The following is a 144,179-nucleotide window of genomic DNA, read 5'->3' as shown; positions in this document are numbered from 1 at the left end:
GGCGGTATAGAAATGCAATAAATAAATAATAAAAAAATAAAAATAAAGCAATAATGTAGATCCTGCCAAGGTTATGCCACCTTGAGCCATCAATAAAGACTTGGGCATTCAGAACCTTGGTGTATTTTATTATTATTTTCAAACCACTCTACAAAGGGAACGAAATGAGGAACCGTTTGTCATGGAGTTTGCATTATCTCTCTGGAATGGACTTGTTTGCCATGTGTGCGTCCATCCAGAGATGGCAAGGTGTGACAGCCACGACTGGAGCAGTCTGTCTGGTCATCAGGCAAGGGCTGCCCACGTAGCTATAAAAATAATTCCATGTAGGCATCGTTGAGAGGAAAGATGCACTTGGAAATGCTTAGAGCTGTCCTACATTTCAGCCACATCCCTCTCAGCCTCGAGGGTGGGAGATAAAAACCACAGGCCTGCTGCGATTACAAATATAATTTGAACAGTAAGGGAAGAAATGAGCACCAAAGGGCATGTTAAAAAGAAAATAGGAGGCAAAAGCCATAGCTAGACAGGGAGAAAACCCGGGGCGATCCCCAGGATCATCCCTGTGTGTCCACATGACGCACAGGGGATCAGGGAGGGATGATCCCTCCCTTGCCCCGGGATCTCGTCCTACCCTTTAGGCCCAGTTTTTCCATGGAGCCCGAGACCGTGGAACATGTGACTGGGTGCCATGGTTTGTCCCAGCTCCTCGCGATTCCTCACAAAGAGCCAGGACCCACGCACAGGGCTCAGAGCTCCTCAGCAAAAGAGTATACTAGAGTGACCAGATTTAAAAGAGGAAAGGGCTCCTGCAGCTTTAACTGTTGTGATGAAGAGGGAATTTCACCAGGTTCTCCATATATAGAAAGAACACCTGCAGAAATTCCCTTTTCAATACATCTGTTACAGATACAGGAGTCCTGTCCTCCTTTTCAGCCTAGCTTTAGTTCCTTACAGTATTCAGATTTCTTCCACCACCACCATCCTGTTGAAGAAATCAGTAAAAAATCAGTCCCCATTTCAGAGTGGGAGGCTGTTGAAAGGAAACTCCAGGATGAATTTCGGCCCAACCTCAGCTACGGCATCATGACAAGAGATGCCTTTGGAACTGGGCTGTTATGCTTATACTAACGGGGAAGTGAAATGTGAGACAGGTTAAGCTCTTAGATCAGCAGTAGGATGGCCACGTTTCCTCTGTTGGAAGAGCTGCCCAGTCCAATTCCAGTTTAAAGGTCAACAGCTATGAGAACTGTTGCCCATCAACAGTGAGCACATGGACTGCAGACAGGGGGACTCAGCTAGACCTACTGTCAGGTTCTGCCCTGCAGCACCACCTGGTGGCCGCAGTGCACCTTGCCGGCCACAGAGTAGTTGCAGGATCCAGGCTCATATCCTCAAGCACTCACAGGTGGACTGATGCAGACCAGCAGGATAGGGCTATATAAGAAACTGCATTTCCACTCCAGCTTTGCCACAGCAATATGGTCTCCTGTGCCTGTTGCAGCCTGTACCTGACTACCTGCGAATCCCAGACCTTGCCTGACCTTCTGTTTTTCCTGACTACCTCTCTGGCCCTGCCTGAACTCTGTTTGCCTCTGGACTCCGAACCCTATTTGCCTCTGGATCTTGCCTTTTGCTTCCGGCCCTGCCTGGACTCTGTTTGCTGGTTCCACTGCCGTCCGCCCCAGCGTTCCTGCGCTGAAGCCTTGCCGCCCATGCCCCAGACCCAGACACCTACTGGGTCTAGTGCCACGGAGTGGTGAGGATCTCACAATATTTTTATCGCTAGATCTCCCCCTCTGTTTACACGTGGTGTGCGATGACCTCGGAGGGAGAGGACATCGTGGCTGCCATTTTGTTTTGTTTTTTTATGTTAAAGGAGAAGAGTGCATGAACGCTTGTGCACAAAAGTTCAGTTTTTTCATTTTAAATAATTTTTGCATCTTCCCCCACCCCACCCTCAATGGGTGCAGAGCTCCTGAGGAGCTCTGTGCCCCATACGCTGGTCCCGGCTCCTCTCGAGTAACCGCATGGATGCCCACACACACGTTCCGTGGTCTCAGGATCATCCTGAGACCATGGAAAAAGCGGGCTCAAAGGGTAGGGCAAGATCCCATAGAAAGGGAGGGATCATCCCTCCCTGCTCCCAGGATCCCCTGTGTGTCATGTGGATGCACAGGGACGATCACAGGGATCGCCTCAGAGTATCACCCCATCTAGCTATGGCTTGAGAAGCAGGCACACAGGTCTAGGTATGGGCAAAGCACCAGATGTCCAGTACAGAGGGAGGTCCACTGTGATTAAATCTGGGCCACTTGGGGCCCGTGGATTTCCCCGGAGCCATGCCATGTCTGCCAGAGTTTTTGGAGTGGCTTTCCGGTTTTCTAAAAGCCATGATAGTCTAACGGCGGAACATTGCAGCCATAAATGGTGTGTTTTACACCATTTGCAGCCGTAAAAGCACTTATTTTTATGTAAATTGCAGGCATTTGTGGCTGCATTTATGTGAAAGTAAGTGCTTTATGGCCACGAATGGCATAAAACATGCCGTTTACAACGTTAATTTTCTTTTTGATAATCTAATGGCAGCTGGAGATTCCGCAGGGAATCTTGTGGATGCAGAGGTGAGTGCAGCCAGTCCACTGCGGACGCCACAGGTCAGATTCTTTGGAATCTGGCCTCATTTGATTCCAGGGTAGATTTTTTCAGCATCCCTACAAAGGTTAACCTGGTCACAGTCTTCTAGATGATGAGAAACTTGCATCTATACATATCAATTGGCATATTTAAATTTTATGCAAATAGGTGTCCTCTTTGGTCCACTTTTGGCGGGGCAATTCATATGTGGCCACCAGCTGCCTCTCTCTGACCCCAGAAGACCACCTCTACCGCAGAAGACCCATTTCCCGCCAGTGAGTTGCGGACCCATCAATAAAGCTCCTAAAACACCCAGAATATCAAAATCGCATTCTCTGCTGAGCTAACTTGACCCCGTTTCAGTTCTTTTTTTTTTTAATTGCTTCACACTATGGATAAAATACAAGATAGACACAGGATCTCTTGATACATGATCTCTCTTGTAGTAATGCTACAGCTGGTTCTGGTGCTGCTGCTTTAGGCTGCAGCGGAGTTCGGCATCACTAATTAATTAACACGGAAAGTGTCCCGAATTTGCCGTTCCACTGGATGCTTAAATAACGTAACCATTTATAATGGAAACACAGGTCCAGGAAGAGTGTGGCTTTCGGAGCTGTAAGTTTGATTCCTTTTACCGCATGTTAAAGAAAAAGTACATTAATCTTGTGATTTTGGGTCTGGAATGAGTACTTAGAGAACAGATGATGATGATTGATGATGATGATGAGGAGGAGGAGGAGGAGGAGGAGGAGGCGAAAAAGCAGCACCTCTAAGAAACTTTTGTATGGTGCTTTCAAGGGTTCAAAAGGCTTCCCATGCATTACCTAACTGTAATTCTTACACCAACCCTGTAAGAGAAGTCCTTGGCCTAGTCTACACCAAGCAGGATATTTCACTATGAAAGCGATATAAAAGCAGTATATAAAACGCAGGAGCCACACCAAGCAGACTATAGTGGTATAAAAGCAGTATATGGTATGTGTCAATGAGCTCCAACGGTTGTCAGTGCACTTCAATACCACTATAAATCAGTAGTGTGGCTCCTGCCTTTTATATACCGCTTTCATCATGCAATATCCTGCTTGGTGCATATAAGGCCAGAGTTATTATCCCCCATACTGTAAATGGAGGGACTGAGGCTTAGCTAAAACTGCCTGGAGCAGAGGCAAACCAGGGACTTCTTCACTCATAGCTCAATCTCTTATTCTTACTAAACTACGCACATCCAAAGCTTGCAAACAGTCTCCGGGTCTGAGAGCTCCGCAGAAGCAAATCCTGGTTACACATTTTGAAAGGTGGACAGGGCTCCTGTATCTTTAACAGTTGTATAGAAAAGGGAATTTCAGCATTTGTATGCATGCAGCACCTGGTGAAATTCCCTCTTCATCACAATAGTTAAAGCTGCACGAGCCCTGCCCAGTTGACCAGATAGAGAAGAGGGCAGGGCTCCTTCAGCTTCAACTGTTGTGATGAAGAGGGAATTTCACCAGGTGCTGCATGCATACAAATGAAACCTGCTGAAATTCCCTTTTGAATATAATGGTAAAAGATACAGGAGCCCTGCCCTCCTTTCCATATGGCCACCCTACTCCAAGGAGATCATCTCCAGTGGATCCTAAAGCTGTAACTATTCTACAAGAGGCAGCAACAGTCAGCAAGGTCAGTGGCTTAAAGTACACACACACACACACACACACACACACACACACACACACACACACACACAGACAGAGAGAGAGAGAGAGAGAGAGAGCTTAAGAACACTGTTTTGCAGCCAGTGATAAGATCAGAGGCTGGGAGACATTCTTTATATGAACATCTTCATCCATGTTTTTTGACATCGCAATGCCAGAGGTCAGTGGAGGCTGCAGAGATCCTCTGCATTCATTCAGCAGTTATCCCTTCTCCCCTGGTACGCAAGAGATCGTCTTGCGTTCCCTTTTTGTCCACGGCCACCAGGCAACTCAGTAACTGATGACACGAGGGCACGGAACATGTGCTAAGTATTTATTCTGCCGAAGAAAATCAGGCAAGGTCTGTTACATAAAATATGTCACTGCCGGAGCAGTTTCACGGAGCTCATCCCGGGATGTTCCTTAAGAAGCCGGTTTGTCTCGCTGTGATAGAAACGTGCAGCTTTCAGCAGCAAAAGCAGAGCTTAGAGCCATTCTACACAGCCTGATTGGTTCAGGCCTCAGGCCACACGTGAAATCATTACTTCTTCCACTCTTGCCTATCGCGTTTTAATGCCCCAAGTACATGCGCCAGGCCTGGTAGATGTATCCCATCAATGGTGCTCCGACTGACGGTTGGGAGTGCCGACGTTACATATGTTGCTCATGTGTTGGGTGCATTTAAACTTGCCAGGGTCTGGGTAGAATGCTTTCGCCAGGGGCGAGCAAGGGGGTGCCCATAGGGGACACCGGCAAAGGAGATGTGAAAGCCCCATGGAAAAACTGTGGAAATTTAGGTGGGGCTAGACGAGTGTTTTTTCCTGTTTCTTTCCAAGGATCGTTATTGCTTTTGTTTCGGAAAAACTGACCACCTTTGGATTGTGAAATATTTTCTTTTACAATGTGAGCATAGGCGTGCGCAACACGTTTCATTAGGTGGTTCAGCCAGGGATTATTTATTTTAAGGTAAACATTGAATATACAGTAATAAAGGACTTTTTTTTTCATTCATCAAACAAACAAAATAAACGAAAACTGAAGTAAACTGTATTTTTTTAATTAATAAATAATCTGTACTGCGCTGTTGTAATTATTTGATTGGGACTGAAGTAGAGGAGCACTAATTTTACTGTACTTATTGTCTTTAAATATGGTTAAATAGCCTATAGTTACCTTGCTATTCTATTTCTACAATTCTTTTTCTCCTGACTTTTTTTCATCCGCTCTTCGTTTTCAGGCTGCATCCTGTGCACATTTACCTCAGAGTAAGTTCGATTGATCTCAGTGGGGCTTACTTCTGAGTAGATGCACATAGGATTGTGCTGCAGCTCTGTTTTAAAGTGACACAAGATACACACATACCATGTTTGCAAAAGAACGGCTTGAAAAAAGGGGGATGGACACCCTAAAATAAGCAAGGGCAGATAGGAATTGTTTTAGCAAGCATTCTGAAAAAGGTGCTGCTGAATGAACCCTCCTTAGCCAGGAGGTCCTGGGGGGCTTTGCAGTTCTTCCCCCCCCCCTTCTCCCTTTCTTTTCTCTTGCTGGAATCCAGACCGGGGTGGGTGGTGGGGCAGCAATGAGGAGAGAAGGCACGTAAACATACAGCTTCTCTCTCTCCCAAACATTACAGTACCTGCAGGGCTGATGAGAGGAGGGCAGCAGCTCTGAAGGGGGGAGGGCCCCAATCCGCAGCTCTGGGCCCTGCTCCTCACCCTGTGGGCCAGCCTGCCTGCCTGGGCACTTTGTCGCCTGCCTCCCACCTCCCCTCCTCGGCTCCACCACATGCTGCTTCCTGGCCCCAGCATGGCTGCTGCCCCCACCTTGTTCAGTAACTGTCGCGAGAGGTCAGGCAGAGCAGAGCAGCTGGGAGCAGGGAGCGGCTGAGTGAGTGAGCTGGGGGGGGCAGCCTTCCGGAGGAGGAGCGGGGTGGGAAGCAGCTAAATTTGTCACTCTTTCCTACAGCTAGCACCGGCCCTGCTACTGCAACATGGCGGCGGATTAGGGTGTTCAACTGAACCCTTTGAACCTGTTGTCCACACGCCAATGAATGTGAGTAAAACATTTAAGATGCAGTCCTATGACGTCCAAACACAGAGGCCTATGACCATCCAAATGCTCATTGGGTGGTGAGGAGCAGGCATTTTAGCTAGATGGGCCTTTTTTTTTTTTTTGCCCATCTAGCTGGGGCTTCAGAGAGGGAGGGAAGGATGCTAGAGAGGCCTTGGGGTACCTCGTATCCCAGCCTCTAGAGGCCCCTCCCTACCCACTGGAATGCCCCCTTTACTCCCTCTCTGAGGCTGCTCTTCTGACCTCAAGGACGTGGCCAGGGTGGTTTTCTCCATTGGTTGCATGGGGGAAGGGGAAGGGAGCGTGGATTCCCAGCTCAATCTCTTCTCTCTCCAACCTCGGATCCAGGAACCCAAAATATCCTCCCCTCCCCGCCCCCCAGGTGCTGATTAGGGGGCCATAGGATTGCTCCCTAAGGCAAGGTGTCTATATATTGCTACCCAGCCTCCACACACCCCAAACAATTTCTAAAAAAACTATGTAGTAAGACTTTTACGGAAAGACTAGAGATGTAAAATATCTGGAAATAATGAAGCCATGGGGGGATTTGTTTTTAATCCTCTCTCTGAGATTCCCAGCATAGTTATTTCTTCCATTCCTTATTAAAAAAATATTGATCTAATGTAGCTTTTGTTGCTAAATTGGGATGCTGAAAGTCATGCTCACTTTCCCGACAGTTGAGTACAGTCACCATATTACAATATAGAAGAAAATGTGCATTCTTGACCATTTGGGTTTTGATCAATAGAGTCCTGTGTTCCTGGGCTTGTTCTGATCAGATGCTTAGCAGCCAATTAACGTAATTCTAATCTAAAAACCATACAGGAAAGCAACATTGCAGGTTAGCCCTCCATTGCCACCAGATGAGACAAAACAGCATGTGGGTTAGCCTACCTATGTTTCTTTACTTTAAAACACACACACACACACACACACACACACACACACCCTAAGGTTTATCCCAGGATTGTCCTGGGGTCAAACCTGTTCATCTTGGGGCCTTGCTAGACCTCAGTGGGAATCCGGAGGAGAGGAGGGGAGACCTCGCGTTATGAACAACACGAGATCTCGCCCTTATTCAGACGTGAGACGTGATGAGCTGTGGAGGAGAGCCGTCACGCCCGCCATTTTTTAAATTTTAAATTTTTTAAATTTTAAAGGACACAGGAAAGTAAGTAGGGTTTTTTTGTTTTTGTTGCAATTCTCCTTCCCCCACCCACCCCCCATCCTCAATCTCCAATCCCCCGCCCGATGTCCCCCCCGCCCGCAATTCTCCCCCATGTCCCCTGGGCCGCGATTCCTCCCAATCTCCCTGGCCTCCGTTCCCCCCCCCCCCCCATAGCCCTGATGGCCGCAGCGCTCCTGTGGAGCACTGCAGCCCGTCCGCTGCTTTTCCTGGCTATTCGGAAGTAAATCCAGTAGCCAGGAAAAGCGGCGGACCTGGCTACACGCCCGCATTCCCGGCCTCAGCCCAACCTGAGGCCAGGACTGCAGGAAGAACCCCGCTATAAGCAGATCCCGTTAGCGCGGTGCCAGGGTGACTCAAGGCCTGGCTGAGGCCAGGATCCCCTGTGCGTCAACTGGATGCACAGGGACGAGCACGGGCCCTGCACCATGCTAACCACTGGTCTAGCAAGGCCCTTGGTGCCACACAGGGCATCCAGCGCTCAGGCAGGGAAGAACCTGGCATGATCCTGGGATAAACCTTAGGTCTAGCTACGGATGAAGAGGGCCTTTCCTGCTGTGGCACCCCTGATGTGGAATGAGCATCCCAGAGAGGTTCGCCAGTTGCCTAACTTGTGCTTTTTCTTCTTCTGGGCATTTTAGTTTTTCAGTTTGTTTTTTTATCTGGTACTGTATTTTATATTTTCGCTGCTAGCTGCTGTTCAGCTCTTTTATTTTCATACTTTACTTTTAAACTTTTTTAATTTTCTTTTGTCATCCATACTTAATTGTTTCATATTTTATGGCTTTCATTGTTGTAAACCAGCCAGAGCGTTTTGGCTATTGGGCGGTATTAAAATGTAATTCATGAATTTATTTATTTCTAATTCATTTGTTCATTTAAAACATGTCTTGGCCACCTTTCAGGGCAGAAGTCCTCACAAGGCAGCTTACAACAATCAAATTAGTTAATTAATTAATTAAATGATCAAAATGTCCTGGTGCTTTGATTCTATATGCCTTGGCTTCACTACACCAACATTTGAGAGTGGCTCCAGCCAACATCCCTTTGATGCTGTGGAATGTACTTGTATAAGAGGGGGCAGAGAAATGTCTTGGTCGCTTAACATTTCTCTCTTGCATTCCTCAAAGCATCCTCAGATGTGTGTTGGAGAAACCGCTACAGCCAACGAGTGCCAGAAAGCAGGGTGGGCAGTGATAAGGGACAAACAGAAAGAAGGATCTGAATTACTTGTTGTAAAGTGTTTTGTAAATTGCTCGAGGGCTATTCTGATATTAATCCTCAGATGCAGTCCACGGTGACCCCGCAGGCCACGAAGATAAGAACGGTGGAGCTTTTACAATAATGCCATGTCAGATCTCGAAAGGAGGCCTGCAAATCTGCCTGAGAGATCGGCAGCCGGGGAGAGGAAAAGAAATCCAATTTAACGAAAGCTTTTACACACACACACAAAACACATGCATCGCACAAATCCATGTATAACTGCTACGCAGAGCCAGATGGAAAAGGAAAGAGACAGGACCAATTGCAAAGCTACTTCATATTTGATTTGAGACGCACGCCGTTGATGAGGATATATTGAGAACCCTCCTGGTACTCAAGGAGAGATCCTCGCGTTATTTCTCTCCCACCCACTGCGAGATTCTCTCCCAAGGTCCAAGACCCCTTGATGGCTGCAGCCCAAGCCTTTTGTCCCCAAAGTTGTCCCTAATTCTTCCCGCTTGCCCACCTGTGATTGCAGCCCTATGAATGAGGACGAGGGGAGAAAGGCCCTTTACCCATGCACAGAGGGCTCTCTGTCACCTTAGGGGTGTTGGAGTAATCTGTAAAAGAATCAAATGAGTTCATATTTCTATGAATCTGATCCATGGATTGTGCAGCAGACCAGATTTTCCTACTTGGCACAGGTTCTGCGACTTTGCGGGCATTTTTGTTTTTTACTTTCAGGAATTGTATGCAAATTTAATTGTAGAAAAATACCTTAAATAATTAAAAAAAGAAAAAAGAAATAACACTGGCTGAAAATTTGCATGAGAATTGGGGGGGGGGGGAGATTTGCACAATTGCACAAGTGAGAATTTGCACCAATTGGGGGGAATGGGGGGAATCCGATTCTGTCAATGCAGACAATGAAATGAAAGGCATCTCACAATCAGCGAAACACAAATCTGTACACAAGTGAAATATCTGTCATAATTGTGTTTGCCTGATGAACCTTGACCACTTAATCCAGGATCTCCATTTGTATCAGCAATGCAACAGGTTCATTAACTAGATTATATACAGTTCCCTGGGACGGCTCAGGGTTGTTGTTTTGTTGTCTTCTACTCCAAGGGAAGAGCAGATGCAGAAAGAGGAGAAGGACAGTGTACAATGTACAGTGAATTCACTATGCCTGGATACAACGCCAACCTTTCTTGTAATTTGGTTGCTTTAATACTCTAGTAAACTGTCGTGTTAAACCTAAAGGGTCTGGAGCGTCACTCACCCCAAGTCTACAGCTTAAACCTTGCATTATTGGGAAGGAGAAGGTGAAGAAAGGTGGACTTTTAAGTAGGCAAAAGATCCTTAAAGAGCTGCTCAAGGTGTCCAGATCATAAGTGGAACCCTGACACACAAACACACACAACTGGATAGATTGAATGTTCCTTCACAATATGCAAGGATCTTAGCATGCTCACCTGTGCAACAGATTATTAGTGCTGAGGAACATATGAAGAAACATAAGATGCTGCATTATACTGAGTCAAACCGTGGGTCCATCTAGTCCACTATTGTCAACACTGGCTGGCAGCAGCTCTCCGGGGTTTCAAGTAGAATTCTTTCCTAGACCTACCTGGAGACAAAGGCTATCCATGGCTACTAGCCCTGATGGTTGGGTGCTATCTCCAGTATTCGAGGCGATAAGCCTGTGTGCACCAGTTGCTGGGGAACATGGGTGGGAGGGTGCTGTTGCACCATGTCCTGCTTGTTCATCCCTGGCCGATGGCTGGTTGGCCACTGTGTGAACAGAGTGCTGGACTAGATGGACCCTTGGTCTGATCCAGCATGGCTCTTCTTATGTTCTTACCTGGAAATGCCTAGGATCAAACCTTCTGCATGCAAAGGAGGTGCTCATTCACTGAGCTACAGCTCTTCTCCTTAGCCTGCATCACCCTGTATTCCTAGCTGGTCTCCCATCCAAGTAGTAGCCACACCTGACCCTTCTTAGCTTCCAAGATCAGACGAGATTGGGCAGGCTGAGGCCAGTTTGGCCATAGAAAGGGCAGCATCAGCTTAAAAGGGGAGGCTGAGATCAAAACGTGTTTGAGAAACACTGCACAAATTGCCGCCTTCTATTTATAGGGGAATGTAGAAGAGGGAGCTTTTTGGCCTCAGCGAGCTAATTAGGAGAAAGCTCTGCTGGAACCGGCCCTTGTATCACCAGGCTGTGGCTTTAACTGCTGCCTTCAGTACGAGAAGCAAGCTTGCTCCGCATCGAGTTGCCAGACGGAAGATTGACAGTTAAGCGGTGCGCATTACATTCTACCCAATGGCCATGTTCTGAACATGAGAGCGCTGCTGGAACAGAGCAGTGGGGGTCAGCTATGCATCACAGGAAAGGGGACGGCGATTTGCATAACATTTCCACGTGCTACTTTATCCATACGGATGTACATTTTGAAATCATTATTATAATTTAAATAGATACACAGTCCTTCTCACCATACGGCAGAAGACTGTGACCAGGTGTGTTGTGTACCTGCCTGTCCAGGTGCTTAGTGTGGATGGGCAACAGTTCTTAGGCTCCTCTTCTGCTGCTCCCAGACTGTGGAATGGCCTGCCGGAGGAGACTCATCAACTTAACTGATCTTGGAAGCTAAGCAGAGACTAAAAGAACTGGGCATGTTTAGCCTGGAGAAGAGAAGATTGAGGGGAGACATGATAGCACTCTTCAAATACTTAAAAGGTTGTCACACAGAGGAGGGCCAGGATCTCTTCTCGATCCTCCCAGAGTGCAGGAAACGGAATAACAGGCTCAAGTTAAAGGAAGCCAGATTCCAACTGGACATCAGGAAAAACTTCCTGACTGTTAGAGCAGTACGACAATGGAACCAGTTACCTAGGGAGGTTGTGGGCTCTCCCACACTAGAGGACTTCAAGAGGCAGCTGGACAACCATCTGTCAGGGATACTTTAGGGTGGATTCCTGCATTGAGCAGGGGGTTGGACTTGATGGCCTTGCAGGCCCCTTCGAACTCTGCTATTCTATGATTCTATGATTAAAAGTCTATCAGCATTTAAGAAAGCTATAAAGACTGGTCTCTTCTGGCAGGCCTATCCAGTGTAATTTTAGGATGTTTTTTTAATTATTTTAGGATGTTTTAACAGTGTATATTATGGTTTAATTCAGTTTTATGTATTTTATATTTACTGTTGTTCCCCGCCTCGATAAAAATGGAGAGGCATGTAAGAAATAAATTATTATTATTATTATTATTATTATTATTATTATTATTATTATTATTATCTTTGAACTGGAATTGGACAAGACAGCCCTTCAAATAGAGGATGCCTTCAGGTAGAGGACAGTCCTCTGGCAGCAGGGCCGGCCCTACCATGAAGCAGGAGGACATGGGAGCAGCAGGCGGCGGAATACAGGAAGAGAGGTGCTCTCCCCCTCCAAAGAGTCTGCCATTTCTTGGTCCTACCAGCCAGCTGCATGGCTGGCTGGCAGGACCAAGAAGCAGCTGCTCACTCACCTGCACTCTTCCCGTCCCACTCATGTGCCTCCAGCCCCACCTGGCCAGCCAACCAAGCTGGTGTCATCTGTCCATCAACCCAGCTGACCCTGCCTGCCCACCAGCCAACACATCCACCAGCCCTGCTGGCTTTGCCTGTGTGGAGGAACCCGAAAGGGCAGGTTCCCTTGGTTCGCTGAGTGGCGGTCAAAGACTCTCAAGACACAATTTCTCTCATCTTGGAAAAGTTTTATTACGAGCAGCCTGCAGTGCTGCAAGGTGGCAAACCCTAGAGCAGCCTTCCTCAACCTGGGGCGCTCCAGATATGTTGGACTGCATTTCCCAGAATGCCCCAGCCAGCTGGCTGGGGCATTCTGGGAGTTGCAGTCCAACACATCTGGAGCGCCCCAGGTTGAGGAAGGCTGCCCTAGAAGATCTGAAGGACTGCCCACTAGTTGCAGGCAAAGCTAAGATACTTCTAGGATAACATCCTCAGAAGCAACAACAGAACTTCCTCATATAATAAACCAATCATAATACAGTTTTGCAATACAGTAACCAATGATAGACAAGGCATTTATGCATGTGCAGAGTGCAGATAATTCTAAGACTAGAAAAACAATATGTAGATGGGTATTGCAATCCTGGAACATCTGTTCCTTTGTGGTTACTACTCTTCCTGTCCTCGCTGGGAGGCTCACACTCTGACTAATGTGTCAACACTTCTTGTTGGTTGAGCAAGTGTTTGTCAATATATTTTCAGCTACAGTTTGGATCAAATTGCTATAGAACTTAATTTCTAATAGAAAGGGCTTACATCAAAACAGGGTGGGCACAGACAAAACAGCCCATTCACACATTTCCTTGACAACCTGTTCACCTGGCCAGCCGTCTGGCTGGCCAGCTTATTTTTTTTGGTGCATGTACACATGCCCACCTCAACAGAGAGCTGTCTGGAATTTGGGACCTCTCACGATATTTTGCCTGACCTCGTACAGATGTCACACAGCTCCTAAAGGTGGAGCCACTTCATGGACACTTCATGGCCGATATGTACACCAAGAACAATGAGCCAGCAGGTGGGCAGATAGGGTGGGAGGGGAGGAGAGGGGGCAGCAGAGAGCCCCTACTCCAGGCCGTCTGCCTTGGGCCACGCCTGAATAGCAATCCTTTAAACAGAGGACTGTCTTCTGTAAAAGAGGACACCTGGCACACTGTACAGAAGGCAGATATGGCTACCCAACATAGGAGCTAAAGAAGCTATGTGGGGTGCTGAACCTTATTTCCCCCACACACACCCAATAACTTGGGACTGAGGTTCAGCACCTTGGATAGCTCCTTTAGAATAATGGCTGGTTCTGAATGAAACCCAGAGCGGCTTCGCAGCCCCACTGAAATCGGAGCCACCCACCTCCACCGATTGGCGTCCAAGGAATCATGTTGTGCGTGGCTTTTCATCCCAGCTTGGCTTCGTTTACAGTTAAAATCCCCAGTTAACGAGGATGTATGACTGCCCCCTACTGAACAAGGAGCTCATCACACCTCAGGGAATGTTTCCCAGTGCAAAGCAGATCAGGGTCTTCCCCTCGGAGCACTCTAATACATGCTATTTCTTCTTCTGGGCAGCACGGCTGGAAAGGAAACATCATTTCGCTCCTTAGGAGCATAGACAGCACACAGCAGCCATTCAGAACCCCCAGATCTGGGGTCCAAATCCACACAGCTCCCATGTTCCTCAGATGGCACCCCTCTTTCCTTAGCCCCCACTCCTGAAAGTGTCATATATGCCCATGTCTAGTAGTCACGGATGGCCTTGATACCTAACAGTGATGAATTTGTCGAATTCTCATTGGAAGCTAAGCTAGCATCTTGTGGCAGTGAGGTGGTGCCGTGTGAAGACGTAAAACTGGTTAATTGCAGGCACGCTGCCTTCTGAAACTCAGAGGCTGCATATAGCCATTATAACTCATATGCTCCACTTAAACTCTCCCCCTCAACGATAAAACGCCTCCCCTTTAAAATAAGGGACAACTCCATGAGACATCTTCCTGGCATGCAAGATTTCCCTCACTGGCTCTCTGAGCCAATTTCCTTCTCTATGCCATCTCTTTTTGAGCCACAATGGTCCCTGATCCACACAACCCTTCTTAAAGTGCTCAGTTCCCTCTGGGATGCACAAGTCAAGACATCTGTCACTCACACTTGAAATGAGTCACAGAATCAGCTGTTCCGGGGTCACCAATGGCTCCTTCTTCCCTCTCATAAGAAGGGCCGTGGTGTTCAAACATGTCCAGGTGTCTGCTAAGGATTTCATGCTTTTGAACCAATATGTCAACCGAATCCCCCCTTATCCTTAGGAATTTGCACATCTCCAAATCTTGCAATGGACTTCTCTAATCAAAATGCATATATTAGGAGAAAATGCATACAAAAATAACATATTTGTGAAAATAACATTCGAAATGCATTACAGTAGGATAATTGCTTTCAAAAACTGTGTATGTTAGGGGAGAATGATTACCAAAATGATTACCAGGCCCGGCCGCCGCTACTCCCTGCTCAAGCCAAGCACCACCGCTTGATACGCCTGAGGCGAGGGATAAAAACCACCTTCCTCCAAACTATGTGGAGAAAGGGGTTAAATGGAGAAGGATTTCAATAATAAAATAATACACTATGAGTTATATGTGCTGAGGTGAATTATTGTCAGAGTGGGTGCTAAATGTATAAACTTCAGATAATATATGCCAAACAGACATATGGGATTTTTGTGGTAGTTAAAAAAATAATAATTAAAATTTATTTTAAAAAGTTCACAAGCTTTGTTTCCAATTAAAACGTTTTAAAACCTTTTTGAAACCTTTCATCCAATCCTTTCACTCATTCACATATGTGCTTTCCTTTCTCTCACACAATCACTCTTGAGCTTTCTTTATTATCAGTATTGTTTAATATACATCAACTATGTGCACACCACACTCCAAAGACACCACTCTCTACCCTGAACCTCAAATTCTCCAGACCCAAGTACTCTAAACACCGAGAGCTAACACAGAGAGCGCTAAAGACTCTAAGAGTACCTAAAACATCTCCCTCAATCCCCTCAGTCCTTCCCTTATATATCACTCCTCCCCCTCCCAAGACATTCTAACTCCGCCCACTCAGGCCAACATTCTAAAAACCACATTTGGGAACTGACTTGTGGGGTGTAACACCACAGTGATCCCATGAAGCTGATTGGTGGCCACTGTCTGAACAGAATGCTGGACTCGATGGACCCTTGGTCTGATCCAGCAGGGCTCTTCTTTTGTTCTTATGCTGGAACCTAGGTTCTGCCCCTCTGTAACACTCTCAAGTGCCCAAGAAATATGGTTGCCAACCACTTGACTCCCCGTTAATAGAGTACGTGATCATTCTGTTTGTATGCATCGATTAGGTTTGTGTGCCTGAGAAATTTTGCTAATCTTCTAATATGTTGCTGTTGTTGTCATTTATTTGTTTGTTTCCCTTGAAATTCCGCAATTTGCACAAACTTTCTCAAGTTGGCAAAATACTGTGGCAAAGTAGGAGTAGACAGACCCCTTGAAAACATCTATCTAACTGTATCAAAAGTATTTCAGCTTCCCTGAAAATGCCTCCAACCTTGTGCCTGAGAAGAAATATTTTTTGCTTCTAAGCATTGTAATTCATGGCATTCACACCAGCCTTCTCCAACCTGGCGATGAATTGGACTAGAAACTCCCATAATCCCTAGCCAATGTTGGATCACAAACTCCCATCATCCCCAGCTAGCATGGCCATATTGACTGGAGATGATGGGAGTTCGTAGTCCATGTTTAGCCTGGAGAAGAGAAGATGGAGGGGAGATATGATAGCACTCTTCAAATACTTGAAAGGTTGTCACACAGAGGAGGGCCAGGATCTCTTCTCGATCATCCCAGAGTGCAGGACATGGAATAATGGGCTCAAGTTACAGGAAGGCAGATTCCAGCTGGACATCAGGAAAAACTTCCTGACTGTTAGAGCAATATGAGAATGGAACCAGTTACCTAGGGAGGTGGTGGGCTCTCCCACACTAGAGGCCTTCAAGAGGCAGCTGGACAACCATCTGTCAGGGATACTTTAGGGATTACTGCATTGAGCAGGGGGTTGGACTCGATGGCCTTGCAGGCCCCTTCCAACTCTGCTATTCTATGATTAACAGTCTATCAGCATTTAAGAAAGCTATAAAGACTGGTCTCTTCTGGCAGGCCTATCCAGTGTAATTTTAGGATGTTTTTAAAATGATTTTAGGATGTTTTAACAGTGTATATTATGGTTTAATTCAGTTTTATGTATTTTATATTTACTGTTGTAAATAATTTACTGTTATTTACTGGGTTGGACTCGATGGCCTTATAGGCTTCTTCCAACTCTACTATTCTATGTTTCTATGTTTCTATGTTTCTATGTTTCTATGATTCTATGACACCAGGTTGGTGAAGGCTGGTAAAAGGCCACAAAGTACAGTTGAAGTGACTGTATGCTTTAAAGCAAATTCGGGATGTATTTCTCCATTTGCGACAGTCCATTTCACTAGATCTGAAATCTGTCATTGGCTGAGAAACGCAGGTAGGTGAGGAGAACCAGAGAAAGCCCCCCACAGGGGAAGTGATTTTCTCGCTCGACACATCCTCTCGCTTCTCACACCCTATTTCAACAGTATTTCTGGGCTGGCGAGGCAGCCGGGGTCCCCCACCCCCTCCCACTCACATCCCCGGGCTTTTGTGTCACTTTAATTGACTGCCTGTTGGTGTTCTGCCGTTGTTTCACAGCTGACTATTCGCTCCTTAAAGACGTATGAAGCGTGGGATGGAATCGTACAGACAGCCGCCTCCCCAAGTGGCCCTCTGGATGCTTTATAAACATCCACTTGAATCAGAGTTGAAGTGGGCTGGCTTTCAGGTAGCTCTACGTTTCGTGTTCAGGGTGTGAGGACCTGCTATTCAAAAGGCCATTGAGGCATAGGCGTGCACAGCACATTTCATTAGGATGTGCACCCAGGGAATTTTTCTTTTACAGGTGAATATATTGAATACTCAATCATGAAGGACATTTTTTCATTCATTTATTTATTAATCACTGTAGACACTGATGCTCTATTATGCGTTCGGCTTGCCTGACTATGGGAGGGCCATTGCAGGAGAGAGAAGAATTGAGAAGATGCTTATTGCTTGAGACATTAGGGTGTGCCTGGACACAGCTGGCACACCCCTTGCGCACACTTATGCATTGAAGATGCTTCATTATTGATGTTTTGAGAGGTTGGGATTGGCTGCCCCTCTTCCCATAAACATCAATTGCACTGAAGGGAGCGTTTCTCTCTTGTTAGCTCTCCTGTTACCAGGGGCTGATGGACGGTTTCGCTGCTTCATTTCATTTATTGCATTTTTATACCGCCCAATAGCCCAAGCTCTCTGGGCGGTTGACAGAAATTAAAACTACAACAATATTTCCGATATACAATCCACAATATCACAATAATATTCAAAAGTATACTAAATACAAGTAAAAACAGAGCAGATAAGGGGGGGAATAACTTGGTTGGAAGATTTCTCCCCCTGAAGCAGCACCTCCCAAACTCCAGCCTTGCTTTTAAAGTCTCGGGGGGGGGGGAGCAGGTGGAATAGCTCACTGTTGGTGGAACAGCGTTTCTCTCCCTGAAGCAGCTTCGGGGTTGACTGGGCAGACTAAGCCCTCCCCACGTGGGAGGCCAGGGGCAAAGTCTGCTGGTTTAATGCCCTTCTGCCCCAGCGTGCTCCTCTCCAGATGTGTTGGACTGCAATTCCCATCGCTCCCAGTGTAGCCATTACTAGACTGGAGCTTTGGAATCATCAAAGACACCGCTTTTGTCTTGGCCGAATCCTGTCCACCGGATGAGAGTGACTACGTAACACTTGTTTCAAGTGTCTGTCTCTTTTATTTCAGGGCTACGGAATTCAGAATAACAGGTGCTTTGTGGTTTTGGAATGTTTCGAAATAAGGTTTGAAACAGGAGTACTTTTCTTTCGTGCTCCTCTTCGGTTGACCGGCTGTTTCACCTGCTGGCCACCAGGGGGAGAAAGAGAAAAGCTGGATTCCATTAAAGCATCTAACTAGCCTGCACAGAAAGTACCACAGTTCAGCAAAGCATTACCATATGATTTCAGCAAATAAATTTGTTCAAATTCTACAAGGCAAGGCGGAACCACCACCACCACCCCGCTGCCGTCAACCAATCAGACTGGGAGGGGGAAAATTATTTGCATCTTGTGTTCAAAGTGCACTGAGATGTGTTGCAATAATAATCTTTATGCTGGGAATCAAGCGAAGATCAGTTCTCACAACTCTTGCTGCAGCGTAATCTGGAATCAACCCAGTAAACTAAGGCCATGGCTAGACGAGGGCTTATCTTTTCATCAAACCCAGGTGAGGCAGTGACTGTTCTGAACCAGTGCCTGGGCACGGTAATGGACTGGATGAGGGCTAACAAACTGAGACTCAATCCAGACAAGACGGAGGTACTGTTAGCGGGTAGTTCATTTGTCCGGCGAGGTGATGTTTGCCCTGTCCTGGACGGGGTTGCACTCTCCCTAAAGGATCGGGTCCGTAGTTTGGGGGTGCTCTTGGATCCAGAACTGTCACTTGAGGCACAGGTGAACTCAGTGGCAAAGAGCACCTTTTATCAGCTTAGGCTGATATACCAACTGCGCCCTTATCTGGACAGAGATAGCCTAGCTACAGTTATCCATGCTCTGATAACCTCTCGTTTGGATTACTGCAATGCGTTATACGTGGGGCTGCCTTTGAAAACGGTCCGGAAGCTTCAGCTGGTACAAAACAGGGCAGCCCGTTTACTAACAGGGACTGGCTGGCGAGATCACATTACGCCAGTCCTTTTACAACTTCATTGGCTGCCAGTCCAGGTCCGGGCCCGATTCAAAGTCCTGGTATTGACATTTAAAGCCCTAAACGGTTTGGGGCCAGGTTATTTGAAGGAACGCCTCCTCCCATATGTACCTACCCGGACCTTAAGATCATCTACAGGGGCCCTTCTCCGTGAGCCCCTGCCAAAGGAAGTGAGGCAGGTGGCTACTAGGAGGAGGGCTTTCTCCGCTGTGGCACCCCGGTTGTGGAACGAGCTCCCCAGAGAGGTCCGCCTGGTGCCTACACTGTACTGCTTTCGTCGCCAGCTGAAGACCTTTTTATTCACTCAGTATTTTAACACTTAATTTTAACTTAAATTTAAATTATACTGTTTTAACTCTGTATTTTAACCTTATATCAATTTTGCTGCGTGGTTTTATCCTGGTTGTGCTTTTTATATTGTATTTTGTATTTGTATTTTTAACTTGTTGGTTGTTTTATGATGGTTTTTAATTTTTGTGAACCGCCCAGAGAGCTTCGGCTATTGGGCGGTATAAAAATGTAATAAATAAATAAATAAATAAATAAATATCCCGAGGATCGCACCAGGATCATCCCTGTGAGTCCAGATGATGCACAGGGGACTCCGGGGGCAGGGTGGGATGGCCCTTCCATTTCCACGGGATTTTGCCCTACCCTTCTAGCTTGGTTTTTCCATGGTCCCAGGCTGATCCCAAGACCGTGGAATGTGTGGCCAGGTGTCGCAGTTTGTTCTGGCTCCTCGTGAGTAACTGCGAGGAGCCGGGCACAGGGCACAGAGCTCCTCAGGAGCTCTGTGTCCATTGGGGTTGGGGTGAGGGGAGCAGGGAAATTATTATTATTATTTTAAAAAACCGTTTTGCAGACAAGCGCTCATGCGCTCCTTCTCCTTTAAAAACGAAAACAAAATTACGCCCACGATGTCACACGCCACATGTAAACGAGGGCGACAATCTCGTCATCATAAAATCATGAGATCGTCACCCTTTCACCACCTCGTCTAGCTGAGGCCTAATAGTTTAAAAATGCCCCGACTGCAATTAACCAAGGCTGATCACAGCAGCTCCAAACATGTCCACTGGGCCAGTAACCTGCATCTTAAAAGCTCCCTTAAATGTGGTGATCATCATGCTACTAATGTTTAACTGAAATGTTTTCCTTGGGTTCCACTATCAGCTCATTTCTCTTCATATTCTCTGTAACGGCCAAGTGATGTGCATTGCCTTTACTGAGTGAATTGTTTCGCACTTCAGTATTAATTGTCCTAGTCAATATACCATTTGGCCCAGTTTCCTCTGAAAATGGCCTTTTCAGTGTAAGCTTTTAAAGGGGCGACATTGATTGAAAAATCTGTTTTAATTTATTTTATATGCAAGAGGAAGCCCTGGATATCCATGATAAAAGTACACTAAAGGTGCAATCCAATGCATGTTTAGATAGGCCTTCTCTGTATCCTTCCTGGGCATGGTGCTTGAGCGGGTGGTTGCAGGACAACTCCAGGCACTCTTGAATGAAACGGATTATCTAGATCCATTTCAATCAGGTTTCAGGCCTAGTTTTGGAACGGAAACTGCCTTGGTCGCCCTGTGGGATGACCTCTGTCGGGAGAGAGACAGAGGGAGTGCGACCCTGTTGGTTCTCCTGGACCTCTCAGCGGCTTTTGATACCATCGACCATGGTATCCTTCTGGATAGGTTGTCTGAGCTGGGAGTTGGAGGTGCTGCGTTGCAGTGGTTCTGCTCCTACTTGGATGGCCGATTCCAGAAGGTGGTGCTGGGGGTTATTGCTCTGTGCCATGGCTCCTAAGCCATGGGGTTCTACAGGGCTCTATCTTATCCCCTATGCTGTTTAACATATACATGAAGCCGCTGGGGGAGGTTATCCGGAGATGTGGACTGAGGTGTCATCAATATGCGGATGATACCCAGCTCTACCTTTCCTTTTCATCAAACCCAGGTGAGGCAGTGACTGTTCTGAACCAGTGCCTGGGCACGGTAATGGATTGGATGAGGGCTAATGAACTGAAACTCAGTCCAGACAAGATGGAGGTACTGTTAGCGGGTGGTTCATCTGTCCAGCGAGGTGATGTTTGCCCTGTCCTGGACGGGGTTGCACTCCCCCTAAAGGATTGGGTCCGTAGTTTGGGGGTGCTCTTGGATCCAGAACTGTCACTTGAGGCACAGGTGAACTCAGTGGCAAAGAGCACCTTTTATCAGCTTAGGCTGATATACCAACTGCGCCCATATCTGGACAGAGATAGCCTAGCTACAGTTATCCATTCTCTGATAACCTCTCGTTTGGATTACTGCAATGCTTTATACGTGGGGCTGCCTTTGAAAATGGTCCAGAAACTTCAACTGGTACAAAACAGGGCAGCATGTTTACTAACAGGGACTGGCCGACGAGACCACATCACGCCAGTCCTTTTCCAGCTTCATTGGCTGCCAGTCCAGGTCCGGGCCCAATTCAAACTGCTGGTATTAACATTTAAAGCCCTAAACAGCTTGGGGCCAGGCTATCTGAAGGAACGCCTCCTCCCATATGTACCTGCCCGGACCCTAAGGTCATCCTCAGGGGTCCTTCTCCACGAGCCCCTGACAAAGGAAGTGAGCAGGTGGCTACCAGGAGGAGGGCCTTCTCGGCTGTGGCACCCCGGCTGTGGAATGAGCTCCCTAAGGAGGTTCGCTTGGCACCTACATTATATGCTTTTAGATGCCAGGTGAAGACCTTTTTATTCTCCCAGCATTTTTTAACAGCTGATACAGGTTGCTAAGCAACAGTATCAACGTGTAACATCAGCTAATACAGGTTGCTAAGCCCCTTGCCCGACTCCTCCGGGCTTTCCAAGGTAATCCTACCCCCCTTCTGCCTCTTCACTCCCCCCCGAAGGGGGCAGCACCACAGTCCGGAGCATGAGCGAGGCACGGCCAGGGCCCTTAGAGGCCGGGTGTGAGGCCGTTCACCTGCTGCAAGCCCAGGGCCCGGCCTAATATCATGCAAGCTGGGCGGGCGGCCCAAGGCTGACAGGAACCCCAGGGAGAGGGGGACACCTGCTCCCCCTCCCCCCAACCTCCCTGCCCCCCAGGTCTGCCAGACGGAGCTGTATCGGCGGCCTCCAAGCAGCCTGCACCCCCGCAATGATAAAGTTAATAAACTTTAAGATATGCTACAACGGCGTATGTTATGCCGGGTACAGCTAGTTAGATACAAATACCATAAAATGCATAAAACTGATTAAAACGTATAAACCTAATACAATATTAAAATAACAATTAAATATCTTAAAATTTGACTGGGTAGGCCTGCCTGAAGAGATCAGCCTTTAGAGCCTTCTTGAATTCGAGGAAGGAGGCAACATTTGCAAACAAGGAGATTTCTGGGGAAAATGTTACGGATTGAAAAGATGATCGTGATTAACAGAAAGAAGAAGCAACAGCACATCTGAGAAGGCGAGGAAGCAAAAGGAGAAGGCAGGCTAAGGCTGAGGAAAGTCCTTAAGGGGAAACCAAGAACTCTGATGGGAATCCAAGAATATGGACATTCCCACAACTGGGGCATGAACTCAGAAATCCCAATGTATCATCACATCTGCCATGGAAAACTAAAATTAAAACTGTGAAGCTACGGACAAAGCAGCTGGACGCAGAGATTCTACTCTGCTCCAGGGGCTGCAGCTGTAACTGGTGAGTGAGTAACCCGACACAGTTCACGGTCAGTATAATTCAGAAATAAATGCACATTCATAAGCCAGGCTCCTTTTTCCTCCCCACTGGCTCAGCTTCTCCCAGCCCACACTGCCCCCATTTCAAATTAGGAAGCACTCATCTCGTAATTCAAATCGACGCAATGCTGGCCTTTGGGAGTTGGGGGGAAATAGCATAGATAAAAATCAAGGGTCAGATGAGCCATCCTTCCATCTATGGTCTGTTGGTTTGTCACACTTAGGCCTTAGCTAGACCTACCTGAAAGTCTGGGGCAGAGGAGGGGAGATCTCGCGGTGTGACTAACGCGAGATCGCTGCCCTGTTTACATGTAAGGCGCAACGACCTCAGGAAGACAGGGGTCACACCCACCATTTTTTTTATTTTTTAAAGAGGACACAGCGCACGAACGCTCATGCACTAAAGATGAGTGTTTTTTAAAATTTTATTTGGTTTCCCCGCTCCCCCACACTCTAATCCCGATGGGTGGTTCCTGGCTCTGCAGGGGCACTTCTACACGTCATACTGAGGCTGCTTCCATGCGGCCCCAGTGCAACCCCAAAGCGATCATGTAACTTGCCTGTAAAAGAGACGAGGAAGAGGCGTCCTCGCCGGCGCCGGCGGTGCCGCCGCCACCCACCTCCCTCCTCGACGGCCGGGACGGAGAGCTCAGCAGAAGAAGGCGGGGTAGATGTAATTATTTATTTTATTACGTCTACATACCACCCCATAGCCGAAGCTCTCTGGGCACTTTACAACAGTTAAAAACAGTGAACATTAAAAACAAATATGCCAAATTTAAAACCATCAAAAGCATAAAAACAACATTTAAAGCAAACTATTCTGTGTGAAGAGGTCATTTTCATATGATTTATGAACAGAAATTAAATGCTCGTGCATTCCTGTACGTAACAGAACATCCAGCAGTCACGGCAGTCTATAACAACGGGAAGTTTGGGTACGTAGTGTTCCCCTGTCTGAACACGTTGACCTGATGGGGACAATTAGATGTGTAAGGAAGTCTTCTGATGTGGGGCAGGTAGCTGTTTTTTTCCAGGTCTCTTCCTTGCTTTTCTGCTGACCCCGTGCAGTAGAAGACTCACATTTCTTCTGCCCAATATCCAAGGCAGCCTTTTAAATAAAAGCATACAGAAGGGCATGCTGTGGGAGGGCTGTCCAATCAGCAGGCAGCAGCAGGCCTACATCATGATTTAGTCATGAGAGCCGTGTGTGGTGTAGTGGCGAAAGAGTTGGACTAAGGCTCTGGAGATGCAGGTTCTAGTCCCCACTCAGGGGGATTCCACACATCGTATTGAGGGTGCTTCCATGCGCCCCCAGTGCGCCCCCAAAGCGATCGTGTAGCTTGCCTGGAGAAGAGACGAGGAAGAGGTGTCCTTGCCGCCGCTGACGCCACCCACCTACCTCCTCGCCGGCCGGATCGGAGAGCTCAGCGGAAGAAGGCGGGGGCCCACCTTCTTCCGCCGAGCTCTCCGACCCGGCCGGCGAGGAGGTAGGTGGGTGGTGGCGGCGGCAAGGACTCCTCTTCCTCCTCTCTTCTCCAGGCAAGCTACACGATCGCTTTGGGGGCGCTCTGGGGGTGCATGGAAGCGCCCTCAGTACAACGTGTAGAATCCCCCTCAGACTTGAAGCTCACTTGAGTGACTTTGGGATGGTTACTGACACTCAGCCTAACCTACCTCACAGGGTTGTTGTTGTTGTTGTTGTTGTTGTGAGGATAAAATGGAAAGGAAGAGGAGGCTGTTCATTGCCTTGGGCTCCTTGGTTGGTGACCATATGGAAAGGAGGACAGGGCTCCTGTAATTTTAACAGTTGCACAGAAAAGGGAATTTCAGCAGGTGTCATTTGTATGCATGCAGCCCCTGGTGAAATGCCCTCTTCATGAGAAAAGTTAAAGCTGCAGGAGCTATGCTGCAGCTATACTGTGACCAAATTTAAAAGAGGGCAGGGCTCCTGCAGCTTTAACTGTGGTAATGAAGAGGGAATTTCACCAGGTGCTGCACGCATACAAATGACACCTGCTGAAATTCCCTTTTCTATGCAACTGTTAAAGATACAGGAGCCCTGTCCTCCTTTCCATATGGTCACCCTACTTGGAGGGAAATGTGGCATATAAATGTAACAAATTAATAAACTGTCTGGCACTCATCACTTTGTCCGTGGTGCACCATGACAAAGGCACAAGAGAGGACAACTTGAGAGTAGATGTTACATAGCATTGTCCTCTATGCTAAGTGAGCACAAGAACCAACAGGTCACAAGCTGGGGGGGGGGTTAATCTCTCCCCCCCCCCGCTATGGCCCTAATCTGAATCAGGGTGCCAGAATCTGTCATTTTTATTGCTAAAAAGTGATCCCTTAAAACAAGTGAAAATTACAGGTATGAACGAGCCTATCTGGACTGGGACCACTGAAGGGGGCAATGTGTTAAGGACCCCACCCCACCCTCCATGCTTTGGTCTAGATCAGATTGGGGGGGCTGCACTTACTTTAGAGCAGCTTTCCAGATGTTTTGGACTACAACTCCCAGCATTCCTGACCATTGGCCAGGCTGGTTGGGCTGATGGGAGCTGGATTCCAAAACATCTGGAGGATACCAGTTTGGGGAAAGACTGCTTGAAAGAAAAAGAAAGAAAGAAAGAAAGAAAGAAAGAAAGAAAGAAAGAAAGAAAGAAAGAAAGAAAGAAATCTTCACAGTCATATGTAGCTTACATATGGTCTGCATGGAATGCACCCCTCAGGCTTGTGAAGTTGACCATTACTTTGGTCATCTGAATCCAGATCCAATCGAAATACAGATGGAGGAGGCATCGTGGCAAGGAAAAACATGTACCAGCTCACATCTGTGTAATGTCTTGCATACACATTCCGGAGTTTCAATGCTGGACATCAAGGGATGTTACCCAGTTCGGTTCAGCAGCTTCTTGCAATCCTAAGAGCAGGAGGAAAGACCGAGGTGAGCGAAGGCAACGTTTCGCCTTCCCGCGGAGCCTTTGCAACAAATTAATAAGTAACGGGCCTGCAGTCCCGTTACTGAGAAGGAGCTCAATTTTGTCCATTCAATTCCTTGGTGAATGCCTCTTTTGACGTTCCAGATCATACAGTGGCCCTTATTAGCTGGCCAGGGCTAGGATCACTGGGTACCTGCCAAGACCCACATTCCAGCTGAGGCTGTAAGGATGTACAGATTTTGTAAAAAAAATAAAAAATCCATTCTGCCTGTGTTTCATGGACTGTCACGTCTTTTTCGTCCCGTCATCTGTCCATTGACAGAATTGGATTTTTTCCAATCTCATGAATTTGTACAAATTGCGAAAATACACACACACACACACACACACACACACAAAAAAAAAACCCATGCACAAATCCCCCCTCCCAAATGTGTGTTTTCATGCTTTGGTCCATGGGGGGGAATGTGCATTTTCAGCCATCGTTTTTTTAAAAATATTTTAGATGTTTTTCTACAAATACATTTACTCAAAAGTAAAATAAACAAACAAAAACCAATCTGCAAGTCCACAGAATCTGTGCAGCTTGGAAGAAGCTTGCTCACTGCAGAATCCATGGGCCAGAATCATAGAAATCCAAACATCCCTATCAGGGCGGGGGCTCCACTGACCCCCAGAACTCTTCATCCAGCTGGTCTTCCCTGCTGTTGCGGGTTGTTCACCTGGCCTTTCCAACAATTGACAAAAACAAGGAGCAGAAGAAGCTGGCCCTGCCTGCTTTGCCTTCTCCATATGGGGAGCCTCGGACCCTGAAATAGGGTGACCCTATGAAACAGAGGACAGGGCTCCTGTATCTTTAACAGTTGTACAGAAAAGGGAATTTCAGCAGGTGTTCTTTGTATGCACGCAGCACCTGGTGAAATTCCCTCTTCATCACAACAGTGAAAGCTGCAGGAGCCCTGCCCCCTTGACAAGATAAAAAAGAGAACAGGGTTTTGAGTTTTTTTGGGACTACAGCATTTAAGGCTGTTCTGAAGAGTTTAGAAAGCTTAATAGGAAGAAAGAACTACATGGGGAAATACCTGAATATGCTAACTACTCTTTTCTAAACAATTTGCCAACAGGTTCGACTGAAACTATTTTTTTCTTTATACGACTATCAAATGTTAATATTTAATAAAGAATAGACATAAAAATAAAAATGGCTGCATTCTTCAAACCTAGCATCATGCTATCAGCTAACAAACTTTTTTTAATGTTTACTGTTTTAAACTTTTATAAAACACCCAGAGAGCTTCGGATATGGGGCAGTAAAAAAATGTAATAAATAAATAAAATAAAATAAAAATTTCTCTAGGAGCTGCATGCATACAATTGACCCCGACTGAAATTCCCTTTTCTATGGCCATAGCTAGACCTAAGGTTTATCCCTGGATCGTCCAGGGGTCAAACCTGTTCATCTAGGTGACACACAGGGGATCCAGTGCTCAGGCAGGGGCGAACCCTGGATGATCCCAGGATAAACCTTAGGTCTAGCTGTGGCCTATGCAACTGCTAAAGATACTGGAGCCCTGTCTTCCTTTCCATAGGGTCACCCTACCTGAAAGAATGAATGGGGAGTGGTGACAGTGGCAAGGAGGGAGGAGGACCACCTAAGGCATCTGGCCCAAGCCCTCCCCCCACACACACACACATCTGGAACTAGCGCTGTCTCTGGCCAGAGGAGCTCTGTCTTGGATGTTGAGGATCACAGTGCTAATCCTGCTCAAGATTAATCTTAGGGTGACCATATGAAAAGGAGGACAGGGCTCCTGTATCTTTAACAGTTGCATAGAAAAGGGAATTTTAGCAGGTGTTATTTGTATATATGGACAACCTGGTGAAATTCCTCCTTCATCACAACAGTTAAATGTGCAGGAGCTATACTAGAGTGACCAGATTTAAAAGAGGGCAGGACACCTGCAGCTTTAACTGTGGTGATGAAGAGGAAATTTCACCAGGTTTCCCATATATACAAATGACACCTGCTGAACTTCCCTTTTCAATACAACTGTTAAAGATATAGGAGCCCTGTCCTCCTTTTCATATGGTCACCCTATTAATCTCCCTTTCAAAGGCCCCGATGGGCTGGGAAGAAAGGCATTCTCTGGTACACAGAGAGACGAGTCCAGCTTGCTTGAGGAATGTTCCCCAGATCACGAGTGGGCGAATTACCCAAGAACAGGCACGCTGATCCCGTTGACACAGAGATTCCTGATGACTAAAGGAGCATTGTTTCTGATGAATGGGGTTGACGTTATTTAGGGGTCGGGTTTTTCTTTTCTTTTTTTTTTCTTCCTTCCATTCATTCTCTTGGGAAAAAACAATGGAAGCCGCAATGAAACAAGGAATTGGAATATTTGCCACAAGTGCAACGTTGTTCCCCCGAATTTGGAAGACTGAAAGCAACCCGAGTCAGGACCCAGGGTGGAGTGGCAAATTGCAGGCATAGTTTGGGAGGGGGTGGTTGGAAGCAGAGAAGCTTCACAAGGGATGGAATTGGAATGGAATCATATTGGGGGGAAGCAGCAGAAGGAACCATCTGGATCATAAGAATGTAAGAAGTTCCATGCTGGATCTGACCGAGAGTCCATCAAGTCCAGCACTCTTTTCACACAGTGGCCAACCAGCTGTTGACCAGGTACCAACAAAGCAAGATACGGTGCAACACCACCGTCCCACCCATGTTCCCCAGCAACTGGTGCACACAGGCTTACTGCCTCGGACACTGGTGTACACAACAGTGCTAGGAGCCATGGATAGCCTTCTCCTCCAGGTATTTATCCCACCCCCTTTTAAAGCCATCCAAATTGGTGGCCATCGCGACATCTTGTGGTAGTGAGTTCCATAATTTAACTACGCACTGTGTGAAGAAGGACTTCCTTTTATCTGTCCTGAATCTCCCACCAATCAGCTTCATGAGATTGATCCCTTTGGGTTCTAGTATTTTGAGAGAGGGAGAAAAATGTCTCCCTAGACACCATCTCTATGCGTAATTTTTAGGGGTGTGCACGGACCCCCCGCTCCGCTTCACTTGCAGATCCGCCATTTTTCGGATCGGGCCACTCCGCCCCGCCCCCGCTCCGCCCACTTCCGCTCCGCTCCGCCCGGAGCTCCGGATCCGGATCCGGAGCTCCATTTCCCCCCCCCCATAGGCTTGCATTGAAAGCTAAAAAATTATACAACTTTTTTTCTGTTCAAGTTAGAAACCTCATGTTTGGCACCATGACACCTCATGGGGATATACACACGCACGCCAAGTTTCAAAGCAATCCCATCATCCCCTGATTTTTGGCGAATTTTTGAAAATCGGGCACCCCACACACAACATCCCTGCGAGGTGTGTTAAAAAACACGGGGAAAAGCCCGTTCAGATGAAGAAAGAGAAGTTTCCCAGAATCCCAAGTTACCTGTTTTGCCTATGCCCTCCTCCAACTTTGGGATCATCATGACCGGGAGCTGACTCTGCCCCTCAGCCCTTTGAAAAAGGTATTTTTCCCGCCGATTTTTTAAAAACTTCTAGCCCGCGACCCGTATGATGCAGAAAGTTGAGAGTGGTCTCAAAATGACCCCCATCCACGACTCTCTGTGCACAAGAATTTTCAGAATTATAGCTTAACCCCCCCCCCCAGTTATCCCCGATTCTTTCCCTCAATGCAATCCTATGGGCGAAAAGCCGAAAACGCAGTTTGAGCCGTGCGGTTGACCCGATTTTCACAAAAATATAGCCCGCGACCCGTACGATGCAGAAAGTTGAGAGTGGTCTCAAAATGACCCCCATCCACGACTCTCTGTGCACAAGAATTTTCAGAATGATAGCTTAAACCCCCCCCCCAGTTATCCCCGATTCTTTCCCTCAATGCAATCCTATGGGCGAAAAGCCGAAAACGCAGTTTGAGCCGCGCGGTTGACCCGATTTTCACAAAAATATAGCCCGCGACCCGTACGATGCAGAAAGTTGAGAGTGGTCTCAAAATGACCCCCATCCACGACTCTCTGTGCACAAGAATTTTCAGAATGATAGCTTAAACCCCCCCCCCAGTTATCCCCGATTCTTTCCCTCAATGCAATCCTATGGGCGAAAAGCCGAAAACGCAGTTTGAGCCGCGCGGTTGACCCGATTTTCACAAAAATATAGCCCGCGACCCGTACGATGCAGAAAGTTGAGAGTGGTCTCAAAATGACCCCCATCCACGACTCTCTGTGCACAAGAATTTTCAGAATGATAGCTTAAGCCCCCCCCCAGTTATCCCCGATTCTTTCCCTCAATGCAATCCTATGGGCGAAAAGCCGAAAACGCAGTTTGAGCCGCGCGGTTGACCCGATTTTCACAAAAATATAGCCCGCGACCCGTACGATGCAGAGAGGTGAGAGTGGTCTCAAAATGACCCCCATCCACGACTCTCTGTGCACAAGAATTTTCAGAATGATAGCTTCAAAAACAACGTAGTTATGCGCGATTATTTGCCGCAATGCAATCCTATGGCGAAATGTTTTCAAGATGGCGACCGGAGCGCTCCGCCTGAACTCGGAGCTCCGAAAAATGGCCGCTTCTCTTCGCCTTGCTTCTAGGGGGTCCGCGGTCCGCTCCTACTCCGCCTCTGGGTAAGGCGGAGCAGGCCAATCCGCTACTGCTTCTACGCTCCTAATCGGAGCGGAGCACATCCCTAGTAATTTTGTACACCTCTATCATGCCTTCCCATATCCTCCTTTTTTCAAAGCTAAATAATCCCAGCTGTTATAACCTTCCTTCATAGGGGAGAAATAACAGAGGGGAAGGGTTAAGCATACCCTTGCTCTGTCATGGCTTCTTGGCTTCACACTGAAGAGCCTGCATTGAGCAAGGGGTTGGGCTAGATATACTCTGAGGTCCTTATGGGAGGGGACATGTTTTGCATGCAGAAGGTCCTTGTTTAATTCCAAGAGTAGGGCTGGAAAAATACCACCTGAACCTTTGGAGAGCCGCTGCTGCTAGTCAGTGTTGACAACATTGGGTTAGATGGACCACTGGTCTGATTCAGTATAAGGCAGCTTCCTATGCTCATTCATTCCAAGTCTATGATGCCATGTTTCTAAGTTTCTCTTCGTGTGTGGGTGTGGGTGTGTATGTGGGTGTGCACATGTAGCCAGATGCTCATTTGTCTGGATTCCACATGGCCACAGGGTGTCGGTTTCAAATGTAAGAAGACACCTTGGGCCACGGTCCCTGTGTCACCATGTGCAGAACTTTCAATGTGAACGGAGGCATAGACTCACATAGACTTCCTATGCACGGGATCTGGTTCACTCTAAAGCAGGCATGGGGAACCTATGGTACATGGGCCACATATGGCCCCTGAGGATTCACCATCCGGCCTGCCAGCTTCTTCCCCAGGCCACAATCCCCTTTCCTGGCAGGGAAAAGTTCTTTTAAAAAGGCCGTAAAGTAGGGTGACCGTATGAAAAGGAGGACAGGGCTCCTGTATCTTTAACAGTTCCATAGAAAAGGGAGTTTCAGCAGGTGCTATTTGTAAGCATACAACACCTGGTGAAATTCCCTCTTCAGCACAACAGTTAAAGCTGCAGGAGCTATACTAGACTGACCAGACACAAAAAGGGCAGGGCTTCTGTTGTGATGAAGAGGGATTTTCACCAGGTTCTCCATATATACAAATGACACCTGCCTGAAATCCCCTGACTATTTCGCTGACTATTTGTATATATGGAGAACCTGGTGAAATTCGTTCTTCAGTACAACACTTAAAGCTGTAGGTACCCTGGCCTCTTTTAAATCTAGTCACTCTAATATAGCTCCTTCAGCTTTAACTGTGGTGATGAAAAGGTGATTTCACCAGGTTCCCCATATATACAAATGACACCTGCTGAAATCCCCTTTTCTATGCAACTGTTAAAGATCCAGGAGTCCTGTCCTCCTTTTCATATGGTCACCCTACGTAAAGACTAGTCTCTTCCAGCAGGCCTACCCAGATGAATTTTAAACCTAAGAATTTTAAGATGCTGTTATTTGTTATTTTAACATTGTATTGGTTTTATATGCTCTTTTAACTAATTTTATGTATTATATTGTGTTTGGTGTTGTTCCCCACCTTGATCCAGAGGGAGTGGCAGGTAATAAATAAATATATTATTATTATTATTAACATTCCTTTTAAATTCTTTAAATTAGCCAATGCGCCTGGTGAGGTGAGGTGGCCACTAAGGACAGCCCCCCATGTCTTAATACCAATGGCTATCAAGAGATGTCACAGGAAGAAAATAAATAAGGATGATAAATAAGAAAGAGGAGGCCAACGCTATGTCTACACCAGCCGTTTATTACAGAATAATATCGAGGTCGTCCCTACTGGGCCACATGATGCACATCTGATCCCGCTGTGATCTCGGCTCCACCACTTGGTTATTCTGGGATTTCGCTTGGTTATTCTGGGATTTTGTCACGTTCTCCCCTCTTTCACTCCAATCCCAAAGTCAATGGATGGACAGATCTGTTTCAAACTTGGCATAGCTAAATTCCTTGTTAAGAGCAATCATGGTGCCAAGTTTCTTCTCCTTATCTTTTAAAAAAATTAATTTTTAAAAAAAATCCTCAAATTTTAAAAAAATTCTGAAAAATCAATGGATGAACATATCTGTTTCAAATTTGGTACGGCTAAAGCTCTACCTAAAAGCTATCATGGTGCCAACTTTCAGCTCTTTATCTTTAAAAACGATGGTTTAAAAATAATAATTTAAAAAACTCAATTTTAAAAAAATTCCTAAAAAAAAACAATGGATGCAGATCTGTTTCAAATTTGGTGTGGCTAAAGCACTACCTAAATCCTATCATGGTGTGAAGTTTCATCTCTTTATCTTTAAAAATTATGATTTTAAAAATAATTTAAAAACCTCAATTTTAAAAAAATTCTAAATAATCAACAGATAAACGGATCTGTTTCAAATTTGGAATGACTAAAGCCCTTCCTAAGGGCTACCATTGTGCCATGTTTCATGTCTTTATCTTAAAAAATGACAGAGTTATAAGCATTTTAGTTAATTCCCATTAGAGCTGCTCTTTGGAATAATCCGGATTTCCCCTCCCCCTCCCAGATTTGTCATCAAAAACCCAGACAAATCCGGGCAAATCCAGTCATATGGTCACCCTAGTTGTTGTTGTTGTTGCTAGCTAAATCACACCCTGGGCGGCAGCGCTCCTAAGTTCCTTTGCATACCAGGAGAGGGGTTAAGGGGGAGAAATGCTAAAAATCATTTTAAAAAATCAACAGATGACCCAATCTGATTCAAATTTGGTATGCTTAAAGCTCTCCTTAATATCTATTACTGTGCCAATTTTGATGTCTTTATCTTTAAAATTGCCACAGATGTAAGCATTTGCTTAATTGGTAGTTTAAACCTATCAAATCCTCTTCCTGCGCCCACAGTAGCCGCTCAGAAAACAACAAATGATTCGCTCTTAAAGGGGTATCAAAATGGGACGGGTATTTTGGCTTTATAGCACAATTAAAGCAGGATGCATGGGAATACTTCACAGTCAAAGCAGAGTATAAGCTGGAAAACTTCGGAGTCCTTTGTATTTATTTATTTATTTATTTATTTATTACATTTTTATACCGCCCAATAGCCGAAGCTCTCTGGGCGGTTCACAAAAATTAAAATCATCATAAAACAACCAACAAGTTAAAAATACAAATACAAAATACAATATAAAAAGCACAACCAGGATAAAACCACGCAGCAAAATTGATATAAGGTTAAAATACAGAGTTAAAACAGTATAATTTAAATTTAAGTTAAAATTAAGTGTTAAAATACTGAGTGAATAAAAAGGTCTTCAGCTGGCGATGAAAGGAGTACAGTGTAGGCGCCAGGCGGACCTCTCTGGGGAGCTCATTCCACAACCGGGGTGCCACAGCGGAGAAAGCCCTCCTCCTAGTAGCCACCTGCCTCACTTCCTTTGGCAGGGGCTCACGGAGAAGGGCCCCTGTAGATGATCTTAAGGTCCGGGTAGGTACATATGGGAGGAGGCGTTCCTTCAAATAACCTGGCCCCAAACCGTTTAGGGCTTTAAATGTCAATACCAGCACTTTGAATCGGGCCCGGACCTGGACTGGCAGCCAATGAAGTTGTAAAAGGACTGGCGTAATGTGATCTCGCCAGCCAGTCCCTGTTAGTAAACGGGCTGCCCTGTTTTGTACCAGCTGAAGCTTCCGGACCGTTTTCAAAGGCAGCCCCACGTATAACGCATTGCAGTAATCCAAACGAGAGGTTATCAGAGCATGGATAACTGTAGCTAGGCTATCACTGTCCAGATAAGGGCGCAGTTGGTATATCAGCCTAAGCTGATAAAAGGTGCTCTTTGCCACTGAGTTCACCTGTGCCTCAAGTGACAGTTCTGGATCGAAGAGCACCCCCAAACTACGGACCCGATCCTTTAGGGAGAGTGCAACCCCGTCCAGGACAGGGCAAACATCACCTCGCCGGACAAATGAACCTTTGCACGCATTTTGCAGTGATTTCACAGTATAACGCTGGTGTGATGAAGCTCCCTATCTCTTCTCAATCCTCCCAGAGTGCAGGACACGGAATAACGGGCTCAAGTTAAAGGAAGCCAGATTCCAGCTGGATATCAGGAAAAACTTCCTGACTGTTAGAGCAGTACGACAATGGAATCAGTTACCTAGGGAGGTTGTGGGCTCTCCCACACTAGAATCATTCAAGAGGCAGCTGGACAACCATCTGTCAGGGATGCTTTAGGGTGGATTCCTGCATTGAGCAGGGGGTTGGACTCAATGGCCTTGTAGGCCCCTTCCAACTCTACTATTCTATGATTCTATGATCCACCCATGTGTAGCTGTGCATTTGCGTTCATGCGCAACTCTGACGAATCATAAAAAAGATATCAGAATAACCGCTTAATCTGCCTATCCCCGCCCACTTCTCCTGTGGAAGTGCCGTCAGGGGGCACGCATCCTCCCGCAACAGCACTCCTGAAAATGCTGAAAACTTCACTCACATGTGCCCCGTGAGTGCTGATCCCAAAAGCGGGGAAACTTGTAACCACCCACCCTCCCTTGCGAAAGGGCTGTAGGTGTAGATTAGACCTAAAATGCAGGGGCACGTCTGTTTATGGCTTGGAAGGTGACTAATTTCCCCCTTCCTATTTTAATCTGTGGAAATGCTCACAACATGGATCGGGGCCATGGTGGTGTGAATCCCCATCTTCCTGCCTTTCATTCATTGTGGTTTAGGGAATTCTGGTTCCAAATTCTTATAGCCCAATCCAGACCTGAATTAAACCAACATGCTTGTACTGCAGCAGATTTTTAACAGAGTTATGGGCTGTTAAAGGGAAGAATTTATCTTTCGTTCTGCTCTATGTTTTCATAGGGAGACTCCCTTTGAAAACAACTGGCCACGTTTGTTGAATTTAGCCTGCAATACTACCCTAGTGTGGTCCCATGAAATACTCAGCTCATATATTAAGAATAAACACCACACTCTGCACACTATATTAAATATATGATCCTTCCTACTTGTGCTCACCTGGAGAACTTTTTGCTGTGAGCTGCTGGCCTTAAGGGCTGATTGACCTGCAATGACCTTAATCTCACAAATAGCAGTAGAGGAGGTGAACCTGTCTCTTGAGTGCACTATTTCGTCTTATATCAACTTTGCTGTGTGGTTTTATCCTGGTTGTGCTTTTTATACTGTATTTCGTAATTGTGTTTTTAACCTGTTGGGTGTTTTATTGTGGTTTTAATTTTTGTGAACCGCCCAGAGAGCTTCGGCTATTGGGCGGTATAAAAATGTAATAAATAAATAAAATAAATAAATAAATAAATAGTTTGCCTCTCCAAGGAGTTTGCCTCTCCAAGGAGCGCACGCAGGGGAGATCCCCAGCCACCAAGTCGCTGCGTGGAAGGGGGTGGCGGAGGAAGCAGGCTGGAGACACGCGCGCACACACACACACACACACATGGACACACGAGGAAAACTGTTGCTGGCAGAGGAGGGCGAAGGGGAGGAAGAGGCGGCGGCGGGGCACGCTGCGTCCCGGCCTTTCCCGCAGGGAGGGATTTCTCTCTCTCTCTCTCTCTCTCTCTCTCTCTCTCTCTCTCTCCTGTCTTCCTTTGAATTCCGCGATCCATTGTCCTCCTCGCTCCTCCTCCACACGCCTCCTCCTCCGCCTCTTCTGGGGACGATTAAGGAACATACTACACGAGCGTTTTCGGGGCGCCCTCAAGTGGCTTCAGGGGGCCTTCGGAACGGTGTGTAGACTCAAAACTGGACTGCGTGAGAAAAACAAGCAAAGGTCATGTAATGTACATGACAGCTATTGAAATAATGTGATACTGTTCGAGGTTTCTCTCTGTGGAACAATTCAGCACGATTTGCAGATGGCCAATGAAAAGCCAGTCTTCCGCATGCTCAGAGGCTGTTGAGGGCAGCTGGCCAGGCAGGATGGGCCCCATGGCAGCTTCTGCTCTGCCCTGCGCCTGCAGCCTAACACAGCAAAGCACATTCAACCATGGAACAGGCCCAGAGCAGGGGAAAGAGGAAAATAGGGATGGGTGATTCAGGTCAGCTGATGGTGACTGGGCAGCAGATATTTGTGCCACAGCACCTGAACAGGTCCAGTCTACCAGGGCAGAAAGAGATTTGGAATTCCACAGCCGTGCCCTTAAAGGACCACCACCATTCTTAACTCGTCCCAGATGTTAGCAATCACTCTCGCAGGGGTCAGTCCAAGGGTAACTCCTCTGACATATATATATATATATATATATATATATATATATATATATATATATCTTCCCGATGATCCTTTTATATTTGCATACCAGCTCCCGGAAATAGGCTGCCCCGGCACATAGCAACAGCTTGTTTCGGCACCGATCCACCCCAGCTCCGGAGCAGCCATATTCAGCCCGGTCTTCTGAAGCAGGACGCCTCTGAACTTCAGCCTGCAGTGAGATCTCTAGTGTTTTTCTTCCTCCACGTCCTGGCAGAGTTCCTGTAAAGTACAAACCCACACAGAGCTTCTATTGTTTGCAGCTCTTCACGAGCTCCAGTGATCCTAATATGGAATTCAGCAGGAAACCCATGATTTCCTGACATACAGCAAGCCGGAGAAAATAAAGGGTCTGCATGAGGAGGAGAAAAAAAAGACCCAGGAGGAAAGAAACCCCTTCCATTAAATCCCTCCGGCTTCTATTTGGAAAGGAATGGAACATGGGCTGGATTTAGCACGAATCCCTGGTTTTTCAGGCCGAACGGGAGAAAAAGAACAGGGACTTCATTCCTCGGAGTGCTGCTATTTTTAAGCCGTGTGAAATACCGAAGTCTCTGCCTCCAAGATGAAGATTTCCTGACTCGAGCTAACAACACGCGTGTCGCTTGCCTATTTATTCTCCTGCACGTTTCTCTTGGGCTCGGAAGGATCAGGTCGGAAGCGGCCATAAATCGGAAGCTATGATTTCGTGAACGTCCACCGCAGCACGGCGACGAAACCTAATTCAGGGAACAGCCGTCAACGGAGCAGCGCAACCCTCCTTTTTTCCGCTTTCGGCTGTTTACACGTGCGCTTGAAGAAGTGCGGAGAAATAAGGCGAAGAAGTGACAAGGATGAGCAGCAAAGACGGCGAGCCCCTCAACTCTGAAAGCGGGGTGAAGAAGATGTTGAAGTGCGTAGTGGTTGGTGATGGGGCCGTGGGGAAAACCTGCCTGCTGATGAGTTATGCCAACGACGCTTTCCCGGAAGAATATGTGCCTACGGTGTTTGACCACTATGCAGGTAAGAACACAACGTGCTTTCAAAATATATTTATTGATGGTGCGCACCGTGCTAAACTGTTTCCTCCCTTACCCGCCCACCCCCAACACATACGCTGAGGTAAATTCCATCAGAACCACCGTGTGCGTTACACACAATGAGACGGTAGGCTGAAGAGTTAGAATTCAGGAATGTACCAAATGGCGGGGGGAGTCATGCTTTGGACATCTCCCTTCTGCCAAGATGCCCAGCATGAGGTAAGCAAGTGGACCGGGGCTACATTTTTCTCCATGTTGAGCTCATTTTAGGTGGAGAGGTGGGGGTTTTTTTACATGGAGGGAGAATTCTAAAACAGGACTCCCCAACTGAAGTGCTACAGTCCAGAATTCGAACACCTCTATTTATTGTCTCATTCTACGCCATGTGTAGATCGATAGTACGTACTTTGCTTTTCTTCTTTTACTTGATGAGAATACTCCGTCTGGTGGTCCAGAAAGCATGAGGCAGAAGCCGTAGGATGGAGGATAGTTTCCGGGGGGTGGGCAGGAAGCTCCTCCCCTAGCATAGTCCAATAAGTGTTCTGATTGGACTAAGGGCCCATGCGTCCCATAGTGTGATCACAACATGAGTGCAACAGCACCCTCCTGCCCACATTCCCCAGAAACTAATGAACATAGCCATAATGCCTCTGATTCTGCAGGTAGCATATAGCCTATTAGTAGGGTGACCATATGGAAAGGAGGACAGGGCTCCTGTATCTTTAACAATTGCATAGAAAAGGGAATTTCAACAGGTGTCATTTTGTATGCATGCCGCACCTGGTGAAATTCCCTCTTCATCACAACAGTAAAAGCTGCAGGAGCTATACAGATACAAAATACAGTAGTGCTCCTACAGCTTTAACTGTTGTGATGAAGAGGAAATTTCACCAAGTGCTGCCTGCATATAAATAACACCTACTGAAATTCCCTTTTCTATGCAATTGTTATGGTCATATGGTCACCCTAATAGCTATCAGGACTAGCAGCCATTGATAGCCTTCTCCTTCAGGAATTTGTCTAACCCCCTTTTAAAGCCATCCAAATTGGTGGCCAGCACTACATCTTGTGGTAGTGAATTCCATAGTTTGACTATGTACTGTGTGAAGAAGTTTTTCCTTTTATCTGTCCTGAATCTCCCACCAATCACCTTCATAGGATGACCCTCACTGGGTTCTATTATTATGAGAGAGGGAGAAAAATGTCTCCCAATCCACTTTCTCCCCACCATGCATAATTTTGTACACCTCTGTGCTCTTAACTGCTCTTAAAATGGGCAGTGATTTCTCACTCTTCAAGAGTTCGTATACCTGAGAGTAGACCTTTGACTCCTGCCTCCTGTCCCTTTTACTGGAATCCCTTTGCCCACAGTCCTCGAAATGACAAACTTAGGAAGACTTTACAAGGAAAACTTTATTCTAGGGGTGAGGAACCCGTGGCCTTCCGGCTTTTGTTCAACTCTAACTCCTATCAGCCCCGACCAGGCTAGCCAATGGTCAGGAATGGTAGAAGTTGGGGTCCATCCACACCTGGAGAGCCATGGGCTCCCTGTCCCTGCTTGGTTCCACTATTTCTGATCATGACTTCCCACCTGTGATTCCATTCTCTGATGAGAGACCAGAAATGCAAGCCAGAAACACATGAGCTTAGAATTCAAGGCCCTCCAATGTATCTCACATGCAGGGCCGGCCCTCCCATGAAGTGGTAGGAAGTGGGCGCAGAAGATGGCAGAGTATGGGAAGAGCGGTGGTCTCCCCCTCCAAAGGAACTGGCACTTCTTGGTCCTGCTGACCACTTGCATGGCTGGCCATGCATGCAGCCAGCAGGACCGAGAAGAATCCGCTCGCTCACCTGCACGCCTCGCCCTGCCTCCTGCCCCCGCGCAGGACTGCCCCGCTCATGCGCCTCCCAACCCTGCCAGCCAGCTGGCTTACTTGTCCTGGCCATGCTGCCTGTAAGGTCTTTCTGCCTTCAGGAGCCGCATGGGATCTCTCACAACATTTTGCCATATGCACAGGTGTTGTGCGGCTCCTCAAGACAGAAATACCTTACAGCCAGCACACTGGTGATGCGGAAACATGTGTCCATGCCAGGAAAAGTAAACTACCTGGTGGCAGGCAGGCGCAAAGTTTGGAGGGAGGAGAAGAGGAGAGGGGGGAGGCATGGTAGGTTCCCACTACAGGCGGTAAACTGCATTAGGCCTGGCCTGCCCACATGTCAGATTCATAGAATCATAGAATAGCAGAGTTGGAAGGGGCCTACAAGGCCATCGAGTCCAACCCCCTGCTCAATGCAGGAATCCACCCTAAAGCATCCCCGACAGATGCTTATCCAGCTGCCTCTTGAAGGCCTCTAGTGTGGGAGAGCCCACATTCACCTCGATGCTAGGGTGGGAGGTGTTAACTCCCTGAAACGATTTCAGTTCATACATCTCAGGCAACTTTAATCTAAACACACACACACACACACATCCACTCCTTGTTAAACTCAATGTTTCTCTCTCCCTTGTGGTAAATGATTCATGCATTGCAATATGCAATAGTCCATTTTTTCCTCTGAAAACTGAGTTTTCAGGGGGAACTGGAGATCACTCAATCAGCCCTATTTTAATGGACTTTCCTAATGTTTTTTTTTTTTTAATTTATTACTGGATTGGAATCAGAGACGGGGGCTTTCCAATGTTTTAGATTTGTAAGGAGTAGATTGACCATTCTGGCTGGGGCTTATGGGAGTTATAGTTCAAAACATTTGGAAGGCACTCGCACAGCTTGAGTGTCATAGCAGGATGAGGGAGACCACGCAGTCACTCAGCCATGAAATTCACTGGGTGCCTGGAACAATCATTGGGCATGTCTACACCTAGTGGGAATCTACACTGGTGTTATTCTAACGTTTTGAATGGGTTACTGTGACGCACAGCGTCACGTGACCCTGGGTCTCCAACGTTGTAAATGAGTCGTACTTACAAGTTCTATTTCTTAGTTCCAGCGTGGCTACAGATTCATGTGCCTCGTCCTACTGGTAATTTTCCTCTCCCTTTCTCAGAGCTGCTGGGTTTGCTCCGCCCACTTCCTGTTCTCCTTCCTTCGCCCCGTTTGCCATCTTATCTGCTACAGCAGATAAAGCACACCAGCGTTATACTGTGCAATCACTGACAATTGCATGCAAAGGACTCAGAAGTTTTCCACCTTAGAATCTGCTTTTATTGTGAAGTACTCCCATGCATCCTGCCTTAAAATTTGAATCAAATTGGGACATCGGTTGATTTTTTATGATTTTTTTTTTAACATTTCCCCCCTCTTTGCAAAGGAGCTGAGGAGCGCTTAAAGGATCGCTGTAGCTCCGTGCAGGAAAATTAACAAGGGCCTCTTGGTCCCAGTCCAAAACTCATGACCAGCAGGGCTTAAATGCGGCGGCTGCTAAAACTTTTCAATTTGGTCTCCCATCCCAACCCTGACCAGACCCAACGCTGCTTAGCTTCAGCAAAGTGGCTGGCTCCTATGCACTCAGGCTACTCCCTGGGACTTGTGTTAAGATGTTTTGGGAGGGGGGTTGTGTGTGTGCTGATGACTATTGCCCTGCACTGCTGGCTAGGAATGAGGCAGGCAGTGGGCGGAGCAAACCCAGCAGCTCTGCTACGCTCAGAGGGAGAACAACGAAAGGATTTAACAATGTGCCCTGCAGTAACGTTACAGCTAAACGTAAGTAACGCTAGTGTGCCCCGTGATACAGAGAACCGATACAGAGAACCACGTTAGAAAGGGACACTAGCAACATTATAAGACTAGTGTAGATCTGCCCTAGTGTCGGAAGGGGGAAGATCTCCTTCGATGAGCACGGAGCTCCGTCCCCCATGCCCAGTTCCTGGCTCCTTGTGGTTAGTCACGAGGAGCCGGGACTAAACCGGGACGGCGGCCCACACCTCCTGTGGTCTCGGGATGATCCCGAGACTGCAGGAAAAACTGGGATTAAAGTGTGGGGCCATATCCCGGGGCAAAGGAGGGCACATCTCTCCCTGCCCCCGGGATCCCCTGTGCATCATGTGGATGCACAGGGATGATCCTGGGGCGATCCCTGGGGATATCACCCCATCTAGCCATCCTCATTGTCTCTTACCCTAACCTACCTCACAAGGTTGTTGTGAGGATAAAACAGGGGTGGCAAAACACCCTAAGCTTCTTGGAGGAAGGGTGGGATGTAAGTATCATTAATAAATCACTTAGAGATTTTATTATACTGTATTTTAGTATCTTTTGAATTGTTGTAAATTGCCGAGAGCTTTGGCTATTTGGTTGGTGTAGAAATGAAAGTTGTTGTTGTTGTTGTTGTTGTTGTTATATTAACCAGTATATTAGCATTATGGACAAATAATAAGAGAGCAGTAGTGATTCCAAAAGCTACTTGCTTAAACATATTGGAAAGCATAGACCAACAGAGAGACAGACAGGCAGACAGACAGACGGGTAAGATAGACAGACAGATACGTTGATTTTTTTTTATCCTGTTTTAAGGGAGGAGGAGGTCTCCAAGATACCATAGCAAAAGACAGGACCCCATATTTCTGCAAAGGGTTGAGTGCACAGGGGAATACACATGGTAAATATAGTTCTTAGGGTGACCATATGGAAAGGAGGACACAGGACTCCTGTAGCTTTAACAGTTGTACTGAAAAGGGAACTTCAGCAGGTGTCATTTGTATGCATGCAGCACCCGGTGAAATTCCCTCTTCATCACAACAGTTAAAGCTGCAGGAGCCCTGCCTAGCGTGACCAGGTACAAAAGAGAACAGGGCTCCCGCAGCTTTAACTGTTGTGATGAAGAGGGGATTTCACCGGGTGCTGCATGCATACAAATGACACCTGCTGAAGTTCCCTTTTCAGTACAACTGTTGAAGATACAGGAGCCCTGTCCTCCTTTCCATAAGGTCATCGTATCCTTGGGCAATAATGCCTCCCCCCAGGTGTATTATTTACTCTACATAACACACAAATATAAGTAGAGCCATGCTAGATCAGCCCAGGGTCCAGCATTCTGTTCACAGAGTGGCCAGCCAACTGCGCATGGGAAACGCACAAGCAGGACATGAATGCAACAGCACCCTCCCACCCATGTTCCCCATCAACTGCTGTATACAAAAATAGTGGCTCTGACACTGGAGATAGCATAAGGCCATCTGGGCTACTAGCTATTGATAGCCTTACCCTCCATGAAGTTGTCCAATACCGTTTTAAAGCCATCCAAATTGGTGGCCATCGCTACATCTTGTGGTAGAGAATTCCATGCGTTCTGTGAAGAAGTCCTTTCCTTTTATCCGTCCCGAATCTTCCACCAATCCACTTCATGGGATGAGCCCAGGATATAGTATTATGAGAGAGGAGGGAAATGTCTGCCTATCCACTTTCCCGACACCATGCATAATTCTGTACAACTCTATCATGTCTCCCCTTCCTCCTCTTTTTTCTAAGTTAAACAGTCCCAGATGTTGTAAACTTTCCTCATAGGGTAGTTCTTCCAGCCTCTTGCTGTGTTCCTTTCAGATATACTATAAACATCCTTCAAACTTCACACAGGAGACACGACATGGTAATGCATTTCTTCTGTAGCCTGCAAAATGATAATAATTATTGCTGCTATTGATGTGCTCTGCTCTGTTTCGGATCCCCGAATCTGAACCGAAGCGGGCTGATCTGGACATCCGAATCCCGGTTCCGGAGCAGATCGGGGGAGGTCCAGAGCAGTTTGGAACAGTCCGAAGTGATTCGGACCATTCCGAAGCTCCGAACCCAGGTAAGTGGGGGAGGGGAGCTTACCTGGCTCCCCGTCCGCCACTGCCGTGGTCTGTGCGGCGACGGTGGCAGAGCCAGGTAAGTGGGGAAGGGGGAGGGGGCTTACCTGGCTCTGTCGCGGTTTGGGCGGCAGCTTCAACTGAGGCCCAGGCCTCAAGCTGGAAGCAGGCCGCAGCCTGCTTCCACCTTGAGGCCTGGGCCTCAGTTGAAGTCACGGCCCAGACCATGACGGAGCCAGGTAAGTGGAGGGGAGGGGGGCTTACCTGGCGCTGGTGGCGGAGCCAGGTAAGAAGAGAGGGGGCTTATTTGGCCGCCATTTTGTCTTCCCTTCCCCACTTACCTGCCTCCGCCATTCACCGTGGAGGCAAGTAAGTGGGGAAGGGGGCAAAATGGGGTCCAAATCGCGATCCGGACCACCGGATCTCACTCCGGATCCATTCCGGAGTTGATCGGGGAAGTTTCGGATCGACCCGAAGCAGTTCAGGCCCGATCTGGAAGGTCCAGATTGGGATCCAAAGCGGTTCGTGGGGTGCACAGCCCTAGCTATAACACCATTAATGTACATGGCACTTGGAAGAGTTCATAAGCACAAAGAGAGACAGAGAAAGTTGAGGAACGTATGTTAGGCTCATTGTGGGGAAGAGGGAAGAGAAGAGAGACACGGGTTACAAGGGATGGCTGTGTGCAAATGCAGTTTTGTGTACTTGGAGAGAGGTTTCATTTCATTTATTACATTTCTATACCTCCCCCCATCGAAAGTTCTCTGGGCTATGGTTGCAGATGGGGTTCAAAGGGTTAAGTCAAAGGCAACATGGAAGAGGTGGGTTTTATTCGTTTATTTATTTATTTAACAATATTTATGAATCACTTAGATTAACAGGGATTTCTGAGCAATGTAAAAAAAAAACGCAGCATAAGATCATAATTACAGGATTGAATCGACTGATTCTTTCTGGCCTGCAAGATGTGGGTCTCACCTATTCTGTTGCGCAAGCAGGACCCCCCACTCATGCAAGGGGGATTTAGTGCTTCCTGAGGGAAGCCTCCAAACGAGTGGGGAAACTCTTTTCTGGAAGGAGGCAGGTCGGTGGAGTTCCATGATGGCACCCTATTAATGCAACCCAAAATAGCATTTGCTTTTTTTGCAGCCACATCACACAGTTGGCTCATATTCAGCTCGTGATCTACAACAATTCCAAGATCCTTCTCGCTTGTAAGTGTTGCTGAGCTAAGTATCCCCCATCTTGTAACTGTTCATTTGGTTTCTTTTTCCTAGGTGTAGAACTTGGCATTTATCCCTATTAAATGTAATTCTGTTGCTTTCAGCCCAGCGCTCCAGCCTAACAAGATCACTTTGAAGTTTATTTTTTCCACCTTCCGGGGTATTAGCTATCCCACCCAATTTTGTGTCATCTGCAAATTTGATAAGCATACCCTGTACCTCCCTTCTGGTCGAAGGAGCTTTAAATGATAATATGCTGCTACTTTGGGGTGTATTTTGGTTCCACCCATTTTACCTGCCCCCTTTGACTTTAGCTCCGCCCACCACAGGAATGCGGCCCCCGAGACTTTCTCCCAAATTAAAATGGGCTCGTGTGCTGAAAGAGGTTCCCTACCGCAGCAATACTGGATGTGAGCAGGACAGGGTGAACATTGGTTCAGGCTTTAGAAGGTGTCGAGGTCATCCCTGATCATTGACTATGCTGACTGGGGCTGATGGGAGTTGTGGTTGAAAACATCTGGAGGGAAGACTATACTGTAGTATGTTGGAGGTGCAGGGGTAGAGAGAGAGAGAAAGAGAGAGAGAGAGAGAGAGAGAGAGAGAGAGAGAGAGAGCATCTTGTGATTACAAAGGCTGAAAATAGTGAATTCCTGATTTCGGTACGAAGTCTCTTGAAGCCACTTGTCCCCATTGGCTTGCATTCACGATGGAGAAGAATAGCAGCTGCAATGCAGCGCATGTATAAATCCCATGGAAGTCAATAAGGCCCCTCTCCTATGGCCCTTTGAGAGCGTGGAGTTTACAGGAAAACTTTGGCTGCTTTCGTTCCCAGCTGCAAGTCAGTTTCGTGCATCCTCCGGCATGAGTCAGCGCTTGGCAGGTCGAGGCAAACTTAGGGCCAACTTCCACAGCGTTTCTGTCATGCAGGCTTTGCACACGATGAAGCGTGGGAGTTAGCTGTAGCACTGCAGCGCAGGGCACCTTGCGTGCCTCTGTGACGTGTCCACCCATTCGCATAAGGATGCAGGCATGTACATCCCACATGACATTTCCTGTTCTACACTGAATACATTGTGATACTGTGTGATGCAGGCCTTAGCTTTTCAAGCATTTGCAAGACTATTTCAGCAAAGGCTGGGCCATGCGCATGCTGATGGAGGCAACACGATGGTCCCATTGTAGGCTCAACTTCCAGAGAGACAGCCATCTGTCAGGGATGCTTTAGGGTGGATTCCTGCATTGAGCAGGGGGCTGGACCCGATGGCCTTATAGGCCTCCTCCAACTCTACTGTTCTATGATTCTATGATTCTATAATTCTGTGAGTCAGCGTGGGTGTCAAGGAAATCAAGCTGGGTGGTTCTTTTACCCATGCCCATAGGTATAGGAAAATGGCTCTATAAATCATTAGCTATATAAACCATAAAGTTCATGGCTTCCTGCTCTTATTTTTAATGCTGAAATTGCTTTCACAATTAAGTTGATACTGAAACTGTGTCACAAGACAGGCGTCCACTCCGGCAGTTGGAGGGTGGAGTAAGGTGTCTGCAAGGCAAGATAATCGAAAAAAGAAACAGATGGAGATGTTTTTCCTGTAACTGTTGCAATACCCATATATGTAGTGTCTTCTAGTCAGAGAAGTATTCAAACTCTGTACATGCCTAAATGCTTGGCTACTCATTGGTTCTTGTATTGCAGAGATGTATTATGCTTGGTGGGAAAGTTCTGCCATTGTATCTAAGGGGAACTGACCCTATAAATATGTGAGCCTTTCCTGAAATTTTTGGGCAGTTCCTCAGGTCTTCTGAGACTGTCTCCCTGCAGCGCTGCTTGTAATAAATCTTCTAAGGAGAGAGAAATTGTGTCCTGAGAGTCTGTGACCACCACTCAGCGAACCACAGGGACCCGTGGTTTCGGGTCCCACCACAGTGGGTAACAATAGTTGCTGAGGAACATGGGTGGGAAGGTGCTGTTGCACCGTGTCCCCCTTGTGGGTGCATGATGGACAGGTGATTGCTGGGCAAGAAAGAAGAGGTGAGGCTCTGGTGCTGGTGTCAACAGTAAAACTGGCTTTAATGTAGTAGTCTTTTTTTAAAAAGTTCTTCTTGACAATGTATCAAAGATGCACTCAACATTTCAGATTACTAAGAATCCTTCTCCAGGAGCTGTAACACAAAATGTTTGTCAAGTATTCTTTTGGTGTTCTCTTGTACGAGGCAATGGCCTCTCTAGAATAACAGTCTGTGTTACAGCTCCTGAAGGATTCTCAGTAATCCGAAACATTGAGCGCATCTTTGATACATTGTCAAGAAAAACTTCTTTTTTTAAAAAAAAAAACTACATTAAAGCTAGGGCTGTGCTCCGCTTCGCTCCGCTCCGCTTCGCTTCGTAGAAGCAATAGCAGAGCAGCCTGATTCGCCTCCGCCAAAGGCGAAGACAGATCGGGTTGGGGGAGTTGCAGATCAAGATGTAGTGGATCGAGACAAAGCGGATCCTTCACCTCAATCCGGAGCTCCGAAAGAAAGGTAAGTGTGGGGGGAGAGGGGCTTACCTGGCGGCAGTGCAGTCTGTGCAGCGATGGTGGCAGAGCCAGGTAAGGGGACAGGGGGAGGGGGGCTTACCTGCCTCCGTCACGGTCCGGTGGCTTCAACTGAGGCCCAGGCCTCAAACCAAAAGAGCAGGTCGCGGATCAGGCCACGAAGTTCCAGATCAGGCCGCGAAGGGGTTCGGGGGCTGGTGCACAGCCCTATTTAAAGCCAGTTTTACTGTTGACACCAGCACCAGAGCCTCCCTTCTTCTTCCTTGCCCAGCTTCAGTGGTGCTTCTCCCTTCAGCCTCTCCCCGGACAGCTGATTGGCCACTGTGTGAACAGAGTGCAGGACTAGATGGGCCATTGGTCTAATCCAGCAGGGCTCTTCTTACATTCCCATGCTCTTCCTGTGGCCACCATGTGCTGAAAAGGCCACGTGCATAGAAAAATCAGAACACAATATTGCACAGGTTTGCATCAAAAGATCACAATCTCGATTAAATGCTCTCAAGCCCTTTCATTCCAATGGGTTTAAGATAGAGTGACCATATGAAAAGGAGGACAGGGCTCCTGCAGTTTTAACTGTTGTGAGGAAGAGGGAATTTCACCAGGTGCTGCATGCACACAAATGACACCTGCTGAAATTAAAGGTACAGGAGCTTTGTCCCCCTTTTCGTATGGTCACCCTATTTAAGCATATGTAACAGTATTTCTTGGCATAGGAATGTAGGAGAATTTTGTTTATTTCACGTTTTAATACAAATTTACTGAATTTTGCACTTTTGAACCACTGTGCAAGCCAAAAATCAAAAATTGCACTTCTCTGCATTTTGCAAAATACCAAAAAAAAAAAAAGTATTTTAGGAGAAATAGTATTTTTAAATGCATTACATAAGGGTTGGTACTTGCAAAATATGCATATTAGGCAAAATGTATACATAAATGTATATATGTAATTGGAGAAATATGCACAAAAATGCTTGTGGATTTTTGTTCCTATTTTTTTAAACTATATCTCAAAGTTCAGGATGAACCAAACTTAACACTGGAGAAATTCTCAAAGTTTGAGTTGAACCGAATTAAACATTGAAAAATGAGGAACTAAGAGAAACCGAAATTGATAGATTTACCTACGACTAGTAACCAATTCTTTTGTTTTAATGTTCCATTTATTGTGAACTAGCAGCCCTATAGCAAACCAGAAGAACTATGTCATAAATCTAACACATACCCTGCTACATAAAAAGAATACAAATGTGTTCGTGCAGACTAAACATTGCTAATTATATTCAAAGAATAATTCAGTACTGGTTCAGAGAAAATCCAGGGAGTTATAGAAATTAATCGAAGTCTTTTGGCACTGTTATGGAAACAAGGCCTTTGAATATTCCAAGATGTTTTGGGGCGTGGGTGGAATAAAAAGAAACATCTCTAGCCACTTCCAGGACAGAGGACACCCTTGAAACCTCGAAAAAGAAGACTTAAACGTGTATGGCAGCCTGGTACACTCCCGATGGACTGCAGCTACATGAGACCTATGTCATATCACATACGTATAGCGGATCTATGGCCTTAGCTAGACCTACCTGATAATCCAGGATGGAGGATGGAAGATCTCATGTTGCGATTAATGTGAGATTCCTCCTCCGTTTACATGTGAGGCGTGACGACCTCAGGAAGAGAGGCATCGCGCCCGCCATTTTTTATTTTTAAAGGAGAAGCAGCGTACGAACGCTTGTGCACTTAAGGTAGGTCTTTTTTTTAATTTAACTTCATTTCCCTGCTCCCCTCACCCTACCCCCGATGGGCGCAGCGCTCCTGAGGAGTGCTGCTCCCCATGGAAGGAATCGCGCGGAAGTGGGTCAAACCGTGGCAATGGGCCACACATTCCACTGCAGAAAAAGCAGGCCCAAAGTGGAGGGCTCTATCCCAGGGCAAGAGAGGGATGATCCCTCCCTGATCCCGGGATCCCCTCTGCGTCATGTGGACGCACAGGGACAATCCCAGGGTTTGCCCCATGATAAAGCCCAGTCTAGCTAAGGCCTATGTGAAACCCGTGTAAGATCAGCTTTGACTAATGCCATGGAATAGAAAAGGAAGCAGCTCTCGGGCAGCAGAATACAAAGGGCTAATCCACAATTGAAACAAGCATCCTGCCCATTCTTCCGGAGCTGGTTGAGAAAATACATGTGTATGGTTTTGGACATAAAAGTGAAATCTGACTCAATTTTTAATAATAATAATAATAATAATAATAATAATAAATTTCTTCCTCGCCTCTCCCTCTGGATCGAGGAAGGGAACAACATAGAATACATAAAATACATAAAACTGATTAAAACATATAAAGACATTATTAAAATAACAGCCAGAAAAGCAAATCCCAGAAAGCAAAAACCCCAGACGTTAGGAAAATGGAGAGTGGCAGTTTAAGGGATTTCAGATCTACACTGAGTAAAATATGTCTTGTGACATCAGACAGGAGGCTAGCAAGGAGAGGTCTGTTTGGTGGTGGCACCTCGTCTTTGGGACACCATCCCCAAACAATTTTGGGAGGTGCCTTCTTTGATGATATGTAGGTACCAATTTTAAACGTCCTATTTAATGATTGAACATCCTGCCTCTTTATTGTCTTAGCATCTCAGTTTTAATTGCTGCTCTTGATATATATATTTGTTGCTTTTCCTTTCATAATTTTTTAAATTGTACGCGCACATCTGATCCGTTGTTTAGCCTCGCTTTGTTTAGACATGAAGGTCGAAAGTCCGCCATGCTTCAAATAAATGAATGTGTACCAATAAATCAATGATGGACCTACACTGTTGGGCAGAGGAGGCCTGACAGCAAAAGTATCACTACACTTGATCTTAGCCAAAAGGCCGACAACTCACCAAGCTGTAGTTTGTTTTTATGTAACTTTTTATCTATCCTTTGCATGTTTTGGTGTTGATTTTGCTGGTCTGCGGCCGTAATAAATAACAATGAATGCAAAAATGCAAAAGTATCAAAGGGGATGAAAAAAAATTAGCCGAATGGGAAAGAGATCACTTTAATTTGTGGATTTGGGGCTGGATTAATCACTCCTGGCAGAACAACAGTGGATTGGAGGTGTGAGATGACTTAATTGCAGGAGCCTTCGAAACTTTATACACAAGACAGAAAGGCCAGATTTTCTATTATTGTCCCTGGCAAAGCCACTGAGTGGTCATAAAATGAGCGTTCCAAACACTCAATTTTTCTCGCTTGGAAAGCAGCAGCTGGATTGCGAGGCCAGGGAATCTGTGGATATTAATAAAGCTTCAGAAAATGTTTGTCCTTTGGGGAATGCGACGAAAATACCACAATAGAAAAGTCTCTTGACACTGAAGTTGCCCTCGCTATTTATGTCCGTGTAGAGAAATGCACGCATATCTCTGCAGGATCCCCCCCCGGGGGGGGGCTGAAATTGACGAGGAGGGGGGCATGGAGTGGAGGAAAATGGAAGACTGGATTTTATAAAACTGCCTCCAGTTTCCCAAACTGCTAGCAAACCTTTTATTATGGGTCGGTGTACTGGAGGAGCAAATGACAGGCTTCCGTATCAGCGATACGTCTGCTAATGGGAGTTGTTGTCATTTAAGCCACTTTGGAAGAAGGACGTTTAAGGGCAGAGAAACAGCAGGGGGTGGTGCAGGAGGAGAAAGGATGCTTAAGACTCCTTTGCCTGTGGTTTCTCCACTTCTAAGACCTCGCCAAAGCTCACCCACCCCCCCAGCGGGAGGCCAAACATGTATTTATGAAGGCAGACTTCTGTTTTGAACCTTTATGGGGAGGGGAAGAGGATTGGGAGGGGGAGTTCAAGGGGGAGAGGCCTTTGGTTTCTTTAAATACTGTGTTGAAACACTTCAATGCATGACAATGCATCACACAGGGGGAAATCACGTTTGCTTACCTTTGCTTCTCTGCCCACACATTTGTCCCTCATTACTTCCTCACTTGAAAGAGGAAGAAAACAACGTCCACATGGCCCACTCAGTGGGGATCCCGCTGCTTCTCCTGCACACAGCAAGAGATAGTGGAAACTTCCGTCTTTAAAGCTAAGTTGGCCTTACTGTGATGTTGTTGGTTTTTTGTCAGGTGAAGAAGGTTAGAAGGGGTGGGAGGCGCACAGAAGGCAGACGACATTGTGAGAGGGACCCGTGAAAATCTGTGAGGGCCCAGTAACCCTCATCCAATGGAGCTCAAGATCACAACTTACTAAATCCTGCAAGAAAGCTCACTGAGCCCAACTATGCCAAATTCAACCTGAAAGAAAGAAAGGATAATATCCCATGTAAATTCTACTTGGGGTAGAGCCATTGAAATGAATGGGACTTGTGGGTCCCTGGTCGACAGCTGGTTGGCCACTGTGTGAACAGAGTGATGGACTAGATGGACCCTTGCTCTGATCCAGCAGGGCTCTTCCTATGTTCTTATGGACTTCAGTTAGTCATTCATTTCAGTGTAGGGTGACCATATTTGGGAAACCAAAAAAGAGGACACCTAGTGTGTGTGTGGGGAAGCAGCTTTCTGAGTCCTGCAGAAAGTACGTTATTCCCCCGCCACCTTAAAGAACCTGATTGGAGTGGAGGAGGGGAAAGGATTTCATTCTGCACCACCACCATCCACTCTAATTGGGGCCTTTTCTATAATGTCCACGAATGACCCACTTTCCCCTTTAAGACCTCAATTGGAGCTCGGGGTGGGGGAATGATGTGCCTCAAGAAAGCATGTCATTCCCTCCTGCCATGCTAATGGCAGCCTTAAAGGGGAAGGTGTGTCATTCCAGGACATTATTGAAAATGATAGAAAATCCCCCCTGACACCATAGAAAGAACAAAAAACAGGACAAATTCGGGGAAATCCTGACAGTTGGTCACCCTATTTCAGTGGATGTATTCTAAATAGGACATCTGTAGGATTTTATCATAAGGACATAAGAAGTACCATGCTGGATCAGAGCAAGGCCACAGCTAGACCTAAGGTTTATCCTGGGATCCTCCAGGGTTCGCCCCTGCCTGAGCACTGGATCCCCTGTGTGTCACCTAGATGAACAGGTTTGACCCCTGGACGATCCAGGGATAATAAACCTTAGGTCTAGCTATGGCCCAAGGGCCCATCTAGTCCTGCACTCTGTTCATACAGTGGCCAACCAGCTGCCAACCAGCTTCATGGAATGACTCCGGGTTCTAGTATTTTGAGAGAGGGAGAAAAATGTCTCCCTATCCACTCTCTATCAAAAGAGGGGGAAACAAAGAAGAGTGTATGGGGGGGGAATAAGTCTGAGTTGTTCTCATATGAGCACATAATGCTCAATTATTGCAGCAGCACAAACAGACATTTCATATGACCTGCTATCAACTAGAACTGAAAACTTGCAGCAATTCAGACATTCCACTGTGAGTCATTGTGTGATAAGTCATGAAATAGTGAGATATCAAGTGATGTCTAAGCAAGCATGACACAGCTCTTAGTCAACCGCAGTTGAGTTCATGATCTGGGTGGAGGTGGTGATCGGCTCTTTGTCAAACCCAATTAGGTTCCATCCCAATGCCATTAAACTGGAGGGAGACCGCATTGCTGCAGGGCTTGTTCTACTGCACAGAAACCACCTACGACTTTCGGAGTTTTCTTAGCCACCATCCCTAGCCAGCACTGCCATTGGTGAGAAATTAATGAAAAGAATAGGGAATTAACGTAAGGATTAGTTAAGGGCTGGGTGAGCTTTAGGGATTGTTCACACAACCATTGAGCACCTAGTAGCTGGGCATGTTAGGCATTATGAGAAAAGGAATTGAGAGTAAAACTGCCAGTATACTAGGCAGGATCTACACAATTCATTACACCGTTGTTTAAGTGCATTGTTGCGTCCTCCCTTGCTACGTTACAAAATGCAACTTGAGCCCAGTCAATCGAAATACCTTTTCTTCTATCGTTTTACCCCGGCACACTCTTCTTTAGAACGTTCTTCATTATGCTCATACCGGCTCTGAAGTAAACCTCCTTCTTCCGGTGACTCTGAGCTAGACCTGCCGGGATAAGCCGGCAGGGAGGCGGGGCGACGCGTAGGGACGAGGGAAGCCCTGCAGCGTCTTAAAGGGGCCACGTGCGCCCCAAAAGATAAGCGGTTTTTTTAAAAAATTAAGCCTCTGTCCCCTCTTTCACCGCCCTCCCTCCACCTCTCCCTTGTCGCATTGTGCCGGAAATCGTCCTAATCAGGAAGCAAAGACCATGGTCACGAGACATGACTTTGAAAGACGGCTTTGAAAACAACGAAAGGTTGGAGCACATTGTTAGTTTTAAAACGATTTTAACAGAAAGTGGAACGGTTTTAAAAGTCAGAAGACACGTAACAACAACAGCATCACGTGACTGCTGACGTCATCTCTGCCAACTTGTTACGTTTCATCTAGACAAGTGTAGACGGGCTCCCTACTGCCTTTATACAAATCTATGGTGCGACCATACTGCGTACAGATCTGGTCAACACACCTAAAAAAAAAGAGATATTATAGATCTGGGGAAAGTGCAGAAAGGGGTTAAACTATGGAATTCAATGTCACAAAACGTAGTGATGGCCACCAATTTGGATGGTTTTAAAGAGAGGTGGATAAATTCCTGGAGGCGAAGGCTATCAATGGCTACTAGCCCTGATAGCTATGTGCTACCTCCAGTATCTGAGGCAGTAAGCCTGTGTGCAGCAGTTGCTGGGGAACATGGGTGGGAGGGTGCTGTTGCACCATGTCCTGCTTCGTTGGTCCCTGGTTGACCGCTGGTTGGCCACTGTGTGAACAGAGTGCTGGACTAGATGTGCCCTTGGTCTGATACATCATGGTTCTTCTTATGTTCTTACGTTATGAATCTGCAATCATGATGACTCAACTCTTAGTTAGGCATGTTCAAGGAATCTGTTTGGGGTGGGCTGGAGTTGGATAAGTTTTCCTAGGTTCCTGCCTCTGCACTGAGTCGGACCAATTTGTGGACTTTCTGGGCATTTGTGCACATTTTTTGTTGGGTTATTGTGCCAGAACTTTTCTCTTTCTGGAACTCTGTTTGTGCTCAGAAACAAACACACATCACGCAGGTCTTACACAGCAGAGCTGGTTTATTTCCTTCAGGCTTCTGTGCAGTTCAATTCAGATCAGTTCAGATCAGCACACTGAGGCATACACAGAGAGCAGTGATCATAGAGCAGTGATCAGTAAGCAGTGATCAGTTCCATTTTACACAAGTGAGAAACTATATACAGATCTACACAATTCTTATCTACATTACATACAGCTGTGATGAGGCTAACTTAGAATCTTGGCAAGGCTCCCAGAACAGCCTCTATCTCAAGGTAATTGCCCACAGATAGACTTTCTCTGTTTAACCCTGAGATAGCCATACACACACAATTTTAATGACTAAGCAAGTATTTCTTTTCATATACTTAACATTTTCCCCCCTGCAGCTTCCACAATTTGCACGGATCTCTGAGCAATTTGAGCAAATCTGGCTGTAATTTGTGCATCTTTGGTGGCAATTTGCACAAATTGCTCAAACATTTGTACATATTGCAGAACCTGCAGGGGGGGGGTGCGGTGATGTGCAAAAAATAAAAGCCCCCAGAATTCACAGAAAAGCACGAAGCTCAACTTGCAAACACAAATTGAGCCAAACATGCCGTGGAATTCCATTGCGGTTTTTTAAAAAAACACCCTGGATTTCACATGGACGGACATCACTACCCTTAGTAGGAGCAGGAACCTACAATTTCCCTCTTTCAATCCCAGCCCCTCTGTCCACTATCTCTCCTGATAGGCCTGGCAATGGAACCACAAGGCCTATTATTGTGCCAGCATCATCGTACGTTACCATCGTACAGGATAAATACATCGCATGCCGAAAATAAATCCTCGAAGTGCCAGCAAGTATTTCATCATAATTAAAAGCTGACAAGATGGATGCAGAGGTGAAGGGAGGGGATAATTTCCTTAATGCGTTTCTCTGGAAAGTGCTGCTAACCTCCTGAGAAACTGGAGCAATGAGATTTATGAAGCCCAACGGTTAATTCATCAGGAAGAGAGAGAAAAAGGCATCAGGGTGTTCCTCGCGTGCGTACTTCCAGGAGAGGCAGTGCAAATGGCAACATGTTCATTACTGAGCAATTTGTTGTTGTCAAGGCAAGAAATGATGAAGTTGCAAACAAGCCTAAGGCCACAACCCCGTGTTCTCCTGGTTGAAAGTAAGCCTCGTCAGACGCAGTGTAGGACTTACTTCTGAATGGGCGTTAGAAATGGGTGAACTGGTCAGTTTCACTTGATTCCACAATGCTATAGAGACAACGTTCTTCTCAACCGTTCAAAAACTGCTATTCGTGCCATAGAGAGGACCACGTTGTATCTACCTGCCACATAGCTATTAAAGATGAAGGGCTTGTCAAAAAAAAAAAGGTAGCAGCTCTAATACTGCACTTGAATATGCAGAGAATCAGGCCCAAGCTTTTACAAGTTGAGCACTCCAAACTCTGGGCCCAGATGGACCCATCTGTCAGTTTCATTTCCTCCCACATTCAATCTTTTTTTTTTTTCTTCCCATCTCGAAGATGGAAAAAATGGATACATTTTGGAAAGTTCTTATCAAAAGCCAACTGGAATGAAATTCTCACCCTGCCCTAGAATTCATAGGATTGTGGTGTAGAGCTGGAGCCCTGAACATATTATTTATTTATTTATTTATTTATTTATTTATTTAAAGGTTTTAACGTAATGCAACCTTCACAAGGAAAACCCTCTCAAAGTTTTCTTTCTGCAAGGAAATATAAGACCTCTCCTCTATAAATTTGTCTATTTACCTTTTAAATGGAGGTGGGCAAATCAGTCTGAGATGGATCTGCATCCCAGAGTGCAGGACACAGAATAATGGGCTCAATTTACAGGAAGCCAGATTCCAGCTGGACATCAGGAAAAACTTCCTGTTAGAGTAGCACGACAATGGAACCAATAACCTATAGAGGTTGTGGGCTCTCCTACACTAGAGGCCTTCAAGAGGCAGCTGGACAGCCATCTGTCAGGGATGCTTCAAGGTGGATTCCTGCATTGAGCAGGGGGTTGGACTCGATGGCCTTATAGGCCCCTTCCAACTCCGCTATTCTATGATTCTTTGATAGTCATTCATATTTGTGTGTGCCTGGAGGATTCTGTTGCATTTTTAAGGTTTGAATCTTTGTAGACCACTGAGTAAGCTTTGGCCGTTGGACGGCATAGTAATGTAATAAATGAAATGAACTATTTATTTATTTATTTATTTATTTATTTATTTATTACATTTTTATACCACCCAATAGCCGAAGCTCTCTGGGCGGTTCACAAAAATTAAAACCATAATTAAACAACTAACATGTTAAAAGCACAAATACAAAATACAGTATAAAAAGCACAACCAGGATAAAAACCACGCAGCAAAATTGATATAAAATCAAAATACAGAGTTAAAACAGTAAAATTTAAATTTAAGTTAAAATTAAGTGTTAAAATACTGAGAGAATAAAAAGGTCTTCAGCTGGAGACGAAAGGAGTACAGTGTAGGCGCCAGGCGGACCTCTCTGGGGAGCTCATTCCACAACCGGGGTGCCACAGCAGAGAAAGCCCTCCTTCTAGTAGCCACCTGCCTCACTTCCTTTGGCAGGGGCTCACGGAGAAGGGCCCCTGTAGATGATCTTAAGGTCCGGGTAGGTACATATGGGAGGAGGAGTTCCTTCAAATAACCTGGCCCCAAACCATTTAGGGCTTTAAATGTCAATACCAGCACTTTGAATTGGGCCAGGAGCTGGACTGGCAGCCAATGAAGTTGTAAAAGGACTGGCTAGGGTGACCATATTTGGGAAACCAAAAAAGAGGACACCTAGTGTGTGTGTGGGGAAGCAGCTTTCTGAGTCCTGCAGAAAGTACGTTATTCCCCCGCCACCTTAAAGAACCCGATTGGAGTGGTGGAGGGGAAAGTATTTCATTCTGCACCACCACCATCCACTCCAATTGGGGCCTTTTCTATAATGTCCACGAATGACCCACTTTCCCCTTTAAGACCTCAATTGGAGCTCGGGGTGGGGGAATGACGTGCCTCAAGAAAGCATGTCATTCCCTCCTGCCATGCTAATGGCAGCCTTAAAGGGGAAGGTGTGTCATTCCAGGACATTATTGAAAATTATAGAAAATCCCCCCTGACACCATGGAAAGAACAAAAACCAGGACAAATCCGGGGAAATCCTGACAGTTGGTCACCCTAGGACTGGCGTAATGTGATCTCGCCGGCCAGTCCCTGTTAATAAATGGGCTGCCCTGTTTTGTACCAGCTGAAGCTTCTGGACTGTTTTCAAAGGCAGCCCCACGTATAACGCATTGCAGTAATCCAAACGAGAGGTTATCAGAGCATGGTTATCGAGGTAGGACAGAGCAGCCACCCGGACCACTGGGGCAGGAAGTGGGCAAAGCCTTTTTGGCCAGCCACATGTCTCCCATCATGCACCTCAGTTCCATTTATTACAGTAGCAGAACGACCGTGTCATCATGACTGTGCTTTGCGGAGCTCACTTCGAGCTGCAGTTGGTGAGGGAAGGAGTCATTTGCAGGCTCCAAATAGAAAAAAGGGAGAACGTGTTTAAAATGCCGAGGCCAAAACTGCAAGAAAAAGAGAGAGGGGGGAAGTCAATGCTCCCTTCGGCAAAAGGCCGGGCTGCTCTGCTATTCCCAAATGTATAGCTGTACTGGGGAACACGGTGTGCTCAAATGAATTTGAAGTCATGAGTGGGAGAGTTAAATGGGTTCTCAGTCACGTATCCCCATGAGAGCCCCTCTCCCAGCTCTTTCAAAGAACAATAATCAGGACTTAACTGTGACACACTCGGTGTCTGGTATTATTTGTTTCCATGTTGTGCCTTGAACAGGCTTGTTTAGGCACAAGCAAAATAATGTCGCCTTCGTGACGCATGAGGGTTCATTAAAGCAATCGGCCGCCATTTTCTTTTCCAGGAAATGCACGAAGGTGGGCCTCGTTCTCATCCCTCCTGGGGAACTTGTAACATCTTCTGAGTAAAATCCGTCAAGAGCGTCTTCTGACTAAGGCCCTTTCCGCATCATGGATTGTTCCTGGGGTCGTCCCTGGGTTGTTTAGATGCACAGGGGGATTCTGGGAGCAGGCAGGGATGACCCCCCCTCCATATTCCTGGGATAACCGAGATCTCGGTTATCCCGATTTTACCCACGTTCCCTAGATGATCCCAAGGACCGCAGGCAGTGTGGGTGCCCATCCTGACTTCTTCCCTCCTCCCCACAAGTAGTGAAGGGCAGCAGAGGGAAGGAGTTGGGCTGGGGGGAGTACAGGGACATCAAGGGGGAGGAGTGGGGGCGGGCTTTCCCACACACACACTTATGTTTCACTGGAGTGCAATTACGCTCCGGCTCCTGTGTCTTTAAAAAAAAATGGTGGGTCCAATGGGCGCAACATCCCTCTTCCCTTCCAGGATGTTGTGCTTCCATTTGGACACCCAGGGAGGAATGTGGAAGCAGGTACGTCCATGATTCTCCCCCCCTCCCTCCCTCTTCATCCTTAGTTGTAGAAAGGGTTAAAGTCCCATCGCTGTGTGTCATGGGCCCATTGGCTTTCACTTGGCCTGTGCAAGACATGGCTGACCCTATAAGTGAATGGCTTGTTGTTAGAACGAGTGTATGGGCCTGTTCAGACAACACGCTAACCCGTTTGCAGAAAATGGTTAGTGAGCATGCTTCAACCATGTTTATGTAGACACCATGATTAGGAATGGTTCACATGACATGCTAAGTCATGGTTCACACAACACATTAAGACATAATGTTTAGCTCCAAATGCTTAACCACCATGGCTTAGTGTGTCATCTGAGCAGGGTCTATGTGTAAGGAGGGTGGGTCTACACCGGGGAGACCTTTCCATCCAAGGGCCAAATTCCGTTTTGGAGACGCTCTCGGAGGGCGCATTCTAAGGGTGGGTGGGGTCAAACGGAAAAGAGGCATGGCCAAAGTTAACAGCCAGTAGCTAAGAGGACCTTTTCTTCTGTCGTCCCCAGATTGTGGAGTGGCCTGCCGGAGGAGATTTGTAAAATTAACTCTCTGTGTGATTTTAAGGCAGCTTTAAAGACTAGCCTTTTCCGGCAGGCCTATCCAGATCAATGTAAAATCAAGAATTTTTAAGATGTATTGATTCTGTATTAATGTTGTTCCCTGCCTCGATCCAAAGGGAGAGGCGGATAATAAATAAATAAATATATTATTATTATTATTATTATTATTATTATTATTATTATTATTATGCCTTAGGGCAGGTGTTACAACCAGATGGTAATGCCTGTGGTTTTGCATCCGTGGCCTACACATACAAGAGCAGAGGGCTATTACTCCCTCTAGTCCATGCTTAGTTACTCTACCTTGCAGAGAAAGGTCTTTTTCATCACCTGCTGCTTGAGATGCCAGGAGCTGAACCGGGGACCCTCACCATGTGTCAATCATGCGCTAGACCAGTGGAGGCTGGTGGCTCCAATGTCGGTGGAGCTGTGAATCCATTTGTGCCTTTACCTATGAGTCAATGGGGCATTTAAGGCCACCATTAGCGTTGGGGGAGATGTGCAATTTACAGAGGCTCTGGAAATTGTACACTCCCCCCTGTTGAGTCAACGGCAGCTGACACTGACACAGGAAGAGGGTAGTGCGCAATTTCGGTGCACGGGTGGGAGGCTGCAGCAATGGGGTAAGCGCCCCAAAGCCAGCCGTGGGTGAGTCCGTCCATCCCTATGTGTTTCATAGATGAGAACTATTATTCCACCCAGAGGAGAAAACACAGAAAGAAGAAGTTAAGAGTAACAGGGAATGTATGGCCTGCCCAATGATGTTGGACTACAACTCCCATCATCGGCTAGCTATCGTGAGTGGGGCTGATGGGAGTTGTAGTCCACCAATATGTAAAGGGGCATACATTCCCCATCCCTTATATAGGTAGTTAAAACAATTGCATAGAAGAAGGGGATTGTCCCTTTCTCAGGAAATCTTAACATCTCCTGTCACTAACTAGTTTTCAAGAAATAATTGCTAGGCTGCAGCAGTTCCTGAAGAGCAGTGGACATTGGCACCAGCTAAGCATGCCAACTAATTATTCCTTCAAACGTTGGGGACGGGCGCCTTCTAATTATAACACGACCCTCCAAAGCTATTTGGTGGCCGCCTTCCAGCGCTCTTTTTCCGTGTGTAATTATTTGCTTTAAACAATGGTTCACTCTGATTTACGATGTTTAAAAAGCAGCGGGCCCAATCCCAATCAAGTGTGCTGGGCCCCAGAAAATCCCATTGGCCCACAAGCAAGGCATGAAAGCAACTCTCCCGCAACTGTTCACTAGCAAGTGACTTTGAACCTGGAAGTAGCATATAGCCATCAGGACTAGTAGCCTTTATGACAAATAGTCATGAATTTCTCTGGTCTTTCTTTTGAAGCTAAGCTAGCGGCCGTTACTCCGTCTTGTGATAGTGATTTTGTGCTTTGTAAAGAATAAAGCTAGTACGGGGAGGCACTCTGCCTCTGAAACTCCGAGGGTCCATGTAGCCATCATAATTCGTATAGACATGGACCAGCAATGCCCTGGTTCAGCTCCCTGGACTCAGTCCAAACTCCCCTTACCCAGTGGGGGTTTCCTTCCCCATTCTTTGCCTGTAGACCTCTGCTCTGGAAGGTCCCCCACTACTCCAGTACCAATTTGTTTGTGTGTGGGGGGGGTTCACAGGTGGCTGCAAAAGGAGAAGAAATACAACCCATCAGGAGTGTCCATTGGACGCAACCCCCTGCAATGATTTGAAAAATAAAAAGCAAACCTAAAAGTATGGACCTGTTGAGAAAATACAGGGAACTGAGGGTGGGCTTAGCTGAAATGGATGTAGGGATCTGGATCTATTTTGGAGAGTCAGTGATAAAGCATGCGATTTGCATGCAGTAGGTGAAGGCTCAATTTGCAACATCTCTATTTTATAGTTGGACTTGACAATTTGTGGCCCTCTGGGTGTTTTGGCCTACAGCTCTGATCAGCCCTAGAGAGTATGGCCAATGGGCAGGGATCCTGGGATCCCTCTTTAAGGGCACAACTCTAGCAGGGTGGCTGTAAGCCTCCAAACTTATCATCCAATGCAGAGCAGGAAGAGAAACAGAGGTGACCTTCGCCTCCGTGCTCCTCCCATTCTGCATTTTGGCTAGACGGGCTTTTTCGCCTGTCTAGCAGGGCCTCAGCAGAATGACGACAAGGGGCTGGGGAGGCCCAAGGAGTTTTCATGAGCCAGCCTCCTCAGTCCCCCAGGCAGTGAGCTCAAACTCCTGGGTCCCAGGTGGGAATGCTATTTCCGATCCTGGATCCAGAAATCTGAACTATCCTATGTTCCCCCGCAAGACACTGTCTAGGGCAGCCTTCCTCAACCTGGGGCACTCCAGATGTGTTGGACTACAACTCCCAGAATGCCCCTGCTGGGGCATTCTGGGAGATGCAGTCCAACACATCTGGAGCGCCCCAGGTTGAGGAAGGCTGGTCTAAGGACTATAGGATTGCTCTCTAAATTATAGAAATGATCTATCATTTTGCCTCTAATTTATATGTATAGAGGCAAAACCAGTAATTTTGTCTCTATACATGTAAATTAGCACATGCAGATTTCATGATGCAAATCACTAGCCGTTTTTAGTCCTCTCTTTTGGTGAAGCATTTCTTTTTCGGCAGTTTTTTTGAGTTTTGCGAGGAACATTTGTGTTTAAAGCAGTTTGCTTGATGACAGATTCATTTCAGTTTCGATAGGCCAGACGCCTGCATGTGACGTCCCTTTGAATTGGACCATTGCCAACTCTCAATTGACATCTAAAGTGGAATCCATTAGGTGACCAGTCAGAAGACAATTCTATGAACCCCTAATTCACACTTGCTACTCTCCCTATCTGGGCAGGCTTTGTATGGTAAGGACAATAGCGCTGTTTGATTGTATCCAGCGTGGAAAAGCAGAACACAACAGAGCCATTTTCTAGTGGGCTTTTCCCTGAGAGATGCCGCCTGGCTCCAGCAAAGGGAACATTCTGTAAAAGTTCAGCACCAACGTAAGCGCACGGCCAGGCACCCCACGAAACTGGATGCCGGCCAACCTCCCTCCTCCTTCACTGGGGTTATTGAAATGGCTACAGTAACGACAGCAAAAGAATATCCCCAAACTCAGCCTGACTGGAGCGTAGTCCAAGGCAGGGATGCAAACCACGACAGTGAATATGCCAAAATTTGGCAGGGTGTAGGACTTAATTTATTTATTACATTTTTGTACCGCCCAATAGCCGAAGCTCTCTGGGCGGTTCACTTGATGGTTTAAGTGGCCCCTTCCGATTGTGTGATTCAGTGGGCCTGTTCAGACGACACGCTAAGCCGTGGTTTTGCAGCAAATGGTTAGTGAGCGTGTTTAAACTGTGGTTATGTAGCCACCATGGTTAGGAATGGTTCACACGACACGCTAAGCCATGGTTAGGCCACAAACCCTTTTGCAGCAAATAGTTAGTGAGTGTGTTTAAGCTGTGGTTATGTAGCCACCATGGTTAGGAATTGATGTGTGTAAAAGGGAATTTCATTGTGAAATAAGCCTATGCTCCTGGTGAAAGGTTAAGAGCCACCACCCCCAACATTCCTGCATGGTGGATTCTAAATGCATCTTAGACAAAGGAAAAACTTTCAACCAATCAGCGTCGAATGTAAGCTGTGACGTGTGAATTGTTTCCACCTTACCTTGTATTAGTAGTGTAACCAGCACGGGCCAGTGAAGTCCATTAGAGATAAGCAAACTGACCAATTATGTCTTCTAACAAGTGGTGTAATCAGAGTCTATATATTCTAGAAGATCCCTGTGTTTGGGGAGCTCTGAATTTGCATTTTGCGCTGGAGTTCCATGTTGCAACATTAATTTACGAATAAATCTTAACTTGCATTCTCCAACCTGGTTCACATGGCATGCTAAGCTGTAATGTTTAGCTCAAAATGCTTAACCACCATGGTTTAGTGTGACATCTGAACAGGGTCTATGATTCTATAAGGAGCCACATGACTGATTCAGTCCTACCCCCAATGGTTTGACACTGCAAGCCTGTTCAGTCATTCCTCCATGGAATACATGGAGGGGGTGGGACCATGTCCTACTGGCCCCATCTCTGACGTCACTATGGCCAACTGGCTCTGCTCCATTGAGAGAATCACCTGAAAAGAGATGCCTTCTTGCACATATCTGTAAATGTGTAGCTGCTCCACATGATCAGGAGATCCCCAATTGAGTATGGGTTCTGAATGTTGGATAATAGGGACAACTCTGCTTGCTTCCAGACACTAGGGGGCAATAGAGAACATGTTGCATGGCCAACAGTGGCTTGTCTAGCTCATCCCTTTGTTGTCCTCCAGCTTCCTCTTCCTTCTTCTCTCTCTTGCCTCTGCAGCAAGCACACAGACCGTATGCTTCTCCGACTGTGTGTAAAAGCGCTAATGAAGTGAGTTGATTTGAACTTCTTTTTAAACTGGCTCTAGCCTACATTTTTCACCCCTGATACTCAATGTTATGTTGCCACATGCTCTCTGTATAAAGCAACTCTGCTGTAAGTCACATCGGGCTTTCCAACACTGATTGTGTGGCGTGCACATTCACCGGAAAGTGGGAAGCTTGATTTAAATCAATCCTTTAAGCTGGATCTATTTCTTGGGGATTTAAGTTGCCTTGATTTAAACCTCTTCGCCCTGAATGGGGACAACCTATCAGGGTTTTTGCATGACTCCTAGCCAATCAGAAAGCCACGTTGGGAGTTAAACAAGCCCAGGAGGTTCTCCTTAAGCAAGTAAATATGTGAGAGTTCAGCAACTTACAGGCCTTTCATACTGGCTGAACAATTGAGGCTTCTACTCCTGGGCAGAATTAGAGTTGCCACTTCACAAGTCACTGAAAATCACCTTTTATATATCCTGCTAAGGCCCAGGAGGGAAAACTACTCCCACATGCACCTTTCTGCCATCTGCTACCTTTCTCAACTGCTGACATGACACAGCATACCTGGGGGCTGTCTTCAGAATGTCGAGTTTGTGCCACTCTGCCCCCAAACTCCACGGTATCGCTGGTGAAGGGTGGCGGTGAGCAATACATATGGAGGAGGCAGCATGAGCTTTCTTGCGGCCATTAGGCTCACCAAGCCCGCCCCCTGCCCTCTGCCCAGGTGGAAGGCGACCAATCAGGGGGTTGCCATCCAACCACCTATGCCTCTGCCTTGATTCCAGAGCAATGATAGATGGAGGAAAAAGTTGGGTTAAGTCCCCGACTTTTTTCCTTTGCAGCTTTGCTGGAAAGCCCCGGCGTGGCTGTGCGGTGGCTGCTGCAGCGTATAACCAATGCAGCGCCACCGCGTACCCGCCCTGCGGCTTTCCACACATTTAGACAGCCCCCCTGGAGACCTGCTCACTCCAACAGGCGGGGAGGGAACAGATGTGGCAATTCTCAGCATGTTATACCAGCATTCAAGTTCTGGGAGAACTTTGTTGTTTTGTTTTACTTATGTTTCAGTTCAGTACAGGAAGGAAAAGCCAAAAAATGTGGTGGTTAAAGCCCATGCCAAAAATGACCAAAGGAACAATAACTTGGGAGCCACTAGTAATACATGGCTGCAGCATCACAAAACACCTCCCGTCCTTTCGTCGACCTGCCCCCCTTTTTGAAAGCCCTTCCAAACTTAGAAAACATATGACAGCATCTTCTTTTCTGACTCGTTATCTATGCCCAATGGGGGAGATAGGGATGGTGTCCAGAAATGATTTCATTTTTCTCTGGTTGGGCCGACTTCTGAGCTAAGCCTGACTCACGTGCCGAAAGCGGCCCAGAGAAGAAGGATATAAACCAGAGCGCTGAGCTAAATGCTAGTGACAATAACACGCCACATGTTGAAAGAGGTGGGGGAGGCAGGGGCAGTGGGAGAAGGCCGCCGATTGGGGCTTGAAACATTCTGTAGAGATGCAGATGTGGTCACTTAAGTTGTGCCGATGGCACGGCTGGCCATGATTAGGTCGAGCACGTATGCGTCACCCCCCCAAAGAGGAAATGTGTTACCAAAGAAGAAGATAAAAGAGGACACCCATTTGCATAAAATTTGCATATGCACATTTGTAAGTATATCTACAAATTTAGAAATAATAACTGTAATGCATCTCACTGCAGTGGAGAAGATTGACCAGGGGTATGTCTAGACCTCACGGCGTTCCGGGAAGGAGGGGGGAGGATCTCGTGATTTTATGATCGTGAGATCCTCCCCCTCAGTCCATACATGGCACTGAGACATCCCGGAAGGAAGAGGATGTCGCGCCCGCCATTTTGTGGTTTTTTTGTTTTTTTACTGAAAATAAGTGCACGAGCACTCCATCAAACAGTGAGTGTTTTTAATTATAATAATAATAATAATAATAATAATAATAATCCCGCTCCCACCACCGATAGGTACAGAGTTCCTTTCTTTATTTTTTTCAAAGCACCCCCAGCATTTTCAGCAGCCCAGAAGTTCTTCCTGAGTACTTTTTGGAGAGGGTGAGGTCACCAATAGGCATTCCCTAAGAATTGCTGGGCTCCTCCAAATGCGAAAGTAAGTTTGGGGGTGGGGGTTGAAAAACTAAAACATAGGAAGAAACCCCCTCAGCAACCGGCTACACTTTTAAAAGATATGTGGAAACCCTGGCCCTCTCCCCAAGGAGAAAATTCTCTGAATTCCCCCCCCCCTCCCAGTGAAAGAGACAGAGAAAACAATGCGTCTTTCGCAGGGAGAGATAAACTTCTTGAAAAAAGGGGGCAGGATTTGGCCCAACACTAGTATAAGCTACAAGATCCTCCACTTCATTAAGATACTCGGCAGGCATCTGCCTTCATAAGGCACTGAGTGCACACTTGAGGTCATTGTAAGAGCCAAATTATTGCCATGACTCACTTGGCCTGTGGAGCCAGTTGATACAGTGATAATTAAGAGAGCAGCAGTGAGATTTTACATATTTCTGGGGAAGCAGGGAAGGAGTAAGGCAAGAGGGGAGCTGGAGCTTGGCTAATAAATCATCTATGGGGGAAGAAACAAACTGGATGGCAAAAGGCCATAAGAGGTTCTCTACAGCAGTGATTTATTGCACGTTCGTGATTGGCCTCTCACTGAAGTTTGTGAGTCCATTACACAACGTTGTCAGCATCCCATGCTTTTTCAGTTTTACCCTGCTTCAATAAACACTGGAGATAATCAAGTATTAAAATAAAATGTGCAGAAACCATAGCATGTAATGTCAGCGTAGCGTGATATATCAGTCACTAGAGGGTGCTAATGAGGGAACTGAAATGGAAGGTTTGAATTCAGACGATGTGATCGCCCATGTAATGGAACCGATCGCAATCCCATGAAGAATACGGAAGCAGCAAGCCCTAGTAAAGCAGCGGGATTTTCCCTTAATGTAGAGAAGCCCATAGTCAGTGGTTAATTTCTTAAATAGGGATGGGAGAACCAGGAATGACTGAACACATGAGATTCTCCAAAGTCCACTGCAAAGCAAAGTACACCTCACTCCCTTTTTCCTTCGCAGCCTGTTTTTCTTTTCATTTCAACAGGGAAAGTGCACACTTCTGCGCACATTTTCCAAAAGGGCACACTACCCCACCCGCTCCCATGGACTAAAGCATCAAAAGGCATATTTAGGGGGAAATGGACAGCTCAATAAAAATGTCAACTCTGCGGGTGGCCGCTGTAAAGAAGGCAAACTCCATGTTAGACATTATAAGAAAAGGAATTGAGAATAAAACGGCCAGTATCATAGGCCTTAGCTAGACCTCTACCTGTTAGCCCGTGACAGAGGAGGGAAGATCTGGCATTGTGTTTAATGCAAGGTCCCTCCTCTGTTTACACGTGACGCGCGACGACCTCAGAAGGAGAGGCATCGCGTCTGCCATTTTGGGGGGGATTAAAGGGCCAGCAGCGCATGAACGCTCGTGCGCAAAAGGTAAGTACTTTTTAAAATTTAAATTACTTTCTCTGCTCCCCACCCCCCACCCCTGATGGGCGCAGTGCTCCTGGCTCTTCACGAGGAATCGCGCGGAACCAGGTCAAACCATGGCACCCAGCCACATGTTCCACAGTCTCAGGTTCAGCTCGGAACTGCGGAAAACTGGGGTCAAGGGGAAGGGTGAGATCCCAGGGCAAGGGATCATCCCTCCCTGATCCCAGGTTCCCCTGTGCATCATGTGGACGCACAGGGACGATCCCGGAGATCACCCCAGGATTTTGCCCAGTCTAGCTATGGGCGTATTGCCCTTATACAAATCTATGGTGCGACCACACTTAGAATACTATGTACAGTTCCCGTCACCACAACTAAAAAAGGATATTATGGAGCTGGAAAAAGTGCAGAAAAGGGCAACTAAAATTCTTAAGGGGCTGGAGCATCTCCCCTATGAAGGACGGTTACATCAACTGGGATTGTTTAGCCTGGAAAAAAGGAGGCTGAGGGGAGACATTACAGAGGTGTACAAAATTATACATGGTGTGGAGAAAGTAGACGGGGAGACATTTTTCTCCCTCTCCCATAATGCTATTACCTAGCGGGGTCATCCCATGAAGCTGATTGGTGGAAGAAGGGAGAACAGGTAAAAGGAAACACTTCTTCACCCAGCACATAGTTAAACTATGGAATTCGCTACCACAAGGTGTAGTGATGGCCACCAATTGGGAGGGCTTTAAAAAGGTATTGGATAAATTCTTGGAGGAGAAGGATATCAGTGGCTAGTAGTCCTGATGGCTATATGCTACTTCCAGTATCTGAGATAGTAAGCCTATATACACACCAGTTGCTGGGGAACATGGATAGTAGAATGCTGCTACATCTGTCTCTTCCTTATAGGTCCCTGGTTGGCCACTGTGTGAAACTTCAAGGATCTCTTGGCCTCCTTAAAAGTCCCACCTTCCTTCCATTTACTTTCCCCTTCCTAGTAATGTGGGTTTTAAGCTGTACATGTGGGGTGAATGACACTCCAGACACTTGTGGCTTAACGCAAGAGTTTACTAGAGAATTAAAACAAGTCAATTACAATTAAAGGTATTTAGTCAATAGAGCGGAGTGATACAGGAGGCATTAAAAGAAAAGAAAAGTTGCAAGAAAGCACATTCTTTTACCCTAGCTGCACCAAGACTTCTTCAGGCTGCTTCTTTCTGCTCCTTCCTCATCATCTGGTGTTTCTGACTCTTCTCTGGTAGGCTCACTCATCATTTATACCATCATTCCCCAAAACAGAAAGTACTGTTTCAGTCTTGAAGAAATTTAACTTAAATGGAGAAATGAAACTTAACCAGAGAAATGAATCTTAACCAGGGAAATGAAATACTCCTCTCAGGGATACCCCCCTTCTCAACAGCAGTCCCCCAGGCCTCTAAGGCCTAACCTTTTTACTTTGCCTCTGAAGGCCTCAAAACTTCATAGAAATGAGATTCTTGCAGTTCTCTTAAAAGAGAACCTCAAAGAAATGGCAGCAGAGAGGCCAACCTGCTTTAAAAGCTGGCTGCGCTGGTATGATGTAGTTCCTAAGGACATGAACTGGGAAGACTGAGGTAAAAAGGAACAAAGAAGCTCTGAAAGGAAAGGCAAAGCCTGAAAGCGATGCTTACAGAGCCAGTGCGGTTTAGTGGTTAGAGTGTTGGGCTGAGCAAACAGAAAATTGTTGGAGAGGTTGTGGGGTTAAAGGAACGTATTTGCATATGTGGTGGGAATGTAACTATGTTCAGAAATTGTGGAAGATGGTGTTTTTGGAAATTGAAGAAATTGTTGAAATGAAGATAGAAAGAACACCAAAAGTTGCATTGCTGTCGCTATTTGAAGAAGATTTTAAATGTAAAAAGGAAATTAAGGAACTGATAACGAATTTGTTGACTGCAGCAAGATTAATTATAGCTAGGAACTGGAAGATACAAGGGGAATATTCTATTGAAGAATGGTATAAAGAAGTATGGGATATAGCTATTAATGATAAATTAACAAGTAATATTAAATGGAGAAGAGGTATAGCTAAATCAAATGATTTTGAAGGAATTTGGAAACAGTTCCTAATATTTGTGTTTTCTAAAGGGAGTGGGAATCCACCAGCAGAAGAAAGTATGAGATTCTGGAATCAGGAATGAGATCCCGTGGTGGGGGGTGCACTGTAGGTGTATTGATTATGTTATTAAGATAAGATATTGTATTCAACTGAATTATGTAGTATGTTGTGTGTTTTTTATGTGATGTAATGTGTATGTTTATGTATTGTAGAAAAAAAAAATTATAAAAAAAAAAAAGAGTGTTGGGCTGAGACTCAAGTGACCCGGGTTCTAGTCCCCACTCAGCCATGAAGTTTACCAGGTGACTTTGGGGCAGTACTAACTCTCAGTTTAACCTACCTCACAAGGTTGTTGTGAGGATATAAGGAAGAGAAGAGTCATGTAATCCGCCTTAGGGTTCCTTGCAGGAAGAAGATATGAATAGGCTGGAGTGCTGGGCTGAAAACAACAGGATGAAATTTAATAGGGATAAATGCCAAGTTCTACATTTAGGAAATAGAAACCAAAGGCACAGTTACAAGATGGGGGATACTTGGCTCAGCAATACTACAAACGAGAAGGATCTTGGAATTGTTGTAGATCGCAAGCTGAATATGAGCCAACAGTGTGATATGGCTGCAAGAAAGGCCAATGCTATTTTGGGCTGCATTAATAGAAGTATAGCTTCCAAATCCCGGGAGGTACTGGTTCCTCTCTATTCGGCCCTGGTTAGGCCTCATCTAGAGTATTGCGTCCAGTTCTGGGCTCCACAATTCAAGAAGGACGCAGACAAGCTGGAGCGTATTCAGAAGAGGGCAACCAGGATGATCAGGGGTCTGGAAACAAAGCCCTATGAAGAGAGACTGAAAGAACTGGGCATGTTTAGCCTGGAGAAGAGAAGGTGGAGGGGAAACATGATAGCACTCTTCAAATACTTAAAAGGTTGTCACACAGAGGAGGGCCAGGATCTCTTCTCGATCCTCCCAGAGTGCAGGACACGGAATAATGGGCTCAAGTTAAAGGAAGCCAGATTCCAGCTGGACATCAGGAAAAACTTCCTAACTGTTAGAACAGTGCGACAATGGAATCAGTGACCTAGGGAGGTTGTGGGTTCTCCCACACTAGAGGCCTTCAAGAGGCAGCTGGACAAGCATCTGTCAGGGATGCTTTAGGGTGGATTCCTGCATTGAGCAGGGGGTTGGACTCAATGGCCTTGTAGGCCCCTTCCAACTCTGCTATTCTATGATTCTAGGAATGTCATGTAAATTGCCCTGTTCTGATCTTTTCCCCAGCTACTGTTTCCTTTCAATCAGAGGGGTGAGGAATTGGTTTGGAATCGATGGATGTGAAGTGTTGGATTTCGCTCCCACAAGCACCTTGTGCACAAACCTCAGCAACAGAACTCTACCCCATACCACAGGACGAGGCAGTCAGTGGGGTAGTAGTACATTCGGAAGTGCAGGCACTCATCATGACAGCCACACCTCCAAGGAGAGTCTAAATATGTAGGCAGCTGGGTGGATCCATATCTCTCTGTCAGTGTGTATCTATGCCAAAAAGCAGAAAAGCATAGCAAAAGGGTGCAGAAGAACCTCTTTTAGCCCAAATTCCATTCTGGAGATGCTCTCAGGGGCTGCATTCTGGTGGTGGGTGTGGCCAGAGACAAAAGGGGGTGGAGCCAAAAAAAACCACCTAAACCCAGCATGTTTTAACTTGAAGTTCTTATTGGCGGTCACTAAGCCTTCTGAGAGACATCTCAACATTTTAGAATGGAAGAAAACTCATGTCCCCGAAGCCCATAAGGTAGGGTGACCCTATGGAAAGGAGGACAGGGCTCCTGTGCCTTTAACAGCTGTACAGAAAAGGGAAACCCCTCTTCATCGCAACAGTGAAAGCTGCAAGAGACCTGCCCTCTTTTGTATCTGGTAATTTTATAGCTCCTGTAGCTTTCACTGTTGTAATGAAGAGGGAATTTCACCAGGTACTGCTTGCATACAAATGACACCTGCTGAAATTCCCTTTTCTATACAACGGAGAAAGATACAGGCGCCCTGTCCTCATTTCCATATGGTCACCCTGATGAAATTCCCTCTTCATCACAATAGTTAAAGATGCAGGAGTCCTGCCCTCATTTGTATCTGGTCAAGAGGGCAGGGCTCCTGCAGCTTTAACTGTTGTGATGAAGAGGGAATTTCACCAGGGGCTGCATGCCTACAAATGACACCTGTTTAAATTCCCTTTTCTATACAACTGTTAAAGATACAGGTGCCCTGTCCTCCTTTCCATATGGTCATCCTACCGTAAGGCCACAAGCTCACGGTTTTCCAAGGGCTTCTTTTCCTAGCACCGGAAAGTGACATTTTATCTCAAAGTCAGCAAACCAGTTCTAGAAGTTTTCATCTCCATCTTTTGTACAGCTAACTGGTCTGAATTGCCCATGCCAAGACCAAGCCATCCAAAACACTGCACTAGGGATATTTGATTGCTTGGAAAACGCATTTCCCTCAGCAACTGTGAGAATTACAGGAAAGCCTGATGGAGGTGGCAGACAATGTCATCATCCCTACTAATTAAAAAAAGTCCCGGCACTGTCAGCCCTGTGTCCAGTACACCACTGCAGAGGCTACTCCAGACACAGACACAGGCATGAAAGCAGAATAATTGGTGGCATCGAAATCATGACGGATGAGATCAATTCTGTCCTCAAAGACTTAGGAAATAAGTCCCAGGCCGGATCTACACTACTGCTTTAAAGCGCTTTATAACTGCGCTTTAAAGCAATAGTGTAGATCCGGCCCCAGTAGACCAGTATTTAATACATCCTTGATCTAAATAGACATGTTACATTTCCTCACCTTTTATATTGAGGTTGTTGTCGACAATCCTATAAAAACTAAATCCCAGAAGCATTCATGAACCTGTAGTTACCAAAACTAATAGAAAAAGCTTCCCCTGTTCACCTATTCATCTCGCTGCTGTTAAAGGCCAAGGGACATAGTACAGTACCTGCTTTGCATGCAGAAGGTTGCAGGTTCAATCCCTGGCACCTTCAGTTAATTGGATCTAGTGTTAAAAAGCCCAGGTTCCTGCTGCTAGTCAGAGCAGATGGAGCTAGACTAGATGGAGAAATACTATCTCACTCATCAGAAGGCAGCTTTCTATTATACTGGCTGTGCTTCCTTTAAACATTCACATTTATATAGCACTTCAGACAATCTCTCCTTTAATATATATTAGAACCCAATGGGGTCATCCCATGAAGCTGAAGCTGAAATTCAGGACACATCATAGGAAGTCCTTCTTCACACACCACATAGCTAAACTATGGAACTCACTACCACAGGTTGTAGTGATGGCCACCAATTTGGATAAATTCCTGGAGGAGAAGGCTATCAGTAATTACTAGTCCTGATGGCTATATGCTGCTTTCAGTAACAGAGGATGCCTATGCAGGGGGACATGGGTGGCAGGGCCTAGGCAGGGGAACATGTGTCCTGCTTGTGGTTCCTGGTCAACTATCAGCTTCTGCGCCCCTTCCTAGAGTCAGAAGACCTAAAGATGATAGTGCACGCGCTGGTAACTTCGAGGCTCAACTTCTGCAATGCGCTCTACATAGGGCTACCTTTGTGCCTAGTCCGGAAACTTCAACTAGTTCAAAATATGGCAGCCAGGTACACCTAGGGGGGACCACATTACACCACTTTTAAAATCTCTTCACTGGCTGCCGTTTAGTTTCCGGGCAAAGTACAAAGTGTTGGTTATCACCTTTAAAGCCCTACATGGTTTGGGTCCAGGCTACCTGCGGGATCGCCTTCTCCCGTACAATCCGCCCCGCACACTCAGGTCCTCTGGGAAGAATTTACTCCAGCCAACAAAAACAAGGCTGACAGGTATTACCCAGAGGACCTTTTCTTCTGTCGCTCCCAGTTTGTGGAATGGCTTGCCGGGAGAGATTCATCAACTTAACAGTCTTCCAGAATTTAAGAAAGCCATAAACACTGATCTCTTCCGGCAGGCCTACCCACTTGAATTTTAAGATGCCTTTTTTAATCGTGTGCTGCTTTTAATGATGCACTGGTTTAAAACGTTTGGATTAGTTGTATGTATTTTATAGTGTTTTTATTTGTGTTGTACCCCGCCTCGATCCAGAGGGAGAGGTGGGTAACAAATAAATACATTATTATTATTATTATTATTATTATTATTATTATTATTATTATTAGCTGGTTGGCCACTGTATGAACAGAATGCTGGACTAAATGGACCCTTGGAGGGGATCTACACTGCATACTGAAGGCGCTTGCGTGCACCTCCAGTGCGCCCCGAAAACGATGGTGTAGATCCTGCCCTGGAAGAGGAGGAGGAAGAGGCGGAGGAGGAGGAGGCTGAGGAATCCTTGCTGCAGCCGCCGCTGCTGCCCACCTCCCCGCCGGCCTCCTGCTGCCAGGGAAAGAGCCACCCAGGTCGGAGGGCTCGGCGGAAGAAGCCGCCCCGCCTTCTTCCGCCGAGCTCTCCGACCCAGGTGGTTCCCCAGCAGCAGGAGGCCGGCGGGGAGGTGGGCGGCGGCAAGGACGCGGCCGGATTCCCCAGCCGCCGCCTCCTTCGCCTCTTCCTCCGCCTCTCTGGGCAGGATCTACACCATCGTTTTCGGGGTGCACTGGAGGCGCATGCAAGCGCATTCAATATGCTCTCCTTTATTCCTCAGATTCTCCTTTTATTCCTCGCTCCCCTTTATTCCTCATATTGAGGCAGTAGCTAAATCCTGTCGTTTTTTCCTGTATAATATTGCCAGGATTCAATCATTTTTGTCTGTCTCTTCTGCCAAGACTCTTGTTCATGCATTGGTTATTTCTCGGTTGGACTACTGCAACCTTCTTCTCACTGGCCTTCCTTCTTCTCACATCAGTCCGTTGGTTTCTGTTCACCACTCTGCTGCTAAGATCATCTTCTTGGCCCGCCGCTCTGACCATGTCACTCCACTTCTGAAATCTCTTCATTGGCTTCCAATTCACTCCAGAATCCAATATAACCTTCTCCTGTTGACCTACAAAGCTTTTCACTGTCTAGCTCCTTCCTATCTCTCCTCTCTCATCTCACACTATTGCCCCGCTCGTGCTCTTCACTCCTCTGATGCCATGTCTCTCACCTGCCCAAGGGTCTCTACTTCCCTTGCTCGGCTTCATCCATTTTCTTCTGCTGCCCTTACACCTGGAACGCTCTTCTAGAACATTTGAGAACTACAAGTTCAACCGCAGCTTTTAAAGCTCAGCTAAAAACTTTTCTTTTTCCTAAAGCTTTTAAAACTTGATTTTGTTCTGACTTTTATACTGCCTGTTTGGTGCATTCTCTTCCCCTCCTTATTGCTTTATTATGATTTTATTAGAATGTAAGCCTATGCGGCAGGGCCTTGTTATTTACTGTTTTACTCTGTACAGCACCATGTACATTGATGGTGCTATATAAATAAATAAATAAATAAATAAATAAATAAATAATAATAATAATAATAATAGATCCCCTCTTGGTCTGATCCAGCATGGCACTTCTTATGTTCACTTTAGATACTCATGTCAGCCATCTTCCAACAGCTTTTTTAAAGTAGAGTCTTGTTATTCCCATTCTGCAGATGGCAGGCTGAGGCCAGGACTGAGGCAGTGCCGTGCTTGCAGCCACGCCATGGCAGAGATGGAATCCGAACGAGGGACTTTGCTGTTCACAGCTCAGTCTCTCAGACACAGAGCTCTGCCACCTCTCTATGCAACTTGAGAAACCTTTTGTTCAACTCCAGGCTCATGTTGTTGCATAATTTGGAAACCTGGCTGTGTAGAAGTCCCAGGTGCGTTGAGTTTAGGACCATCGGAGACAGAGCATCCTTACAGAACCTGACAGGCAAGGAGAAATCTATTAACAGGAGCATCCGCAGCCTGTACTTGGGAGACAGTTCTGCTTGTGCAGGGAAATTATCTGTCTTCGGTTGGGAATATGGTCCATTTTAACACAGTGTCAGAGCACATCACAATCTCAGATGTATTTATAGCAACGCAGCCCCAGTGGGACAAGGCAGCGTTGCCACTCGGGAGGAAAGAAAGCCATTGGAGAAATGAGCATATGCTCATTTATTTATTTCGTTTATTTATTATTTTTTAAAAATAAAATACATAACCTGCTTTCAGCCCAAATGGGACCCCTAAAACAGTGTGCAAAAGGGGGGGGCATTAAAACAAATTCAACTACATACTGGCCCCATTCAAAAGACGGCTTTAACCATGGTGACTAAGGCAAAAAGCCTTATTCACCATGGTTGAAGCCATGGTTTAAGGTGTCTTCTGAACACAGCCTGACTTTCTGGCTGAACCTCCGTGGTTAAAGCCATGGTTTAAAGTGTCTTCTGAATGGGGCCAACAACTATCAATAACACCCCTGAGAGCAACATCAACTCCATAGTGAGAAACATTCGAGGAAATGGGACAAAAACATCTTCACTGCCTCGCTAAAACTGAACACATGTAGGGGAGAGTCTCACCTCCCTAGGGAGGGAATTTCACAGTGCACTCTGTGTGGGGCTGCCCTTGAAGAGGGTTTGGTAAACACAGCTCATGTAAATACTGCAGTGAGATTGCTTTTTGGCTTGCATTTTATAGGACATCTTGCACTGGTCTTACATCCATCAAATTTTCAATTTGTTTCCTGTCCAAGGTGCTGGTTTTTACTGATAAGCCCTAAATCAGGGATGAGGAATCATAGAATCATAGAATAGCAGAGTTGGAAGGGGCCTACAAGGCCATTGAGTCCAACCCCCTGCTCAGTGCAGGAATCCACCCTAAAGCATCCCTGACAGATGGTTGTCCAGCTGCCTCTTGAAGGCCTCTAGTGTGGGAGAGCCCACAACCTCCCTAGGTCACTGATTCCATTGTCGTACTGCTCTAAGAGTCAGAAAGTTTTTCCTGATGTCCAGCTGGAATCTGGCTGGACTGCAACACCCATGATCCCTCACTACTGGCTATGCTGGCAAGAACTGATGGGAGTTGCAACCCAACAACATCTGGAGAGCCACACATTCCCCACCCCTGATCTAACTGGCCAGGAGCCAGGATAACTGAAGGACTGTTTCCTCCCATATAGACCTGCTTAAAGCCAGGACCAGCCCTCCCATGAAGCAGGGTGAATTTCCTTACGCAGCAGATGCAGATGGGTGGCAGATCCCACATGCATGCTGCTAGAAGTCCCAATGCTGCCACCATCATATGCCTCCCAAAATGAGGCGTTAGGCAGGTAGACACTCAGGAGAGCCCCATGGCTGCTCTGCAGCAAGAAAGCAGCCATTCCGTAGTCCAAAACATCCATTTCACACCAGCTTCGGGAAGGCTGATACAGAAACGCCATCTCGAGATAAGTAACAAATTCCTGTTCCATCTGTCTAGCTTGTTTATTTTATTTATTTATTATTTTTATTTATTTATTACATTTTTATACCGCCCAATAGCCGAAGCTCTCTGGGCGGTTCACAAAAATTAAAACCATTAAGAACATAATAAAACATCCAACAATCTAAAAACCCAGATACGAAATACAATATAAAAAGCACAACCAGGATAAAACCACACAGCAGAAATTGATATAGGATTAAAATACAGAATTAAAACAGCAAAGTTTAAATTTAGGTGTTAAAATACTGAGAAAATAAAAAGGTCTTCAGCTGGAGATGAAAAGAATACAGTGTAGGTGCCAGGCGGACCTCTCTGGGGAGCCCGTTCCACAGCCGGGGTGCCACAGCGGAGAAAGCCCTTCTCCTAGTAGCCACCTGCCTCACTTCCTTTGGCAGGGGCTCACGGATAGTTTTTAGCATCTTCCCGGTCCAGGTTTGGCTTTTTCAGGAGTGGTCTGACTACCGCCTCTTTTAAAGAGGCCGGTATGACTCCCTCTCTCAAGGAGGCATTTACAACCTCCTGGACCCAGCGGGCGATCCCCTCCTTATTTGATGTAATAAGCCGTAAAGAGCAAGGGTCAAGCACACAGGTGGTCGACCGGACTTGGCCAAGCACCTTGTCCACATCCTCAGGCCTCAATGTTTCCCCTACTTGAACAGGTGCATCTGTGACTCACCTGAGCAAGTGAGCCAACAGTAGCTTTAAGGACAGACCTCACACAGTGATAGATTTACAAATCCCAGCTGAACGCTTTGGGCTTCAAGAATTAATGTAGGCGTCAGGGATCCCTGAAACATCTTCCAAGCCAGACAACCAAAATGTCATACTAAAGAGTATGTATTGATTGCACAAACAGTCTAAAAAATAACATCATTTTGCCATAATAAGGGAACTCCTACATTCATACAAGTTATAATCACCAAGAGTATAACAGCAATAGTAGTAAATATATTTTTAACACAGTAAGTTAGGGTGACCATATGAAAATGAGGACAGGTCTTCTGTATTTTTAACAGATGTATAGAAAGGGAACTTTCAGCAGGTGTCATTTGTATGCATGCAGCACCTGGTGAAATTCCCTCTTCATCACAACAGTGAAAGCTGCAGGACCTATACTACAGTGGCCAGATACAAAAGTTGTTAGGGCTCCTGCAGCTTTTTGTTGTGACGAAGAGGGAATTTCACCAGGTGCTGCATGCATATAAATGACACCTGCTGAAAGTTCCCTTTCTATACATCTGCTAAAGATACAGAAGCCCTGTCCTCATATTTCATATGGTCAGCCTACCTGTGAAACTTCTTTGCCCCATTTCCAAGAATATTTTCTAGAACTCGCAGTTTGCTCATCACTTGTAGAACTAATCACTTCTACAAAATACAATAAATTCTTGTAAATTTCACACATTATAATGCATAATCCATTACAGCCTAATCTAATATAAGGTTGCTTCCTATGTTTCTAATTTCGGTAACATAGGCAGAGCGAGCACAATGACCTATAAGCAGATGGGAATATCACTAAAGAGGAGGAATGAATCAAAAATTTCCTTTTAAACATGCATTTGGTTCCCAGGATGGGGGGGAATAAAACCCTTTGTGGCTTTTGGCCACTTCCTCTCCATTGCCGTCTGGAAAGCCACAAGCCATTGCAGGCACATGAGGCGGTTGTTAATTGCAGAGTACAGGAAAACAGTCATGTAAGAGCATTAGCAGGGACGGAAGCTGTCAGATTTGGTGGACTTCAAGAAAATAAATTGCACGCGACTCTATAAGCAAAATCCATGCAGTTGGGAGTTGATAAGCAGCCACATGCATAAAAGCTAGTCCTTAAGCTCTGGCCTTAGCTAGAACTACCGGTTATATTTATTTATTTATTTATTTATTTATTTATTTCATCTCTATACCGCCCAATAGCTGGAGCTCTCTAGCCGGTTAGCCCACGACAGAGGACGGAAGATCTTGCATTGTGTTTATCGTGAGATCCCTCCTCTGTGTACATACAACGTGCGACAACCTCAGAAGGAGAGGTGTCACGCCTGCCATTTTTTTAACTTAAAGGGGCAGCAGCGCACGAACACTCATGCACAAACGGTAAGTAATTTTTAAAATTTCAATGACTTTCCCCGCTCTCCCCACCCAAACCCTGATGGGTGCAGTGCTCCTGAGGAGCGCTGCACCCTGTGCACAGCTCCCAGTTCCTCACGAGGAATCGCGCGGAGCCGGGTCAACCTGCAGCACTCAGCCACACATGGAAAAACCAGGGCCAAAATGGAGGGCGAGATCCCAGGGCAAGGAAGAGATCTTCCTTCCCTGATCCTGGGATCCCCTGTGCATCATGTGAATGCACAGGGATGATCCCGGGGTTCGCCCCGGGATAAAGCCCCATCTAGCTATGGCCTCAGTCTCTTGGTCACAGCTCAGTGTGAGCAATAGCGTGACCAGGAAATTAACATTATGGTGGGTTTTCTCCTCCACCACAGCAATGGAAGTCATTAGCTAGAAGGCCAATTTAGCCCATATTGCAATAGTGTTCCAACATACATTTTGGTTTTATCCCATAGAGATGAACGGTTGCCATTCACTACTGTAGCAAAAATGTTGGACGTGGGCATACTGGGACAGATGGCTGTCCAGCTGCCTCTTGAAAGCCTCTAGGGTGGGAAAGCCCAAGACCTCCCTAGGTCATTGGTTCCATTATCGTACTGCTCTAACTGTCAGGAAGTTTTTCCTGATGTCCAGCTGGAATCTGGCTTCCTGTAACTTGAGCCCGTTATTCCGTGCCCTGCACTCTGAGATGATCGAGAAGAGATCCTGGCCCTCCCCTGTGTGACAACCTTTCAAGTACTCGAAGAGCGCTATCATTCTCTCCTCAACCTTCTCTTCTCATATGCGGTGCCAGCTAATGCATGCTAAGAATGCCATGCAAGAGATCAACCCCAGTTTCTGAAAGGGATTCCAGAGCCTAGAGCAATCACTCAGTAGAGGGAACACATGGTTCACACACAGAAGGTTCTATGTTCAGTTCCTAATATCTAAGATACTGACACAGCATCACACCAATTGACATTGCTTGTCAAAGCTTGTCAAAAGCTTGTCTCAGACCTTCTTCCCGCTTGTATCTCTATCAGATTGTGAGCGCAGTTGTTTGTCTTTGCGCACGAAAACCTGCGCACAGTTTTGTGTGGGTTTTCCCCCCAAATGCATCAATGGTGCGCATTTTTGAAATGTCGGCCTTTGCCCCGATTGAAGCATGCTTGCCTACATGTCTCCGAAGGAGGCTTTTTTTCTGTACTTTTTTCTAATGCTGTTCAATTCATCACATTGCATGCTCAGAAAATAATAGTAATAACAATAATATTTATTTGTTACCCGCCTCTCCTTCCAGATCGAGGCGGGGTACAACACAAATAAAAACACCATAAACTACATATAATTGATTAAAATATTTAAAACTAATACATTATTAAAAGCAGCACATTATTAAAAGGCATCTTAAAATTCAACCGGGTAGGCCTGCCGGAAGAGATCAGTCTTTATGGCTTTCTTAAATTCCAGAAGACTGTTAAGTTGACAAATCTCTCCTGGCAAGTCATTCCACAAACTGGGGGCGGCAGAAGAAAAGGTCCTCTGGGTAATAGTTGTCAGCCTTGTTTTTGTTGGCTGGAGTAAATTCTTCCCAGAGGACCTAAGCGTGTGGGTGGATTGTACAGGGTAAGGACATCCCGCAGGTAACCTGGACCCAAACCATGTAGGGCTTTAAAGGTGATAATCAACACTTTATACTTCGCCCGGAAACTAATTGGCAGCCAGTGAAGAGATTTTAAAAGCATAGAGTTGGGCAGCAATTTACAGTCAGGTTCTGTGAGGTGCAAACTGGATCATTTCTGGTCAAAAACGAAATATAACAAATTTCTCCTACATCCCTAGTCAGGCATTTTCACCTGTTCAGCTGCGAGTTAAAAATCAAACAAGGGATGGTGGCAAAGAATTGTTGGCCCGAGGAAAGAAAATAATTTTTCCTCTGCCATCATTCATCTTTTTCTAATACATAGAATCATAGAAACATAGAATAGCAGAGTTGGAAAGGGCCTACAAGGCCATCGAGTCCAACCCTCTGCTCAATGCAGGAATCCACCCTAAAGCATCCCTGACAGATGCTTGTCCAGCTGCCTCTTGAAGGCCTCCAGTGTGGGAGAGCCCACAACCTCACCAGGCAACTGATTCCATTGTCGTACTGCTCTAACAGTCAGGAAGTTTTTCCTGATGTCCAGCTGGAATCTGGCTTCCTTTAACTTGAGCCCGTTATTCCGTGTCCTGCACTCTGGGAGGATCGAGAAGAGATCCTGGCCCTCATCTGTGTGACAACCTTTTAAGTATTTGAAGAGTGCTGTCATGTCTCCCCTCAATCTTCTCTTTTCCAGGCTAAACATGCCCAGTTCTTTCAGTCTCTCTTCATAGGGCTTTGTTTCCAGACCCCTGATCATCCTGGTTGCCCTCCTCTGAACATACCTTGGATTGTAACTGACACAGCAATATGTCAGTTGTTGATGCAGTTTGGGAAGCTAAATGTTAAATAGAAGACTTATCTGATATGGGGGGGAAATGCATTTTTGTACAGTGGTGTGGCTCAGCTGGCTGTTTCCCTAAAACACTGGCTTGCAGACAGATGGCAAGAAGATTGAATGGGAAAGAAATCCTGTTCAGTTGCAGGAGGCAGAACAGCCCAAGCAGAGCAGACATTTCAGATTGGGTAATATTTTTATGAAGTTATTTATTGGGGCGATTGAACTCACGACAAAGCAATAAGAATTAATTTACAGAGAGAAAGCTTCCTTCTGCATTGCATTTCTAAATATAGCGTACAGAATATAAATCATTCCCTCTAATAACTTAATTTAGGTGGCCCCGTGCCCATCAGTTTAGAGGGAAAAACGAGGCCACCAAGACAGATACGGAGGTGGCTACATAAAAGGGAGTCCAGAAGAAAGCAGAATGCATTAATTCAAAGGAGGAACCTTCCCGAAGGGGGCAAAAATCCACTCCAAAGGTTTATTATTTTTTAACCTTGCATGCTTCCGACTCCCTATCACCTGAAATCCTTAAGAGTTTCTTTGTCCTGTACTCAGGAAAAGTGGAGCAGAAGCACATTAAATTCTTTCTTCCCCTCAACTATACAGTCCAACCACCTTGAGCGCCATTTTTGGTAGAAAAGGAAAGGAAAGGAACCTCTCGTGCAAGCACTGAGTCTTTGCTGACTCTTGGAGGGACGCCAGCTTTCGCTGACATTTTCTTGGCAGGCCTTATCGCGGGGTGGTTTGCCGTTGCCTTCCCCAGCCATTATTACCTTTCCCCCAGCTAACTGAGTGCTAATTTTACCGACCTCGGAAGGATGGAAGGCTGAGTCGACCCGCGCCGGCTGCCTGAGAACCAGCTTCCGCTGGGATCGAACTCAGGCCGTGGGGAGAGTTTCAGCGGCAGTAACTGCCGCTTACCACTCTGCGCCACACGAGGCTTTAGAAAGGTGGTGTATAAATCAACTAAACAAATAAACAAACCTGACAAAGAAGGTTTCTATGCCTCTTCGGCCTTAGCTAGACCTACCTGTTAGCACGCGATGGAGGAGGGAAGATCTCTCAATGTGTTTATCGCGAGATCCCTCCTCTGTTTACACGCGATGCACGACGACCTCAGAAGGAAAGGTGTCGCGCCCGCCATTTTTAAAATTTTATTAAAAGGGCCAGCAGCACACGAACGCTCGTGCGCAAAAGGTAAGTTATTTTTTTAATTTAAATTATTTTCCCCATTCCCCCTCACCCCCCACCCCTGATAGGCGCAGCAGCTTCCGGCTTCTCACAAGTAATCGCGTGGAGCCGGGCCAACCCGCAGCGCCCAGCCTAAAGGGGAGGGCGAGATCCTGGGGCAAGAGAGGGATCATCCCTCCCTGATCCCAGGATCCCCTGTGCATCATAATGATGCACAGGGACAATCCCGGGGATCACCCTAGGATTTCGCCCCCTCTAGCTATGGCCTTCGTGATGAAGACAGGTGTTTCTTTTTTCTTTCCATCCCTTCCTCCTTTTGTGTCACCTCCTCCCATATATACCTGCCTGGACCATCTTCACCAGTCCCTTTCCAGGATCTCGCACCAAGTAAGTGAGATGGTTAGGCACCAAAAAAGGGGACTTTTCGGTTGTGGCACCTCTGTTGTGAAATGAGCATCCCAGAGAGGCTCACCTGGCGTTTTTTGGTGCCTAGTAAAAACCTTCTTATTTCCTCAGACATTTTAGTCTTTCCGTTTCTGTCATTTTAAATCTATTACTGTAGTTTAAATCATAGTACTTCTGCTAACTTTTATTTTGGCCTTTATTTTTATTTTATACTGTGGTTTAAAACCTTTACACTTTTATATTGTGTTTTATCGTGTTGTATTTTACAATTTTCATTGTTGTGAACAACTCAAGAGAGTTTGGGATATTGAGCCGTACAAAAATGTAATAATCTATATGAGAATATGGCCATGTAAGGCTTATTAGCTGAGATCTACCACGCCGATTTTTCTCGTTTTTGTTTTGAACTGAAGCTTGAGCAGTGTAGACATGCAGGAAATTATGAAAGTTCAAAGCTTGAGCTTTAATAACAATTAATTTCTTCCATGCCAGACAGGCAGGGCAGCCTCTCCACTAGCGGGATGACAAACAGCCTTACTTAATCAATCAGGGTGCCACAAAGTCAGGACCGAGGGCACTGCTGCGTGGTTTAGGCTGTCACTGCCAGCAGAGGGGGGGGAGGGGATGGAGGCAGCCAATTGGGGCACACAACATATGCAAATTTAAGAGCGGGATTCCCTATGCATGAGTTGAATAGCAGGGTTGGAAGGGGCCTACAAGGCCATCGAGTCCAACCCCTTGCTCAATGCAGGAATCCACCCTAAAGCATCCCTGACAGATGGTTGTCCAGCTGCCTCTTGAATGTCTCTAGTGTGGGAGAGCCCACAACCTCCCTAGGTAACTGATTCCATTGTCATACTGCTCTAACAGTCAGGAAGTTTTTCCTGATGTCCAGCTGGAATCTAGCTTCTTGTCATTTGAGCCCGTTATTCCATGTCCTGCACTCTGGGAGGATCGAGAAGAGATCCTGGCCCTCCTCTGTGTGACAACCTTTTAGGTATTTGAAGAGTGCTATCATGTCTCCCCTCCATCTTCTCTTCTCCAGGCTAAACATGTCCAGTTCTTTCAGTCTCTCCTCACAGGGCTTTGTTTCCAGACCCCTGATCATCCTGGTTGCCCTCCTCTGAACACGCTCTAGCTTGTATGCCTCCTTCTTGAATTGTGGAGCCCAGAACTGGACGCAATACTCAAAATGAGGCCTAACCAGGGCCAAATAGAGAGGAACCAGTTCCTCACGTGATTTGGAAGCTATATTTCTATTAATGTCGTCATTTTTTATCAGATACACCATTCATAAAAACGGGGGGAATTATGCATAGGTTTCAAGAAAATCAGACCAAATATCCATGTACTTATCCATACACAAGTGATGTCTATGTAACGCCCGTTCAAATGTTGATAGCCTTGTTAAGTCCTAAGTCTCTGTGGTGAGGGGACTGAGGGGGGAAAGGCAGAAAAGGAGTAGGACTGCTAGTACCCATGGCGACATGGGCTTCATTTATTCATTTATTTATTTATTTACTTTTTATACCGTCCAATAGCTGAAGCTCTCTGGGCGGTTCACAAAAATTAAAACCATAATAAAACTACCAACAGGTTAAAAGCACAATTACAAATTACAGTATAAAAAGCACAACCAGGATAAAACCACGCAGCAAAATTGATATAAGATTAAAATACAGAGTTAGAACAGTACAATTTAAATTTAAGTTAAAATTAAGTGTTAAAATACTGAGTGAATAAAAAGGTCTTCAGCTGGCGATGAAAGTACAGTGTAGGCACCAGGCGGACCTCTCTGGGGAGCTCATTCCACAGCCGGGGTGCCACAGCGGAGAAGGCCCACCTCCTAGTAGCCACCTGCCTCACTTTCTTTGGCAGGGGTTCACAGAGAAGGGCCCCTGTGGATGATCTTAAGGTCCAGGCAGGTAGATATGGGAGGAGGTGTTCCTTCAAATAACCTGGCTCCAAACTGTTTAGGGCTTTGAATGTCAATACCAGCACTTTGAATCGGGCCCGGACCTGGACTGGCAGCCAATGAAGTTGTAAAAGGACTGGCGTAATGTGGTCTCACCAGCCAGTCCCGGTTAGTAAATACTAGGGTAAATACTAACCCTAGTTAAATATATAAATATCTTTTCATTGATCAGGAATTCACACTGGGGGCCTTTCTGGCTGAAGGATGGGGACAAATTCTTTAAATAAATAATTAATAAACATGCGGAAGATTCAGGACAGACAAACGGAAGTCCTTCCTGTCATTGAGCGTTAGCTGTGGAGATCGTCACCACAAGGTCTGCTGCTGGCCACCCAACTCCATGGCTTTGAAATGGAATTAGACAAATTCCAGGCTCAGAGGTACCACCTTGGAGAACAATAATGGGAGAGGGATGTTGCCCTCATGTCCTGCTTCTGGGCTTCGTGTAGGCATCTGACTGGCCACTGCAGGGAAAAGGATGCTGGACTCCTAGGCAACAGATGGGAATGATGGGAGTTGCAGTCCAAAACATCTGGAGTCAGCAGGTTCAGGAAGTCTTCAGGAAAGATCAAAGGAAGTCCTTCTTCACACAGCACATAAACTATGGAATTCATTACCACAAGGCCAAGTGATGGCCACCAATTTGGAGAGCCTGGGAATAGAGGAACATCTTAAACTGGCGCCAAAAAGATAACAACATTGGCATCAGGCAGACCTCGTTGGGGAGTTCATATTATAAATGGAGGGGGGGGCACCAAGAAGTTTGCCTTGGAGATGGCACCTGGAGGAGAGCCTTAGACTATGGCGAAGGGCCTTACTCTCTGGCTAACAGAACTTCTTCTCCCATGACCCATGGGATGCTGACCAGTTATGGTATCATAGAATCATAGAATCATAGAATAGCAGAGTTGGAAGGGGCTTACAAGGCCATCGAGTCCAACCCCCTGCTCAATGCAGGAATCCACCCTAAAGCATCCCCGACAGATGCTTTAGGGTGACTAGCCGTAGTCACTACTAGCTGTACCTGACTACTAGTAGTAGTAGTAGTAGTAGTGACTAGTAGTAGTAGTCACTGACTAGTCACTGACTAGCAGTCACTGACTAGCTGTACCTCACCTTCTTCTCTGATGTCTCTTAAGAATGTACAAGCTTGCAGAACATTCATACTTGCAAGACCTTATGTTCCACCAACAGAAGTAGTTCAGGGCAGAATTTTGAAAATTCAGTTTCAAAGCAGATGCTATCCATGTAAGGCAGGAGTCCCTGAAACTCTCGACACGTGTACTCTTATACTGAAATTTTTACTCTGATTTTGAGATGTCATATAATTGGTCCTCTTCTGACTAACTTCCCAGGGCATCCAGGTAAAAGACTGGCAATCAATTATCTATCAGATGAAGTCCCTCATATTACTGAACAGGTGGTTAGTTATTATTTTTTAATCGCCATTTGTACAAGAGCTCAGCTGACTAGCTGTATTAGCTAAATCGATGACATCGTAGCCTCGTGTCTGATATTTGCGCCTTCCAATTTTAACCTGAACGAGTCTAATGACTGTAATGAAGAGATACGTGCCTACGCTGTAAAGTGTGCAGTTAAAACAAATGATCTCTCCGTGGCATTAACGGGAAGGGAAACTATTGTTGTGTTTCTCACATTCCTCCACCCTTAATCGTAATTCTCTTTCATTGTGACAGAAGTGTGGAAAACATTCATTTATGCTCCCCTCCCATCCACTCCTTCCTCAGCCTTGCCTATGTGTCTCCACAGTCTGTTTCCTTTGTTATCTCTATTGGCAAGAGCAGAACGCACGCAAAAGCTTGCTTTTAAGTCGACTTGGGAGCGGCTGCCAAAGGACAGCCTGGCCAAAACCAATGTTGCAGCTTATCCAACACCTCAGCAAAGCCAGATAGTTCTGCAGTGCTGTACCAAGACAGATTCCTTTTCTTTGCATAATGCGGTCAGCTCACAAGCCTGCTGTGGTGGTCCTGCCTTCTCCTAAGAGCTGTCTATATGCGGGGAAAGGCCCATGGTGGCTGCGGATAGGCGCTGCATCAGTTAGACGACGCAGACGCAGCTGTGCAGCCACCACGGAGCTTTTCTGTGATGCTGCGATTCGATAAAGTCAGGGGGTTATCCTGACTTTTTCAAATGGAGTGACATCCCTACAATTCTTCCAGCATCTGACATCACTCCAGGGCCAATCCAGGGGGTGGTGCCTTCCACCAGGAAAGGGTGGAGCAGCTCCAGGAAACCCCACACCCCCTCCTTGGCATCAGGATTGCCTGATTTTTCCCAGGAGAGGGAAAGTGTGGGGTTTGAGAGGCAGGTGGCACCAACCCGGCGCCATGAGGACAGCACCCGAGTGAGAATTCCCCTTCTCCAAGGCCTTGCTCACCCTAAGTGAGATGCCACCTTCTCCCACACAATGGGTTTCGCTGCCACCAGAACCTTTAAGGCTCAGGCCAAGCCTTTTTCTTTTTCTTTTTACCCTGTCTTCATGCTGTGAGGACACACAGACCTTACTCTATAAACTGGTACTGTTCTCTTTATTGCCTCCCTCTCATGTAGACATGAGCAGAAGGCGTGGGATTTTATAAACAAAGAAAGCTTTATTAATGACTGTAATAACTTGCTGAATAATAAACAAGTAACTCTTAATGGCTCTATCAATATATGTTCTCTCATACACGGTGCTTGAGATCACGCTCTCAAATAATCCCCTCACGGACTTCTCTCTCAATTCTCAATCTTAAAATCCTATCCCTATCTTAGAACTGTGCACAAGCGGCCTCTTAAAATTCTCCACCCTATTTTTTGGTAGAAAAATTGGGGGGGGGGGGACAATTTCACCGAATTTCTCCAGGGGAAGGAGAATTTCTCCAACATTTTCTCACAGATAGGCATCACTAAAAGAACAGCTTCTGTCTTTTTCGTTTTCTTTTTTCCCTTGAGGGTTTTTGGGTTTTTTGCACTACCCCTGCACATGGCAAGAGTGTTAACTCTGTTGACAGCCTGGCCCCCATTTCTCACCCTCCATAATGCCCCATATGCCTAGCATCTCTTCGGGGCGTTGACTGGAGGGAATGCAACCACAACAACAAAAATAATGGTGAAGAAAATGTGGAGAAAATTCTGAACAGTATTCTTTTATTTTCTAGGACATAAGACAAGGAAAATCTCAGGATTTTCCTGAGAGTTTTCTTTCCCCATGAAAGGGCCTTCCATTTTTCTGCCTCATTCTCAGGGCAGTTTATAATTTATCTTGAATGTGTGTTGGTGGAGTTTGGGACCTTAACTAAACACTATGAAGCGACTGAGGGTACTGTCTATATTTTCCTTTCTATTACACATCTCACCATTGCTCTAAAGTCTCCCAGGCTGCCACCACTTCCAGTTCTGAAAAAACCCTGTGGGAGGAATAAATTTACGATGTCTTCCCCTGGGCCAAGGAAGCCAAGGAGGCTACAGGCAGTCAGAGACATGACTGTACAATGAAAGACAGGACACTCACACCCACTTCACAGTCATCTTATAAGTAAGGAAAGCACAAGAACCCTGGACCAAACCCATGAGAATTTCTCCGAAATATCTTCTCCTTGGAATTTCTTTTCGAAAGCAATTTCTTTTCTATCAAATTGAATGGGAACGGTCAGAATTTTCGGCACAGCACTACCCTATCCCTATACAAATCCGAATTCTGTTCTTATTCCTCATTCCTGTCTGTATACTATCTGTTTCACGCAGGACAGCACACAGTTTATATAGCACACACACCTCATCTCCCTTCGCTATGCAAATCCACCATTCTTCCTGTCACTCACCCCCATTTTCACACTAGAGGTGCTCACCAAATCATAGAGATACAACAGGAATACATAACCATAAACACAAGTTCCTTATGTATATAGAAGTGTACATAAGACCAAGGGTCCATCTAGTCCAGCACTCTGTTCACACAGTGGCCGACCAGCCATCAGCCAGGGATGAACAAGCAGGACATGGTGCAACAGCACCCTCCCACCCATGTTCCCCAGCAACTGGTGCACACAGGCTTACTGCCTCAAATACTGGAGATGGCACACAGCCATCAGGGCTAGTAGCCAGTGATAGCCTTCGCCTCCAGGAATTTATCCAACCCTTTTTAAAGCCATCTAAATTGGTGGCCATCACTACATCTTGTGGTAGTGAGTTCCATAATTTAACAGTGTATCAGCACATGTGCCTACTTCAGGCTTTGGAGGGCCTTTGGGCAAGGCACCCTCAATGCCCCCCTCCCTCAGTGAGTCTACCTTCTCACCACCATTGCCACCAGCTGCTTTTGCTTCTCATCGTTGGTATCACTTGCTTGTTAGACAGAGAGCCAGTGAGCAAGTAGGTGGTGGCATCTCCTGCTCTTCCTTCTCACCACCACTGATGAGACAGGTTGGCAAGAGGAGACTCTTGTCGGTAGGCCCCTGCTGGAATGCGGGCCCTTGGGAGCCGCCCAACTATGCCTGCCCTTGAAGATCAGGCTGACTCCAGGCAAAAGACGCGTAATGCTAGTAGTCTCTCTGGTCCTCTCAGATATCTGCCCCACCTGCAATGGGAGCACACTGCTTGTGTGATGCCATGGAATGACACGGTGTATGTCACAATGTAGCATCATCGGGATCACAATGGGGTGGTCTGACATGGGTGGGAGATCTGCTTGGAAACCGTCAGGAACTGGGGCTTTCATGTAGGGATAGTGTAGGAACAGAGCTAACTAGGGAAAGGATGAAACAACCTAGGTTGTCCCCAAAGTTGACCTTCTCAAAACTGCAGACAAACTGAATGGTAAGTTCTAAATTCTAGGTTTCTCTTATAGGGTTGGTTCTGTGAGGGAAGGTTTCTTCAGAAATCAAAAATGGGAAAGGGTACCTTTAGTACTAGTTGGATGGAGGGGTTGGCTCCATGGCTGATGAATCTAAGCCTCTTATGAATCACCACAAAAGAGGAACGCCATCATCAGAAAAGAAGGTTGTGATTTGCATAATATTTCCATATCTGCACAGATGCAAATTTAGAAATACTTATTATAATGTAAATAGAAATACAACAACATCTCACCATACTGTGGAAGACTATGACCCAGTGGCACCTGTGTGCCTGCCTGTTCAGGTGCTAATTGTGGAGGGGCAATAGCTCTTATGGCTCATTATCTTTAAACTGGAATTGGACAGGACAGTCCTTCAAATAGAGGACTGTCCTCTGTAGAAGAGGACACCTGGCTACCCTATCAAAATGGGCCTCCAAATGCACATTTGGGATGGAGGTCTCTAACTTCAATGGGTGCTGATGTGTTTACCAGTAGTGGCTTCAGGCAGAGAGTTCTCCCTTGCCATTTCTCTGGATTAGCCCATTCAGGATGCATCCTGGATGGCTTAATTAGGTTAGTGCCTGGGCAGGAGGAAGGGACCTGCATATACAGGGAGAAATGCTGTTATACTAATCTGCTCCTGCCTGCTCATTGGTGTAGTTAGAGGTCAGCAAGTTTGAGCTGCAACTTTCTTGTGCTGGCTGTCCCTAAACCACTTCTTAGCTAGCCTCCCCAGACAAAGTGGGGCCCTGGAGTCAAGATGCTAGGGTGATACTTTAAAAGACAGCAAGGCTGAACTCCTTCGTAACAGGAACACAGTGGAACGAACTTCTGAATAAACCTGCATAGGATTGAGCAGTTAAGTATACAATCCTATGCATGTTTATACAGAAAAAAAGTCCTACAACTTCCAGCTGGAGAATGCTAGTAGCTGTGGGACTTTGTTCTGTATAAACATGCATAGGATTGTGCCTTAAATAACTTCATAACATCATGCCCACCAATTCTACCTCTTTTTAGTAAGTTTTAGTAAGTGCCCGTTTTCTCACTGTGATGGCTCTTCCATGGGGCTTTTGTTCAAAGACCATTCAGGCTCATTTAACTTATCCACACAGTGCAGGATTCAAACGTTTTTTGTTTGTTTGTTTTTAAAAGCAAGTTTCTAGCACTCATTGAGGCTGAGATAAGCTTGGCGGCACCTAGTGAAATCTCCAAAGGGAAAACCAAGCGGAGCGTGGCTTCCAGGGGTTGACGAAGGAAGCTTCAACACTCTGCTACATCCCTTCCTCACGTCCCGCCCCAGCGGTTAGTGGAAGCTGAAGCTACCTGTGCCAAGGCCCTTAATTTTGTTTAATTTATTTAGATGGAAAGAGCCAGTTTTTCTTGGCAAAGGATATGGGAGGGGAGTATGCACAGCCCCAACTGCTGCGGAGTAACCGGGACAGAGTTCCACATCCCATCCATCTCACTTTAAAGCCCTGTCAATACAGCTAGAGGGAGGCAGGCAGACCGAAGGCACAGCAGGTTTTCGTACTAACAAAGCCGTCTGGAACGTCGCCAGTAGTAGGAAGGCAGCCAGACGACTCAGCCCGTACGGATCTGACAGTAATAAAAGCAAAAGTGATTATGTGTCTGTCCGTCACGGGGTGTATGCGGGGGCCGCAAAAAAAAAGAAGAAGCAGGGATCGTTCAATCCTCTGCAGCTGCAGAGGCTGCACTATAAAGGTGGCATGCAATGAACAGTCCAGGATAGCCCAGACAGCCCTCCTGTCCAACGGTGCAGAGGCAAATTTTGAAGTGCAAGTCCCGTAGCCAACCCCCAAGGAGAGACCAAAATTTCAGGCAGCTGTCTTGGCGTAGGGGGTGCTTGGGTGTGTGCTTGCAGTGGAGGCTGATGACGCCAATGTCACTGGGCTGGTGAATCTGCTCCAGGTATCACCCAGGCAAAAGGAAGTAGGGCTGTGCACGGACCCCCCCCCCCGATCCTCTTTGGGCCAATTCGCCCGTCCCCCACTCCGCAGAGCGGAGCATGATCCGGCTTCACCACCATCACCGCATGGACGGCAGCAGCGGCGCCAGGTAAGCCACACACCACGCACCCTTACCTGCGTCTGTCGCAGGCTTCAATTGAGGCCCCAGCTTGAAGCCAGAAGAGGCCTTGGCCTTCACTTCCAGCTTCAACCGGGGCCTCAATTGAAGCCCGCAACGGACGTAGGTAAGCCTCCCTCCTCCCTGCCCCTTACCTTAGGGTGACCAACTGTCAGGATTTCCCTGGATTTGTCCTGTTTTTTGTTCTTTCCATGGTGTCAGGGGGGATTTTCTATAATTTTCAATAATGTCCTGGAATGACACACCTTCCTCTTTAAGGCTGCCATTAGCATGGCAGGAGGGAGTGACATGCTTTCTTGAGGCACGTCATTCCCCCACCCCGAGCTCCAATTGAGGTCTTAAAGGGGAAAGTGGGTCATTCGTGGACATTATAGAAAAGGCCCCAATTGGAGTGGATGGTGGTGGTGCAGAATGAAATCCTTTCCCCTCCTCCACTCCAATCGGGTTCTTTAAGGTGGTGGGGGAATAACGTACTTTCTGCAGGACTCAGAAAGCTGCTTCCCCACACACACACTAGGTGTCCTCTTTTTTGGTTTCCCAAATATGGTCACCCTACCTTACCTGGTTCCATCGCCGTCGCCGCAGGGACTTCAGCGACGGCGGCAACGCCAGCTGAGTCTCCTTCCCAGCCCCCCCCCCCACTTACCTGCATCCGGAGCTCAGGATTGAGGCGATCCTCTTCGCCTCAATCCGCAGCCCCCCCCCCCCGACTCTCTTCGCCTCCGCCTTTTCCGGAGGCAAATCAGGCCGCCTCGCTACTGCTTCTCCAAACTGAAGAGAAGCGGAGCACAGCCCTAAAAGGAAGTGCTTTCCCCCCCCTGCAATTAACAAGTGCCACAAGGTTTAGCAACGGCTACTGTCTCAGATGGGACTGGAAAATAATGGTGGTTCTCTTGGTCAGTAAACAAGCCTGTCTGGGATTGGGTGTGCATCCAGTGGAAGCTGGTAGCTCCGATGCCAGTGGGGCAGTGAATCTGCTCCGGGTTTCAGCCAGAACCAGTCAGAACAGTAAAGGAGCTATCCAAGGTGTTTTCCTTCTGAGTTCCTCATTTCTGCTATTGTGTCAGTGATTTGCCCCTTAATTGAACATAGGGAGCTGTCTGATACATGCATGATGCTAAGCCATGGTTTATGTTAAGCATGGTTTGTTGCTTTATCCATGAATTGCTTCACAAACAAGCAAAGGAAACAGCAGTTTCTCTCCCCTATTTCTGGGTTGTTTCTCTCCCAACCATTCTGGCAGCCTTCAGAGCAGTTTCATTTTCAGGCTGTTCGTGCTTCTGTTTTAAGGCAGATAGTCACACAAACAAGACAGGGATAAGCCACAGTTTTGGGTCCAGCCATCACATCAAGCCATAGCTTAAACAAGCCAGACTTTGTAAGCTGACAACTAACCATGGCTTCCATTTGTGGTTTATAAGTGGTTAACAAGCCATGGTTTATTTGCAGGGATGGGCTCACACACAATGACCTGATTCACATGTAATGCTAACCCATGATTTATTTAAACCATGGTTTGTTGCCCTACCCAGGGTTTGTCTGACAGACAATTTAACAAACCATGGTTTGTTTTCTCAGTCCTTGTTTCCTTCCTCCATCATCTGCTCCCTTCCTGCCTCTGTTTCTGTAACCTCTTCATAATGGCAACCCCAGTGCAAATTTGCACAAATTTGGGAAATTGGAAAAAAAATCTGGTTCCATCAAAGAGTGGATGATGGAAGGAAAAACAATCAGACAGAACAGATTTTGCAAAATCCCTGTTTACAGTCAACCAGTCAAAGGTTGTTGTGCAGTCACATACCTGTTCAAGAAATGAAGTCACAACAGAAACAGTCATGTTTAACATGAAATATTATTATTATTATTATTTATATAGCACCATCAATGTACATAACAGGGATAAATACTAAAGTCCTTTAAAATCACCAAGATAAAAATGTAATATGCTAAAATAAAATATATACACACAATGATATATGATGCAAAAGATTAAGACGTGTGCACCAATACAGCAAAAAGCAATTAGTCTCAAAAGTAAACACGTGTGGTCGTCCCAATTAGCCCACTGATTAAAATTTGCTCCTGCTAATTAACCCAGTACCTCTCCATTAAAGCCATGTAAATCTGGACAAGGGAATGATAGCCTTGAACTCATTTTAATGAGGCAGCCTCTACAACCAAGGCCAGGATGATTTGGGGCGAAGTTCTGCAGCTCCTGTTAAGCTTCTCATTTCACGGTTTGCCTTTTCCTGCGTCGGCCTACATGGACATGTGGGTCAAAGTTTTGTGGCTTTTTGCCACGATGCCTGTTTATTGGATGCATGCAAGGATTCAAAATGGCCTTGGCAGACCAGAGAGCTTGGGTCGAGAGCAATATAGGGAATTTCAACAAGGACAAACGCTAACATACGGGGTGTCAGAAAGGGAAATACACAACTGACTGTTATGAGCAGTACAACAATAGAACCAGTTACCTAGGGAGGTTGTGAGCTCTCCCACACTAGAGGCCTTCAAGACGCAGCTGGACAACCATCTGCCAGGGATGCTTTAGGGTGGATTCTTGCATTGAGCAGGGGGTTGGACTTGATGGCCTTGTAGGTCCCTTCCAACTCTGCTATTCTATGATTCTATGAACATCACATGCAAGGAGGCAATGGGCCAGAACGCAGAATCTGTCAGTTCTGCTGGAGAGAGGGTCACTTCTGGGTGACCTCAGCCACTTTTTCTATGCAATGCTTCTCTCTGCTTAAATTCAACGTGTGTCCTCTCTTCCCTAGTTAGTTAGTTATTTGATTTGATTTACACCTCACTTTTTTACCACCACCCCCCAAATAGCCCAAAAAATAGCTTATCTCACCCTGCTTCTTAGGAGGTCTGGCCATGAAGTATCACAAATGGCTGGGAGTGCCCAAGGCATCTCTGAAGCCTGCTGCCTCCATGGGGCCATTGCACCTGGAACTGGGTCCTCTTGGCTATCTTACCCCACAGTGAACATTGTGAAGTAGGACAGCCTGGAGGAGCCATTGGGAGGAGCCATAGGTAGGAACACGGATAGGAACACTCAGGCCTTAGCTAGACCTACTTCATAGTCCGCGACGGAGGAGGGGAGATCTCACATTGTGATTACACATCAGGTCACACCCGCCATTTTTTTTAAAGACACAGGAGCACACAAATGCTCATGTGCTAAAGGTATTTTTTAAAAAAAAATAAGTACTTTTCCCACTCCCCCCACCCTATCCCCAATGGGCGCAGCTCCCAGTGAGGAATTGTGCGGAGCCGGATCAAACCACAGCAACGGGCCACACGTTCAGTGGTCTCAGGCTCTGTCCGAGACGGTGGAAGAAGCAGGCCCAAAGGGGAGGGCAAGATCCCGGGGCAAGGGAGGGATGATCCCTCCCTGAACCCAGGATCCCCTGTGTGTCATGTGGACGCACAGGGACGATCCCAGGGATCGCCCCAGGATTTCACCCGGTCTAGCTAAGGCCTGAGTCAGACCATATAAGCCACTATTGTCGACACTGGCTGGCAGTGGCTCTGGGGGATGTCAGACAGGATTCTTTTCCTACCCTAGTTAGAAATGTTGGGGATGGAACCTAGGCATGCTGGAGAAATCTGCAACTGATTCAAATGAGTTCAGATTTCTATGTGGATTCTGCAGAGGACTGACTTTTTCCAAGTTGCACAGACTGATGTTTTTTTATTCTTAGGGGGATTTTTCACAAATCCGCACTTGCGCAATTCAAATATTGAGTTTGTTCTGACTCTATACTGTTTAGCTTCACCCTACCCGGTGCCTGTTTACACTTCCCTGTGCCTGTTCGCATTCTCCTTCCCTCTTTATTGTTTACTACAACTTATTAGATTGTAAGCCTACGCGGCAGGGTCCTGCTATTTACTGTGTTATCTGTACAGCACCATGTACATTGATGGTGCTATATAAATAAATAAATAATAATAATAATAATAGTGCAATTGCACGAATCTGCACTTGCGCAAGTGGGATGAAATTCGCATACATTGCTTTAAAAATTCCAATTCCGTCAATGAGCGGACAATCCATGAAACAGAATGAATTTAACAACATCTGTACAGACCCTAATTGAAACTTGTACCTTCTGCGTGCAAACCAGGAGCTGTCAGCAGCAGGCCTGTTGGTCCTTGGCACCCAGCAATGATGCCACTGCCTTGTACCAGAGACAATTGTCCTCTAGGACAGCCTAGCACAGCCCAATTCAGACTTAATCTCAAGCCCATATTAACTTCTTGAAAGGAACCCAATTTTCCCCAAACTCATTGGGAATCGAACTATGGGCTCTTTGCCCATCTCTAACTTCAGGCTCCCCTGCATGAGATAGAAGGACAAGGTCTCAAACGAGCGACGTTATTTCTTGGCTTGCTTCACCGGTAGGATTGCCAAACTATATCCCTTACTTTAAGGGGGCATCCATCATGTTAAAGGTTTAGCCATTATTCCAGAGCACAACCGTTCCACTGAACCTAATGGATGCCCTCGTTCCAGACACCTCCTCCCTTGGGCGTCCTTGACTTTCGAAAACCTCTTCCTTGGCAGCCATTCATTTGCATCCAATGGGTTCATGTCGTTGCTCTGCATAAAGAGCTGGCAAGGTCCAGCGTTCATAAAGTGAGAGAAATGTCCCACTGTGTCGGGAAATTATATTTAGAAGAAAGAGAAAAGAGAATTTCCTTTAAAGAGAGGGGCATCTCTCGGGAAACAATAAAAACAGGCAGCTACTCCTCGTTTTGACAGTTTGCAAACAGCTCTTTCTTGTTTGCGTATCCCAGCTTTCCCCAACCTGGTGCCCCCTCCCCCAGCCAGCTGGGGACATGATATCTCCAAAATGTATTCTGAAGGCTATGCTTTGGTCACAACTTATTATGCTTCCCTGGAGGTATTAAAGCAGAAGATCCAGCTTCTACTTAAGTACTTCCTGTGAGGAAGAATACATTCTTGTGACCAAAGAACCCACACAGCCATCCATCAGGGATGCTGCGGTAATGCATTGCAGGTCCTACACTTAGCAGGGGCCCAGACTATATGACCTCTAGGGTCCCTTCCAACACCATGATTCCATGATTCACACATGTACACTAACTTCAGCATGACAGATAGAAACATGAACAGGTGTGCCATGCAGTAGACACCATTTATGCAAAGACTAACTTTTGTTACTATTTTGCATGCTTAGTATATTCTTGAACATAGGAAGCTGTCCTTTATCCGGTCACCCTATTTCTCCACCTAACCCAGGATTGACTATGCTGACTGGCAACAATTCTCTGGGGTCTCAGATGCATCAGAACATAAGAGGAGCCATGCTGGATCAGACCAAGGGTCCATCTAGTCCAGCACTCTGTTCACACAGTGGCCAACCAGCTGTTCACCAGGGACCCACAAGCAAGACATGGTGCAACAGCACCCACTTAACCATGTTCCCCATGTTCCCCAGCAACATGGCTACTAGCAACTGATGGCATAGAGCCATCAGGGCTAGAAGCCATGGATAGCTTTATCCTCCATGAATTTGGTCCATCCCCTTTTAAAGCCAACTGAATTGGTGGCCATCACTACACCTTGTGGAAGTGAATTCCATAGTTTGACTCTGCACTGTGTGAAGAAGTCCTTCCTTTTATCTGTCCTGAATCTCCCACCAATCCACTTCATGGGATGATTCCATTGAAGTCTAGTATTATGAGAGACAGAGAAAAATGCCAAGAGAAGGGTCTTTTCCATCACCTGGTCCTTTCGCTGGAGATACCTGGAATCAAACCTGGGGCCTTCTGTGTGCAACAAAGCCTGTGTTCTCGCTCTGAGTTGTAGCCCTTCTTCACAAAACTGAGCTGGCCATGCCATGAGGAAGGGGGTGGGCATTTCTACGGCCTTTCTGGGATCTTTTGCAGCACTGTTCAAGGGAACTTGGGGGGGGGGGCAGGAATTGAATCTGTGACCTTGTGCATGGAATGTATGCGCCCTGCCACTGACCTGTGTTCAGCTATAAGACCAGACAGGAGGGGAAATGTGTTCCAAAATGGTAATTCTTAAACTTTTTCCCTAGGGGTGTGCACGGACCCCCTGATCCTCTTCGCGCCAGATCCGCAAGTTGCGGATCGGGCCCGCTCCGCCCCGTCTTGAGCTGCCTAGGGGCCACTCCGCTCTGCTGCAGAGCTGTGGCTCTGAATTGGAGCTCCGCAGTGGTGGGGAGTGGTGCCAGGGAAGGCCCCCCTCCCTCCTCCCCCTTACCTGTGTCCGTCCCGGCCCATCCCAGCTTCACTAGAGCCCGTGGCTCAACCAGGAACTGTAGGCCCCGATTGCAGCCTACACTTCCTGGTTGAGCCGCGGGCTCTAGTGAAGGTGATGACAGGCCGTGACAGACACAGGTAAGACCCCCCTCCCCCTTGCCCCCTCACCTGGTTTTGCCACCGTCGCCGCATGGGCGGCGGTGGTGACAGGGCCAGGTAAAAAAAACCTCCCTCCTCTCCCTTACCTGCATCCATCCACGGTCCCGCAGCTGCTTCAACTGAGCCCGAGGACTCAACCAGGAAGACCAGGCCGCAGTTGCGGCCTAGTCTTCCTGTTTGAGTCCTCGGGCTCAGCTGAAGCAGCCGCAGGACCACAGACAGATGCAGGTAAGGGAGAGGAGGGGGGGTTACCTGGTCCTGCCACCATTGCCGCGTGGGCGGCAGCGACAGCGGCAGGGGCAAGTAAACCCCCCTTACCTTTTTTGCGGAGCTCCGATCAAGGCGAAGGATCCACCTTCACCTCGATCCACTCTGCAACGCTCCGTGACTCCCCCGATCCTCTTCGCCTCCACCTTAAGGGGAGGCGAAGCCCCCCGATCCGCTCCTGCTTCTCCCGTCCTAGGAGAAGCAGAGCACATCCCTACTTTTCCCTCCCTACTGAATAAATTTGGAAGAGGAAAACGGAAATGAGTTCTCATCAGGGCTTCCCTACGAGTGGAAGCTGGTGGCTGCGATGTCAGTGAATCGGCTCTGGGTTTCAATCAGAACCAGTCAGAACTCTAAAGGACCTATCCAAGGTGCTGTACTAATCCCCAAAATACGTTCCACACTTTGGAGAGTTCCTTTAGAGTTCTGACTGGGGCCATAGCTAGACCTAAGGTTTATCCCTGGATTGTCCAGGGGTCAAACCTGTTCTCATCTAGGTGACACACAGGGGATCCAGTGCTCAGGCAGGGGCGAACCCTGGATGATCCCAGGATAAACCTTAGGTCTAGCTGTGGCCTGGATCTGATTGAAACTCAGAGTAAATTCCTGGCCCCACTGACATTAGAGCCACCAGCCTCCACTGTCCTGTTCCCAATTCATACACAAGCCTCAAAATACAATGGAAGTCTCATTCTGGACTGTTGGGGGGGGGGGGGACCCAAGACGTGTGCCCTGAAGATGACGGATTAAAATAATAAACACTTCCACTGCAGCGAGTCCCGTGTAAGCAACTGCCTGCCAGAGTGATGAAGCGGCTCTTCAGACACCATCAGAGGCTCTGCGTTGCACGGAGGTGGGAATATAAATCCAGCCCTGCCTATCAGCACCATTCTGAGCATTTAACAAATCAAGCTGCCGCTCTCGCTCCGCGCAAGACGTTATCAGAGGGCCGTTGTTCTGTTTCCCTTCCCGGCTTCACCTTCCTTCACTGTTTAAAGAACAGATTTGTTGTACATTGGATTCCCATTACCGGTTTGTCAACCTAAAGCAGATAAGGGTTAGGGAGAATCTTTCCACTGGGGACGGCGCGTTCATTAACTGCCTATCATAGAGTTTGGGGCATCTTTATCGGAATTCCTTCCTGCTGGCCCTTGACTGCACCAATAGTGTAGATCCGTTGCTGTCAGCTAGATTTCTGTATTTCTTATGCTGGGCCTTCCTATCTGTGTGGGGAATGCAGCTGTTTATCTGGAAGTGGGTATTCGATCAGTTGAATGCAAGGCATGGATCAAGGCCTTTAAATGGTGGCTACAGTTACACTTCCTGGCAGTTCCTGGTAAATAGCTCTTTTTACTGCTCTCAGATCCCTATGTCACTCATTGGATGAGAGAGATGGAGAAGAAGTTACTTAGGCTAGGCTTCTCTGTGGAAGTTGTGGACAACTATGGGCTTCAGAAGGCCCGATCTCTTGCTGTTCAAAGATTAATAGTCCTAGGCCTTAGCTAAACCTCCCTGTTAGTCCACGATGGAGGGGTGAAGATCTCGCGATGGTTTTATTGCAAGATCCCCCTTCTTGCATACATGCGGCACATGAAGACCTCAGAGGGAGAGGTGTTGCGGCCACCATTTTTAAAATTTTCTTAAAGAGGCAGCAGCGGACGACCGCTCATGCACAAAATGTAAGTGTTTTTTTAAATATATATATATATTCTCCCTGCTCCCTCCACCCAGTGCTCCTGAGGAGCTCTGTGCCCCATATGTGGGTCCCAGCTCCTCACGAGTAACCACGAGGAGCCAGGACAAACTGCGGTGCCCGGCCACATGTTCCACGGTCTTGGGCTCAGCTGAGACCGTGGAAAAACCAGGCCTGAAGGGGAGGGCAAGATCCCGGGGCAAGGGAGGGATCATCCCTCCCTGATCCCGGGATCCCCTGTGTGTCATGTGGACACACAGGGAGGGTCCTGGGGATCACCCCAGGATAAAGCCCCGTCTAGCTATGAACCTAGATCTACAGCATTTAAGAACTGCTGCTAACAAATCTTGCTCTCCATTGCTGTATAATAACTTCAATAACTACAGACTCGCTGCAGCTTCATATCTGTACGCGTTAAACATTCCAAAGTACAGAAGAGTTTTTACCCTTGCTCGCTTTAATGTGTTGCCATCAGCACTACTAGAAAGACAATTTAGTAAAATCCCAGTTAATGAACAGATATGTCCCTGTGGCTCTGGAGCACTAGAATCTGTCGAACATGTCGTTTTGCATTGTATTCATTTGTTTAAGGGATGTGTCCTCCCATGTTACTGAAAGGGTCTCTAAGTTTCTTATGACCTCAATGCAAATTAGAAAAATAACGTTGCAATCCTCCTGAGAGAAGGGACTTCACAAAGCTGCTTTTTGTTTTTATGTCACTTTTTATCAATCCCTGTATGTTTTATCTTGATTTTCCTGATCTGCGACCATAATAAATAGTAATTGCTGTCAGCTAGATTGACCAGCAGGCCATTTTTGAGGAAGTGGCAGGGATGGGATAACTGATCCATCCCACCTTCCTGTCGTCCTGTTACGTTGCTCTTCTCACAAGCTCCCCCATCTAGCTCAGGGAATGCCCCACCACCACCACCACCCCGTAAGTGATTTCAAACTGTAAAAGAAACAATGCCCTTCATTCAATGCTGTCGTGAAGCCATCTTTATTCTGGTTTTGGTTACATCGCCATAGGCTTTACACGAGTCCTGCTCCTTTCTCGCTTTTTTGGGGCCCCTCCGTGCCCTCATCACAGAAGGGCTCATGAATAATGCAAATGTGGCTCATGAATAATGAAAAAACCCTCCAAAATTTGCATGCGGTGCGGTCCCGCCCCCTCCCTCGGATGCCCCAATTGGCACCTCCATCCATTTCCCTCTCTTCTGTGGTGGCAACAGCCTAACCATGAGGCTGCACCCAGGGCCTCACACTTTCACCCCACACTGATTGGCCGAGCAGGGCTGTCCATCATCTCACTGGTGGAGGAGCTGCTCTGCCTGCTTGGCGGGAAGGAAATTAATTGCTATTAAAGCTCAAGCTTTGAACTTTTTTGAACTTTCAAAATTTTCAGCATGTCTACACTGCCCAAGCTTCAGTTTAAAACAGAAATGAGCAAAATCGGTGTGGTAGATCTTGAGTGATAAGCCTTACACTACCATGTTCTTATATAGATTACCTTATTTGAAATATTTTTACACTTCCTTCCTAGGCGAAACATTTTTATACCTCCTCAAGGTGGTTTGCAAAGTAAATAAAAATGTAAACAATAAAATATAAAACATAGCTAACTCACCAATGGCAGCCTAACCCTTTAAAATATTATTCTTTATTTATTTCATTTATATCCCACCTTTTTTCCTCCAAGGGACCCAAGGTGACATACATAATCCTCCATTTTATCCTCACATCAACAACCCTTTGAGGTAGGTTGGACTGGCCCAAAATCACCCAGTGGGTTTCCATGGCTGAGTGGGGACTAGAACCCGGATCTCCCAACTCCCAGTCCAACACCTTAGCCACTACACCACACTGCATTGTATTAAAAAGCAGGCTGGAATATCCAGGTCTTTAAGGCTTGTTAGTTGGGATTCAAGTAATAATACAAAACTATTTCCAACCCGGATTGATAACCACTGACAGCCTTCATTACTGGGCAACCCAAACATTTAAATGAATAATTATTAGTGATTATTTTTTTAAAAAAATGGGAAAGATTGACCAGTTTTAAGTCCCACCACTTTTAATAGAAGAGTTAGACAACTGTTTACATTCCTCCCATTGAAATGAAATGGATTTATAAGAGAGCAATCCTATGGCTCCCCTACACAACATCTAGGGGGTGCATAGGATAGTTCGTATTCTTGGCTCTGAGGTCGGAGACAGAGCTCTGACCTCAGATCCAGAAGTCTGAGCTCCCAACACTTCACCCTCACAGCTAGTGTGGACAGAACCACGCCAGCTGCCTCTCTGAGGTCGTAAAAGGGGCGGTTCTGTGGATGGGGAGGGGAAGGGGATTTTGGAGGCCAGCTTATAAAGAATCCTCTGTTGCTGTCCCGCCCCACCCCCACCCCCCAGGCTCCTTCTCTCCCACTCCGCAGAGCCCCAGCTAGATGGGCAAAAAAGCCTCTGTGCTCCTCTCGCTCTGTATAGGATGCCCATCAGTCTTTGCATTTGGAGGCTGCCAGGCATCCTAGTAGGACTGTGCCCAACAGGATTGATCTGGGGGCAGGCCATGTACACAGATGAAAACACCCTGCTAGAGTGTGGGCAATGTTAAGTGATAAATGAGATCAGCCAGGCAAACGAAATTCAGCACCTGGTGAGTCGTGCCAGAAGCAGATGAACAGATAAGTAAAGTTTCATCCGCTGCACTTTTTAATTTTTGCATGGAGAGAGAGAGAGATCTGTCTGGTTCTCTACCGACTTCAGGCAAACGTCCAGACAGCTTTGTTAGACAGCAGACCTGCTGAGCAGTCAATCTGTCCGCCTTCCTCTGGCTGTTATTGACGAAGCTTTAAAGTGAGATAGATGCAGCACAAAATCCGGGTCTGGTTATTTATTTATTTGCTACATTTTTATACTTGCGCAATAGCCGAGGCTCTCTGGGCAGTTCACAATTTAAACCATAACATACAGAAAATCAAAACATAACATAAAGCTTTAAAAGTTTAAAAAATATCATGTAAAACCAAAATAAATCCAGCAGCAGGTACAGCCTAGGAAAAGCCTGTGTGAAAAGATATGTTTTCAGGAGGTGTTTAAAGGATGCTAGATTTCCCCCCTTCCAAATCACAGAAGGGAGGATTTTCCAGAGGGTACCGCTACAGAGAAGGACCGCTGCAACAGTTATAAGTTTGCTTGGCCTTTTTATTTATTTATTAGCAAAATGCCTGACTTCGGGATGACCGTTGTGCCTTTGCAGGACTGGCGCCAGCGCCTCGGCATAGCAGGGCAAATGCCAAGGCACTGGGGGGGGGGGGGGTCTGTATCAACTTCAGACAAACTTTCTAACAGCTTTGCTAGCCAGGAAACAAGTGAGGCACTTGATCTGCTCTGTGGTGCAACTCATGCCCCAAAAGGAGTAAGTGATGGGGGCGTGGGGAGTCGTGCTGTTGGAGGGCATGCCGCAGACAACTTTCCCAGAGGGCCCACAAACCTGGAGCCGCACCTGTGTGCATGCTAATGCAAAATGTAGGCAGAAAGTTGATTGGGATCAGTTGTTAGAACTTTTGGCAGTAGACCAGCAAAAGGTATCTGGCTGCATTCGGACAACACAATAACCAACGATGGTTTTACTAGTCAACCGTCAGTTGAGTGGTCAACGGTTGGCAATTGTGTTGTCTGTTGGGCAAAAAACACCCCACAGTTGACTTTTTCCGGTGGTTAGCGTGTTGTCCAAACTGAGCCAGTGGACTATTTTGCAGGGTTGACTTGACTATCTCAGCTGGCTACACAGTTCCCAGGCAAGAGTGGCCAAAACCATGCCAGCTATTCTGCTACAGCCGGCACTCGCAGAGGCTGCTGGGATAGCACCAGGAGGACTGAGGGAGGAGGGAGGGCAAGGAGAGGGGTGGAGGCTGTGTCACTCAAATGTCGGGTTGACTATTAGTCCACTCAATGCCAGCACCAACCAACCACAGTTGTGTAGGAACATGTTGTGTGCAGAGTACCCCCTAGATAAACAACTGTGAGTTCACTATTCCCACCACTGTTGACTATTGTGTTGTCCGAACGCAGCCTCTAACTCTCCGTTAGGAAGATATCATGGCTCAGTGGTGAAGCCATCTGCAACTTTGCCTGACATTAGTACAGCCCCACAGGGCCTTGGCATTTGTCCTGCTATGCCAGATGCTGGCACCAGGCCTGCAAAGGCACAATGGCCATCACAAAGCCAAGTCTGTTGCATCTAGAAGGCCATAGGTTCAATCCCTGTTGTCTCCAATGGCTTGTTGTTGTTTATTCGTTCAGTCACTTCCAACTCTTCGTGACTTCATGGATCAGCCCACACCAGAGCTTTCTGTCGGCCGTTGCCACCCCTAGCTCCCCCAAGGTCAAGTCTGTCACCTCCAGAATATCATTCATCCATCTTGCCCTTGGTCGGCCCCTCTTCCTTTTGCCTTCCACTTTCCCTAGCATCAGCCTCTTCTCCAGGGTATCCTGTCTTCTCATTATGTGGCCAAAGTACTTCAGTTTTGCCTTTAATACCATGAAGTCCCTCAAGTGAGCAGTCTGGCTTTATTTCCTGGAGTATGGACTGGTTTGATCTTCTTGCAGTCCAAGGCACTCTCAGAATTTTCCTCCAACACCACCGTTCAAAAGCATCTATCTTCCTTCACTCAGCTTTCCTTATGGTCCAGCTCTCGCAGCCATAGGTTACTACGGGGAATACCATTGCTTTATCAGAGTGGACAATACTGAGCTTAAACAACTGGCAGCTAGATCTTACTTCAACCCTGGCAATGGGACGGTGTCCTCCACCACAACTGGGGGCATCAGACTGGCTTAGCAGGACAGGTCAAATCACTCACAGACACACACAACTCTGTCCTATAAACAGGGCTGCAGAACTACCGTATTCTTATATAAGAAGTCTTTTGCACCAGGCTCTGGTTGATAGATTCCAGGGTTCCAGTAAAAAACCAAAAGGCAAAGTAGATCCCCCCCCCAAGCCTGACATCGGCATGCCCCTGCTGCCCAGCATGCTGGCAGGGGATGATTGGCAATGTAGTCCAACACATATGGAGAGCATCCAGTTGGAGAAGGCTGCTGCGAAGTGTGTATGAGGGATGTTTGGAACTGGATTTTATGTATATAGATCTATATGTTCAATGTCTCCCTTTGTATTTGCTCAGTGGGTAAAACACTGCGAAATGTTCAAAGTCCCGTTTTCTTTCTCCGTTTCAACTAGCATGAATTCCCCATGCTCTTTAATTCTGAAATCTGGCTCTGGGGTATAAAAACTGAACGCATCATCTCCACTTCATCTACATCGCCCAAGCTGCATAGAAGCCCTCGTTCGCTCTGCATGCAGTGGAGGTCTACGGAGGACATCACCCGATGCACATTTTTAAACATTGCCCTTTGATGTAACTCTTTGACAGAGAGGCTTTTAAATTCTCTCTATCCTCCCAATAGTAGACAAGCTAACTGCCAACTCACTTCTGTCAAGCTTCAATTATTTCAGCTAATAAATTAGATATCTACCCTTCTGCAGCAGAACTTCCTTCCTTCCTCCCTCCTTTCTTTTGAAAACATAACTCTAGTTATAACATTAATGAGACTGCCTATGTACTGTGATCACCTTTAGGGGTCCTTGTCCAGACACCCCCATCAGGTGAGGTGAGTTGAGATGATATGAGGCAGCAGGTCTTTTTGGTGGTGGCACCCTACTTGTTGAAATCTCCCCTCAGGAAGGCTTATTCTCATTTCTTTGGGAATTTTAATACTTTTTCCCTGGCCTTTAAATGATTCATAGTTCTGTTTCAGCCTTCCCCCAACATGGTGCCCTCCAGATGTTTTGGACTGCAAGTCCCATCATCCCTGATGGCTGACCATGCTAGCCAAGGCATATGGGGGTTATGGTCCAAAACATCTGGAGGCACCAGGTTAGGGACGGACTCTTGCTTTTTTATCATTAATACTCTCTGTATTTTCATCTTGGATTTTTATTTTCATTATCAGCCACCTTGGAAAGATTTATATTGGGTTGGATACGTTCATGGGAAGGACCAGGATCCAGCAGACGTTCCAGCTAGAACAGGGGTCCTTTTGGTTGGTGGGCACATATGGAATTTTGAGAGAGGCGCTCTCACAAAATGGCTACCATGGGGAGGGAGTCTTACCCATTCAGAAAATAGCTACCATGACGAGCTTTGCCAGTCACAAATCACTAAAACTAGGCTAACAGAAAAATAACCTCCCAAATAAACTACGTCAAAGGCAGAGTTGGTGCCTGAGCGTCAAATCACAACACTGCAAATTTCAGGGGGGTCCCCAAAGATTGCAATGGAGGGTAAAAAAAATTATTTTGCAGCATCTAGCCTCCCAGTTATAATAATAATAATAATAATAATAATAATAATAATAATAATAATAATAATAATATCATCTTATGAAATAAAGAGAGGTGACAAGCACCAAGAGAGGTGTCCATGAGACAGTCTGATCCAGCATGCACTTCTTACGTTCTTATGTTGGAGATCCCAGACATGGAGGAAAAGGAGAGGAAGATGCTTGCCAATTCTCCCTAAGTCCGTCACTGTTCTGGAGGCCCTCAACCTTCTGGAGCAGCTTTCAGGAAGGCACAGGGAGCTCGAAGGACAAGAGAACTGTTTCCTCCCCCACGTTCCTGCAGCAAAATAGCTGGTGGGTGAAGTTTCACCCACATCGTCATCCAAACCATCAAAAGGCACCATATCCATTTCTTAAAGCAAATCAACAAACGTCTACATTTGTGGCCATCATCGCATCTTGACGTCGCAAATTCCGCACATTGGAATTTGTTGCCAGTTCTGGATTTCAGTTGCCAATATTTCAGGATCTGTTCTATGGGATCTCAAGGGTTCTCTGAGCTACTTCTGATCCCGTTTGTGCTTCTCCCAACCCACCCTCTTCCCCTTGTGACATGGATGATTTTTTAGCCCCTTTCGATAAGGAGGTGATGATATGACTCAGGCCTTAGCTAGACCTAAGGTAGGGTGACCAACTGTCAGGAATTCCCCGGATTTGTCCTGGTTTTTGTTCTTTCCATGGTGTCAGGGGGGATTTTCTATAATTTTCAATAATGTCCTGAAATGACACACCTTCCTTTTTAAGGCTGCCATTAGCATGGCAGGAGGGAGTGACATGCTTTCTTGAGGCACATCATTCCCCCACCCCGAGCTCCAATTGAGGTCTTAAAGGGGAAAGTGGGTCATTCGTGGACATTATAGAAAAGGCCCCAATTGGAGTGGATGGTGGTGGGGCAGAATGAAATCCTTTCCCCTCCTCCACTCCAATCGGGTTCTTTAAGGTGGCGGGGGAATAACGTACTTTCTGCAGGACTCAGAAAGCTGCTTCCCCACACACACACTAGGTGTCCTCTTTTTTGGTTTCCCAAATATGGTCACCCTAACCTAAGGTTTATCCCGGGGTCATGCCTGCCTGCTCCCAGGATCCCCTGTTTGTCATTTACATGAACAGGGATGACCCCGGGACAATCCCGGGATAAACCTTAGGTCTAGCTAAAGCCTCAGATGATGAGTCATATTGAGGGATACATCTGTAAAGCTAAACAGGTTTGAGCCTGGCCAGTTACCTGGATAGGAGGTTGTCAAGGGCCATAGCTAGACCTAAGGTTTATCCCTGGATCATCCAGGGGTCAAACCTGTTCTTCTAGGTGACACACAGGGGATCCAGTGCTCAGGCAGGGGCGGACCCTGGATGATCCCAGGATAAACCTTAGGTCTAGCTGTGGCCTAGGACTCCATTCTGCTTTTCTGGTCTCCTGGCTGGAAGAGCAGAACACAAACAAACACACACAAAAACTTCAAGCAGTGAGTGTTGGACAACAATGATCAAACAACCTACCAGTTTAACAGATCAGGCTAGCTCATGTTGCCTCAAATGCCCAAAAGCCAGCAACTGGGAAACTAATAGCTTCATCCCATGTACCTATTTTCCTCGCATTATCCCCTACAGCAGTAAGCTGTCATTGTTTTATTGTTGTTGTTGCTAGCTAAATCACAACCCGGGCGGCAGCGCTCCTAAGTTCTTTTGCATACCAGGAAATGGGTTTAAGGGGGGAAATGTAAAAAAATCATTAAAAAATCAACAGATGACCCAATCTGATTCAAATTTGGTGTGCTTAAAACTCTCCTTAATATCTATTACTGTGCCAATTTTGAAATCTTTATCTTTAAAACGTACGCCGATGTAAGCATTTGTTTAATTTGAAGCTTAAAAGTATCAAATCCTGCTCCTGCGCCCCCAGTGGCCGCTCGGAAAACAACAAATGATTCGCTCCAAAGGTAGTAGCAAAATAGGACGGGTCTTTTGGCTTTATAGCACAATTAAAGCAGGATGCATGGGAGTACTTCATAGTCAAAGCAGATTATAAATTGGAAAACTTCAGAGTCCTTTGCACGCAATTCGCAGTGATTGCACAGTATAACCCTGGTGTGATAAAGCTCTACGCTGATGCTTTTACAGGCATGCCATATGATAGAAATGTCAGTGGTTCGCAAATGTGGCCCCTTTTGCGGGGGTCCGATGGATTCCCGCTGCCAACCTGGCTCCACTTGCAAATGTAGGCATTTCCCAAACTCCGGGAATGGGGAGGCGCAGGGGTCATAAATATTCGCATAACTTCCACGGATTCTGGCCTAATGTGCTTAATTTGCACAATGCGCAAATTACTCAAATTGCAGTCATCATTTGTGCAACTTTGTATCAGGGGGACCCCAGAAAATCTGTGAGCTGGCCCAACTTGATGCCAATCGAAACGGCCCAGCTTACAGAGGAACAAGCTTTTGTAAACCGCCCAGAGAGCTTGGGCTATGGGGCGGTATATAAATGTAATAAATAAATAAACAAGCCAACGTCTGGGGGTGGGCGAGCCACTGAAAGCTTGGTGAGCTCCATCCCCCAGGCAGGTTCCTCCAACATCCCCCACCTTGTGATCAGTGAGAATGTTGTGCAATGTCACAAATTGTGCTTACTTACAACGTTCCCTCTGTGCACCCACATTTTTCCTAGGTCTTTCAGGCCCAAATCCAGATTTGGAAGATTTTATTATGGTTAAAACACATAAACACACACACACACACACACACATCCTGATTATGGTTTTATATAGTAGAATGCTTTTCCCCCTAATGAGCCTTAACAAAGGACTATTGTGTGTCCTTTAAAAAGGGAATAGTATTGCTTTGTCCCAACTGAACACCCATCACTTCTAGATTCTTACCAAGATAGTAGGTTCTGAGACAAAGATCAAGACGTTAGAAGCCTCCATCCACCGGAATGAAAGAAGAGGAAGGAAAATGAGTGCAGTTTATACCAATCCAGACATAACCCAAACACACACAGTGGGGAAGTGTCTCTAACCAGCTCTGGGGTCTCAAAGACTTGTATACACCAGTCGGTGTTCTCTTCCTGCCCCGGTGAGCTTCCTTTGATCTCTTGTTACCCAAACAGCACCAATCAGTGAAGTTCAACTGTGCCCTGGTGATGAGATAACAGAAGATGACCTATGTCAACTGAAGGTTAACTTTGTTTGGGGAATACGAATATCCATCCAGTGAAGAGCATCCTGTGACCTGCAGGACATCAAACTGAATTGTCACACAAGGATCAAGTGCTGGTGTAAACTATTCCCAATGAAAACAAAGCCTACATTGGTTATCACCCTTCCTTTTGCCACTCATCTGACTACCTTTCTTGTCTCCAAAATTAGGAACATGTCTAAGGTACAAGGATACGTCGAACATTACTCTGTAAAGCCGGGATGGGCAACTTTCTACCAACCCAAACACACTCCTTGGGGAAGTGTTTGGGCCTACAGCTCCCATGAACCCCCACCATTGGCTACACTGGTTAGGGTTGATGGAAGTTGTAGTTTAAGACATCTGGAGGGTCACAAGTTGCCCACCCCTGCTGTAAAGCTCCAAGAACATCAGTGACCCTGTATAAATAAATGAATGTCATGACCAACAGTTGGGTGGCAATGTGCTGTACATAAGGCTACCTTTGTGCCTAGTCCGGAAACTTCAACTAGTTCAAAATATGGCAGCCAGGCTGGTCACCGGTACACCAAGGGGTGACCACATTACACCAGTTTTAAAATCTCTTCACTGGCTGCCAATTAGTTCCCGGGCGAAGTATAAAGTGCTGGTTATTACCTTTCAAGCCCTACATGGTTTTGGGTTCAGGTTACCTGTGGGATCACCTCACTCTGCACCCTCAGGTCCTCTGGGAAGAATTTACTTCAGCCAGCAAAAACTAGATTAACAACTGTTACCCAGAGGACCTTCTCTTCAGCCACTCCCAGATTGTGGAATGGCCTGACGGGAGAGATTCGTCAACTTAAGTCTTTCTGAATTTAAAAAAGCTATAAAAACTGATCACTTCTGGCAGGCCTACCAGGTCGAATTTTAAGATGCCTGGCTGTTATTTTAATAATGTATTAGTTTTATGTTTTTAATCAGTTTTATGTATTTTATAGTATTTTTGTATTTGATGTTGTACCCCGCCTTGATCCAGAGGGAGAGGCAGGTAAGACATAAATAGATGATGATGATGATGATGATGATGATGATGGCATGGTATTCCCTTTGGTCACTGGCACAATGAAGGTGTGGTAATGAGCAATAGCTTAAATGGCTATATCAAGGCTAGATAAATACATGAAGGACCGATCTAATCAACGGCTTTTAGCCATTATAGCTACCCTATTCCTTCGATTCTAAGACACACTTTTTTCCCCATATAAACATCTCTAAAAATGGGATGCGTCTTAGAATCGCGGGTGTGTCTTTGGGTGTGTTTTTCTGTTGGTGGTACTGTTATGGAAAAATAACTGATTTTCCACTACTCCCTTCTCCCATCTCTTCTCTCCCATTCCTTCTTCCAAGATCCCTCATTTCCTTTCCCAAAATGCCACCCTTGCTTGATTTCTAAGTGATTTAGATGAGAAGAATAGACCCCCTACTCCCAGGTAGGAGAGAAAAGTCCCATTTACCTATTTGGGTAAGGTCTCTTACTCAGGGGTAAGGACAAGCCCTAGCCGCTGGTTAAATCACCAGGCGCTTGACACAGACACACACCTCTTATTTCCTTTCCCCATGGCTCAGTGGAAAACCAGGGAGAGAAATAAGAGGTGGGAAGCTCTCCCATCCAAAGGAATGTCAGGCACCAAGGGAGGGTGAAGCAGGAAGGTTTCTGCCACATAGGCAAGGTGGGACAGGAATGTCCCAGGGGACATTGCGAGGGAGGAAAAACCAGGGAGGGAGTGATGGACAGGGATTAGTGAAAGACAATGGAATAGGTGACAGGAAGGTCCCAGGATTCATTACTAAGGGAATCATGTGATAATGGAGTTTGCAAAGTCAATAGGGTCTCTCACCCATCTGGGCATGTCAAGAAAACAAAGAGGAAGATCAGCTGTGACGATCTGAGCAAGCAACCAATTATTTGCATACAATGTTTCCCCCCTGTATAAAATGAAACGTAAACTTCTGTTCCAGGCCCTTTCCCTTACATTGACAAGGGAGAGGGACCTTTGTACAAAGAGAATTTTGGTACCTGAGGTGGAAATAAACTTTCCTTTTGAAAACCTGCAATCAAAAGGTTTTTTTTATTTGCCTCAATTGGTTCGTATTCCACAATGTTCCACATATGTGAACCGCCCAGAGAGCTTCGGCTATTGGGCGGTATAAAAATGCAATAAATAAATAAATAAATATTTAACAGTACTGAAATTAGTGTGCGTCTTACAATCGATGGCATCTTACAATCGAAGAAATACAGTACATGGGATCCCAGGTTCACAGTCAGTGTCATTCTATCTATTTCTGATTTTCAGGCTGCAAGTGCCATTACTTATTGTGAAGGTTTGAGGCCTACACAGGCTTGGGTTATGTTTAAGCCTGAAGGCCCAAAAATCTCCTGATGGGAGGGGCCATTCTTGAGTTTCATTTCCCCCCTAAAGGAGTTAAGTTTCATTTCCCCAGTTTCAGGTTACCTGATTGTTTGGTTTCAGTTCTGGGGAAGGATATAAAAAGGAGTGGAGTCAACTGTACAAGAGAGAGAGAGAGAGGAAGAACTAGAGAGAGAGCTGCAGAGAGAGCCTTAGAAGAAGAATAGCCAGGAGAAGGCTGGAAGGGACTCTAGTAGGGTGACCCTATGAAAAGGAGGACAGGGCTCCTGTATCTTTAACAGTTGCATAGCAAAGGGAATTTCAGCAGGTGTCATTTGTATATATGGAGAACCTGGTGAAATGTGTCTAGGGTGACCAACTGTCAGGATTTTCCCGGATTTGTCCTGGTTTTTGTTCTTTCCATGGTGTCAGGGCGGATTATCTATAATTTTCAATAACGTCCTGGAATGACACACCTTCCTCTTTAAGGCTGCCATTAGCATGGCAGGAGGGAATGACATGCTTTCTTGAGGCACATCATTCCCCCACCCCGAGCTCCAATTGAGGTCTTAAAGGGGAAAGTGGGTCATTCGTGGACATTATAGAAAAGGCCCCAATTGGAGTGGATGGTGGTGGGGCAGAATGAAATCCTTTCCCCTCCTCCACTCCAATCGGGTTCTTTAAGGTGGCGGGGTAATAACGTACTTTCTGCAGGACTCAGAAAGCTGCTTTTTGGTTTCCCAAATATGGTCACCCTACACAACAGTTAAAGGTGCAGGAGCTATACTAGAGTGACCAGATTTAAAAGAGGGCAGGGCAACTGCAGCTTTCACTGTTGTGATAAAGAGGGAATTTCAGCAGGTTCCCCATATATACAAATGACCCCTGCAGAAATTCCCTTTTCAATACAACTGTTAAAGATACAGGAGCCCTGTCCTCCTTTTCATATGGTCACCCTAACTTAGGGTGACCATATGAAAAGGAGGACAGGGCTCCTGTATCTTTAACAGTACTGTAGAAAAGGGAATTGCAACAGGTGTCAATTGAAGTGGGTGAAATTCCCTCTTCATCACAACAGTTAAAGCTACACTAGCTATAGTAGAGTGGCCAGATACAAAAGAGGGCAGGGCTTCTGCAGCTTTAACTGTGTTGATGAAGAGAGAATTTCACCCTCTTCAATTGACACCTGCTGAAATTCCCTTTTCTACATTACAGTTAAAGATACAGGAGCCCTGTCCTCCTTTTCATATGGTCACCATACCCTAACTCTAGGCCAAATCCTACAGGTGAAAGAGTAGCTAGGCTAGAGGAAACTGCGTTTTTATTTCTTTTATGCCTTTTAAAGCCTTACAGCTCTATTTGAGTAAATGCCTTAAGTTTATCTGTCTTTGCCTTATTGTCATATAATCTAGTAAATATTTGTTGTTAAAACCTGGTGTTCAGGAGCGTCATTTACACTACGCCTAAAGCCTAACCCCACGTAGCTAAGAGAGGAAAGTAAAAACTTGATATCAGATGAGAAGGGCTCTTAAAGAGGCAAAACATCTTTAAGGAGCAGATCAAGGGGTCCAGATAAAAGAGGAACCTTGACACTTATGTAGACAAAACAACAATGACCATGTAAAAGAGGAATGTAACAGGCTTGGAGGAGCCCTGAGGTTTGCAGACAAACAAAAACTTCTTTAGATTAAAAAGAAAGAAAGAAAACACTTAAGGGAGTTGTGGAGGAGAACACCCAAAACAGCACAATAACAACTGAAGCTTAAATCTATGAATCCAGCCTGCAGGTTTTGCAATTTTTCTGAGCAATGCAAACCAACTTTTCACTTCAGGGAGGGTTGAGAAAATTTTCACGTGCCCTAAGGCGCATGAGCAGTTTAGCACAAGAGTTCATTGTTTATTTTATTTATGTATTTACAATATTTATATACCGCTCCCCATTCAAGATAGAATCAAATAGAATCGAAGAATAAAAACACATTAAAAGTACATTTTTAAAAGAAACAAAGTGCAAATAAAACCGTGTGCATTAGTGCTAGTTTGCATTAAATAATGTGCTTTAAAGCAAGCGGAACTAAATTATGGGGAGGGGGAGAAAAACATGATTCCGTCAATGAGTGGACGATGGAAGGAAAGACACCTGACAATACGTGGAACACAGATGGAAGGATTAAACAAAAACTGTACATCCCTGCTCAGAAGCATCTAACTGGGGAGGTAGGAACAAAAGGTTGCTTTACTAGATGGACCCCAAGTCCAGAATGGTTCTTTGAATATCATTATGGTTTCTCCTTTCTGCCCCTGCCCCCCCCTGCCCCTGCCCCCCCCCAATCTATAACTTCTGCCTTTCTTTTACAGTAACTGTGACCGTCGGAGGCCGACAGCATTTGCTTGGGCTTTATGACACTGCAGGGCAGGTAACGTGTCTTCAATATATATATATATATATATATATATATATATATATTCATTTCCTTTCTGTTTTCTGTGATGAAAAATGAAGGCATTTTGCCTCCTCATGGCTGTAAAAAAAAAAACTTTTCATTTCCATTAGGGTGACCCTATGAAAAGGAGGACAGGGCTCCTGTATCTTTAACAGTTGTATTGAAAAGGAGATTTCAGCAGGTGTCATTTGTATATATGGAGAACCTGGTGAAATTCCCCCTTCATCGCAGCAGTTAAAGCTGCAGGAGCTATACTAGAGTGACCAGATTTAAAAGAGGGCAGGGCAACTGCAGTTGTAACTGTTGTGATGAAGAGGAAATTTCCCCAGGTTCCCCATATATACAAATGACACCTGCTGAAATTTTCTTTTCAATACAACTGTTAAAGATGCAGGAGCCCTGTCCCCCTTTCCATATGGTGCCCCTAGTGAGTTCGCTCCCAGCGGAAGCTGGTTTCAGGCAGCCGGCTCGGGTCGACTCAGCCTTCCATCTTCCCGAGGTCGGTAAAATGAGTACCCAGTTAGCTGGGGGAAAGGGAATCACGGCCGGGGAAGGCAACGGCAAACCACCCCGCTATAAGGCCTACCAAGAAAACGTCAGCGAAAGCTGGCGTCCCTCCAAGAGTCAGTAATGACTCAGTGCTTGCACGAGAGGTTCCTTTCCTTTCCTTCAATGGGGCTTATGATTGGAGCAGGACCACCACCACGCCATCTCATCTGGGATGTGGCAGAGGCCTCTTGGCATGAGTTCCAAGGGGGCTATCCTGTCTATGTGTCATTAAGGACACAATCCTTTCTATGCTTGGACAGGAAAAAAGTCTTACTGGCCAGGGCATGCTGGCAGTTGTAGGGCTTTTTGCTGTCTAAACATGCATGGAATTATGGCCTTAATGACACATGGATAGGACAGCCCACTTGGAACTCGTGCCAAGAGGCCTCTGCCACATCCCAGAGGCAATGTGTGTGTGTGTCGATGTCATATCCTGTCTTTCCAGCTTTGTTTCAGACACCCCAGTGCCCCACATTTCACCTCTTAGAATGGGAAAGTCTTGAATATTTAAAGCAGATCCAGGTACCCAACCACAAGGCCCAACTGTGGATCTTATAAAAGCATCTAGCGCCATCTAGTGGTTTGTCTAAGAAATTCATTTTGCAATTAGTTCCAGAGGACTGAACTCCGTTGTCATTCACCCTACAATGGAGAACCCTGATCTAGCTGTAACTGTAGTTATAATCTGCCTTCGGATCTTCCTGCCCAACATGGGATTGCTGGAAGGAGGGGCACTGCAGGTAATGTGTGGCGCTGTGCTCCCTCCGAGCTTACAGTTACAAAGATCTAAATAGGCATTATGATATAGACACATCTGCTGTTAAAAACAGCAGCTGCATGTCCAGTTTTCCACTCACCTCCATAATCTTTGGTACGGCTTACCTGTGCTTAGAAAATGTTATGTTCTTCGGCTAGCCGATTACACATAGCCAAAAAGGAGAATATGTATCAACAACAGCAATGAGAGAGAGAGAGAACGGGACATTATTGCATAATGTTTGTATTAATATGTAGAAGTGCAGATTTAGAAATAATACCTACAACTTAAAGAGAAATACAATACAACTTACCATAGTAGGGAAGACTGTGACCTGGTGAGATGTTATGCCTCCTAAGTCTGCTGTCCAGGTCCTCTTGTTGGGTAACTTCAAGGTCCTTGTTCTCCTTTCTCATGGTTCTTTATCTTTAAACTGGACATGGTCTGGACAGCTTTTCAAACAGGGCGCACCTTCAAATAGGGGACTGTCCTCTGGCAGCCCTTCTGTAAAGTAGGACACCTGTCCCTCTCCCCACACCAGAGGCAGTCCATCATGTGGATTTGTGATAGCAAAGTCAGAATATCAGGACGCTGTTAGTAGCCACGAGGCTGCCATTTTTGATGGCAGCAACATGTTTATCATAACATCCAGTTTGGCCCTTAGGATATAGCCCTATTCAGGGGGGTTGCCAAATGTATGGGGGCGCAAACTGTGTCAGAGGCATGGGGTTGGGTTGGCCCCACTCCCAACACTCCCTTCCTGAGAATCTCCCTTCAGTTCTTTGCACTGGTGGATAGGGTGACCATATGAAATGGAGGACAGGGCCCCTGTATCTTTAACAGTTCCATAGAAAAGGGAGTTTCAGCAGGTGCTATTTGTAAGCATACAACACCTGGTGAAATTCCCTCTTCAGCACAACAGTTAAAGCTGCAGGAGCTATACTAGACTGACCAGACACAAAAAGGGCAGGGCTTCTGTTGTGATGAAGAGGGAATTTCACCAGGTTCTCCATATATACAAATGGCACCTGCCTCAAATTCCATTTTCTATAAACTGTTAAAGACACAGGAGCCCTGTCCTCCTTTCCATATGGTCACCCTACTGGTGGATGGGGCTGTTGCACATGTAACACTATGCAATTTGTGCCCTCGTGCATTGGGTGAACAGCTGCCTGGGACTGATGTCTATATATGAGGCACTGGGAGGTTTGGTGGGAAGATAAGGACTTTTCTCTTTGAAAGTCTGGCCTTGCAATAACCTGGGCCAGATCTACACCAAGCAGGATACAACACTTTGAAAACGCTTTGAAAACGGTATATGTAATGTATCCTGGGCCTGAACAGTTGTCAAAACCATTATAAACTGTTATAAGCAGTAGTGTAGATCCTGCCCTGGATAGCAGAGCAAGTTAAAGGTAGAACCATTGGGGGGGGGCAGCAGACATTTCCTTGCTGTTGCACAGCTGTCATTTACATCCTTTTGCTCTCTGACAGGAGGACTACAATCAACTAAGACCCCTCTCCTATCCCAACACCGACGTGTTCTTGATCTGTTTCTCGGTGGTCAATCCGGCCTCATACCACAACGTCCAGGAGGAATGGGTACCAGAACTGAAAGTCTGCATGCCCCACGTGCCTTATGTTCTGATCGGAACACAGGTAAATGGGCGGCAGACAGCAGAGAAAAAGCCGCGTGGGGAAGGGCGGAGGAATCTGCAAATGAATAGCAGGGTGGGATCTTCTAAATCCAGGCCCTGAGCAAGTCTGTCACAACACAGCCCCCTGAATCCGTTTGCAATCTGAATGTTGCAACGGTCACTTAATAGCCTCACATAGCTGTAATACTCCAATTCAGTAGTGGCCAGAGACAGGGCCTTTTAAACCTTGGCACCCTACCTCTGGAATTTCATCCTGAGGAGGCTCATCCAATGCCGTCTTGTTTTCTTGCAGCAACATATTCAGCAAGGCCTTTTAGATGGATTACTTTGATGTTTCATTTATTTATTTATTTATTTATTTATTTATTTATTTATTAAAACATTTGTATCCCGCTCTATTATCACTGGGATCTCAGATATTATATATATATATATATATATATATATATATATATATATATATATATTTGCTAACTTCTAGATTGACCTTCGAGATGACCCCAAAACCTTGACGCGGTTACTTTACATGAAGGAGAAGCCCCTGACTTATGAACATGGCATCAAACTGGCTAAAGAGGTACGGTTTCCGTTAAACCTAGTTATGAGACAGCAGTTAATATCCTGCATTGAGCAGGGGGTTGGACTCGATGGCCTTGTAGGCCCCTTCCAACTCTGCTATTCTATGATTCTATGATTCTATGGGCAAAACTAGAACAAAGGCGGAGTCATTCACTGAGGATGCCATAGATCTTGATAGATCAGCCTGAAAAATCCAAAAGGATATCTGTATATAAAAGTGTTTGTCATTTCAGGGCTGGATGCTCCGCTCTGTACTTTACTTTTACTCTCAAAAGGGTTTGCTATGACATGCCTTACATTTATTATGGGCTTTCTTTAATAGGGGCTTTCTTTACACCTGGGGTGGGCAACATCCAACAATTGGTGGGTTGCATTGCCCGCCCCGCCCCAATCAGAATAACTGGGGGCATACTCCTGACACGGAAGAGGGAGTTTCACCAGGGGCTGCAGGCATCCAAAGGACACCTGCTGAAATTCCCTTTTCTCTGCAACTGTTAAAGATACAGGAGCCCTGTCCTCCTTTCCATATGGTCACTATATGATGGACACTGATGAAAAAAAATACTATCGTTTAAACAGTGGGTGACCATCGGGAAAGGAAGACAGGGGTCCTGTATCTTTAACAGTTGCATAGAAAAGGGAATTTCAACAGGAGTCATTTGTATATATGCAGAAGCCAGTGAAATTCCCTCTTCATTACAACAGATAACGCTGCAGGAGCCCTGCCCTCTTGTATCTGGTCAAGAGGGCAGGGCTCTTGCAGCTTTAACTGTTGTGATGAAGAGGGAATTTCACCAGGTTGCCCAAATATACAAATGACACCTGCTGAAATTCCCTTTTCTGTGCAACTGTTAAAGATACAGGAGCCCTGTCCTCCTTTTCATACGGTCACCCTACTTAAACAGAAATAGAATATATTTCGCTAGAGTGCAGAAGACTGCAACCAGGTGAGCTGTGTGCCTGCTACTGAACCTGCTGTCCAGGTGCTACCTGTGGATGGTACAACTTCAAGACCAGCTCCTCCTCTCCCTTCTGAATGTTCTTTATATTTAGACAAGGCTTGGACTGGACTTTCCTCTATAAAATAGGACACATGGCCACCCTAGCTGTGCACCATCCTTGTAAGCTAGGCCCACCTTAAAATATCCATGTATACCTGTATCTAAACAGCCAGGTAAATACATCTGGGATACCTGAGGCTTCCTAGACATGTGTACACACTTGCTTTTAGATATGCAAACGTTCCTATTTTGCTTCTACGCGTTGCACATGTGTTGCATCAAACACTGTCCTTAACAATGACATTGCGCATAGAAATCATAACATGTAGCGCTACCCCAATGAAGGATGATGGTGACGTTGGGAAGGATCCGACAATACATTCCCACTAGCGCTATTAATGTTACAGTGGTGGAAGCTGACACTTGTGCAACATCAATAGCACTTGTGCTAGTGTGATGGGCTTCTGAGGATAACAAGCACAAGCGTGGGTTTTCACCAACATAACATCAATAGTACTAGTGGGAGCACAACACTGGATCTTTCCCACCGTTCTGTTTCCAACTTTATTTGAGTTTCGGAAGAAAATTAATCTAAGGTCTTGTTCAGACTAAGAGCTTTATCTCACCAGCGTTAATACTATGCAATCACTGTGAATTGCATGCAAAGGACTCCAAAGTTTTCCACCTTATAATCTGCTCTGATTGTGAAATACTCCCAGGCATCCTGCCTTAATTGTGCAATAAAGCAAAAAGATTCGCCGTATTTAGCCCCTACTTTTTGAGCATATCTTCCAAGCCGCCGCTGGGGCACAGGAGCAGGATTTTAAAGAAATGCATAAAGACACCAAAATTGGCACAGTAATAGATATTAGGGAGAGCTTTAAGCATACCAAATTTGAATTGAATTGGGTCATCCGTTGATTTTTTTAATGATTTTTTTACATTTCCCCCCTTAAACTCACTTCCTGGTATGCAAAGGATCGCTGTTGCCCGGTAGCAAAAACAACCACAACCACAAAAGCTTAGCACTACGGGGATAATCTGAGAGAAGCAGGTATGTGGGATGAAGCTTTAAAGCAGCCTTCCCAGATGTGGTACCCTCCAGATGTGTTGGGATTGCCATGCTGGCAGTGAATGATGAGGAGTTGCACTCTAACACCTCTGGAAGACACCAGGTTGGGGAATGTCTAAATAGGGAACTTCAACTTGGGCAGGGGGCCACGCACACTGGGCCCTGCCCTCAGCCACTCCACCCCAGGCCTTCCCCCTCAGTGTGGAATAGTTAGGAGTGCAGAGATTGGGATAGCACATGTTAGAGGCAGGGCCAACTCATACGGTCACAGACCCCCTATATGAGTTGGATTTTGCTATTTAGGGAGGATGGGTCTATCAATGGCTATTATTCATGAAGACGAAATGGAGCCTCCATCATCCAGGGCAGTGTACCTATCAATTAGAGAGCCAGTGTGGCGTAGTGGCTTAAGTGTTGGACTGGGATTTAGGAGATCTGGGTTCTAGTCTATGGTGACCATATGGAAAGGAGGACAGGGCTCCTGTATCTTCAGCAGTTGTATTGAAAGGGGAATTTCAGCAGGTATCATTTGTATGCATGCTGCACCTGGTGAAATACCCTCTTCATCACAACAGTTAAAGCTGCAGGAGCTATATTAGAGTGACCAGATACAAAAGAGGGCCTAGCTCCTGCAGCTTTAACTGTTGTGATGAAGAGGGAATTTCACCAGGTGCAGCATGCATACAAATAACACTGCTGAAATTCCCTTTTCTATGCAACTATTAAAGATACAGGAGCCCTGCCCTCCTTTTCATAGGGTCGCCCTGTTCTAGTCCCCACTCAGCCATCGAAACTCACTAGGGCAGGATCTACACTTCTGCTTATAACAGTTTATAATGGTTTTGACAACTGTTCAAGCCCAGGACACATTACATACACAGTTTTCAAAACGTTTTTAAAGTGTTGTATCTTGCTTAGCATAGATCGGACCGTGACTTTGGGCCAGTCACAGACCCTCAGCCTAACCTACCTTGCAGGGTTATTGTTGCAAGGATAAAATGGACAGGAGGAGGATTATATATGCTGCCTTGGGTTCCTTGGAGGAAGAAAGGCAGGATGTAAATGTAATAAATAAATAAATACCCATTGCTGAGGAAGGATGTTCTCTCTGAGAGCTGTTCCTGCTTAGGTAGGCTGACCATATGAAAAGGAGGACAGGGCTCCTGAGTCTTTAACAGTTGTATTGAAAAGGGAATTTCAGCAAGTGTCATTTGTATATATGTAGAACCTGGTGAAATCCCCTCTTCATCACAACAGTTAAAGCTGCAGGTGCCCTGCCCTCTTTTAAATCTGTTCACTCTAGTATAGCTCCTGCAGCTTTAACTGTGGTGACGAAGAGGGAATTTCACCAGGTTCTCCATATATACAAATGACCCCTGCTGAAATTCCCTTTTCTATTCAACTATTAAAGATATAGGAGCCCTGTCCTCCTTTTCATAGGGTCACCCTAACTTAGCCACTTTGGGGAACAGGATGCTAGACTAGATGGACCATTGAAGTGATCCAGCAGTGCTCTTCTTATGTCCTTACCATCATCATCCGTGCCTGTTTTCCTCTCTCATTCAAGATCGGAGCCCAGTGCTACTTGGAGTGCTCAGCGTTGACTCAGAAAGGTCTGAAGGCCGTCTTTGATGAAGCCATACTCACCATCTTCAGCCCTAAGACCAAGAAGAAACCTTGTGTCAAGTGCTGCGGCAGCTGTACGGTCGTATGACGGCACCTGGATTCCAAGTGGAGCTCTGCTGGGCTTCTGGCCAAAGCATCCTTACGTTCCAAGCCGCACCTGCACAGAGGGACATGACCAGGAAGGAGCCGTTTCATTAAGAGGCTCCTCCCGCATCTGTGATTCCTCTAAGTGCATTCCTGTAGCCTTTTCATACCTTCCTCGCCTTTTTTTCTTAACCACTCTAGAGCTGTATATACAATAAGGATGTCCATTGCTGGGAAATCCATTTCTTCTTTGACTGGCCGGAATTCTGCAACGCCTATGACTCGCTTTGTTTCTGCGAGCCGAGCTGAGGGCTGTTCCTAGAAGTCCAGAAACTTTTTTGCACGTTTGTGGGGTGGGGGAGAGGTTCTGAAATTTCTGCCGATTTCCGAGCAAATGCGCAAGTTACGGCCGAATTTGTGTAAACCCCCGAAATTGCAGAACCTCAAAAAAAATGTGCAAAATTGCCAGAAAACCTGCAAACTCACTCTGAATGAGTCATGCCAAACCAAATGACTCAGCCTCCCGAAACAAAGTCCGGGAGGTCGTGCCTAGGAAAACATGTCAACTTCCACCCTCAGAAAGAGATTTCTCTGACATCCCTAATTTACAAGCACTCAGGCCCGTATTGCGGCAGTTTTCCGTGAGCAAGCCAGCTTATAAAGCAAAGACGCTAAGATAACTCTTCCTGCAGTTCGGATCCATGACGTGCCTGAAGGAAAACTAAAGTATCCAAAGATCCTGATCATGCAAAGGAGCCAAAAGAACCCGGATTCACCACTTGTGACCTACAGAAATCAATGATCCAATCGGCTCCAGGATAAATATGCAATAAACAGCCAAAATGCATAGTCAACTCATTAGGGGTTGCTTTTATTAAGATATAGATGAAATGTAAGAGACCTGTTTGAATTCCATCTTCTCGAATGTTCCCAATTTTCAAACGTTGCTTTTTTTAAAAAAAAAAAGACATGGAACTGAAGACACATTTACTGTATTTTTAATTCCTTTTATATATTATTCAGCATAATCCAAAGAGAGAAGCCATCAGAATGTATCGGCGTGTTACCCTTTGGCGTGTTGGGATGCTCTCCTTACTCAATGTAAAATGGAGCCAACTAATGTTGTATTTGTAAAACTTGTTTGGAATTCACACCGGCCAAGCTTCAATGGGAGCTGCATGGATGCCCTGTGATCTATGACCCCACCAACGCCACGCCCACAGGATTCATTTTTATTTTTACAAAGCCGTGGCTGACAGAAAATCTCTGAACTGCTCTTTCAGCAACCCACAATTCAAGGGGCGGTTTGGGGACTGAGCACAAACATTTTTCAAAAGGGAAATCGGGGTCATTAGTCAACACACATACACACACCAGGAGAAGGGGTCGCTCCAATCACCAAAGTGCCTTTTTTTCAATGCAAGGAGGAACACCATAAAGGTGGTGGCAGTGTGGGCTCCAGCTTTTCAGACCGGGGGTGGGCGGTAGTGCAAGTTGCCCCCGTAGCTGCTCTTCTCTGAGGAGACTCCCCCCGTCCTCATCACTGTTGCTGGTGCCCATTCATCAACCTGGTATCCTATGGAAAGGAGGACAGGGCTCCTGTATCTTTAGCAGTTGTATAGAAAAAGGGGTTTCAGCAGGTGTCATTTGTATATATATGAAGTAGGGTGACCCTATGAAAAGGAGGACAGGGCTCCTGTATCTTTAACAGTTGCATAGAAAAAGGAATTTCAGCAGGTGTCATTTGTATATATGAAAAACATGGTGAAATTCCCTCTTCATCACAACAGTTAAAGCTGCAGGAGCTATATTAGAGTTTCTAGATTTAAAAGAGGGCAGGGCACCTGCAGCTTTAACTGTTGTGATGAAGAGGGAATTTCACCAGGTTCTCCATATATACAAAAGACACCTGCTGAAATTCCCTCTGCATCACAACAGTTAAAGCTGTAGGAGCCCTGCCCTGTTTTGTATCTGGTCACGCTAGGCAGGGCTCCTGCAGCTTTAACTGTTGTGATGCAGAGGGAGTTTCACCAGGTGCTGCAGGCATACAAATGACACTGGCTGAAATTCCCTTTTTTGTATAACTGTTAAAGATACAGGACCCCTGTCCTCCTTTCCATATGGTCACCCACCCAGAGGGAGAAGTGAGTAGAGGCTGTTCTGAGGCGAGTACTGGAGGAGCAGCATGATAAGGGGTTTTTGGAGGCTGGCAGTGGGCCTCTTTCTGAAGCATGAGCTGCTGTAGATGCCTGATAGGAAGCTGCCTTATATTAAATCAGACCATTGACCCATCTAGCTCAGTATTGTCGACACTGGCTGGCAGCTACCAGCCTTACCTGATGACAGGCAACTGCACAGGTGAAAAAGCAGGACATCAGGTCAAAATGTATCTCATCGGAAGCTGCCTTATCCTGAATCAGTCCCTTGGTCCATCTAGCCCAGTGCTGGCAACACTGACTGGCAACACCTCTCCAGCATTTCAGGCAGGAGCTTTTCCTGTCCTACCTAGAAATGTCAGGAATCAAACCTGGGACCTTCTGCATACAAAACAGGGGCTCTCCCACTGAGCTATGGCCCCTTCCTGCCAACCCCTGACATATCAGCCCTGGCTGTTGGGGTCTTGAGTAGCAATTACCCTCAGAGCGATAAAGCAGATTTGAACGAGCCCTCGCTTCTTCATCCTGCTGCCAACCTCTTCAGGCAAAGATGCTGTGAACTGGAGAACTTCACAGCACCCTTACCCCTCACTCCATCCAGCCTAGCTAGAAATAAACGCATCACGTGAGACACCTCCGACGGGAAGCGGCTTGCAATTGTTGAACTCTCTGGTTGGTTGTCATTCCTGTTCTCACCCAGCTAGGAAAACCACCCCAAACCATGCTATTACAACCTAATGGCTTCATGTTGTTGAAGACGCCTTATTTACAAAGGCTTCTACAAAACTGTGTCATTTAAACGTACTTTCATCACAGCAGACTTTTGATGCGACTGCGGCATTATAGATGTGTGGCACGGCAGCAAAGCGACAAGCAGGCTCCGGATCCAGTATGGATGTCGCTAGTCTTACGTTAAAATATAGAAGATAGATAGACTAACAGCAGAGTAATTTCAAAATATATTTAGGGCTAAATGTTTCGGGTTCTGCCCTCATCAGTAGCTGTAATGTGAAATGGATACTGCCTCTGATTTTTCCTCCTAAGGAATTTTAATCTCCCAGCATTCCAAACTACACTCTTGGGATTCATTCAACATCACAGCGACTTGTAAGGTGAGAAGGCAAAACACTTAACTGTAAATATATATTGAAGCTACTGCCATTAGTCTCTCTTTTATATATCTGTAGCCTTACTTGACTAAATTAGTGCAGGTTGTTTGCCTAGATGTCCCATGGGAAGCAAAGCAAAGTCCAATCAAAGCAGAGGTCAGGTTCTAGGAAGTAAAGTCCAAGCCAAGTGGCGACCGGGTGCCCGTAAAGTGAAGTCAAAGCAAAATGGAGGTGAGATTCCACTAGGGCAAAGACAAAGTCCAGGTCAGATCCCAGGAAGGAAAAGTCAATGTAGAGCAGAGCTCAGGATCTGCTAAGGCAAAGTTCAAGCAATGAGAGGAGGTAAGGTTCTGTTAAAGCCAAATTCCAAGCAAGTGGCAGGCAGTTCCAGTAAAGCAAAATCCAAGCCAAGTGCAGGTCAGGTGCCAGTAAAGAAAAGTCCAAGGAAAGTGGAAGTCGGTTTCTGCTAAGGTAGGGTGGCCATATGGAAAAGAGAGCAGGGCTCCTGTATCTTTAACAGTTGTATACAAAAGGGAATTTCAGCAGGTGTCGTTTGTAGGCATGCAGCGCCTGGTGAAATTCCCTCTTCATCACAACAGTTGAAGCTGCAGGAGCCCTGCCCTCTTTAGCTAGGGTGACCAGATGCAAAAGATGTTAGGGCTCCTGCAGCTTAACTGTTGTGATGAAGAGGGAATTTCACCAGGTGCTGCATGCGTACAAATGACACCTGCTGAAATTCCCTTTTCTATACAACCTGTAAAGGTACAGGAGCCCTGCCCTACTTTTGACACAGTCACTAGGGATGTGCTCCGCTTCTAATCGGACCGGAGAAGCAGTAGCGGAGCGGGGGGCTTCGCCTGCCCTTAAGGCGGAGGCGAAGAGGATTGGGGGGCCGGCGGAGCGTGGCGAAGAGGATCGAGGTGAAGGCGGATCCTTCGCCTCGATCCGGAGCTCCGCCGGAAAGGTAAGTGGGGTTTACCGGGCCCTGCCGCTGTCGCTGTCGCCCATGCGGCGACAGCAGCAGGGCCCGGTAACGCCCCCCGCCCTCCTCTCCCTTACCTACCTCCGTCCGCGGTCCGTCAGCGTCTCCAATTGAGCCCGTGGTTCCAGCAGGAAGTCTGGGCCGCACTTGCGGCCCAGACTTCCTGGTGGAACCACGGGCTCAATTGAAGACGGTGACGGACCGCGGACGGAGGCAGGTAAGGCCCCCCTCCTCCTTTCCGGGCTCTGCCGCCGTCGCCGCATGGGCGGCGATGGTGGCAGGGCCCGGTAACCCCCCCCTATGGGGGGGGACCGGAGCTCCAATCCGGATCCGGAGCTCCGAGCGGAGCGGAGTGGGCACAGGCGGAGTGGGGGCGGGGCGGAGCAGGCCGATCCGAAAATGGTGGATCTTAAAGTGAAGCGGAGTGGGGGGTCCGTGCACACCCCTAACAGTCACCCTACACTAAGGCAAAGACAAGTAAAGTGGAGGTCAGATTCCAGAAAGGAATAGTCAAAGCAAAGCAGAGGTCAGGGTCTGCTAAGGCAAGTCCAAGTAAAGCAGAGGTCAAGTTTCAGGAATGCAAAGTCCAAACAGAGCAGAAGTCAGGTTTCTACTAAGGCAAAGTTCAAGCAAAACAGAAGTCAGGTTCTGCTAGGACAAATTCGGAGCAATGCAGAAGTCAGGTTCTGTTAAAGCCATGTCCAAATAATGCAGAACTGCAGATGTCGGGTTCTAGTAAGGCAAAGTCCAAGCAAAGTGGAGGTCAAGTAAGGCAAAGGCAAACAAAGGACGTAGCGCCGTGCATAGACCGAGCCATAAAGAGTGCGGCAGGAGCACCATCTAGGCAGCTGAATGAAGCCACTTCTGTTAAAGAACCCTGGCCTGATCCAATAACCATTGACTGCAATGGCACAGCGGAGTTGCTAACGGAGCTTATGAGTAGGTGTTTGGGGGTGCCTCCGACAACATCACAACCTTCTCAGGCAAAATGGGTTCCCCTCCCGCTGGAGCTCCTGGGGGCAGTGGGGTTGTCTGAGGCCAATTCTGAGGGAAATCCATCACTCTGATGCGTCCTCCGAATCCACAGAGCCTTTTCCCAAAGATGGGGAGTCATGGCACCGCCTTGGCCTCCGTCTCCCATCTGCAGTGCAGGAGAAATAAATATTGACCTACCTTATCGGGTCATTGTATGGGATGGCCATGTTGGCTGTGGATAATGGGGGTTGTAGTCCAAAACATCTGAGGGGCAGGTTGGAAATGGCTCCTCTAAAGCACTTGCGTACAACACAGAGCTAGATAGTCCAGTGGTCTGACACTACATAGGGCAGTTCCCTGCAGGTTCATAATGATGGGCACACAGCACAAATGCACATGGGGTGTGCAACTAAACCACGCAAAGTTGTTGGCAGGTCTTACCCTTGGGAGAACAAGCGTGGGAAATAGTGTCCCTGATTCAGAAAGCTCTCTGCAATGCTTCCAGTAACAAGGACTTCTTTTGCTTATAGGCTTCCCCCATTCCCTTTAGAAGAAAGCCAACGTGGTGTAGTGGGCAAAGTGTTGGACCAGGGTTCGGGGTTCTAGTCCCCACTCAGCCATGAAGTTCACTGAGGGACTTTGGGCCAGTCGCTGACTCTTAGCCTAACCTACCTCGCAGGGTTCCTGGGAGTATAAAATGGAGAGGAGGAGGATCACGGACAGTACACCACCAAATGACAGATTTGCCCATTCTTAGCGGTAGATGCAGCCCTGCTGATGGAGTTCCTCTCTGATGACAGAGCAGCACAAAACCCTCCAACCCATCAGAGGCCAGCTAACAGGCTTTAGATTTGCATCCAGTGAGGATTGGGTTCAGCACCTTGGATAGCTCCTTTCGCATTCACAGCCCCACTGAAATCAAAGCCACCAGCCTCCACTGTTTTCAGCTTGATTTCTACTAAATTGATTGAGATTTTCTCCCAGCTAAGTAGGTGTACCCAGTTAGCTGGGGGAAAGGTAATAACGGCCGGGGAAGGCAACGGCGAACCACCCCGCTATAAGGCCTGCCAAGAAAACGTCAGCGAAAGCTGGCATCCCTCCAAGAGTCAGTAACTCAGGTTCCTTTCCTTTTCCAAGTAGGTGTAGGATTGCAGCCTTAATTGTTTCTAACACAGCCATTTATTTAAACAGTCAGGGCTTCAAGGGCTGCTGAGGAAGAGGTATTATCATCCCCTTCTCACACAGGAGAAAATGCCTGTTCTAATGTGGTGACACATTTCTGCACCATAGGATTGGGGCAGAATTTTGTTTGATCTGCATTGATAAGTGACCCAACCTAATTTGCCCTTCCTGGGCTAATATGTAGGTTGGGAAACATTTATCCTTAAAGGACCACCTTCACCTGTACTAACTCACCTGCCCTCTGAGGTCATCAACAGAGGGCCTTCTCACTTGCCTACCACCAAGGGTGATTAGACTGATGAGTTCAAATGACAGGGCCTTTTCAGTAATAGCCCTGCAATGCTTGAATCAGGGATTTGTCAGGCCCATTCTTTGCAGGCCTTCAGGAAAACTCTGAAGCCCTCCTGTTCTTGTAGCCTGTTTGAAATTTTTGGCCTGTACATTTTATTTATAATCAGTGTTTTTAAATGGAATTTTATTGTTTTGTATGGTTTTACGTTGTACACCACCTTGGAAAGTTTCCACTCTTAAAGGCAGCCTAACAATATTTCTAGATAAATAAATAAATCCTTCAGATTATGCACTTCTTTGAATATTGTGATGCAGTCATTGGCTCAAAAATTGTGTACAAAACTGGGTATATTAGGGAATGTTGCGTACAACATTCCCATAAAATTAACATAGAATCATAGAATAGCAGAGTTGGAAGGGGCCTACAAGGCCATCAAGTCCAACCCCCTTCTCAATGCAAGAATCCACCCTAAAGCATCCCTGACAGATGGTTGTCCACCTGCCTCTTGAATGTCTCTAATGTGTCAAGTTGATAGATTAGAGAAAGATGCATGCAAAAATATGTACCCAAAAAAAATCATGCAAGTTTTTGTTTTTTTCCTGAGGCGGTGGGAATGCAAACTAATGTGGAAATTGAATGACACAGACTTTTGATTGAATGCACATGAAACTGACATGGACCAGATTTAGATTGATTCATCCACAAAACCCAGATAGTCTCGAATCCAGCAAATGTTCAGGGGGCAGACACACAAATAGAACTACTCCACAGATGTACAATAGCTTGGCTTGAAGTTGCCTTCAAGTCCTGCTGAACGTTTTGAACGTGTGCGAACCTACAGCAGAAAGAGGCCAGATTCCAGTAAAATCAACCTGCCACAGCATTTTGATGAGGAAAAATGAGCTATAAAAGGGTAGATTGAATTAGGCTGGCAGGACGGCAGCGGTAAGCTGCCTGTTCTGTTGACATTGAACTAATTTATTACAATCAGAGCAATTTGTATCCTCTTGCCATTGTTGCTTACGCAGCGATAAAAAGCGTCTCCAGGAGCGGCGTGCTGCATAAGGAGCTACAAACAGAGTCCGGACTGATTAAACTGAGCCGTCCCTTCTGGACGGCAAGAAATGTTCCTCCTCCAGCTTGTTAAAATGCAAGCATTTCTTTAATTAAGCTGAGCTAATGCTTTCGTCTTGATTGCTTGGTGTTTTAAAGCCAGCATAGGGCTCAGAGGCACATGCAGCACAAACAGACAGAGCATCACCAGTGGAAAAGCAAGAGGAGGCTGAGAAGAAAAATGCTATGAGAATCATAGAATCATAGAATAGCAGAGTTGGAATGGACCTACAAGGCCATTGAGTCCAACCCCCTGCTCCATGCAGGAATCCACACTAAAGCATCCCTGACAGATGATTGTCCAGCTGCCTCTTGAAGGCCTCTAGTGTGGGAGAGCCCACAACCTCCCTAGGTAACTGATTCCATTGTCGTACTGCTCTAACAGTCAGGAAGTTTTTCCTGATGTCCAGCTGGAATCTGGCTTCCTTTAACTTCAGTTACACATCCTTAGGCATTCTCAGACAATGGTCCCACTGCTGGTCTCTCTTTTTTAAAGTCAACCGATCAACACCAGGTGGAATTATTATTATTATTGTTGTTGTTGTTGTTGTTGTTGTTGTTGTTGTTGTTGTTGTTGTTATTTCTTACACGTCCCTCCCTCTGGATCAAGGTGGGGAACAACATTAAATCCAATCGCGACTGCAACGCCACCACCTCACACCCAAGGCTTTGACGCGCACACCTCCCTCAGGCTAAGCACCACCACTTAAATACCCGAGAAAGGGGTAAAAAAAAAGTATAACCTTTCCCATATAGCAGAGGGAAAAGGTAAGGAGTTTTGGAAAAGGCTTTTCTGTGACTATAGCAGGCTGAAGGTTTAATATAATGTATTTATTTATGAACTAATAGAGCAGGAGACACAGAAAAACTGACTCGTGGTTTTATGGTAGCAAATTAAAGAAAATGTTTATTGTTGTTTACAGTTCTTAGTTCCTTCAAATTCTATTCAACTCCTGCCTATTTTTAAGAATACTGGTAGAAACGAATCTAATAATAACAATCTTTAGTCCCTATGATCTTATTTTCACTCACTCCTCACACAACTCCTGACAAGAAATCACTCAGCTAAACACATCTGCCCTCCAAACCCAATCAAAAACCAAACGCCTCAAACCACTCAGCTCCCCCATATATAGACTCCTCCTCCCCCCTTTCCACAGCATCACTAGCCACACCCACTCAGCCCAACATTTCACATTCTCTAGATATACTCACACAGACATACCTAAAGGAATAGAAATGTGGGTAACGCCACAGCGACCCTTTTAAATTCCCACAATACCCTAGACATCACAAATCCATTTGGGCTGGTGGACATATTTTGAATTTTGAAAGTGTTTCAAAATTCTAAAATGGCCGTGGGGTGTGTGTGGTGGCTTGCCCATTCATAAAATGGATGCCATAGGTAAGCATGACCAGTCACAGAACACTCATTTCCCAGAAGGCAAATGGAAAAGTAACTTGTCCAAGAACCAAAGTACAAGGCAGAGGTGGGGTCTGAGCTACAAAACAATTTCCTTGTAACAATGTTGTTCCCTGTTATAATGTGAAGTATTTTGGGGTGGCATTGTCTTGAATGGGCAATTAAGACCTGCTAGCTTTACAAACTTCTGGTCTTGATAAAGATGAAAACTTCTAGAAGTGTTTTTTTGATATGGACCTACACGCCAGCCTGAATTTCCAGAGGTGCGGCTGTGGGGACCGTCATGATGAACAGCTGCATTTCAAAATGTGCAACTATGCCACTGTTTAACCCAGAAACAAAGGCTAAACAGCTAAATTGTATTTGAGAAGATCCATTACGCCAAGCTCCTGAATGAATTCTGACAGCTCCCTGTCCCAAGAGGTGGTCTTTTCTGAAACACAACAAGCAAGGTAAGAAGCGCTGGCTTGTTTCAACAGAGCCGGCTCTTAAGAGGTGTAAATCAAAGCAGATTCCCCGTTCTTCTGCTAAGACAGTGAAATTGTAATCTGCAACTAACGAAAGAAATGATTTGTCCACAGAGCCATCGTGGCGGTGTGTTTATCAAACACATGCTCAGGCTTCCCAGATATGATCCCTTCATTGTGTTTCAACCCTTCTGAATTCATTTTCGACATGCTATTCACTGAGTTAATTTTCGGCTCTCATCGTTTCAACTATTATGAGCTCCTAGTCTAGGGTGACCAATTGTCAGGATTTCCCCGGAAATGTCCAGGGTTGTTTTTTTTTATCTATCCTGGGTGTCGGGGGGATTTTCTGTAATTTTCTATAATGTCTGAGAATGACACGCTTTCCCCTTTAAGGCTGCCATTAGCGTGGCGGTGGGGGAGGAATGTTGCACTTTCCGGAGGTGTGTCATCCCCCCCGCCACCCATTCCAATCAGGGCCTTAAAGGAGAAAGCATGTCATTCCCAGACATTATAGAAAAGGCCCCGTTTGGAGTGGGTGGAGCAGGGGGGGGATTGACATGCTTTCCAGTTGCTCCAGAAAGCACGCTTTCCCACCCCACCACCCTATTGAGTGTCCTATTTTTTGGTTTCCCAAATATGGTCATCTAGTCCTCCCCAAATCCTCATAGCCAGGGTCAGCCTACACGTCAACTAGGCCGAAGCCTAGGGCAGCACAATTTAGTGTTTCCTGGCCTGCTTGCCAAGAAACATCATGGTTTCTGGTCCATTTCTAGGAATGGTTCAAACTGCATGTTCTAACTTTTAAAAGCCCTATATCAAGGGTAGGTGATATGGCGCCTGTGGGCACCACTCTGCCCCATACACCTTTCTTGGTGCCTACCAAGACACCTTACTCTCCCAGTCTTATATTTACTGACAGCTGGGATTGATTCAAGGCAAAGCATGAGCCTCTAGCTGCTGCCATCTTAGTTTCCCATGAATGCCCCTGGGCAGGTTACTTTTCCTTTGTGACTAGCCATGCCATGGTTATAGCCAAGACAGTTTCTCAAATTTCCAAATACACCCACATGCCAAAAGGGCATGCAATATACAGAGATGTAAATCTCACCTTAAAATAAAAGCACACCAGACATTGGACAACATGGTGCAATAGCCTAGTGATTGTAGAACCCACTATGTGGGATTTGGGCCCTAGAGTCAGCACTACCTCATTGCGCAAGAGGGGGGAAAGTTTGTTGCACTTGAGCAAAATGCCTTCCGCTCACATACAATTGGAATCTGGATCCAGCCCCCGGCATCCCCAGAGAACATTTGGCTCACATTTGGAGGGCAATGATATTCAGGGGTCCTGAAAAAAGAGCCATTTCCTGAAATAGGCTCCACGAGGGTGAAATTCTCCAGCAGTTTCTTGGCCGGGTGTCTCACCATCGGCAATAGTGGTGCAGCTACTTTCCTTTTCCCCCCTAAATTTTCCTTTTGCTGTCCCTGGGAGCAGCAACAGCAGAGCGTTTGTGCCAATGGTTCAGACATTGTTTTGTATGCTCCACATCAGTGCGTTCACCTGCGGCAGAAAGCAGAAGCTCCTTGAGCCACAGTGGGTGGTTGTGAGCCACCTGCCATTTTACATTACCCACAATACCCCCACTTTGTCGTGCAGCCTCACTCCACAAGGCAAAACCAAACCAGGGAGAATGGAGTAGTGGTAGGTGCCACGACACAGGCTCTGAACACCAGACCTCACGTCTGCCACCACTTCTTATGGGGTGACACAGGCTCTGAACAACAGACCCGGCCACAGCTACTCCCTGCTCAAGCCAAGCACCACCGCTTGATACGCCTGAGGCAAGGGATAAAACCCACCTTCCTCCAAACTATGTGGAGAAAGGGGTTTAAAATGGAGAATGGATTTTAATATATATAATAATGTGCTGTGAGTTATATCTGCTTAGGTGAATGATTGTCAGAGTGGGTGTTATATGTGTAAACTTAAGATGATAAACGCCAAACAGACACGTGGGCTTTTTGTGGTAGATTAAAAACAAACAATCAAAATTTATTTTTAAAAGTTCATAAGCTTTGTTTCAAATAACAACATTTAAAAACCTTTGTGAAACCTTCCATACAATCCTGTCACTCTCACATTCGCGCTTTCCTTTTTCTCACACAATCACTCTTGAACTTTCTTTATTCTCAGTATTGATTAATATACTTCCACTACGTGCACACCACACTCTAAAGACACCACTCACTACACTGACTCTCAAATTTCCCAGAACTTAAGTACCATAAATACAGAGAGCACTACAGACTCTAAGAGTACCTAACAAGTCTCCCTGAAAAGCTTTTCCCTGAAAAGAAGAACAAGAACAAGAACAAGAACTCACAATCCCCTCAGTCATTCCCTTATATATCACTCCTCCCCCCTCCCAAGACATTCTAACTCCGCCCACTCAGGCCAACATTCTAAAAACCACAGACTTACAAACCGCAGACATATATTTGGAATTGACTTGTGGGGTGTAATGCCACAGTAGGCCCAATCCTCAGGCCTCAACACCCAGTGCCCCTCAGCTATTGCCCTAGGATGTCAAGTGCTGACATCCAGCATGGCCACCAAACCAGTCAGGCAGTTAAAATCAGAAGGTTCATCACAGCCCTATTTGAGTAGGGCTAGTAGCAGGGCCAGCCCTACCATTTGGCAAGGCCAGCCCTACCATTAGGCAGGGCAAAGAAGTCACCCAAGGTGGCAGATGCTGAGTAGTGATGGCATGGCGCTCTGTGCCAAACGCCCTTCCCTGTGCCCCCTAAGTTTGCCTGCTCCCTTCAGGCATAGGGGAGGAGGATGTTCCAGCATCGGTGTTGAACAAAGATTCAACTGCTTGGCCAAAAAGCGGAGGACCATGGAATGGAAGGGGCGCCATCTTGTTCATGTCAGGGAGCAGAATGTCTTCATTTAGCCCTGACTGGTGGGCACTTTTTGGCACGGCAAGTTGAAAGATACACATGCCTTACGCTACGTGAGGAACCTTGACAGGTAGCAGGGGGGGTTTTTTGGTTGTCTTGTCTGCGTTAGACCTGGATTCTGGACAGCAGCCAGCATGATGCAGCTTCAGAGACAGCTAGGAGGACATTCCTCAGCGGAGTTGCTATTAATAGCCAAAGAGTAAGTGTCGATTTCCAGCAACTCACTGACAAATTTAACTAACGGAGGGAAATAAAACCTTCCAACAAAAAGCTTATTGAGGATGAGAATCCTAATTAGTTACATAATGTCCACCTGGCAGGCAGAAAAGCGAGGGGAGGGAAAAGAAGGAAGATGTTTCACGAGCCTTTTAAAAGAACATCGGGTCTTAAAAGCGCTGGACTGGAAAGGAATTTAATTGTCCTCGTATTGAGCATTCCAACCAGAGTTCAAAGCAGGGGTAGCCCATCCGTAGGAGAGATGGAGCATTTGAACCAGGTGCTGGGCCCCTAAGCATATGCTCCAGTTATTGTATCCTTCCTATCCATTATTATTATTAGTAATTATTATTATTTTATTTATTATTATCTCTCTTTTCTCACTCTTGGTGGTTTTTCTAGACGAACATGACGGCTTTGCCAAGTCATGCTGTCTTTTACTGATTCAGGAATTTCCTGAGTATTGAACATCTATATATATAAAACGCTTAGGTATGTTTCCGTAAAGGCTTCAGCTGATACAGGTTGCTAAGCAACAGTAACAACGTGTAACGTCAGCTGATACAGGTTGCTAAGCCTCTCGCCCGACTCCTCGGGGCTTTCCAAGGTAATCCTACTCCCCTTTCTGCTTCTTCGCTCCCCAAGAAGGGGGCAGCGCCACGGTCCAGAGCATGAGCGAGGCACGGCCGGGGCCCTTGGTGGCCAGGTGGGAGCCCGCTCACCTGCTGTGAGCCGAGGCCCCGGCCTAATCTCATGTGAGCTGGGCGGGCGGCCCAAGGCTGACAGGAACCCCGGGGAGAGGGTCCGGATCATGAGTGAGGCACGGCCGGGGCCCTTGGTGGCCGGGTGGGAGGCAGCTCACCTTCATCACAGCAGTTAAAGCTGCAGGAGCTATACTAGAATGACCAGATTTAAAAGAGGGCAGGACACCTGCAGCTTTAACAGTTGTGATGAAGAGGGAATTTCACCAGATTCTCCATATATACAAATGATACCTGCTGAAATTTCCTTTTCAATACAACTGTTAAAAATACGGGAGCCCTGTCCTCCTTTTCATATGGTCACCCTAGTACACCATCAGTATGCATGGTGCTGTACAGAGTACAACGGGACAGATCCCTGCCCCAAGCTGCATGCAATTTAAAATTCAACACAAGGGAGACTGCCGAGGAAGGGACACAAAGGGAGGCAGGGGTAAACAGAGGTGGAATAGGTTATTGTTTCAGTTACAACTGTTTAGGTTTAGTTACAAACTGAGGGAGCAATCGTATGTTCTTGGGGAGGGCAGCTGAGGTGTTGATGGAGGCCTTGGTGGATCTCCTGCTGCACAGGTGGAGACGGAGGTTCAATACTGCTACTGTCACTGTGGCACCTGAGATGCTCTGCAGGTAACGAGGCTGAAAATGGGGCATTCCAGGGGTGCACTGAGGGCATGTCAGCGGGACCTCGGACCTAGTGGATGCAAAAACATCTCATTGCCCTCAAAGGGCTGAAAAAGCATGCCAGTGGGAGGGAAATTTTGTGAAAGGTGGAACAGGGAAATGGGGTGGAAAATCTGCCCACCACCATGACCACTTTCTGCCCTGCCCACATAAGCTGGCAAGGCTTAGGAAATGGCAAGCCCTCGGCCATGGAATCACCCACCACCACCTTAGGATTGGTCTGTAAGTTGCAGTCTGGCAGGGGAGCGAAAAGATTGAGCCGAAGTCCTCATGGAAAACTGGATTTTGAGGTGGGATTCAAATAAAGTAATGATTTCTATGGGACTGCAGACTCTGGCCACCAGAGAACCACAGGCCACTGGACGGCTGCAACCCCTGCCCCCCAGGAAGAAAATCACAGCAAAGGGGAGACCCAACCAGCCCCATGCATTGGGCAGAGAAGGAACAGCTGCAGGGTGCTTGTGTTGTGCTTCCCTGCCAGAAAGATCACCTCGAAGATCTTTGAAGCTAAAAACTGGTGCCTGGGTTTTGTTTCTTCTTTTTCCTCCTCCCTCCCAATCCCTCTTCCTTTTGTGCTGTATCTTTTAGAGTGTAAGCCTGAGGGGTTTATTATTAACTTTTAGAAGCCCTTTTTGGCTGAAGAGCAGAGTAAAAGTGCTGTCAATAAATAAATAGATAAACAATACAAGATTGGAAGCAAATTTAGAAAGAACTGGATGCACTGGTGTGTAATGGGAGAAGGTGTGATGGCAATGTCCAAGAGGGTCAGGGAGAAGGAGGAAAGGAGTTTTCTTAAGATTGGAGAAATGTAGCATCATCTGTTTGTTTGTTTTTGAAAAAATGCTAGCCTCCCTTTCTATTGGATTTTGAAGGTGGCAAAATAACTACTCTTTTTAAAACAATATAAAATACCAAAGCAAAAAAGGGGGGGAGTGGATGAGACATAAACGTTGCATAAAATTGCCATCTTACTATGATTTCATTTTTATTAAAAACATAGATTGATTTGTAGGTTGGATGGTGGCATTTATAGCTATTGAAACAGACTGTGAGCAAGAGAGAAACAGTAAAAGCATTCTCATAGAATCATAGAATCATAGAATAGCAGAGTTGGAAGGGGCCTACAAGGCCATCGAATCCAACCCCCTGCTCAATGCAGGAATCCACCCTAAAGCATCCCTGACAGATGCTTGTCCAGCTGCCTCTTGAAGGCCTCTAGTGTGGGAGAGCCCACAACCTCCCTAGGTAGCTGATTCCACTGTCGCACTGCTCTAACAGTCAGGAAGTTTTTCCTGATGTCCAGCCGGAATCTGGCTTCCTTTAACTTGAGCCCGTTATTCCGTGTCCTGCACTCTGGGAGAATCGAGAAGAGATCCTGGCCCTCCTCTGTGTGACAACCTTTTAAGTATTTGAAGAGTGCTATCATGTCTCCCCTCAATCTTCTCTTCTCCAGGCTAAACATGCCCAGTTCTTTCAGTCTCTCTTCATAGGGCTTTGTTTCTAGACCTCTGATCATCCTCGTTGCCCTCTTCTGAACACGCTCCAGCTTGTCTGCGTCCCTCTTGAATTGTGGAGCCCAGAACTGGACGCAATACTCTAGATGAGGCCTAACCAGGGCCTAACCAGGACAATTGCCAGTGAAATATTCTTCTCAGTCACAGAGTAGGGTTTATTTTGGTTTTGTGTTTTCACACACACACACACACAAATAAACAGGCAAATCAGCAACATTTAATGAAGAATGCAGCTCAAATTTTCAAAGGCATCTGAAAGAAAAACAGAGTTTTTCTATGTAATCCTATGCAAGGCCCGCTAAACATACTAGGACTTATTTCTGTATAAAGTAGCAGCTGTACTTTTATGAGCAATTATTTGAATTTTTTAAAAAATCTATTTACTCAAATCCAAAAGTTTCTTATTTATAGTGTTTGTTCATGAAGGAGCTCGAATACTTGACTGGCAATGTAAGGGTTACAATATTCTGTCAAATCTCCTTCCATGTAAAAAGATCCCTCTCAATGGGCAAAATCATGCTGGGCTACGTATGGACACTTGTACACTCCACGGCGTTTGAAGAACTGTAGAAGTATACGGATCAACAATTTGTGCACAGGCATACACAGATTGTACATGCATTGAATGTCATGTGTCAACACTCCTTATGTGTCCACCAAAGATGTTCTAAGGGGGATGTTCTAAGGGGGACACCTAAAGTGACTATGATAAAATATGCAGGCAAAGATGTATCACTGGAGGATTCAGTTTGAGGGTTTATGAAAACTCAGGTCCCACGTGACCCAAAGGAAAACACATTCTAGACGAACTGATGATAATCTGCAAAGTCTCCGAATGTGTGGCTATACCAAACAGAGCCTGGAAACTGCGTTCACAGAGAAACTTCAAACCAAGCAGTTGCAAAATGCCCTGATTTACACCGCCGATGCCGATGCCCTACTGCAGTTTTCACCTGGGCAGAATTTGGCCTAAAGCAGGTTGTGTAGGGTGACCATATTTGGGAAACCAAAAAAGAGGACACCTAGTGTGTGTGGGGGGGAAGCAGCTTTCTGAGTCCTGCAGAAAGTACTTTATTCCCCTGCCACCTTAAAGAACCAGATTGGTGTGGAGGAGGGGAAAGGATTTCATTCTGCACCACCACCATCCACTCCAATTGGGGCCTTTTCTATAATGTCCACGAATGACCCACTTTCCCCTTTAAGACCTCAATTGGAGCTCGGGGTGGGGGAATGATGTGCCTCAAGAAAGCATGTCATTCCCTCCTGCCATGCTAATGGCAGCCTTAAAGAGGAAGGTGTGTCATTCCAGGACATTATTGAAAATTATAGAAAATCCCCCCTGACACCATGGAAAGAACAAAAACCAGGACAAATCTGGGGAAATCCTGACAGTTGGTCACCCTAAGGTTGTGCTACAGAAGCCAGAGGATTCAGATGGTCTCGCATTCTGTAGTAGCGGTGAGGCACACGCTGCAGTCACACCGGATGGCCTTGGGGTACGTGTAGACAGGGCTGACGTCAGCTGCACAGTTTGGCAGCCTCACCGTTACCAGCTTGGTCTCGTTGTAGGTGCAGACCCGATGGTGCGCTTTGATGTAAGGGGGATCCAGGACTGGTTTCTGTTTACGAGGGAGGAAAAAGAGAAATATGGTCATAAGGCTGGAGATATCGAGCTGCCTTTGACGAAGTCACTGCTTCCTTGGGCCCAGGAATGTCTCTGCTCTGACTGGCAGCGGTTCTTCAAGGGGAAGGGGCATAGCTCAGTGTGACAGAGGGCATGCACTGCATGCAGAAGGTCCCAGGTTTGATCCCTGACTTCCCAAGGTAGGGCAAGGAAAAGAATCCCGTATGAAATCCTGGAGAGCTGCTGTTGCCAGACAGTGTTGACAATACTGGCCTAGATGGACCCATGGTCTGACTCAATGTAAGGCAGCTTCCTATGTTCCTAAGGTGATCCTGGGGTCTTCTGTTCCACCGCTTGTCCACTGGCCTTCTGGATGCTTCCAGGTTCCATCTGGTCCTCTGTGCTCTTCAACATCTACGTGAATTAGCTAGGCTAAGTCATCCAGAAGACTGGGCTAAGATATCATCATGAGGGGAAGGCAGAGAAACCTTTCCACTTGATCTCTGACCATTTAACTGGAGACGCCAGGTAGGCCCATCCCCAAGTATTTTGGTGCCCCAAGCGGTGAAGGCAGGCAGCACCTTCCTCTTCTCTTCTCTCCCCCCACCCCGACCCTGGGGTCTCTCTTCTCCTTCTCTTTCCCTGCCACACACACACACACACACGGTCCCCATCAATGCCTCACTTTGAGTGGCAGGCTGGTGGCTCCAATGTCAGTGAAGCAGTGAATCCACTCTGAGTTTCAGTCAGACCAGTCAGAACACTAAAGGAGCTTTCCAAGGTGCAAAAAGAGATGGAATTTCTGTCTTGTGGCTTTATATTTGCAAGAGCCCAATTCACACATGCACCTCTCCCAGAACTGATAGTTCTCCAGCGAGTGATGACCCTGAATATGTGAAACCATTGATGAGTGGCAGCCAAATGTGTGAAATGATCACTTCGCACCTTGGGGAGCTCTTTTGGAGTTCTGACTGAAACCCGGAGCGGATTCACCACCCCACTGACTTTGGAGCCACCAGCCTCCACTGAGGTGTCCTCTTTTACAGAGGACTGTCCTCTATGTGAAGGCTTCTTCTGTTTGAAGAGCTGCCTTATACGTTTCCATTTCAAAGATTAAAAATACCATTTGCACCATTGCCCATCCAAACATAGCACCTGGATAGCAGACTGAATAGGAAGACGTACAGGTCAGTACGATATGTACTTTGTTTCAATAATAATAAATAATAATAATAATAATAATAATAATAATAATAATAATAATAATTTCTAAATTTGTTTCTAGGAGACAAAAAGGAGTGCAAATGCACTGAACCACCAAATGGACAAATAATAACCAACTAATATATAACATATACAGCATATAAATACCAAAAAATATATTTTTTTTTTACTTTTATTCACATGTATTTCATGGGATTGGTTAGTTGGTACAAATTCAAGGAATACCAAAGCACCATGTAAACACTACATATGGTCAAATGCACAGTATATAATTACATGTGAGCTCAATTATATACTGAGCATTTGACCATATGTAGTGTTTACATGGTGCTTTGTAGGGGTGTGCACAGACCCCCCGCTCCGCTTCACTTGCAGATCCGCCATTTTCCGGATCGGGCCGCTCCGCTCCGCTCCCGCTCCGCCCACTTCCGCTCCGCTCCGCCCGGAGCTCCGGATCCGGATCCGGAGCTCCGTTTCCCCCCCCCCCATAGGCTTGCATTGAAAGCTAAAAAATTATACAACTTTTTTTCTGTTCAAGTTAGAAACCTCATGTTTGGCACCATGACACCTCATGGGGATATACACACGCATGCCAAGTTTCAAAGCAATCCCATCATCCCCTGATTTTTGGCGAATTTTTGAAAATCGGGCACCCCACACACAACATCCCTGCGAGGTGGGCAGGGGAGGAGGGAGGGAAGGCAGGCAGGCATGCAGCTGGCATTTCTGGGGGCATAAGGAAGTGAGCCAAGGATAAGCCAGTAATGCATAGAAAATGGAATAAATCAATCAATAAACAAAGGAGGGGTGGAATTAAAAGCAGCAGTGTTGCTCAATAAACAACAAGAAGAACTTTTTTTAAAAGGCTATATCTGTCTTTTACCAGCAATAGGGGGACGTGCCCGGGGGAGGGGGAAGTAGCTGCCAGTTCAAGACACTGACAGCCACAGCTCCGAGAAGAAGTAAAACGCTCACTTCGACTCTGAACAGGCATTGCTCCACCACTGAAAAGTGACCATTCACTTCAACTCATGAGAGGCATTGCTCCACCGTTTTACTCTCTTTGGAAGGCTCTATGGCCTTCCAGTGCAAGAGAGAGTGGGGGCACGTCCACGATGAGATGCCCTAGGGGAGCTCATCCCCTTGCACCACATCGATTCAGTTGTTCCCCAAGGTTAGGGTGGGGAGCAGTGCTGTGTTTTTCTATCTCTTATTCTTGGCTTAGTATATGATTTCAGGTTGTGTTTGTGCATTTGGTGGGGCTACTGTGTTAAAAAACACGGGGAAAAGCCCGTTCAGATGAAGAAAGAGAAGTTTCCCAGAATCCCAAGTTACCTGTTTTGCCTATGCCCTCCTCCAACTTTGGGATCATCATGACCGGGAGCTGACTCTGCCCCTCAGCCCTTTGAAAAAGGTATTTTTCCCGCCGATTTTTTAAAAACGTCTAGCCCGCGACCCGTACGATGCAGAAAGTTGAGAGTGGTCTCAAAATGACCCCCATCCACGACTCTCTGTGCACAAGAATTTTCAGAACGATAGCTTAAACCCCCCCCCAGTTATCCCCGATTCTTTCCCTCAATGCAATCCTATGGGCGAAAAGCCGAAACGCAGTTTGAGCCCCGCGGTTGACCCGATTTTTAAAAAAATATTGCACGTGAACCACAGCACGCAGAAAGTTGAGAGTGGTCTCAAAATGACCCCCATCCACGACTCTCTGTGCACAAGAATTTTCAGAACGATAGCTTAAACCCCCCACCAGTTATCCCCGATTCTTTCCCTCAATGCAATCCTATGGGCGAAAAGCCGAAACGCAGTTTGAGCCCCGCGGTTGACCCGATTTTTAAAAAAATATTGCACGTGAACCACAGCACGCAGAAAGTTGAGAGTGGTCTCAAAATGACCCCCATCCACGACTCTCTGTGCACAAGAATTTTCAGAACGATAGCTTAAACCCCCCACCAGTTATCCCCGATTCTTTCCCTCAATGCAATCCTATGGGCGAAAAGCCGAAACGCAGTTTGAGCCCCGCGGTTGACCCGATTTTTAAAAAAATATTGCACGTGAACCACAGCACGCAGAGAGGTGAGAGTGGTCTCAAAATGACCCCCATCCACGACTCTCTGTGCACAAGAATTTCCAGAATGATAGCTTCAAAAACAACGTAGTTATGCGCGATTATTTGCCGCAATGCAATCCTATGGCGAAATGTTTTCAAGATGGCGACCGGAGCGCTCCGCCTGAACTCGGAGCTCCGAAAAATGGTCGCTTCTCTTCGCCTTGCTTCTAGGGGGTCCGCGGTCCGCTCCTACTCCGCCTCTGGGTAAGGCGGAGCAGGCCAATCCGCTACTGCTTCTACGCTCCTAATCGGAGCGGAGCACATCCCTAGTGCTTTGGTATTCCTTGAATTTGTACCAACTAACCAAGCCCATGAAATGCGTGTGAATATAAGTAAAAAAGTAAATAAAATTGTATTTATAAGCTGTATGTGTTATATATTAGTTCGTTATTTGTCCATTTGGTCTCCTGTTATTTCAACCACTGCCTCCTATTATATACATATAAATGAGAATATGAGAATATGGAAATGTTACACAAATCACTGTCTTCCTTTGTCCTCTTTTTATGGTGTTTCGTGTCCTCTTTTCTGGCGATTCAGAAGTGGCCACTCTACAGAATCTGCCTCCTTCTCTCTTTAATTCAGTAAAATCCCACACACGCCAAGAGGTGTACCCCACAGGGAAATGAGGCTTGGGCCTACGGGTGCCGTAACACGGCTCAAATTAGTCACCCTCTTCTGCTCAATGTGTGTGGACTTGCTTGCCCGTTCTGTCACTCCCACCCACAGACCCCCTAGAGCACAATTACCACATTTCTGAGGCAACCAAAATTAGAAACAGACATATTAATGGGATATGGAATAAAATGTATCACTGGTGAATCAGGGGCTCTATTTTAATCTGCGAGGAATTTTCTGTCAGCGGAGTAATAAAGGACAGTTTTTCCTTAAGTGTTTAAGCCGTAAGAGGCTTTCGAAATTACATAATGACAGCATTACGTAAACGCTTTAGAAATATTTAGCCACACAACACATTTGAAAGGCGGGGGGGGGTGGACGGGGGGGGGGAGCAACCTGCAGTGTGGAACTTTAAAGCAACTGGTTCTTATTAAAAATGGAGCCCCGTTTGAGATTTCTGGAAGCCAATGAGGTCATCTATTTATGAGCCATAACAAGTCTCTGCAAGGCTGTTGCAAGCCTCGCTTACATGGTGGATTGGGCCCCTTCTCCTTCCGCCACTGCTCGCAGGTGATATTCATGTCACCATCCACCGCCACACAGAATACATCTAAAAATATTCTCAATGAAAACCATGGCAGTTAAAAAAATGTGCTTGATCATTCATGTGTCTTTTACTTTTTTATTTATTAAGACATTTGTATCCAGCCCTATATCACAAGGATCTCAGGGTAGCATA

At 46.3% G+C, this 144,179-nt stretch overlaps 2 protein-coding genes across 2 annotated transcripts in view; one reads left to right on the top strand and one right to left on the bottom strand.

Annotated features, from left to right (window-relative positions):
• Positions 1 to 37,520: 37,520 nt before the first annotated feature.
• On the top strand, positions 37,521 to 122,792 carry RHOJ (ras homolog family member J). The gene is made up of 5 exons (XM_063118159.1): positions 37,521 to 37,709; positions 114,609 to 114,667; positions 117,495 to 117,659; positions 118,140 to 118,235; positions 121,878 to 122,792. The coding sequence occupies exons 1-5, from the start codon at positions 37,541 to 37,543 to the stop codon at positions 122,022 to 122,024; spliced, it is 636 nt and encodes a 211-aa protein (XP_062974229.1). The 5' UTR covers positions 37,521 to 37,540; the 3' UTR covers positions 122,025 to 122,792.
• A 16,496-nt stretch (positions 122,793 to 139,288) lies between these two features.
• Positions 139,289 to 144,179, bottom strand: part of GPHB5 (glycoprotein hormone subunit beta 5) — a 7,280-nt gene continuing 2,389 nt past the window's right edge. The window contains exon 2 of the mRNA XM_063147667.1: positions 139,289 to 139,477. Coding sequence (XP_063003737.1) covers positions 139,289 to 139,477 — 189 coding nt within the window. The remainder of the gene's footprint in view (positions 139,478 to 144,179) is intronic.

This window comes from Elgaria multicarinata, chromosome 2 (assembly GCF_023053635.1).
Source record: "Elgaria multicarinata webbii isolate HBS135686 ecotype San Diego chromosome 2, rElgMul1.1.pri, whole genome shotgun sequence".
Taxonomy (NCBI): domain Eukaryota; kingdom Metazoa; phylum Chordata; class Lepidosauria; order Squamata; family Anguidae; genus Elgaria; species Elgaria multicarinata.
This window is presented reverse-complemented; position numbering and strand designations above follow the sequence as displayed.

Coding starts and splice junctions, on each gene's coding strand:
- RHOJ (XM_063118159.1), top strand. CDS start 37,541: ATGAGCAGCAAAGACGGCGAGCCCCTCAACTCTGAAAGCGGGGTGAAG. Junction 114,668..117,494: donor TTTATGACACTGCAGGGCAG/GTAACGTGTCTT, acceptor GCTCTCTGACAG/GAGGACTACAATCAACTAAG. Junction 118,236..121,877: donor GCATCAAACTGGCTAAAGAG/GTACGGTTTCCG, acceptor CTCTCATTCAAG/ATCGGAGCCCAGTGCTACTT.